General features: G+C 43.6%; 4 protein-coding genes across 16 annotated transcripts in view; all 4 read left to right on the top strand.

The window, feature by feature from the left end:
* Nucleotides 1–3,053, top strand: part of PM20D1 (peptidase M20 domain containing 1) — a 21,514-nt gene extending 18,461 nt beyond the window's left edge. For both annotated transcript variants that reach the window (XM_083444458.1, XM_083444457.1), the window contains one exon: nt 647–3,053. In XM_083444458.1, coding sequence (XP_083300584.1) covers nt 647–660 — 14 coding nt within the window. In that variant the 3' untranslated portion in view covers nt 661–3,053. The remainder of the gene's footprint in view (nt 1–646) is intronic.
* A 14,443-nt stretch (nt 3,054–17,496) lies between these two features.
* Nucleotides 17,497–55,662, top strand: SLC41A1 (solute carrier family 41 member 1). 7 transcript variants are annotated; one of them, XR_014512199.1, is made up of 12 exons: nt 17,497–17,687; nt 19,694–21,039; nt 32,636–32,743; nt 41,443–41,514; nt 41,978–42,122; nt 42,219–42,365; nt 43,720–43,867; nt 44,336–44,415; nt 44,784–44,918; nt 47,250–47,398; nt 51,791–54,103; nt 54,199–55,662. XR_014512199.1 is itself a non-coding variant. In XM_083444478.1 (11 exons), exons 2-11 carry the CDS (start codon nt 20,653–20,655, stop codon nt 51,974–51,976), a joined length of 1,557 nt encoding a protein of 518 aa, XP_083300604.1. In that variant the 5' UTR covers nt 17,497–17,687; nt 19,694–20,652; the 3' UTR covers nt 51,977–55,662. The 7 variants fall into 7 exon arrangements, 4 of the variants coding, with proteins under 4 accessions (XP_083300604.1, XP_083300605.1, XP_083300606.1 ...); XR_014512200.1 differs by having other exon boundaries at nt 51,791–54,083; XR_014512201.1 differs by lacking the exon at nt 17,497–17,687 and adding an exon at nt 19,212–19,281.
* A 4,337-nt stretch (nt 55,663–59,999) lies between these two features.
* RAB29 (RAB29, member RAS oncogene family) lies at nt 60,000–83,973 on the top strand. Of its 5 annotated transcripts, none has more exons than XR_014512209.1 (7): nt 60,000–60,311; nt 60,600–60,827; nt 75,235–75,306; nt 77,699–77,880; nt 78,613–78,734; nt 79,359–82,913; nt 83,160–83,973. XR_014512209.1 is itself a non-coding variant. In XM_083444605.1 (6 exons), the coding sequence occupies exons 2-6, from the start codon at nt 60,704–60,706 to the stop codon at nt 79,486–79,488; spliced, it is 630 nt and encodes a 209-aa protein (XP_083300731.1). In that variant the 5' UTR covers nt 60,000–60,311; nt 60,600–60,703; the 3' UTR covers nt 79,489–83,973. The 5 variants fall into 5 exon arrangements, 3 of the variants coding, with proteins under 3 accessions (XP_083300731.1, XP_083300732.1, XP_083300733.1); XR_014512210.1 differs by having other exon boundaries at nt 60,002–60,320; XM_083444605.1 differs by having other exon boundaries at nt 79,359–83,973.
* Nucleotides 83,974–91,694: 7,721 nt separating this feature from the next.
* Nucleotides 91,695–114,040, top strand: NUCKS1 (nuclear casein kinase and cyclin dependent kinase substrate 1). Of its 2 annotated transcripts, XM_083446171.1 has the most exons (8): nt 91,709–91,990; nt 100,267–100,316; nt 102,099–102,204; nt 102,838–102,890; nt 103,133–103,282; nt 105,789–105,941; nt 107,039–107,188; nt 108,917–114,040. In XM_083446171.1, exons 1-8 carry the CDS (start codon nt 91,974–91,976, stop codon nt 109,114–109,116), a joined length of 879 nt encoding a protein of 292 aa, XP_083302297.1. In that variant the 5' UTR covers nt 91,709–91,973; the 3' UTR covers nt 109,117–114,040. The 2 variants fall into 2 exon arrangements, with proteins under 2 accessions (XP_083302298.1, XP_083302297.1); XM_083446172.1 differs by lacking the exon at nt 107,039–107,188 and having other exon boundaries at nt 91,695–91,990.
* Nucleotides 114,041–143,321: the final 29,281 nt, after the last annotated feature.

A 143,321-nucleotide genomic window follows, 5' to 3' on the forward strand; every position in this document is an offset into this window, starting at 1 on the left:
AGTTGGAAATAGGGCTCCTATATAATAGGCAACCGTTTATTTATTTATTTATGAATGAATGAATGAATATTCCAATCATTTTAGGATTTCCTTTAGAACTCCCCTAATAGGTAGTATTCAGAACTGAGCTGCGATTGAATCTTTTATTAATAATGTAGAAGCTCAAGACTAGTCAAGTATAAAGTAATAAAATACTTGTTTTTCTAATCTCTCACAACAAGTTTTATATGTGGTTAGTTCATTGGTACATAGTAAAAGGGAACGAAGTGACAAATCCATTTCATCTATATGCCTTAGTAAACCCAAACATATCTCACCCACTCCTTGGCTTCTGTTGTAATGGAGCTGACCAGGACTCCTGGTCAGTGGGCTGGTATGCATCCCAACTTTCTACTCTCGTTTCTTTTTCAAAAGCTACCAGTCTAAGTCCAGCTGACTTATGGACCATCTGCTATCTTGGAATAAGCATCCTTGTGATAAATAGGAGTCGTATCACATATAACTTTGTGGCTAGAAAAGCCCTTGTAAGGGATTGTAGCATGTTTCAGTCTTTTGTGGAGCATAATACAATATCCCTGTTACACAATTATTTAACCTATTATAGCCTTAACCCCATAGCTGCTTCTCTCTTTTTCCCCCCAATCAGGTTCCACGGGTTGAATGAACGAATATCTATTGAAGGTTATGAAAAGCAAGTGCAATTTATCTTCCAACTGATTCAAAATTCTGATATCAGCCAATCCACAGAACCACATGCAAACCATGAATTGTAAAAACAAAATAGGAAGGCTTCTGTGAACATTGCTAGGAATTAGAATTGCACAAAAACGCTACATTCCATCTTGCTGTCAGTTTTGGAACATAGCATATAAATTTTAAGTCGCAAAACTATTGTACCGCACTCCAAGCAGTTGTGAAATATAAAAGCAAGCATAAAACAAATCACTTTGGATCAAAATGAACATATTGAACTTATGCTATGTTGTATTCAGTAGTGGGCTGTGTGGGTGGTACTCTGTTGCTTCCCCAGCTTCCCAGCAGCATGGGGCACTGCCACTTACCAAGAGGAAGAGGGAGACAGCGCATGATGGCAGGAGTGTCAGATTGGCTTAGCTGCTGCACACCAATCTCTCCGTGCCTCAACCCCTTTTCCATGCCGTTGGGAAGCCAGGAGAGCAATGCTGCCTCACTGTTGCCACCTGCAGGCCACTACTGCAGATATTGGAGCCCAGAACATATTACTGCTGTATAAAGTTTACATCCTAAAGATTATTGCACTGTTCCCTTAAATGGAAGGTATAGCATTTCTCTGTAAAGAGGGCAAAAGATTCCTGCTTCGCAGGGGGTTGGACTAGATCATCCTAATGGTCCCTTCCAACTCTACAATTCTGCGATTCTAAGTGGGTTATCAATCTTGAGAGATTCTCTGGAGAGATTATTTTACAGAGGAATATTGTGCTACTATTCCTGTCAATCCCTGCCTGCCTGTCCCTTGCTTCTGTGAAAAAGGAATCACTTAATCCTACCCTTTCCAAATACCATTGCCTTTATATCTTTTTTTTACTTCCATTCCCCTAAATCAGGCATAGGCAACCTTGTCCCTCCAGATGTTTTTGGCCTACAACTCCCATGATCCCTAGCTAACAGGACCAGTGGTTAGGGATGATGGGAATTGTAGTCCCAAAACATCTGGAGGGCCGAGGTTGCCTATGCCTGCCCTAAATGGCAGCTGTGGGGCAGGGGGCTATGATCCAGAGTGCAGTGAAGGAGTTAATTTACCATTCCTCTACACAATGGTGCTCCAAACATTTGGGTCTGTGGAAAGGGGGGGGGGACCAATTAGCTAAAGAGTCTTAGAAGTCTAGAAGCAGAGTTGTTGTTCCATTTCCAGCTTAAAACAGAACAGCAATGATTGTGTGCTACCAAGTTCTCCCAGCCTGGAAGCATCCTTAGAGAGATGTATTTCACAGGATTCAAGTTCTTTTATTCTACTCACAGCCTGATTTACATGCCTCTTCATTTTCACTTCTGAAATGCATTGTTTTCTGGATGTCCTATCAATTCTGTCTTCCTTCAGTGGGTGTACACTTGACAGGAAGACGATTAATTTGAATCCTGATAGGAGCCAGGGATCTTGTGTCTTTGCTGCTACTCTCATCTATAGTCCCCACGAGAGATGTTGCAATAGGACAGTCCCTAGTGCTGCTTTTTTATTAATTTTGAAACTTGTCACTTTAAATTTGATTACATAATTGCTCAGAAAAAGAGAACTTGATTCATCTGCTCCTGTATAGAAGATTAAATGTGCTGTTTATGTAAAGTAATATACAGGTTATGGAAAGAAAGAAAGAAAGAAAGAAAGAAAGAAAGAAAGAAAGAACAAACTTGTCTTAAATGCTTAAATTCCTCAGGGATGTTTACATGCAAATGTTCAGGGTCTGATTTATAACAGTATTCTTCCCTAGTCTTTCTGGAATAAAATGTGACTCAGTGAAGCCTATACAACTAGAAATGGCGATAACACTGGATTATTACACTGTGATCTGGTTTACCCATAACACTAAGCCATGGTTTCCCATAAATTGTCCCACAGATGATTAAACAAGCCATGGCTGTTTCATGAGTTTGAACTGTTTTCCGGTTACTCTTGCCTTGTGCCTTTGTAGTGGGGTAAACATTGGAGGGTGATGGTTAGAAAAAACCAAAACCCATGGTTCTGGGAAGTGCTGGGTTCATACATATGATCACTCCACAGTTTAACAAACCAAGATTTATAAGCTAATAACAAACCGTGGTTTAAGATTGTGCTTTGTTAGCAGTAAACAAATTATAATTAAGCCCCTGGGCAGAATTTTCACATAACACTCAGCCATGGTTTAACAACAACAACAAAAATGTTTAGCATTATGTATGAGCTAGGCCTGTGATTTTTATGAACTTCTTAACAATTATGTATGGATTTGCACTGCAACTTTATCTGGATGTGATAATAACTAAGACTTGATACAGGTTTTTCTAATGAAAACAATAAAAAAGGACTACGATGTGTGTGATCACTGTTTGAACATGGTCTATTAATCACTGCACTATCCCACAGATATCTCTGTACCTGAGTTTTGATAAGAGCTGGTGGTGGTGGGGATTTTCATCAAAACAAAACCATTCTAAGGAAAAAAGAAAGAAAAAACAGGATAAAACTCCCATTATTTTCCAGTCAGTAAACAGGATCCAAGGCTTAACTCTGTTTGACAAAAACATTATTTTGATTCATAACCTATATGCGCTAGCTTTTAATGGATCAGGTTTTTTAATGCATCCCTCAGACATTTAATGGATCAGCCTTCAACACAGTGCTTGAATAAAATTAGATTTTGTTATCTCTAAATGTCATTATCCCAAATTTTGCAGAAATACAGCATAATCTAAATAAACCTAAGAGGAAACTTCCACTCCTCCTCCCCCCCCCCAAAAAAAAACAAGGAGAGATGAGCATGCTAAGTAGACACTGGTTGCTGATTGTCTCTAGGGAGAGACAAAAACGGGAGGTAGGTGGAAATGTAATGGAGTGTCCTGGAAGAAGGCATGCCTAACTGGAACACTCCATACTTTAACATTTTGTTGCAGCTCCTACTTGGCTCAATGTACAAACAAGAAAATTATTGTTTTTCTTAGGGTCCTGTATTAGTTGCATTCACACTATGAATTAAGAGTGGAGTGGGCTAATTCACATTTCCTGCCCTCTAGTTTAATTTTAGCCATTAGGCCATTGATCCTGCAGTGATACAGCAGGTATTTCGGCCGATTTGCTGAGAGGCAGAAAGTTTGTTTGGTGTAAAACAAGCTTTTAACTCCTGTAATAGAGCCAAAGTAATGACAAACCAAAGGGATAAATAATACTTCTATATGCTTGAAAGCGGGGCATGGATGGCAGGTTCTTCTGATAAATGCCGCAATGTTTGCTGTGCTCTGTAGCCTTTGGCTGCTCGCACCCTGGGCATTTAGTGGGAAATCACCATGCTACATTCCCGCACATGGAGGAGGATGGGGGTTCCCATCCATTTGCAATCCTGTACTCTTGGTTCCTTTGGCTCACCCTAAAAATATATTTCTGTCAGGTTTTCTTGATCAGGTTGTGCTCTTTGGAAAGTGGAGTAGTACACTTTGAACTGAAAACAGGATTTAGGCCTCTTTTTTTAGCACGGGGGTGAGGGGAATTCCTGGAAATGGGGCAAGCACCCTCCCCCTCCCCCTTATCTGCTTTGCCTGACAGTGTTTGTCAAATGAATTTCACAGAGAAAGGGAAGAATGAAGGTCAGCAGAGCTTGATTTTTTGCAAGCATGCTCCTGCAACTTTTAACTGTTGGGCCCCATCACACTCTGCTTTTCTAACCAGAGCCAAATGTGTGATCTTAGCAGATTAGCCCAATAAAGACTCGGGAGTTATAATGGAATACCGGTAGATTTAAGGGCATCATGCTCTAGTTAAGATTTGACCTAAACTCTCCAAAAGGGACGCGGGTGGTGCTGTGGGTTAAACCACAGAGCCTAGGGCTTGCCAATCAGAAGGTCAGCGGTTCAAATCCCCGCAACGGGGTCAGCTCCCGTTGTTCGGTCCCTGCTCCTGCCAACCTAGCAGTTCGAAATCACATCAAAGTGCAAGTAGATAAATAGGTACCGCTCCGGCGGGAAGGTAAACGGTGTTTCCATGCACTGCTCTGGTTCGCCAGAAGTGGCTTAGTCATGCTGGCCACATGACCCAGCAGCTCTACGCCGGCTCCCTCGGCCCATAAAGCGAGATGAGCGCCGCAACCCCAAGACTGGACCTAATGGTCAGGGGTCCCTTTCCCTTTTTTAAAACTCTCTAAAGCAGGGGTTGTTAACCCAGACCCAGGGGACTGGATTCCCTCCTCCCTCATTTTTTCTTTACCCTACTCTCAGTCAAGACCCTACTGATCGTGGTAACAACAAAAATAGAGGGCAATTAAAGTAGACACAGGGCTGGGGTGGGTGGGAAAAGTTTAATCCTCTTCACCTAGTGACCTGAAGTCTTGGCCTTATTGTCACAGTGCACTACAGGGCGGCTTATGGCCATGTACTTACGCCACGGCAAATGATAGGGAACATGGGAAGGCTGCCTGGGCCACCTGCCTACTTGCTCTGCTGCCTTGCTCACTCATGCTGCTGGCCTACCTATTTCACTCATTTGTTCTGCCTACCCACTGCTGTCATGCTGCTCACATGGCCACCTATTGGCAGCCATGCAAACTTCAGTGTGATGACTTTTTCTTACAAAAATATTAGGTAGGTAGAGAGATAGATGAGGGTTTGTGGGTGGGTGTGGTTGTAGCCATCCATATTCTACTCAGAATAAACCCATGGAAAGTGGCAGATGCAAGCTTGTCATGCTCATTAATTTCAGTGGGTCTACTCTGGTTAGAACTAACTGCCTACAACCTGTACAGTGGAACCTCGGGTTTTGAACGTGATCTGTGTGGGAGGCACATTTGCAACCCACAGCGTTCGCAACCCGCAGCGCAGCGTCTGCGCATGCATGAGTCGCGATTCTGTGCTTCTGCACATGCGCAAAGCGCGATTTAGTGTTTCTGAGCATGCCCGAGCGCCGAAACCCAGAAGTAACCCGTTCTGGTACTTCCGGGTTTGGCGCAGTGTGCAATCCGAAATTGCATAACCTGAAGCATCTGTAACCTGATGTACCACTGTAATTGCTTCGCTGTCTCACCTTTGTTTTTTCTGAAAAGAAAACAAGCGCTGTCTTTTTTAGCCCTGTGTTGTGTGAAAGGCTTAAAATGTGAGTTTTGTAATTAGACTGACACATGCACTCTGGGGCTGTATGTTATTTTCTTCCTGGTTCCTTGCTGCAGTTGCTGCATCTTCTACAGTGCTGTGGTACAAGAATAACAAGAAGTTGTCTAATCTCCTGGCTGTATGCCAGGCACATACCACCCCACTGAGCAAGCACACTACAGAAGCACACAGAAAGCACTGCATCACATCTAAGGCAAGGTCAAATCCCACACCTGCCTTTTCAAAAGCAAACAGTCTTGCCAACTTCTATTTTAAGGCCTAGATTTATTCCGAGCGTGTGACCACAGAGAGTTCGTGTCTGTCATGCCACAAGATGTCAGGAACTGTGTATTTAACGGAGGCACCTGGCGCCTTCAGGAAGGGGGGAGGAGGTGTGTTATAAGTCCCATCTACTCTTCAAAACACTTCAGCTTCACCCATTCAAGCCCCTTCTATCAATCATGATGGCCAAATGGAACCTCCATGTTCAGAAGCAGCAATACACTGATTATCAGGTGCTGGAGGCTAACAGTAGGGGATGCTGTTGCACCAACAGCCTGCCTGAAAGCTTCATGGAAGCGTTTGGTAGACCATTTTTGTTAGCTGGGTACTGGAAGGGCCATCTCAGTAGCAGAACATGTGCTTTTCCTGCATGAGATCCCAGGTTGAACCCCTGGCATCTGCAGGCAAGGATGGGACACTGAAGCCATATAAGGCCATCACTTTTCTGCAGCCAAGCAAGCCTAGGTCTGGTAGGTGCCGACATGGGAGATTTCCTGGAATGGGAAACTGCCTGGAAACTCCATTTGTTTCCATGAAGGAAGAAAAAAGGGGGGCATAAATGTAAGATAATAAATAATAAAATGTTAAGTGTTAGATGGACCAATAGTATCATTCTAGATAGCTAAACAGAGACAAATTACCATATTCTTCGTTCTATAGGATGCACTTTTTCCTCTCCAAAAATTAAGGGGAAATGTGTGTGCGTCCTATGGAGCAAATGCAGGCTCCTTGGCTTCAGCGAAAGCAACGCGAAGCCTCCGAAGCGCAGCGCGAGTTCCCGCTGCGCTCCGGAGGCTTCAGGTTCCTTTCGCTGAAGCTGGGAGAGCTCGACTCTCCTGGCTTCAGCAGAGAGGGAGAGCTGCGCAGCGCCCCTTCAGCCAAGCGGGAAGAGAAATGGAAGGGGCTCCGTTTCTCCTTCTGCTTCGCTGAAGGGGCGCTAAGCAGAGAGGGGGAGAATTTTTTTCTTGTTCTCCCCCTCTAAAACAAGGTGTGTCCTATGGTCCGGTGCGTTCTATAGAGCGAAAAATACTTGGCCAAAGCCGGATGTGAAGGACCAGGATTTTCAGCCAGTTTCTGTTTGCTTTCTTGGTTGTAAAGCTTGAATAATAAAATTGTTGTTTTTGGTTTCAAGAGCACCCTCTTGCCCAGAAAGGTCTAAATGCCTGTTTAAATTGATAGGACAATTTTGGCTTGAAAGGTTCTGCACAGGAGGGTCAAAAATTCAACCCAGGAACCTGACATTCAGGGGAATTAGAAACTTAGCTAGGGATCCGTTCTTTTTCTGATTCTTGAAAAGCTGAAGCACTGCAGCAGAAAGGAGCCAGGAGAAAATCAGAAAGGGGCCCAGAAGCTGAGCTGAGGGGTGTAAATGGATAAGTATTGGTTTGGCTACAAAAATAGAACAGCGTTATATAACTGGATGTATCTCTTCTTGTTTTAATTTGTTCTAATGGGTAATTACTGAACAGTAAAACTAGCTGTTGTTTTTCCGAAAATAATTTTCTCTATTCAACTTGTTGCCTTACTAAAACCCTACAGAAAAACTTATTTTATTTATGGGGGGGGGGGGGCTTGATCTGCAGGTTTGTTCTTCACCTCATATTATACCATACCCTCCAATATTTCTCTGATGAAAATAGGGACATCCCATTCCATAATGATAATTTTATTATTTATACCCCACACGTTACTGGGTTACCCCAGCCACACTGAGCGGCTTCCAACATATAAAAGCATATTTAAAAAATTAAATGGGGACACTTTGAGGGTCTGTTATACCACTCTAGCTTATGCTGAGTGTAGGTTGGGCCAGTGAAAGTCCAGGTAGTTAATGGATTCTTTAGTAGAGGAAGTCAAATAAAAATAATTTGGTTGCATCTGCAAAGTTAAGAAGGAGGTCTGGCTGGTTTGCTGCCATTCCTGCAGGATATAGCCATGTCATGTCTCATGATGTCAGCCTTCCTACCCACATGTATTACACTAACATCAGTGTGGGGGTACTATTTTACCCTAGGAGAAGGACTGTACAGCTCTTCAAAGCTGTCACTTAGCAAAGTGACTTAGCAAAACAAAACCCCAAAGGAGATCCTAATCGCTGCAAATTCGGATACTTCTATCAACATCCATTACTCACGATTGCTCAATGGGCCTCCATGTTCTGTTTACCACTGCATATCAGGCACTAGGGACAAATAAAATGAAAAGACCATCTTCGGTTTTGTGCCTTGTTTGTGAGCTTCTAGGAGCATTTGGATGGCCCAGAGCTCCCCTTCCATCCATACAAGTCACCCATCAGAAAAGTAAGTCCTCACTTTCCCCCACTCATTACCAGCTGCCTCTCTTTTCTCCGGATCCCCTGAGCTTTCTTTAATCCATGCAGCCAGATCCTTATTTCCTCACTTCAGAATCAGCTGCCATGACAGGTTTTCCCTTCAATCTTCTAAAATGCAGGCATCCCAGGCCTAGGGTATCTTGTTATCCCATATCTCTGTCTATGCAAGAACAAAGAACAAAAATGAGCAGCACTTGCCCAGTTAGAAGGTACCCACAAAAATGTTTGCATGCTAATTGATGGGGACAGGCAGGGGGCAAATCCTGTGAACAAGGTTTGTGCTTCTATGCTGCTCTCTCTCTCTCTCTCTCTCTCTCTCTCTCTGTGTGTGTGTGTGTGTGTATACCCTTTTCAAAAAACCCACCACACATCCTACACGTTGATCTTTAAGGATTTGTTTCCATTTCCTTTCTTTGCCCTTTTTCAAAATGGCGGTGGGTTGGTGTACTGCACAGGTGGTGTTGACAGTCATTTCCTCCAGGCTCCGATAACTTGCTTTCAGAGCTTCACCTGGCTGTTTACCCTTGGTAAACTTCAGACTGCGCAAGAGAGTTTTCGCTTGCAGCTGCTGAGAGACCTTTTCCAATCCCCTTCTCAGGGCTGTTCTTTCTGCTTCTCAACCCTGTGGTACCTGTTGACTTTTCAGGCCTCAGCTGCCCTTTGCTATTCAACCCCAGCTCTGACAGGCAGCAGCCACTGCTACATCTGAGATGTCCAACGTGATAAGTGCTCACAGAGTGAGATTGCTGTTCTTTTAGCTGCAGAGTGCTCAAGAGCAGGCCTCATGGGAGATGCAGTTTTGCTAGTTGGTGGCTCTCAGAAACACTGCCGCGGGAACCGTTTCCCGACCGCACAGCACGGTATATATTCAGAGCTGCCGTGCAAAGGAACTTGTGCTCAGTTTCCGGTCCCACTGGTTTCCCGGGACAGCAGGCGCTGCAGATAGAATGAGCTCAGCGTGATGGGGAAGGGAGTGCCATGCATCAGCCACCCCAATCCCCCTCTTTGTGACTGATTTAGGAACAGCAGCTACCGGCACAAAAGGAAATGGTATGAAGCAGGAAGGAAAATGACCGAATCGAGGGGAGGGGAAATGATGGATTTAATGACCGCTCAGATGGTCAAGCCTGAGACAAAGCAATAGGATGGGCGACAAAGCCGGGGCATTAAGATATGGAGTCCTTTGTGTAATGCTCCATTACAGTGTACAATTCAGTTTGGCAATGTGCTTCATTATAACCAAGGAGGCCTAACTGCTGACATTGCTCCGCTTTGAAATGTCCTGAAATATAAGACAATATACAAGTTAATTTGATTGCACCATGTAGTGCAGAATCAAAACAGATGGCTCAAAATCATAAGCATCTTCCTATCACACAGAAGTTTCTCTTTGCCTTCTCTTTAAGGTTACTACTTTTTTTTACCTAAATATAGTCCTTCCTTTCTGCCTACTGTGTAGCAGCACATGCGAGATCATTTTCTTCCCTCCCAGAATCCAAGGGGATCATGTACTGAATTTCTCCAGGACAGGAAAACTGGATCTTGCAGCTGTAAGAGAGCTTCTCCCCCTCCTCTGATAAGATCTTAGATTCCAGGTCTGGGCAGAGCTGAATCCCGACATCATGCTGCTTCTCTACCATACGTAAAGTCACCTGGTAATATAAAAAGGAGGGATACACTAATTAGTGGGCAAGTGGCAACCAGAGTGGTGTGAACTGCTCTTTTTAATGATATTATGTAGTAAAGGGTTTGACCAAACTGCGGGAGGCAGTGGAAGACAGGAGTGCCTGGTGTGCTCTGGTCCATGGGGTCTCGAAGAGTCGGACACGACTAAACGACTAAACAACAACAACAATGTAGTGAAGGTAGAACACGGGAGAGCTCAGCCCCTGTATTTTTTTTTCAGAGCAGAACAAGGATGCCACCTGCCAGAGCGCCAGAGTTACTGATGGCCCCTCCGTATTCTGGCTAGTGAATGCAATAAGAAGGCTTTCACGTTACTGCTGTTTCTGGCAGATTAACATAGAGGATGTCAAATTATGAAAAATCTGACCAATTCTGGATATATTTCCTTTCCTTCAATGGAACTCCTGCTTCACACAATAGCCTTTTAAATTACAACACTTATTTGTGCAAGAATGTTTGTGTTTCTGATTTAAAAGGTTGCATTTCATCAGGCTGAAGACCTTTTATTAAAACTCAATGTGTTTTAAAAGCTGAACTTATGCACTCAGAAACAAACATTGTTGAGTTCAAGGAAGCAAAGCATCAGATTTGAGTTAGACAATCATAGTCAACTATGCATGAAATTACTTAATTGGATATTACACTATGTACTGCTGCTATTTGTGGGGTACGTATGAGTCAACATTTTCAGACTCTCCTTTGGGATTATGCCTGTGAGGGAGGGGGGTATCATGATGAGCTTCTGCACTTAAAAGTGTGTGCACCGTGGAAATGTTCAAGGAGGGAAATGATTCCATTAAATGGGATCAAAACAAAATGGATGAGATAATGATCTCTTTTCCAGGCTTATGTAACCTGTGGATCAGACAGGTGAGTTTGTTTGTTATAAAGCCTTTTGCTGTCTCCCACCTTCATGTTTTATGAAATCAAAATGTTCTCAATGAATAAATATGGATGGTAATGGGGGGGGGGTAGAGTGAGATGACCTAGATTTTTATTTGGCAGGTGGCTGCTTTGACACCAGATCAACAGCTGCTTGCAGAGGAATCTGGCTTAATGACACAGGATATGAGGATACTTTTATCTAAGCTATGTGTAAAATCCCAGTAGAGGGGAAAAACTGAGTTCATAATGGTGCATTTTACATTATCTCTTGCATCTTGTGTAGCAGGTGACTAGCATGTGAGATCACCATGGCTGGGCAGCTGTTTGTTTGTAGATTACAGTGTCAGAGGGAACTGTTGTCATTGCCATACTCTGACCTTTCAGATAAGGAAAACACATTCATTCACCCAGCAGTTCCTATATGAAGCTCACAGCATTTGACTGTGTCAGGGGGTTGAGTCAAAGTCCAAGAAGTCATTTGTTTTCCTGTCCAAAAACGCATGCTAGAGAAATTATAGATGTACTTTGGTAGCAAGAGAAAGCATAAAGCAGGGGCTGCCAATGTGATACCCACCACATGACTATAGTTTCCATCAGCCCTGGCCACTACGGCCAATGGTCAGGGATGTTAAGAGTTGTGGCCCTCTAGATATTACTGGACTACAGATTCTTCACCCTGGCTGATACCTGCCAAGCAAAGTCAATAAAGGTTCATTCAAAGTCATGTCCCAGTTGGCTGTAGATCTTAGACCACATGTCATTAGACATTCGAGCTCTTTGGCTGTCCAAAACGACAGTAGCCAATGTGAATAGTGGCAGGAAAAATAGACTCTGGTTGATAGCTAGTGCCTGGGAGGACAAATATACTGTAAATATATGATTGTCTCAAGATCCTTATAGGCATAAAACTCAGACTGCTAAATTGGGCCATGGCATAACTGCCCACATCATAGTCTTAGCTTGAGATTGTCAGAGAAGAGAGTTCTGCATGCTGGCCCTTTTTAGTAAGCATAAGGGATTTATTCCTCCCACTACAACCAGGGAACAGAAGCCAGAAATCCTGTGTATTCACACAGAAGAGATATAGAACAGGCAGTGAAAATATTATCAGCTTAGACTTGGAAGACTTATCTAATAGTCTGTGACAGTAATTTTCTTGACCCAAGGCATTTGGATCCTAACAACCCAGGTAAAAATCTAACAAAGATTCTTCAGAAATCCCTGGCAGTCTGTTATCTTATTGGATTGATCCCTGTGTATTTATCCAACAAAGCTGAACAAATCAATACCCTTCTTGGGGATATATTCCTTCACAAATTGTGACTGTTTGAGATCTTTCAAATCCAATACAGTACTACTTTTCCAGTTTGCTTTTTGAAAAATAAATATATAAAAGCTATGGAAAATCTTTTGCATTATTGAGCTTTTGAATCTTTTCCACCTAGATTAGGAATGTTTCTTCCCCTGGAAGAAAAGTGTTGATGCAGTTCTGACTTTCCTTTCAAACCCAGAGATTTGAATATGTCAACATTAATCTTCATTGCTTCCTCACAAACCTGAGTCCTTGGCCTCTGTTAAGCTTGTCAATCAGCTTTAACCATGGTACTTCCCTCCCTCTCCTGAACCATGATGTAAGATCAGTAACTTAATCGGGGGTTAGCTTTCTAATGTTCTAATATTTCAATTGTATATACAGTGGTACCTCGGGTTAAGAACTTAATTCGTTCTGGAGGTCTGTTCTTAACCTGAAATTGTTCTTAACCTGAGGTACCACTTTAGCTAATGGGGCTTCCCGCTGCCGCCGCCACCGTGCAATTTCTGTTCTCATCCTGAAGCAAAGTTCTTAACCCGAGGTACTATTTCTGGGTTAGCGGAGTCTGCAACCTGAAGCATCTGTAACCTGAAGGGCCTTTAACCCGAGGTACCACTGTAGGGTAGTATCCAACTCCTGGGGGGGGATTCATCAGCAGAAGCCCTGAGTAATGACTTCCACTTGCAAAATGGAGCTTTCCCTTCTCTCCTACCCCCATGTCACTTCCCTGCCGAGAGCGGGGAATCCTTCCATCTGACAAACCAAAATCCTTGCCCCAATAGAAAAATCAACTTAGAGCGACACTGAATTTCCCCCATTGTGTTTTTGTTTCTTTGCAAAACCTGGACTGTTGGGAGTAAATGAATGCAGCTATAGCGATTTACTGAGTAAAGCAGTCATGGGGGACTGTGTGGCTCCCCAGATGTTGCAGGACTACAATTCCCAACATCCCAGAGCACTGGCCATGCTGGCTGGAGCTGATGAGAACTGCGGTCCAACAGTCTCTGAAGGGCTATGGGTTTACCAACCCAAGCCTAAGCACTTCAGAAAACAGGCCGCCAGTTCCCTTTCCGTCTTAGGCAAGCTGCCATAATGGCTCATAGAAAACGGTGCCTGGCTCCGGATCAGTCTCAGACTCTTGGTGCCTCGTGGGCGCCAGATCTAGGAAGGCGCAAAGAAGACTCACGGGAATACAGGCACAAATGGAGACCAAGCTGATGAAATGTCAAGATGAACAGTTAAGCAGATATGCAAAGCGAGTATGTGTGAGGAGAAGGTAAGGTCGTTGTGAATGTGGCCTTTGGGGACCACTCCTCTGGTGTGGGGAAAGAGGTTATTGGAAGAAGGGCATAATTCTGAGGAAGAGAGAAACAATACCCTATTCCTTGGGGGACAAACAGGATATGCCTGTGAGGGTGTAGGCTCAATTTGATAATGAGAAATACAGGGGTGGGTTTGTTACGGGTGTATAGACTGCCTAGTGGTTTGCCTGCCCGGTGTGAAAGCAGCAGCTGTCACACTTATCTAGATCTGGATAGGTTGACACATAATGCTAGGGAGGAACTGGTGGCTACCAATGACATGGAGAACTGCAGAAGTGTGGCCCTAAAAGCAAAATTTAGATTGCAGAAAGCTGAAAGCCAGGATCTCCAAGACAACTGTCACTGAAATGCTACCTGTTTCGTATGTAGGGCTAATTAGATAGGCAGAGCTGATTCATGGATGAAATGGTGATGTCCGAAGGAAGGGTTTCAATTTGGATGTCACTGGGGGATGCTTTGGGACACGCTAGGCCTGTAATTTCCTGATTAAGGGAATCAGCCCTGAGTGCTCACTAGAAGGACAGATCCCAAAGCTGAGGCACCAATACTTTGGCCATCTCATGAGAAGAGAAGACTCCCTGGAAAAGACCCTGATGTTGGGAAAAATGGAGGGCACAAGGAGAAGGGGACGACAGAGGATGAGATGGCTGGACAGCGTTCTCGAAGCTACTAACATGAGTTTGACCAAACTGCAGGACAGGAGTGCCTGGCGTGCTCTGGTCCATGGGGTCATGAAGAGTCGGACACGACTAAACGACTAAAGAAGAAGAAGAAGGCCTGTACAAAAAGGATTGAACTAAATGGAACCAGAGTGATGGAGTTAACATAAAAAAACTGGCAAAGCAGCATTAAACTTAACATTCGGAGAAAGCGGGCACATTTCTAATGATCAAAATGGATAGAGCTAGCCCATAGGCATATAGCTGGTCATGAAACCTAAGCAAGGAGGCCAAAGGGCTATAGACAGATAGATGTTTATATGCTAATGCTTAGTAGCCTCCAAGCCAAGATGGGGATAGAGTGCTTGGTTCGAAGGATGCTATAGGCACAATGGAAAAGTGATGTGGAATAGCAAGAACCAGTGGGATAGTAGTGCCAGTGTTGCACTGTGCATCAGATAAGGCAAAGGTGAATTTAAGTTTCTAAAAGTGTCAAGAAAGGGTGGGGAAAATTAGAGGATGTACCATTTGTAACTTGATTTGAAGCATGCTCACATTGACATAAATTCCAACACTCAATAGGACTTCATAGCAAATGCATGTTTTATATAATCAACAAAATTTATACATTGATTAGTTGTAAATAGCTTCTAATCCACTTACAACAATATAAAATAAAACATTAAAATTAAATTAAAAAGCTAAACACATTTTCCCCTCTGTCAATTAAAATCAACACTAGCTAAAAATAAAACACATGTAATTTCTATGTCTGGATAGGCTTGCCTAAACAAAAATGTTTTAAGCAGAGATGTCAGTCAGGAGGGAATTCCAAAGTATTAGTGCTGCTACACTAAAAGATCATTTTCTTACAAATGCAGCTGTAACAGAGCCAGTTCTGCAGATCAAAGTGGCTGAGTGAGCACATTTGGGGTAAATCAATCCCACAAGTAAACTAGTCCCAAGGGTTTTATATACTAATACAACCATTACAAATCTCTAACCAGAGATGTTCAGAGATGTTATATGTGCACAGGGTCACATTCTTGTCACAATCATGCTGTAGCATTCTGCATTAACAGCAGCTTCTGGATCAAGTGCAAAAGAAGCCCCACACAGACTATATTGCAGTGAGCAAATTTCTGAAACTCAAAAATGTGGTTGGTTGTAAGGGGGCGGGAATCAGGTAGCATTTCCCCCCCTACTTGGCATGACTATCGTGCCTATTAGACAACTTCCTGCTTATTTCACTCTGCCTATTTCCTACTCACTAAATATTTTCCCATTAGTCCCAAACTTTGAAAAGTCAAGTCCAAGCTCTAAATTCAACACGAAAACTGTTTTTTGGGGGGGAGGGGTTGGGGTACTCTGCAGTGATGCATACTATATGATAAATGCAAATTTAAATAATTTAATCAGGTGATTTTGCGATTGCATCTAGTTTTGCTTACGCATTCAGTGCCAGATATTCTGAGTAAATATGCTTCCCTCTCTAAGCACACTGATTTCGGAGTTACCCTCATTGTACTGAATGGGCCTTTCTTTTAAGTAAGCATACGTAGAGGAAGGCTACATACCTCCTTGTAGTTGAGATATTTGAGTCAGGGAAATTGGCTTTGCCAGAATAATAATATAAGGCCTTGAGCAAGTCCCTTCACATTCATTTCCACTGGTAAGGAAACATAATCAAAACTAGCTCCATGTTGCAACATTGCTTTGTTGGTGTCTCAGAAGACCTTGAATGAAAGTAGCTATGCAAAGAGGCAGTTTCAGCTGAGATAGAAAGGCATCACTTCATCATCACATCATTTCCCCATTCTTGACAGCTTCTGAACGATCTCACATTTCTACTAAATAATAATACACCAAATTTCACCTGTTTTGTTTTTGTTTTAGCTTGAAAAGATGGTGCTAATTTATTTATCTACTAATTTTTGCAAACCAGGGATGGCTTTAAGAGTTAAGCCTTAGCTCATTAGGTTCAGTCCCAAAACTATTTCTAAAGCCTAGATGAAGCCTTTTGAACGGTATTCCTTTGAACATAGTGTCGTCTGTCTTGCCACTGAGAGGCTTATAGACAATGCCTATGTCTCTGCACCCCTTATTTACAGAGCAATACTACGCATGTTTAGGGAAGCTTTTAATGTTTAATAGATTATTGTATTTTAATATTCTGTTGGAAGCCGCCCAGAGTGGCTGGGGAAACCCAGCCAGATGCGCAGGGTTTAAATAATAAATTATTATTATTATTATTATTATTACTCACTAGTGTGTCCCACAGAGTGCAGCGAGTCTTACTTCCTATTAAGTGTGATTAGGGCTGCAACCTCAGAAATCTAGCTGTGGTTTTCAACTGAGAACTAAATTAGATATGAAGCTGGATAACCACCATAAGGTTGTCCCACGTCTTTAAAAATATAATAAGAGCATAGCTGTCAGCTTTTCCCTTTGCTTGCAAGGAATCCTATTCGGAATAAGGGAATTTCCTTAAAAAAAGGGAAACGTTGACAGCTATGAATAAGAGTCGACTGAAAAATAGCCATCTTCCGTATGACCCTGCCTAACCCCAGCCGCAGAATGAGATAGCAGAGTGGTAGAACAGACTGCACCACGTCCAAGTGCAGACAGATCGTGCCGATTTTGGGTGGCTCCCTTATGTAAACAAGAGCCTCCCTGCAGCAGAAAACCACCATGTCAAGGATGCAGATATCTCTTTCCTAGGCTAGATTTCTGCTTGCAGGGAGCTTGCTGGTTGCGCTTACGACAGCAACGGAAAATGTTGCCGCCCACCAGCAGCCTGAGATGGTACAGCCCATTCTACCACTTTCACTCCGCTGTCTGGAGAAAAAAAAAATATTCCAATATTGCTTAAGCGCCAGATAACATCCTGACTCGCTCGCAGTTTGGGAAGAAGCCCCTCCGCCCGCCTCTGAGCAGCTGCCGCAACTAACTGCCCAGGAATGCCACGGCTTTTGCAGCGAGCACGTGATTGGCTCCCACCCTGCCAAGCCTGCAGCCTGCCTTGCCCACACAGCAAAGACTTCCCCCCTCCCGCCGAGTCCGCCTCCTTCCCTGCTGCGGTTGGCCGGCGCTGCTACCAATCCGCCGGGGCCGCTCGCACCTGTCATCCGCGTCGACGGCGGCGAGCCAATCGAGGTGTAGCGAGCGGGCGGGCGCCGCGCTCCCATTGGACGCCGCGGCTGTCAACTCCTCGAGCGAGGGGAGGGGGCTTACATGCAAACTCCGCCTCTTACCTTGCTCTTCTGGCAAGCAGCGCTTTCTCCATCCCCAGTCCAATTGCAATGTAAGCAGTGGCAGCGAGAGGTCGCCGTCGGGGGGCCGGGGGAGCAAGAGAAGGGGCTGGATCCCAGAAGAGGCAAGAAGCCGGGCTCAGGAGGCGGCAGGTAGGCTCCCCTCGCCCTTCTCGTGGGAGTGGATTCCTTGGGCTCAAGACCCCATGGCTCCTAAGGGAGGCTTTAAAGGGACAGGGCAAGGGGCTTGGCTTACGACGGAGCCACCTAGTCAGTCCTCTTCCTTGCAACGAGGACTTGTGCTTTGGTGGGGGGACCGGCAAGGAAGAATAGCTTGTTTAGGATAATTGCTGTAGGATGGAGATAGCTAAGAAGCAGAGTCCCCATTAGGGTAGGTGGCTGCTCCCTTGTACCATTTTCTGGGCATCTGGTTTCTCTTTGGGGAGTGTGTGTGTGTATGGTTAAAGGGTACATACTCACTGTAAAAATAGTGGGGTTTTAATGCGGCTTTATGGTTCAAATCTGGTGTTCTAGCAAATAGCTTTGTTTCCCTTCATGGTAAGATGCTGGGGCGATGGAATAGATTGGTAGTATGGATTGGTGGAAAGAGTAAAAAAACATAAATGTGTCTTATTAAATTATGGCTGGCTCGGACTTGACTTTCTGACTGAACAGGCAGGGTCACGAGTGTAGAGTATTGGAGGATTGATCTAAGGATGTGGTGTATTAGTAGAATGGATGAGGGTACAGCGTGTGAAGAGATACTCCGATTGTAACTTGCTGTCAGAAAGGGCTTGTGTCTGTGTGTGGATTATGAAACTAGATGGGTTACTCAGAACCCTAAATTGCATTGTAGGTGATGTGTGTCATGCGATTTCATGGTAAATGAGCTGCTGCTGACTAACTCATATCATAAACATCACTTCCTTTCCAAATTTATTCTAATACAAAAGTTGGGTTGCTTATCCAAGAATGAGTGTCTTGTATTATGCTTTCTTCACACGTGAGAGTCTTCAAACTGTAACCAGGAGCTCCTTGATGCTCTCCTGCAATAAACATTAGAAGAAATTCTAGATTTTAGGCAATGTGGCTGTCTGATGTCTCATGAGTAAAATTGTTTGGAACATACTTCAAAGGTTTAAACCTCTGTATTCAAAATTGCATTGGCTTCACAGTTACCCATGCAACACTGTCTGTCACTAATGTGACTGACCTTTGTGTTGCTAGCAACAACTGATGCATGGCCCTTAATAATATTTTCTTTTGGTAACTGCTGTAGTGTGTTGAGATGGCTTGCTACACATGTGGCTCTACGTGTGAATACAATACATAGGTTGCTAATGCACCTTCCACCCTGTCCCAAGCCATATGTTAGCAATTGTTTGGGAAGAAAAGGAACTAGATGGTGGGATGTGTCTGGCTTTCTTTACCCTAAAGACACAATGAAATTATATCTTTAAAGACTGACAAACTGGTAGGTTTGAGACTGCTTTATAATGCATGGAGAATGGAACTTGGAACCTTGCTGCTCCACTCTGCTCCGCTCTGCTGCTTGCGTTCTTGTGAGCTGGCTGGTGAATTAAAGCATCCTGCACACGGCAGAGGGCAGTAGTGTACATACACATTTATGCCGCTGTTGTGGATTTTATGGGTTTCCTACTTGTTGCAGGCAGAAGCTGTCAGGTTTCTGGCTTTAGGACTCAGAAATGCCATGCGTGTCCATCCTGATTGAGGAATGGCCCTGATGGTACAGCATGCTTGCCTGACTCTGTTTCAAGGGTGTTCATTGATTGCAGTTGCATTGGCTCACCAGCAATGAACAATGGTGTTTGTCCTCTGCATGCAACACATCTGTGCGTTATGTCCTGTGACTGTCGGGTGTGAAAATCTCAGACGGAGTTTAATGTCGGAAGGGGAAATTGGATAGACATGGTGGTAACAGAGGAAACATAAGGGCCTCTTCCTTTGCAGCTGTTTTTATATTGATGTGTGTTTAGGGTTTTTTTTAATTTAAAAAAACAACACCGGCATATAGAAGAACAGTAAAGCTATTGATGTATACACTAATACATGGGAGGGAGGGACTTTATGAATGAAAGAGTTATTCTTTAGTTGCCTAAAAAATGTATCATGCATTTTCCACTCTTCTGTGTTTTAAGGTGAGAGCAGTGTGTTCCCTGAAGAGTCTGTAGAAGAATTTTCCGTTGCTAGCATTGGACAAGCTCACAGCATAAGCCTGTCTGGGATCTTCATGTTGCTTTAAATAAGAGCCTTCATTGCCGCATGTTGTAAGGTGAGAGATTTCCTTTCTGAGAAAAAGGGTGGTCCCTTCTCACAGCTCACTGATAGCCGGGCTGTCTTGGGAAGAGTGTGAAGAGACAGTTGGAGAGGGTGAGAAGGCCAGCCTGCAGACCTGAAACAAGCCCTTCATAATTGACTGGAATCTCATGAAATCAAGGCAACCCTGATCTTCATTCTGGAGAAGAGGAGGAAGAATTTTTCAAGCCTTTCAACTTTCTGGGTAGCAGGAACTGCCTAGGAAACTAAACTCGGCACTTACTCTGTATTTTTGTTTGTTTTAAAGCTAGAATCCAAATTTATCTCAAACTGTTTTTAAAGACTCTAATCTATAAAGTGGTTTTGCTGAAAAATCTCTTTTCCCCATCCACTTTAAAGAGCAGCTGAATTAGTTGTTGCATTAAGACCTGAGCTTGATATCAGGATTTGAGAAGCTGATGCTCTGGAAACTTACAAACCAAAGAAACTAACAATTGCAGGCACTTTACATTTTGCACTGTGTGCCCCAAAGACTCTTGCCTTGAGAGAGAACTCCAGGGAAGGTTGAAGCAGAGCGGATTTGATCTCACCAGAATCTACTGCAGTGTCTCTGCTGGCTCTGTGGCTGGCGTCTCCCGTTCTGGATTGTGCTTGATGGGGGTTTTTGCTAGGGGAGCAGACCTTGCGGCTAAGGACAGAATTGTCGAACTGGAGGACTTGGAATATATATGTCGAAAGGCATATTGGCTTAACCCCCAAGCAAAAGACTTTTTCTCTGCTGGGTCCCTTCTGTAGTATATCAAGGGTTGAAGGCTGGAGACAGCCTGCATAATCTTGCAACATGACCTCCAAGCTGGAACAAAAGGAAGCTCATCACACCAATGGCGTGGTGCTACCCATTGTTGCTGGCCCTATAGACTGTCTCTCCAGTCCTGACCGAGAACATCTCGTTGAATCTTCTGAGTTTTTAGGGCCTGAAGAAGGAGGAGGTGTCGAGGTGGTAGTGATAGAATCCCGAGCCAATGCCAAAGGGGTGCGTGAGGAAGATGCCCTGCTAGAGAATGGCAGTCAAACTACAGAGAGTGATGATACCAGCACAGACCGCGGCCCAGAACCAGCCTCTCCTCTAAAAGAGACCTCCTTTTCCATTGGGCTGCAAGTCCTCTTTCCTTTCCTGCTGGCAGGGTTTGGGACAGTTGCAGCTGGGATGGTCCTGGACATTGTGCAGGTAAGACTAAAAGCCTTCAGCATGGAATGGGCTCAAAATTCTGTATCTGGACTTGTAACTTGCTTTATTGTTAGTGTCTTTTAAATCCCATGAGAGTGCTTTGGTGGGAGGCAGAGGTTTTCCATTAGAAACCATTATATATTTATTCCTCTCTTTTTTTCAGGCTCATCTTCCTTAGATTTCACATGTGAGAATAAGCCTCCCTCTTCTGGAAGCAATTAAAGTTTAGGTGGTCAATAGCAGTGTGACCCACTCTTTCTGTTCCTGAATCTGAATGCCTTTTAATAACCCAAGACCCATCTTTTTCTTATAAATCTCAGCTTTAAAGGAACATAAACTCTAAAACCTAGCCTCTGAATTGAAAATAAACTTCTATTTCTTAGAGATGGAGAGTCAGGAATGTAAAGACATCTAGAGTTCTCCCAAACGTTCAGACCCTAGAAAGTAAATACAGTAGTGCCAAGCCCAACACACACACCCAAAAATGTGAAGTGAACTTTTGGTGGTGTTTACAGAACGGATGATCATATGTGTGCCTGAAGAGTTGCCAATCTTGGGAAAACTCAAAGAGCTGCAGTAAACGTTTTTAGCCGGGGGGCCGAGACCTGTGATATTAATTGCTGGCAAATCCAATTGGCTGTTATCCAGTTAAAAGACTTGTTTAGCTGAGGGATGAAAATGTGTTCAGCTTTTGCATGTGGTCTGGCTTGGCCCAAATGCAGAATCTCCTTAATATTTTTCTAAATAAATATTAGAAATGTAAGGCACAGTGGAGATATCCAATAGATATCTCTTGAAACACTAGCTGTCATGTGGAGCTTGCCTCTTTGCTCTCAGATGACATTGCTGAGTTACTGGGATTACGGTGTCACTGGCCTCTATGCCTGCAGTGCAGCTATCTGGCAGGTCATGTTAATGTTAAAGGCCGAGGCTCTGTCTCAGTAGTCTTATCTGCCTCATTTATGCAAGCCAGGTAGCACTTTGGACAGAATCCGACCCTACAGTTTCAAATTGCGGCTGCCTCCTGAAGTGACCGGGTGACCTACTATAGCTTAACATTAAACATTCAGAGCTTCTACTTAAGCACCTTGGTTTTAAACACTTCGTGAAATTTCAGTTTCATACCATTTCTGTGCTTTCAGGAGCTTAGAGGGAGTTGTCGTCGCTAGAAATTGAAATAAGAAAGCCAGTGGGTATAGCTAGACCTGGAAGAGCAGGGTTTAAATCCCCACTCAGCCAGGAAACTCACTGGTAAACTTGGACCAGTCACCTACCTCACTGGGTTGTTGTGAGGGGGGGGAATGAAGAGGGTTAGAGTTCTGTTAGAGTTGATGTAAAGATGGGATATTAAAAAAAATTAACAGAGCATGGTGTAGCTTTGTAGCCAAATGTTCTTGCTCATCTTTTTGTGTGACAAATTAGAACTGCACCGGTCATTAAACCTAATGAGATTCATGGGGGGGGGCGGTGTTAATGTTTTGTTTTATGTTGATAACTTAAAAGTCCTGCTGGAGCAGGCCAGAGGCCCATCTAGTTTAACATCCTTTCCTCACAGCAGCCACAAGCAGTCCAGAATGCATCAGCAGTTAACCCGCATGATTTTCAGCAGATGATATTCATGAGCTTACTGCCTCTGATATTAGAGGGAGAGCAATAGCCATCATGGCTAGTTGCTGTTCTTTCTTATAATCATAGAACTGTAGCGTTGGAAGAGACCCTGAGGATCATCTCATCCAACCCCCTGCAATGCAGGAATAAGCAGCTGGTCCATACAGGGATCAAACCTGCAACCTTGGTTATCAGCGCCACACTCTTTGTTGATAGCTGTTTATGTACTGCCTAAGTGTAGTTGGAGTGTACTTCTCAAGATGGGGCTGTGGAAATCTAAAACTCAGACCTGGTCATTATTATACAATATCCTGGGTGTTTGATTTCATTGGCAGCAGATGCAGTTTGGGTTGTGGAAGGGGCTCAGTCATGGCATAAATGCACAAACTAATAAGGATTTAATTTTTTTCTCATGCAGCAGCAATATATACCTTCTAGTTTTTCAGTGTGTAGGGTGTTAGGCCTGTCTTTTACTATCTATACGATAACAACTTCACGTGATATGTTTTTATGCAAGTTTTCATGCTGCTTGGATCATCATGAAAATATAATTCATAAGTGAGTGTGTGCATGAAATTAATACCCTACCAGCCTGAGCCTGGAGGACTTCCAGATCCAGTTGATGGAATCTTTGGAAGAGTCCCAATACTGAGCCCAGATTGAGAAATCACATCCCTACCAAAGTGAATGTTAAAATTAATCCTAAGTCAATTTTGTTGAAATAGGTGCTAACTGAAAAGATACAAGCTAGTGGGCATCTTACCTGTTAGCAAGTCAGCATTGTACTAGTTACCTTTTCTTCCAGAGTGATTTCTTGGGAAAACATTCTATATTGGACGTGATTCATTCTTTTCCGGCGCTATGTAAGCTTCTCATTGGGAGTGGAGCAGTATATAGTGTGAAGTTGTCTTGCTCAGAAATAAGCATCTCTAAATGACTGCCATGCTTTAGAAGGTTGCATGCATCTGTGTTACTTGGGAACTAGTACAATACCAATATTCCAGCCTTCCTGCTCACAGTGGAATTATACAAAAGCAAAATCTAAAACCGTTGGACGATGTCCTAATAATTTTTTTTAAAAGAGACTAATCTGTTTATATTGGCCACCTTTCTTTGAAAGTCAAAGCTGTTAATACCTTCAGGCTTGGTTCATTCCCACTGGTATTTGGAAAGCACTCCCAGATTGTTCATAGCTCAGTGGGAAATCTGAACAACCACCAACTTTTTTTTGCAGAAATAAGTAGGTCTTGAAAGTTAACAGCAGGAGCCTGTTGGCATCTCCCTAAATGTCAGTGTTGTCAAGTCTTACTCATGGAACCAGTCAATGTAATTTGTTTTTCCTTTGGGTGGCTCTTTTCCTTTGTGGTCTTTTTGAGTCTCTTGGTTCCCCAGCAGTTTGACACCCACACTTTTATTTCTCACCCCCACCTGCAAAAACACGTCTTCTTCTCTGGATCACTGAGATGCAGCTCTGTGGGGCTGGCTTGCCACCTCTTCGTTTGTTTTCATGAATCTTGAGTTGTGAAGACCTTTTTCTGGGTTAGGGATGAAATAGTTTGCTGTCTGTTGCCTTGCTCCCAGAATTGTTCCCTTGTTGTCGTTTAGTCGTGTCCGACTCTTTGTGACCCCATGGACCAGAGCATGCCTGCTGTGAGCAAATATCTAACCCAGAAGTAGCTCCAGTCAGCATGGCCAACAGTGTGGGGTGATGGGAGTTCCTGTTGAACATCATTTGGAGGTTGGCTACCCTGTTCTTGGAGCAAGCTGTTCATTCTTTCAGGCTTTCAAGGAACAATTAGATAAGTCTATATCCTGGTGCAGCACTGTGTGCACTTGTTTCTTGAAACCACAGTTCCCGGAGTTATGTCATGAAACTATTGTACGCACAATTGCCTAGGGGTGGATTGTCACTGGCAGAGCATAGCAGTTCGGACTCTTTGGAGCCAGTGAGCAACTGTCTTTCTGCAGGTGATCAATTTTCCCCTTGCCCTTTTTAAAGGCCTCCAGGCATGCCTTGATACCAAACAAAGGACTGGGCTGCTGAAGAGGTGAGGGGAAAGTGAGAATTAAAATGGATGCGTATTTATACTGCTTGCTTGATCTTCAGTCTTAACAAGGGAGGATAAGAATAGTCACTATTCTACAGTAAAATGGTACACAGTGAGACGTGAAGGTGCAGAGGGCCAGGTCTGAAGAATGGGAGTGGGTGTTTTGTCCCCATTTCCCATTTGCTTTTGTTTTGCTTTCACATTTCCTTGTCTGCTAGCAAATGGCACAATAGCCAAACAACTTTCCAAGGTAACAAGTGGCAGTTGTAAAGTGTCACATGAGCTGTCTATCAAATATACTCACTTTTCCCCGCTCCCCCCCCTCCCATATTCCAATTTAACATACTTTTTATACAGAGGCCATGTGCTGAGACTTGTATGTGGAATTTGGGGCATGGGGTTTGAGCTAGCTGCTTTGATCCCTAAACAGGACCAACCTTTTACCAGCTGGGATAGCTCAGTTGGTAGAGCATGAGACTTTTCATCTCAGGGTTGTGGGTTCTAGCCCCACATTGGACAAAAGATTCCTCTATTGCAGGGGGTTGAACGAGGTGATCCTTGGGGTCGCTTCCAACTCTACAATTCCAGTTTAGTTGATACCTATCATGCATGTGCAAAATGACCTTTTTCAAAAAAAAAGATTGGACAGGTGAAAGGATCACTGGAAAGCTTATTAGGTTCGTATGGGAGAAGATGGTATTCTACATACTCAGGTCATTTAAAGATCACTTTGAATTGGACATAGAAGGCAGTGAAGATGTTTTAATGCTGGGGAATATGGTCATGGTGTTGTCTTGGTGAACAGTCTATCCTATTCTGCACCTCTTTTTGATATTTTCCAAAGGCACTCTTCACATAGTGTCTTAGAGCAGTTTAACCTAAATATAGTAGTGCATCAATAGTTGTCACCCATCCATCTGTCTCAGAAGAGATTCAGCTGGCATGCTATTCATAACTGGTGAAAGGTATTGTGATCTCCAGGTGCCCTTGATAAATCCTTCAGCAATGCTGGATCCGAAAGCAACCCTCTAGTGAACCTGATCTTTGTGAGGGGGATGCAGGCTCATCCAGAACATGTCAGAAAACGTCTGGAGCTGTGTGCGATGACGGAAGGTGTTGAGGGTGCTGTCATCTGCTTATTCTACCATTTGGCAGCATGTTGGCGCTTGGAGGCTTCCACCCTGCCACGTTTGGAATAAATAAACGCTGTCATTTGTTTATCAGATGTGCGATGCTAATGAAAGACTAAACATGCAAAGGCTTCAGGCGCAGCTGCTCTTCTTTTGAACCTGACCCTGTCCTCGTAAACTGCAAATGTGCCCTCTAATAATCCGAGTCAGGCGGCTCATTGCTTGCATTTAACATGGTTTCTCCTGGACAGCGAGGATTTCTACTGGAGGCGTCAAACTCATGTAGGGTTCTTCTTTTTCTTTTTTTGCTTCTGCCATTCATGGTGCCTTGATAAATATGAGATCAGCGTCTAATCTGTGCTTTGTTACATCCTTCTTCCCAACCTTATCATCCATCTGTGGTCAGGCATTTTACAAGCAAACACCTGACACCCCCCCCAAAAAAGCAGCTCAGGAAGATTACACTTCAAAATTAAAGCTTAAATAGCTTTCTTATCCCTTGCCCAAATATAAAGGTCTTGCATTGTTTCCAGAAAACACTCTGGCTAAAGCCTCTGGAAGAGGAATGGCATTCCAGAAGGTGTGAGTTTCCACCAAGGATGCTTGTTTACATTAATTATCCACTCTCAGCACTCATACAGCCTGATCCTATGAATAGTTACTGACTCCTACTGAACTCATCACTTGTTTGTGCATAGGATTTCAGTGTTGGGGTGTTATTTGCCTGACATCTGAGAAGCTTTCATAGTGCACTCCCATATCGATCCTGTGTTTGACAGTAGCCCATGACCAGTCATACAAAACTACTTCTTTTATTTGCATCCCAACCTTCTTTCAAGGAGCTCGGAATGGTGAGCTTGGTGGGCCCACATGGTGTTTCCAAGCATATCCTTCCCCCTGTCAAAACTCACCAGACTCTGACCTGCTTTGCAGATCTCCTTTCTCTGTGGCCTGGTCCCAGCTGTTTACATCAAGATTCTACTTACCTAATTGGCAAGGGCTACAAAGTTGAACTGCCATCCGATGACTGTAATTTTCTTCCTGCACTGCTTATAATGATTACTCAGGGGAACTTGGCTGTAATAATGCGTTGCCTGAAGCAGAATAAATGCCACTCGTTTTCCCTTTCTTCCCTCCTTCATCCAAATATCAGTGCTTAAGGACAGAAGTGAAACCTTCCATTCTTGGACTTCAAAAGGTGGCATTAGTATGCTAGAAGACAATCTGGAAGACAGCGTAGAACTTCATTTGATCTTTAGATACTGAAGTTGCCAGGTGCTGTTGCATCTTAGGGGGTGGAACTTGAACTTCTGTGAATGGAAAGTGCTGAGAGCCAACCTGTGACTATACTCTGGGTGATAGCAGGGTAGTGAGAAGGTATTTGACAAGTATGTGTTGGAGAGCAGCAGTAGACCCATTCCCTTTCACAGCTAATATGACTGATGTGACACTACAGCCCTTTGAATTTCAGTTTGCTTTAACTTCCCAAGCAGATAGTTTCAGGGCAGGCAGCTGCAACCTCTTAAGCCTCCCCTGGTGCTCCTACTGAGGGATTTTGTAGGTCCGGTCATTATATTAGAACCACACCTACTGCTCTGTTAGAGCCCCCACACCCAGTCTCTAACAAACCCTGGCTACAAATTGCGGTGAAGGAGAAGAGACCTTAACCACAGTTCTGGGTTCAAATGACTTTCCAAGCCAAACCTTGGGTCAGTATCTGTACTGTGCATAGGAACTAAAAGGGTAATCTCTAAATTTAGCAATCTCTAATTATATATATTTTTTCGGATCTGTGAAATGTGTTCTAAGAACACATTGCACCCTTGTGAAGCTTAGAGTTCCAGAGTTCTAACGGAAAAAGCTAAAGGCAGAGTTGTTCAGAAAGTGGATCTTTTGAAGCCTGCAGCTTTTAAGTGCTGCGTAGAAACCCATCTGGCGCAGGATATGCTTGGATGGGTAAGAGATTCTAGGCTAGCAGGGGAGATGCTTTCACAGTAATGGATGTGGGATAATTGCAAACTTTTTCATCTGGCTAGCAACATGAAAGTACCAGCAAAGCAAACTCTTTTTTTTTTCTTTTGGCTATGCGGGGATTTATACAGGATGCCTTGGACTCCCATTGCAATACAAGGGAAACATCTTGCATCTAATTTTAGTTTTTTTGGGGGGGGGGGCATTAATTGTGTTATCTATCATATGCCTGCTGGCTGAGGTGTCTTCACATTGGAAATTTTAGGAGATCTCTTCCCCTTACATAAGAGGCTTAATGTTAGAGGCGCCCTTTTTAGCGCTTTGATATCTCTTACCGAGAGACACTCTCTACTTGCAGCAATATTTACCCTCGGCAGGAGCCGGTAATATCCTGATCATGGTTCTAAATACGCCAGTAGGTTTGGCCTTGCGTGTATTAAAAGGGAGCTGGCGTAAGTGAAGGCTCTTGTTTCCCTTCCTTGGAAAGAGCTTCTTCTCCCCTTAGGGAACATCCCTACTTGGATTGTATTCCTGCTGGATCCAGTTACAATTCCTAGCGGATCCTTTGCCTGCTCCAGCTTGAAGTGCAGGCACCAAGGAACCTGTCAGGAATATTAGAGAAAAATAACTTGATATTGTGATCCCAAAAGTCTCTGCTCCGATGCCTAATTCATCATTTTAGTTAGTTTGACATGTTTTGAAAATGCTTCCTGCCTAAATTGCTTGTTCTTAAGCTTTGCTTCATGGTTGAACTGTAGCCTATGAGCTGTGGAAAAATCGAGAGAGTGAAAATGAGTTACATTCACTCTCATATTAAGTTTCATACAGCTAACTTTTTCTGCCTGGAAAGAAACTCTCTGCATTCTTATTTTTATCTCTGAACTCTTAGCTCACTGTTTTCTAATCAGTGTCTGTCAGTGTCTGTCATGGAATCACAGAACTATAGGGTTGGAAAGGGGCCAGAGGGTCATCTAGTCCAACCCCCTGCAATGCAGGTCCCTAACACAATTTGAAATGAGTTCACTTACTTTATTCCAATCTCCAGAAAAGTAAAGCAAGACCTTTAAGGGGTTTATGAGTAAGGAATTTGGTTCGACTTGTATTGTTAATGCCACTTAACGTGATGCAGTGAACATACAGTGAAACTACCTTTGGTGCATCAAAGCAGTAACCTTGGGGGGGGGGGTTATGGGTAGAAAACTCAAACATAACCTAAATTCATAGGATTGTACAGTCTGAAGGGGTCCCGAGGGTCATCTAGTCCAACCCCCTGCACCGCAGGAATCTTGCCCAGCTTTTGAAATGCATTTGTACTGAAACACATTGAATAGTAGTATTGGTATATGCTATCTTACCATACCTTGCTGGTTGTTTAACAATAAATTCTTAGAACGGCATTAATTCTTATGAAGAACTTTCTCCCAAATAACCTGAGTAATATTTTAATGTCCATATACCGGTAATAGCGGGCAGGATCCACAGTTGTGTGATCCTTTATGGATAATTCTCACATTTAGCTGAATGGTTAAGAGATTTCTCACTTGCAGTGTCTTTTATATTAGACTGATTCTCTATCTACCGTGTCAAATGTGTATATGAAACCCTATTGGCACCACGGTTGAGTTCTCCTCCCAATGTGAATAGCCCCTGCATAGCAAAGAGTTCCCTGAAGACTGTAGAAGGGGAAGAAAGCATTGCATTCTCTGTCTGTGCCTCCTGTGATCTCAATCATTAGCAGCCCATCACAGCAGCTGATGCGGGTTTTGAAAACCTGTACATCAAATTAATTTAATGCTTCACCTACTTTGACCCTGTGAGCAAAGAAGCTGTTAAGAAGGAGGTTTTGCAAAGGAGAGGCACTTTCTTTTAAAGGCTGCCAAATACTGCCTTTTCCTCCTCTTTCCTAACACTTGTGGACATCTAATGTTGGAAGATTCCAAACAGGTAAAAGAAAGTACTTTTCACACAGCGCAGGAGACCCACAGGAGACCATCTTGGAGGACGTAAAAAGTCTACTAGACAAATTCAGAGGGCTCAGAGAGGGCTATCGATGACTACTAGCCATGATGACAATACTCAGGCTCTGCCTCCACAGTCAGGGGGCCCAGTAATGCTTCTGAATACCAGCTACTAGGAACCACAGGAGGGAAGAGGACTCTTTTGCTTGGATCCTGTGTTTTTTTCCCCACAGACATATATGAGAACAGGATGCTGAGCTAGATGGGCCATTGGCCTGATCCGGCGCAGTTCTTCTCATGTTCTTAATTTAGACAATCCTGGGGATTGTCCTTAACCTTAAGTTTTCCTCAGCCTCAAATCCACCCTCACTCCACAAAGTGAATATTGATAATTAGTGACTGGTTTCATGTACACAGAGTTTGGGGAACATCCAGTGAAGGAGCAGGCGCTTGCTATAGCCGTCTTGCACAGCTGCCTGCCAGTCACTCCTAAAAATAACCATTGAGGAAAATGGAGCTGCTTGGCTCCCGCTCACGATCTTAAAGGCGAAAAGCACCCTGAAGCACTATTGTGGTTAAAGGAATATTTTTAGAGGCCCTTACTTTAGGCTGCAATCCTAGCCACACTTATTCGGGAGTAAGCCCCATTGAATTCAATAGGGTTTACTTCTGCGGTTAACCACTACTTTCTGTAAGTACCCCAGTTTTTCCTCCCCGTATTCATGTAGGATTTATGCTTAATCTGTTACATTCTGAGAGCACAGTCAAGGCAGTTCCCACGTCTTACTGTATCTTCAGTTGTCCTTTCAGGCTAGGATTTATGTGTACCATATAACCATTACTGTTCAGTTTTTGTGAGACAAACCAATTGCAATGTTAGAGGTCTCTACCTTTTCAGGGGTATTTTGGGCAGGCTTTATAGGGAGGGACTGTGGTTCAAGTCCTTAGCATCACCAAGTCCTTAGCATCACCAAGTCCTTAGCATCACCAAGTCCTTAGCATCACCAGTTCAAAAGGCACTGCCTGACACCTTGATTTGGACAGTTGCTGGCAGCCAGAGTAGACAAGGCTGAGCTAAATAAAACCAAAGGTTTGTACAAGGCAATAGGGTGCGCCTCCCCTAGACTGTATGAGCTATAATAACCACTGCCCATTTGCAAATGTCCCAATCTTGGGTAAAGTGATGGAGAAGGTGGTGGCCAAGCAGTTGCAGGAGTTCCTAGATGATATAAATTCCTGGATCTTTTTCAATCCGGATCCAGGTGTGGTTATGGACTGAATCAGCCTTGGTTGCCCTGATGGATGATCTGTATCAAGAGCAGAGCAGGTAGAGAGGAACTTGGCTTCTTCATAAACAACAGCTTTGGATACCATTGTCCCTAATGCTAATTAACTTCTATATCTACCAGGATCTGTGTATTTAGTGGTGGGGGTCCAATTCTATGGAACTCCCTTCCAGTTAGGAACAGATAGGCCCCTTCCCTGTTGGATTTTCAGCATCTACTGAAGACCAGCAGGCATTTTAACTGAAGTCTGATTTTATAGTTTTAACTGATTTTCTGTATTGCTTTCTTGTACGGAGCTTAGAAGCGTTTGTAGTTAATCAATATAAAATTGATTAAATAAATACACCTTTGGCACAATATGGCCAAACTATAATACTAGGGCTCTCTGTTCACTACAAACCTTAAGAAGAACCTTGCTGGAGGAAAGTAAAAGGTAATTTTAAGATTTCCCCCCAAGCCTTTATTTCTTTCCTGTGGTCAGTTTTCCCTCCCCAAGCATCCCAGATGCTGCATATAGAGTCTGCGCTATGTAATTAGCAGTGCCTAAGAAACCCATGTTTGCCCTTTATGCAGCGTGTTCAGGTTTATACTGGAAGGGACAGGATATTTAAAGCTTTGAGGATGGGAAGAGAGCAGACTTGTTTTTGTTGCCTCCTCTTTACCTCCGCCTCTGTTTCTGTTTTGCGTGTTTTAATCGGGAAGGGAAGTGGTAATCCGGGGCCTTGAAGGAGATGGCCTTGTGACAGACACTCGTCTGGGAATCTGAACCAAGAGTCTGATCCCCAGCTGTACCAGGCACATCCCGAGTCCTGAATGACCTCAGATTCTGTGATCCAGACTATGGAGGCAAATAGGTGATTGTTCACCCCTAAGCAAAACAGCATCCTGCTGTCCTTGGCCTTTGTTGCATTTATCAAGGCTTGCCATCTGTCTTTCATCAGTCACAAAATTCCTGTGCATGGCAAAGGAGAGGCTACAGTGTGCTCAGTCTGTGTACACAACTCCTGTTTACTCTGCATTCATTGCACGTCAACCACTGGTTTGTGAAGCCGTGTGCATATGATGATTGCTGCAAGCTACATCTATCCTGTAGTTCCTTGAGAAATGCTGCATTTGGGTGTGTCCCCCTCCCCCCAATTTGCTTCATTTCTAATTTTAAAATGTATGACATATGACTACACCAGCCGGCCACTGGTGTGGGGACACAAAGGGAAACCCAGAAACACATGCAACTGTGCAACAACCTACAAAGGTGCTTTGAAAAACATGGTGTGTAGGTGGGGGGACGACCTTGTGTTTTAAGCCAGTCATGTGTACACAAGCTTAGTTTCTGCCTTTATTGCCTAGCTGTTGCCCTGTGCATTTAAATAATATTGCATTTTCTTCCCCTCCTGAGCTGAAACCACCCTTATGGCAGGAAGACAACGGTAACAGCGAGGTTAGTAGCTAGTCTGCTGCTGCTTGAACTCTGAAGATGTCCTAATACGCTGTTAGAGAATCGTAAGGTTCCTAATAACCCATCTCAATAAAGAACTGCTTCTTTTTAAACAATTGCCTTTTTCTAGATTCTGAACTGATTTCCTTGATTTTTGCAGCACTGGGATGTCTTCAAGTATGTGACCGAAGTATTCATCCTGGTTCCAGCACTCCTGGGACTGAAGGGAAACTTAGAGATGACACTAGCATCTCGGCTCTCTACAGCTGTGAGTATTTTGGTCTTATGCCTGTCAGGCAGGTACCTTTATATCTGCCGCCCCCCGGCTGCCCTATATATACCTTGAAGAGGTGTTGACTTAAAGGGACTTCCCCCCCCTTGAGTCCTTGAAATGAACTCTAGCCAATGTATACCTTTCAGGCAAACAATGAGGACTAGGAACATGCTTAATCTCTTCAGATGGAGATATTTTGGACAGGGAGCTGGATGTTTCTGAACGTAGAGATGGCCAGCTCATAAAGGTTAGACTACATTGGGACATGTGTGTGAAGTTAGCCACGGTTGGCACTTAGATTAGTTCAGCATCACAATCTCTAAAAACACTGCTGCCCGAGCCACAGCATTGCTTTTCCCTTTGCCCTGTAGCATAACCAGGTGCTCCTTGATTCAAGTAGTGAGCACAAAGGCTGCTTTCGTGTGCCTGTAGAAAAACAACAACGTCTAAATGTAGCCAACCTCTATTCCAGGCATGCGCTGTCTCTAGGTGTGGAGACACCAAGGAATGAATGAAAGTGCATCTCCCCCATTCTTCTGTGCCTCCTGAAAATCTGTTTTGGGACCTTGGGGGTGGTGTGGGCTATGATCTGGGGGACCACAAGTAGAGGAGTGAGTTGTTGGAAATCACTGCCCTTGTCCGAATGGAAGAATGACTTCGATCCATGCCTCTGCTCATTTTTCTCTCTTCTTCCTCCGCCAACAACAAGCTGCCCCAAGCAAGTTGCGTTTTGATGGATTCATGAGGGTTGTTGGAAAGCAACCAAGGAACAGCCAGTCTCATCCTTTATAGAGGGGAAGCTGGAAGGCTTTTCCCTAATCAGGCCGCTATGATCCTCCTAGATTTAGATTCTGAGACCACTGTTGTGCTCACTTGGTTGTTTGCTGAGCATAGCGCAGCTCATTGATTTCTTGCATGAGTGCAACCTAAACAACTCCTAGCTCCTGACTCTCAATTTGTATTTCTAGAATGTTCTGAGACACTGGAAAACATGTGCTTTAGAGGAAGTACCCCTAGAGAGTATCCCTGCACTCCAGTACAAGTGCAGAGGTGCAAAGAAATAAACAAGTTCATTGGTATCTCAAATTGTACAGCCTAAGTGTTCAGAAATAGTGGCCTTCTCTCTCTTCTGAGATATGGCTGGTGCCTATTCCTTTTAAGCTTCTGACACCAACTGAAGACCTAGATATTTACCCAGGCTTATGGCGAGTTCCAGTGTTGATGTTTGTCTTTAGTTCTGGTTGTAAATTATTTGCCTTGTTTTTATGTATTTGAAACTGTTTTAGTTGTAACCCCACTCTGGAACGTATTTGTAAGGGGGGGGGGGAAATAAGTAAGTTTTAAGTAAAAAAAAAATTTTTTTAATCCTCTTACTGTGCTTGAACTGGGGTGCTTAAATGTCACAGTTTGTTGTGGATTCAGGGTGCTGCTCATGTTACAAGTTTTGCACAACATCCGTACAATGCCATCCTCATCAGAATGTCATCCTTTGTTTTCTCATTTAATCTATTTTTACAGTTTCTGTGAAAACAACAATGCAGACATGGTAAATTGGGATTAAATTGGGAATATTGGATAGCATTTTGATAAGGGAGATGTTGTGTGAATATTGTGGGGAAAATATTGCATGCATGAACACCACCAAGTCCACAATAAATTGTCATATTGAAGCATGCTTGATCTTGGAGTCACTGAAATCCTGCTTATTTTTCTGATTATGTTTGATATTTCTTTGACTTGCTGGGCCCTCCCCCTCATGGAAGTACATAAACCGTGTTTATGGAAGACAATCTTACTTGGCTACGAGTGATCGCCAAAGAAGGAGGAGGAGGAGGAGGAAGTACAGAAGCAATTATTTCAGTACAAAAAGCAGCCTGTCCTTGGCTTAATATTTCACTATATCTGCTTCATTAGTACAATAAGGATGATCCTCAGTGTAAACATCCTGCTCCTGGCCTTCATGATGCAAAGGAACACAAAAGCTGGTCTGCACAGAAATGCTGCCAAAAACCTAACCTTTGGGAATAGATTCTGGGGCGAGATGCTGCATTGCTGGGTGTGTGTCTTGGTTTGTGGATTAAATCTGTTTTCTTATATTCAGATACCCTTGAAAATTCCTTTGTTGAACAAGTGTGCTTGAAATATAGGTTAGGGAGATACCAAGAGGGGAAACAATGAGTTCCTGTATCCGTGCAACTCATGGTGGGGTCCTTGCAGCAGGAGAGCATTTGTTGAGAGGGATTTGTACTGGAGAACTGGCAGGAGTGAAACACTCTTTCCCTGTGCACCTGCTTATTCTCTCCCCCACCATCCCCCTCTGCCAACAGTTCCCCCTGTTAGCAAATACAGGCTTGGAACCAAACACTTGCCCTGCTAGTCCAGTCTGGCTCTTGGAAAAGAAGCCTGTGATTGAGGATGCACTGCCTAAAATGATGTGGGTTCTGCAGTATTTGCTTGAATCTCCATGTCTCCATGCTCTTGGAGATCCAAGTGGTAGCACACCCCCATGTAATGTAGAGAGAAGTACAAGAGAGTTGTGAGAGGTTAGGGCAATGCTTTGTGAGCCTAACTTAACCATCTGGCCCATTTCTGCCACCATTTCTGCTGGCTATTGGAACATCTAAACATTGATGCATCATTTGCTTAGCCTACAGTCTTTCTGTATATTTTCGCCAGCTAAAACAGCTAAGTTGCATACTGACATTCTGTCCCCGTTCAATGATTTTGAGTGATGCCCGACATCTGCTTGGCCCTTCACCACCCGGTTCTTCATGAAAGTAGGCAAGCTGATTGTTCCCACTATACAGAAAGGGCAAAAAGAGGCAAAGGCCTACTTTGTCCAGAGTTGGAATGGATCCCATATCTTGACATAGGCATGCTGTCCATTTGTCAGTGGGAGGTGTTCTTCTCCCCACACCCCAAAGAATGTGAGCAGGACAAAAGGCTTTTTCATCCTAGCTGCGTTGCTGCATGGAGACTCCTTGAAACAAAGCTTGTTGCACTCTGGTGCTTGGACACCTTCATGGTGCAAGCTCAGCATTGGACAGGCTGCCATTTGCTTCATTCCCTTGCCAATGCTGAAGTAGGCAACAAGACCACGAAATGAGAGTGCTTACCATAATGGTATCCTGCCCCGCCAATATGAAAGAGGCATGAGTCTGCTGCACCATGAGTTATGCCAGGCACCTTGTGCAAGCATCATCCTCTGTTTCTTGGCTTTTCCTAATCAATCTTGGATGCACTGATTTCAACTTGCACCAAGCACCTACCTCTGGATCGGCTGGATGGTGGAACAAACTCCTTTTCAGCCTTTTCTGCACAGCTGTAAGGAACAATGCAGAGACCAATGTCTGCTATTGCTTCCCTGAGTTACCTGGCCCCTGCTCCATTCATTCTTGTATAAGCGGCTTTAAAGGCTTGGTCAGATTGTCCTGTGAACATTGAAATCACTGAAACCTTGGGCATAGTTGCATGCTGCTTTAATGGTGTCACTTGAAGTGACATCAGTGTGTTTAAAGAATTGCAACCAAATGCAGGGGGCTTGATCCACACTGGGACCACAATTTGTGGAGAGAGGAGGCTTACCACTGGCCTATTACTGCCCGCCCCCCCACAAAATGGTAATAGCAAAGCAATGGAAGTATTATTATTTGACTATTCCAATTTGCTGCACAGGTCACCCCGCTGTGCTACTGATGCTCCTACTAACTACTGTAGTGGGTTTTTTGGGGGGGTGGGGTCAAGGTGAGAGATGGAAGAAAGAAACTTCCCTCTCCCTATTCACACCGATCCTCATCTGCCTTGGGGGGCCCTGTGCTTGTTTTTAATTTAAAACAATGGCACTGGGTATCACTTAGAACAGTGCAATTATAGCAACATGTAGTTTGACCCCTATCTGTCTTCCAGTGATGGAGAGAACTGCCATGTAGCTGGTGCAAGAGTAGAGATGCAGTAAGATTTTGCCTTCAGCTCCTTCCCAGGAGCTGTTGATTTTCAGTGTATCTATTTCTTATGGGTGCCTTGGAATATCTCCTTAATGGCCCAGATGTGAAGTAAGGCTGCATAACCTATCGTCTCATGAGGCTGAAGGTATTCCAATCACTCACCTGGGGACCATTTTCAAAATCTGAGGGTGTGAGGGAACAAAGGAACTTGACAGAAAGTACATCTCCCAGAATAATGCAGTAATTAAACAGCTGCTGGAAAGTGATTATTCTACGGCCTTCATCCTGCCACCACCGCCTTCCTCGGTCTCCCCACCCACCCTGAAAAAGTATCTGAATTGGTTACCCTGAATCCTCCACAAATGCAGGTTTGGGCTTGAGTTTGACACATCTCCCATAAACTCGCCAACACTCTCTGTCATGACCTTGACTTGGGCACTATTTTCTTTCTCTAAATAGTTCTTGCTCTGAGCTGTGCTTCCTAGGACTTGAGCCGCAGTCATACCACTTAAGCTTCTGCTACATTCCAGCAGAGCTTAGTGGCACTGGCAGCAAAAGAGTCCTGGCAGGGAAATGAGACTCCCTCTTGCTGGGTAGAAAGCTTTTTACTGTTTCCCACCCTCCTCTTGTCACTCTGGCAAGTCCTTGGATGTAGGGAGCAGAATTGCTTAATAGCATTTGCTGCCGGTCAGGTGGCTGCAAAACCTCAACCAGTGTGCCAGTGTGCCAGCCAGTGTGGTGTAGTGGTTAAGAGCAGTAGACTCGTAATCTGGGGAACCGGGTTTGCGTCTCCGCTCCTCCACATGCAGCTGCTGGGTGACCTTGGGCTAGTCATACTTCTTTGAAGTCTCTCAGCCCCACTCACCTCACTGAGTGTTTGTTGTGGGGGAGGAAGGGAAAGGCGCATGTTAGCCGCTTTGAGACTCCTTAGGGTAGTGATAAAGCTGGATATCAAATCCAAACTCCTCCTCCTCAACGTTCCTGGGGCAAAGCATAGTATTGGGGCCCTTCTCCTGCATACACTTTGAATGCTATCAGTAGATGACATAGTATATTTAACAGCATAATATTGACATAATGCATTCTGTGGCTTAGTCTGCAGTTTGATTGTGAATGCCAGTTCACTAAGTAGGCAAAGCTTGCTGTGAGTGGAGTTAATGCATCTCCTTCACATTCATAGCTGCTGTTTGTCCTAGTTCGACCTTACTCCTTTAAGGAAGCATTCCAGCTTACCTTCATTGAGTTTCGGAAATAGAATTATAACATTGGAAGGGACCCCAAGGGCAATCTTTTCCAATCCTCTTCAATGAGGGAATCACAGCTAAAGAATCCTGACAGGTGGCCAGCCAACCTCTGTTTAAAAACCTCCAGTGAAGGCGAGCCCTCCACCTTTGAGGTAGGTCTGTTCCACTGTCAAGCAGTTCTTACTGTCGGAGAGTTCTTCCTTATGTTTGGTTGGAATTTCCTACCTTGTAATTTGCATCCAATCGTTTGGGTCCGACCCTCTGGATCAGCAGAAAACAAGCTTGCTCCATCTTTTTTTATGTCTGCAGCCCCTCTCAGTCTCCTTTTCTCCAGTCTAAACATGCCTAACTCTCTCCTAAGGCTTGATTTCCAATAGGCTTCTTATATTTGACTCTACAAAAGAAACATAAGAGGAGCCTACTGTGAGAGGTCAATGGCCCCTCTAGCCCTCCATCCTATTATCACAGTGGCCAATGGGATGCCCATGGGAAACCAACAGGCGACTCCTCCATGCAAAGAGGTGGGGGAACGTTCTTTCATATGTGGTGGACTTGTAAAAAGGGCAAAAGAGTATTGGGAAACGATCCATAATAAATTGGGGGGAAATGTTTAAAAGTACTCCCCCCCCCCCAAAAAAAAACCCCAGAGTCTTTCTGTTGGGGATAATTCAGACTGAAATTCCCAGGTATCAAAAAATGGTTATTTAGCCCGAGAACATCTATGTGAAGAGGAGCTGGTGCTTGTACAGAGATCCCTGGATGCCACTTTGCAAACCATTCCCTTAGCAGGATTGCATTGAGGGGGATGAGATGCAAGCCTTTCTAAAACAAGGTTGCAGGACAGTGCTAGAGGTAGAAAACAGCTCCACTACAGTACTTGTTCGGCTGTTTGTTAAAGATAAACTTTTATTTCTTGAAGGCTGCAGTTGAGTTCATATGTGTTGAAATCACATGGACTCCTTTCTCAAGGAAAAGGATCCACGGGGGGGGGGGGGCACCTGCAGTGGGAAGAAATCAGGAGAGGCTTCTTGAAGGAGGTCTTCCGGGGGCTTGGTCATTAGGCTTGCTGTGTGGGAAGGAAGCTTAGTACAACTTCTCATTAGCTGCGCATTAAGACTCCCAAAATAGGGTTTTGTTTTTTTCCCATTTAATATATTTTTTTTCTTTCTCTCCTGCACAGGGGATTAAAACTTTGTGTTTGCCTACAGCCAGGTTCTGCTGATACCCTAACCTAATTGCACGAGAACAAGAAGTCTCTGGGCCAAATCACAACAAAAGTAGCAGCAATTTTAGCACTGCATGACTTGGATCCCACTCTTCTTGGTGGAATGTGTCTCATTTAGGGCTGCTTTAAGCCTCTTTTGTTTGCTGGACATTCCATTGCTGATGGCAGTTTTTCTTTCTGCGTGTGCTGGTGAAAACGGGCTTGAAGGGAAAATAAGACCACACGATTTATGGACCTAATGTAAGGTTGTGGAAATGGCAGGCAATGATTTCCATGACAGTGATGAGCCTTTGACCATCTGCCAGAAGTAGTTAGTGCTGCTGGCCACATTCTTAATTTCCTAGTTCGTGTTACACTTTTCTCACCACAAATATTTATTTATTTAGAGCAGTGGGACCCCACTCTTCAGCCAAAAGGCTTCCAGCGCAGCTCACATGGAATCAAAACAAAACACTCCCTACCCACAGGCTTACATTCAAATAACACACGAACAACACACAAGGGGAAAGGGAGAAGGAGGGAAGAGGAAAAGAAAACTCTAAGCTCATGCACCAGTTTCTAGACAGTTGTTTCTATATTGACTAGCTAGCACACTTCAGAGGCAGGAGGTGCCTGATGGAGCTAAATCTTCAGCAAAGTGGATGCAATGAACCCTGATTCCTATCTCTCCTACTGAGGTAGCCTGAGAAAATGGCTGCCCCCAGGTGACAGCAGAGAGAGAGGAGGCCTGGTGGAGCTGGCCTGTCACAACTGAGCTGGTGACATATGGTCACCCTAGTGCCGCATTACAGATTCCTCTCAGTGGTTTATGGCTTCTGATGGTGCAATAAGGAGTTACGCAGCAGTATCTCCTGGGCTGCTCAGAAATTGTCTCAAAGGATAATTGATCTAAAACCTAGCCCAGACTGGGAAAGCAGCCAAGATGGTCTCTGGCCTCATCAGAACCCTCAGCTTCTGTAGCTGCAGTCAGTTGGGCCTGCAAGGCAGGGAGCAGGTCTTCCAAGACTCAAAACCATGGTGGTGTCTGAGGTACAGATTTGACACAATTTATTTTATGAGTGACCCCTTCCAACGGAGTAAGGACTTTCACTGTTTAAGCAGGCTGTGGAGTGGGTAGAGTGTTTGTATTCTTGATAAGCTTTATTCATTCTCTGAAGTTACTTCTTGGGTATCTGCCAGCAGTGTGTTTCTTCTCTGAGTCCAATTGACATGAGCGTTTAATTCCATTACTTGAGCTCACAGGGACCCTTTCAGTTTTCAAGATTCCAATAAATGAAATTAAGCATAAGTCGAAGGGGTCTGGGTCCTGGGACCCCCCAAAATAATGAAAAGTTGCACAATATATTTTTACAGTAACTGTTAGCAAGCTCTTGTAAGGCATTATGTATCTAAGGCTACCGATGATTTCAGGTCCATGGCTCTGCTGTGTTAACTTTTTTTAAGTCTCTTGTGACTTGGTGAAAAGCATGTTTCTAGTCCTCGTGATAACTGATGTTGTGAGCAATAATGGAAATCATTCTTGGACAGAGCCGTGGGGGTTCTGCATCTTAAACAGCAAGTGGTTCTTTGCTTGTACCACTTCACATTATCTTCCCTTTCTTATCTTCAGTTGGAATAAAAGGCAACTGGTTTTTTTCTGAGCAAAGAATTGGAGTTTTCCCTGGTACAGTTTGCCTATTGCACTGCCATGCATAACTCCATAAAACATCGATATGCTGTGGAAGTTCACTTCCAGTTCTTCTAACCTTGAGTTGGACCTTTTTGCTGAACCTGAGTAACACAGCTTATATTTGGCTGTGGGACCAGGGCAACTAAACTTATATATAGTTATATATGCAAGGTATATAAATGAATGTAATAATAATAGTCAAACCTCAGGTTACAGCTGCTTCAGGTTGCGTTTTTTCAGGTTGCGGACCACCGAAACCCAGAAGTACCGGAACGGGTTACTTCCAGGTTTTGGCGGTTGCACATGCACAGAAGTGCTAAATTGCGCTTTGCGCATGTGCAGAAGCACCAAATTGCAACCCACGCGTGTGCAGACGCGGATTGCGAATGTGCATCCTGCATGGATCACGTTCGCAACCTGAGCATCCACTGTAACTGCTTCAACTGATCCACATGCCAAAATGTTGCCAAAGCCTAGACTTATGATACCAGCTCCCTACACATTAAAATCTGTGGTTTAGCTGTAAGCATCCTTTGAAAACCAGTTCAGAATGCATTGATCCATTTGCTTTATGTTGAAATATAATGTTTAATCTCTGTTTTATCTTGCAGGCTAATATTGGGCAAATGGACACTCCCAAAGAGCTTTGGAAGATGATAACAGGGAACATGGCTCTGATTCAGGTGAATTTTGAGCAAGAGTATGATGTCTTTAAACATGAAGGGCAGCTTGTAAGGAGACTAAAGTCCTGTCAGTTTCTCCACAATTTCTGAATGCATCCATCATGTGTTCACCAGCTCTGAAGAATGAGCAGCATAGTGCCCCTGCTATCAAATTTGTTTGCAATATTTAGGGTCTGTGTGCAAAAAGAATGTCTCTCCATGCCCCACTCTCCCCTCCTGCCATAGCCTGGAAGAAGATGTGTGTCCTTTGTGTTTGACCCAATGAATAGGAAGCCTGTGTCTTCAGAGCAAAAGGGCTGGCTTGGCTGGCTCCAGCAACAGAGAGAATGCAGTGTGGGTCAGAACACGCAGTAACCTCTATGACTGCTGTTAAATTGCAGTAGCTTCCTGAATTGTTCTGCACAAATGGGAATAGGAGCTTCAAGTTCTTTTTCTCCTACTAATGCCTGACTGCATCTTCTAGGTTCAAGCAACGGTGGTTGGCTTTCTGGCTTCAATTGCTGCAGTGATATTTGGCTGGATCCCAGATGGGCACTTCAGCATTGGCCATGCCATTCTCCTCTGTGCCAGTAGTGTGGCCACAGCCTTCATAGCCTCCCTTGTGCTGGGTAAGGAGCATATGCTATATAAGGAGGGAAGAAGAGGTGCTCTGCCTGCAGTACCTTTGCAGCAAGACTGAAACCTTTCCTTTCTCTGGTGTCTAGGCATGATCATGATTGGCGTAATCATTGGCTCCAGAAAGATGGGCATCAACCCTGATAATGTGGCTACGCCTATAGCTGCCAGTCTCGGTGACCTCATCACACTTGCCCTGCTCTCTGGAATCAGCTGGGGTCTCTACATCGAACTAGGTAAGCTGAAGGCGATTGCATGACGGTGTTCTGTATGAATCATTCTGTTCATTCCCTATAAAATTCCCCAGCCTATTCCCAGCAGTCTCATTTATAAGGTGAATTCACATTTGTACTGGTGTCTGGTGCACACCTGATGCTGGCTTCCTGCAAGCATGGCTTGCAAATCGGAAGCTGATCTCAGATGTGTGCTACCTCTCCTCTGTCCTCATTCCCATCCCACTTCTCCTGTACTCACGCTAACCATGATTAATGCCAACCAGGTTCCCTCGTAACCATGGTTTCGACTTTTTTGCCTTTCCAGGGAGGCCATTGTTTCACACTGGTGCCCTTGTAACTTTAAACCACGAGTGGTTCTGACAATGGAATGGAGAGAGAAGGGAAGGTTGCTGATTCCCTGTTCCCAAGTCATGTTTTACAGTGAGCCGTCTTTACATCTGCTCAAACATCTGTAGTTTATTACTGCGGAGATTATTGAGAAAAAAAGTTCTTCTGTCCTGTTTTTGAATGACTGTTTTGGTGGGGATTCAACTACATTCCTCTGCTTTGCTTGTATATTAAGAAGAATAGTAACAGCTGCCACAGATGTCTGTGCATATGGGAGATGGTACTACTTGAAAAGTATCCAAATATTTTTGACCTGGAGGACAGATGATAATATACTACTCCAGAAATATCTAAGCTGTCAATTTCAAGGCAGTTTCAAGGGGAGAGAGTGCATTACTGCTGAATCTCCCACTAGCAGGCTCCAGTGCCTAACTCTAGCTCTGCCATCCCCATTGTCCATGCCACCTGGGAGTCGTAAGTGGTAAAGGCTGCTCTAACTGCATCCATGTGAAGATCTAATAAAGTATCACTGCAAATGCATTTTTTAGGTCAGAAGGTTTGGGTTGCCGTGCTACGGTTCTCCTTAGCAAAACCCTTATGCCCTCTACAGTGAAGGTTAGGACATATTGAACTCATGGGAAACTTGTGGCCCAAAGGCACTACTCTCTGCACCTAAACTGGTCCTGGTCCTGCAATGGTCTCAGTCAGCCATGTGGACCGAGAGGTAACCCAACAGGGACTGTAGCATCCTGCCCATGTGTAGTGCAGGGAACAGTGCATTTGAACTTCTAAAATAAATATGAGTTGTTGTGACCTTAGAATACTACATTCATTGGAATGGTGTGTTGCGTCGTCAGACATCAAAGATTCCCTTTGGCCTTGTGTAGAATTTAAATCCTAAGCATGACAAAACAGGCTGCCTTCTTCAGTGAGTGAAACTGCAATATGATGGTTGTCTTGCCACAAACTGCTGTCTTTCACCCTGCGATGGTGGTTCTTTGACCTCTGGTTTCTTTTTCCCACTTAGAGGAGAAAGCCTATGTGAATCCACTGGTGTGTGCTTTCTTTGTTGCCCTGCTGCCCCTTTGGATCATCATTGCCAAGAAAAATCCAGCAACCCGGGAGGTGCTGTACTCTGGCTGGGAACCAGTCATCATTGCCATGGCTATTAGCAGGTAAGAAGGTGGCAAGGGGCTGCTCTCTAGGAAGGATGTCTTGGCCTCAGACTCTGAGCCACGTGATCTGTCTGCTGCTTAAGAAGCAGATAAAATTGTTGGGGGGAAGCAGGCATTTCTGTTCTAGATTGGGCCGTCCCTTTAATTGGGCAAACTATTCAGAGTAAGACTGAGAGTGGCTCTTTTACGACATCATTTAGTCACATGAAACTAGTTTTGTGAAATCCATCTTTCTTAGCCTCAGTGAAAACAGACCGCAAATGACTGGATGTCAGTTGACTCAAAAGCACTTTATACACTTCAAAGAAATCTTTCAAATAAAGTTTTTTAGGAATCGTAGTAATTCACTGAGTGATTTCATTGCATCATCGAAAACCAGAATGTTGCTAAGTTGGCAGTAACTCTTTTGTGCAGATAGCTATTCTGCCCTGAATGTTTTCTTCATTTTCTTCCATTTTGTTGTTACAGTGTTGGAGGACTGATATTGGATAAAACTGTATCAGATCCGAATTTTGCAGGGATGGCAGTCTTTACACCGGTTATAAACGGTGAGTTTCTTTTCACTTGCACCGATCGCACATTCACACACATCCCAGGCCTTTCTACTACCAAATGCCTACTGGGAACAACTTTCATGATTTATTTAATCATGGCTTGATTCGTTGTGTATTTTTAAAATGTAATTTAATGATACTTGTTTCACCAACATTGGAAGGATTTGTATTCTGAAAGTTGGAGTATAATTTGTAGTAAGAGATGTTTTGTTTTTTTAAGTGACAACTTAGGAAGGACAGCTACAAGCATGTGTAAAAAGGATTGGGGGATGTAATGAAGTGGTCCAGGAATTGGTTCCGGATTCTTCAGGGAAACTATTTCAATGGTTCTCTCTCTCTTTCTCTCTCCTCGTTCTTTCTAGGTGTTGGTGGCAATCTGGTGGCTGTCCAAGCCAGCCGCATCTCCACTTACCTCCACATGAGTGGGATGCCTGGAGAGAGTTCTGAGGCAGCCCCTCGAAAGTGTCCAAGTCCTTGCAGCACTTTCTTCAGTTCAGGTAGTCAATTTGTGTAGTGTACTGCCCCCCCCCTTTAAATATGTCCTTTTAAAGTCACAGCATCTCAAAAGCAAAGCTAAGATTGATTGCTTCATAGAGAGGAAGACCAATTGAAGATTTGTTGGTTGACTCTAACTTAAATACTCACCATTCTAGCCCTGTAGGAAGTCCGTCAATCTAAGCACATCTCCTCCTGTCTTGCTCCTGTATCCTACAGAATTTTGGGAGTTCTGTATAGCTAGTTCTAAACGCAGTTTGGCCTTGTGTCTTTGGAAACCCTTGTTTTTCCATTTCCTTGTTCTCCATAACAAATCTTCATGTAAATTAAAAGTGATTTAGTTGTTTGTGGGTTTACAAACTGCATCTGTGGAACTATTTTGAAGCTCTTGCTTGAGTAAGCCTGCAAATTTTCTAGTGGTACAATTCCTACTAGATTCTGTAGTGATGTTTTGCCTTCTTATAACATAAAGCTGGCTCTGGGTCAGTCCATACAGCTTTCCCTTCAGTGAGACGGCCTAGGACAGGGAAGAGGAACCTGTGGCCCTCCAAATGGTGCTACAGCTACCATCGTTCTTGACCATTAGCCATGCTGTCTGCAGCTGATGGGACTTGCAGTCAGACAACTTCTGGAATGCCACACTTTCCCCATCCCTGGCCTAGAACTTTGTATAACTACAATTTTCAGAATAAGGCTTGTAGTGCAGAATCCCGTGTCTCCTAAGGATTCTTTGTCGCCTTGGCTAGAAATGTGCTTAAAGAAATCCATCACAGATGTAGAGAAGATCCCGGAAATTAATTGCAACTCGTTGCAAAGATGCACTAGAATTTTTTTTGGGTGGGGCTTCGTTCACATTCATTTGCTGAGGGTTCATTGATCCCTGTTGCTTGCTGTTACACACAGACTTTCTACAAGTTCTGACAAATGTGAACTACTGTATTTTTCACTCTATAACACGCACCTGACCATAACACGCACATAGTTTTTAGAGGAGGAAAACAAGAAAAAAATATTCTAAACAAAACTGGATGTATGATTTTTGTGGTTCATGCTGTGGCCACAGACATGTGATCTGACTGAGTTTGGAGTAGCCCAATGCAAAAATCCTGAGGATCCATGTGGATCTGTGCTTTGTAACCACGTTTTAAGTGGGGAGGGAAGGAAAAGCACTCAAGGGACAAGGCGCACACGTGGGGTGTGTTGGAGAAGGATGCTGCCAATAATGAAGAAGAGGGGTATAAGAAGAGAAGGTCCTCTCCTCTCCCACTTTGCTCCTTTAAATCAAGCAGGCTCTGCTTTTCTCCCTCCTCCCTGCTCATCCCCGGCTTAGCGAGCTGAAAAACTTTGCTGCTATGTAGCGAGCTGAATGGGGAGGAGAGAGGGGCAGAGAGCCTGCTTGCTTTAAAGGAGCCAGCCGGACAGGAGCCACTTACACTCGTGTAAGCGGCTCCCCTCCTCTCCCGCTTTGTTCCTTTAAAGAAGCAGGCTCTCTGTCCCTCTCTCCTCCCCACTCAGCGGCTCTTCTCCCGCTTTGCTGTTTCAAAGCGAGCCACGGAGGAGGGAAGGAAGGGGAACCATGGATCCTCTGCTCACGACTGCAGCAGATCCCCCCCGCCACCCGTAGGCATTCCCTCCATAACACGCACAGACATTTCCCCTTACTTTCTAGGAGGAAAAAAGTGAGTGTTATGGTGCAAAAAATACGGTAATTTCATATCCCGCTTGGTGACAAATATGTAACTGAATGGAACGTGCAAAATAAAAATACACTATCCTTATTTTCATATTTCAATTGCAGGAATTCAGATTGTTTGTCATATAATTCTAATCATGTAACCTTGGCACAGAACATAGATTTCTGTCTAATGGGTAGAACAAGTCAAGGCTGCTTCTCCTGATTAATTTGTGGGATAACCTAGCTTCTGTTGTCTAAGCTGTGGTAACATCTAATTATTGCAATGCATTCTACGTGGGGCTGCCTTTGAAGATGGCTTGGAAACTGCAGCTGGTGCAGAGTTCAGCAGCTTGATTGCTGATTGGGACAAGACAATCTGAGCCCATCACACCCAGCTAATTTGTTTCTAGGCCCAATTCAGAGTGTGGGTTTTGACCTATAAAGCCTTATGTGGTTCAGGACCACCTCTCCCCACGTGAACCAACCTAGACCCTGCTCTTTTATACATATTACTTGTATTTTTAGGTTGTTTTACCCTTGATTTTAATGCTTGTATTTCGTAAGTCTCTTTGAGTTCGACTTTCTGAAATGAAGCAACTAATAAATGTGATGGTGGTGATGCTAATTCCTCAGCTGCCTCTTTACCTCTGTTCTGCAGATGTAAATTCCCGGTCTGCCCGCGTTCTCTTCCTCCTGGTGGTTCCAGGCCACCTTGTCTTCCTCTACACCATCAGCTCCATGCAAGGCGGCCACACAACACTCACCTTGATCTTTATCATTTTCTACATGACTGCAGCACTTCTCCAGGTACGCACTGGGTTTGGTTGCCTGACCTACCTTGTCAGTGGTGAGACTGGAATTTGATTGGAATGATTTACATGGATCTTTTACTGACCACCTACACATGGTTAGGTGTTGGTTGCTGACAGCATTTGGAGTTTAAGCACATCAGCAGAAGTTGACCTTGACACCAAATCACTGCTGGGAGAGCATACCTTATGCTGCATATAATCACACTGAGGCTCTGAGTTTAGGAAAATAAGAAAGCTACGTTTATAGCAGGAAACACATGCTTGATAGGAAAGTTCCTAATTCTAACTTAACTGAGTGTAGAAGGCAATGACCCATGCTTCCTCTTACGTCTCAGCGGGACGTCCACTCTTCCAAGCTGAGGATGAAGGAGGAAGAATGAGGTCAGCAACCCTAGGAGTTTATCTGTAGTTAACTTATAAAGAGATCTGAAGTAAGTTCTAGCGTAATTCAGTGGAAGTTTCTCTAAGATAAGGGAATACAGTCGTACTTAAGAAGTCGAATGGAATCCGTTCCGGAAGTCCGTTTGACTTCCGAAACATTCGGAAACCAAAGCACAGCTTCTGATTGGAAGCCGCGGAAGCCCTGTCGGATGTTCGGGTTCCAAAGAACGTTCACAAACTGGAACACTCACTTCCGGGTTTGTGGCGTTCAGGAGCCAAAACATCTGAGTACCAAGGCATTCGGGATCCGAAGTACAACTGTATACAGAATTGCAGCCAATGCTCCTTTGGCATAATGAGCCACATTTTACAGAATACAGTATTGTTTTCAAAGATATAATTGAATATATTGTTACTACTTTTTAGAAATCAGTAGATTTTTAAAAAAGAATTCCTTTTTGTTTGCTTAACAGAGCTGACATCTACCAATATGATTTCTCTCAATCATATGCAGCTTCCATGATGACTTGCATACCACTGTTATAAACTTAAAACAGTTTTTCCCTTGACACTTAATGTTCTGGAAAATGTTGAACCTCTGATAACTAAATAGTGCCAGGCTCAGTTTAAAATCCTTTTTGTAAAGCTGTACTTGGACATGCAATTCTTAAGCAATTCACAAGCTTTGATATGTCTTAAGCAAGTCCCACTGAATTCTATGGACCTTACTTCCATGTAAATATAAGAGTCCAACCTCTGTTCTTCTACTAATAAACATTTATAGTGAAATACTATCCAAAATATACCATGTTCTCCAGTTTGCTGTTCTGTCAAAGTATGTTATGTTTCTGCACATTATAAAACAAAATGTTATGTGGTATATTATGCCATGTACAAGCACAGTCAATATGTGCACATGGGATCTTTTAAAAAACAAATGTTTATACTAACAATTCAGTCCTTTTTAGTTGTCATAATGAAGTTATCTAAACGACTTTCCAAATGCCTAACCTACTAATTTGGATAATAGACTAATTGGTGAACCAATACAGTGGTACCTTGGTTCTCAAACTTAATTTGTTCTGGAAGTCCATTCCAAAACCAAAGCATTCCAAAACCAAGGCACACTTTCTCATAGAAAGTAATGCAAAACAGATTAATCCGTTCCAGACTTTTAAAAACAACCCCTAAAGCAGCAATCTAACATGAATTTTACTATCTAATGAGACCATTGATCATAAAATGAAAACAATAATCATTGTACTATAAAATAAATAAGACAGTATTGTAGATGATAAAAATTAAAATTACTTTTTTCTTACCTGCACTGATGATAGTCATTGTTTGGATGGGGGGCTTTTATCCATTTTTGGCGTAATACAATCAATCAATCAATCAATCAATCAATAGCTGAAATGGGTTCCACACAGTCACAAAAACAAAGTAACTGAAAAAGCCTCAAAAACGCAAAATAAATAGCAAAAACAAAAGCGCCAAGCTTAATGTGTTCCGGAAGTTCGTTTGACTTCCAAAATGTTCAAAAACCAAGGCGCAGCTTCTGATTGGTGCAGGAGCTCTGGAAACAATAGCCGACAGCCGCATCGGACGTTTGGCTTCTGAAAATCGTATGAAAACCAAAACACTTCCAGGTTTTCGGCCTTTGAGTACCAAGTCATTTATCTGAGTACCAAGGTACCACTGTATAGGGTAGGTAGAAAGATAAATTTCTGTCCTTTTATTTTATTTTTAAGGGCAACAATTCTGAGGTACTGTACTTCAGGTCCTAATCACTTTAGATAACTGCATTGAGCATATATCCTCTAAGATTAGGCTAGATTTTGAGTAGCTTTTATCTGAAAGTAGTTTCTGACAGAGGAATTTACAACCCTTTCTCCTCCCACATAGACTCTTGTATGGCCACAGAAGGGTAGAAATTAGATTTCCTGCTGAGAAAAGGAGATGTGGGGCATGCCATTTCCTCCCTCCCTTGTTCAAGACTTTATTTACCCAGTAGTAAGTTGTCAAGTCAGCCAGAATGAATGATGGAAGGGGATGGGGATGAGGCTAGTGAAATGGACGCTGAGGGTTCTGATTACTCTCAGCTGTCCTTGTAGCGGATTTTGGCTTCCCATAATTCTTGGGCACAAACTGCAAAGCGCGGGAGGAAAGAGAGGCTGTGGCCAGGGAACTTTCAGCCGAAACTGACCACTTCCTTGACGCTTGTGGAAGTAGCTGCCGACTCTGAGTCATGTCAGCAGCTGAACAGAACCTCAGGGAAGTGACTTGCAGTTCTCCTGGGAAGAAAGGAAACATCCTGCCAGATGCAGCTCATGGGCCCCCCACTATGCTTGCAGGAGCTTGGAAAGTTTAGAAGGGAACTTTGGTGAACTTATCATTCCAGGGACATTGCATAGTACAGGTTGCTTCATTTCCAAAGGTCTGGAGGGAGACCTTTGCATAAGATAGTATTTCTCTTACTACTTACAGCGATTTGCAGTAACTGTAATTTGAGAGACCTGTCAGGAGTAAGCATGGACCAATGGTACCAAATATTATGGAAAACAGCCCTACTAGAAAAATTAACCAATAAACTGAAACTGACACGGGGACAAACAGAAGAAAACGCCTTTATCACATACACAGCCCAACAAGACAATGACAATAACCCACCAACAGCATACAAATCAATATGGCTAACCTGATCCAAAACACCCACTCACACATGAAAACAAAGATCACCACAGCCAATCACAAACAAACAACCACACCCTAGGCCAACCCCAACCTCTCTCACCACCAAAGAAACATAAATGAACAGCAGAGAACTTGCACGAGCAACGCTGACACGAAACCCTACATACATTAAGCAAAATAGAAACATTGCCACCTGACCCCCACCCACCCCCACCCATCTTTGCCCCCTCCCCCTCCCCCCAATGTCTCAACAAATGAAACTGATTTGTAAAAATGTTACATGGAAAAAATACGAGAGACTACACATACTTCTGTAAAACAAGAAAATCTTTAATAATTTTTTTAAAAAATAAAAATGGCTTTCATTCACATCTCCACCAGGCTGAGAAGCATCAGCAAGCAAGGTGGGCAGTCAGTTGTTTCTCATGAGTAACCATGTGCAGAGCATCACTTGCCCTGCCAGTTGGCCATAGGTCCTGGTGCTGTAGAGAGAGGAGGCCAGAGGTGAGAGCAGCCACAGTATTTCAGACTATAGAGTCTTCTCTCTTCCAGTCAGCTCGCTGTCGTTGCTCACCCTGCTATAGTGGTGCCATCAGGGCAGGACTTTGGGATAGAGGTCCTGGGCTCCATTCGGCAGAATGAACAGGAGGGTCGCAAATGCAGCAGGGGTGGCTAACCACATTTTGACCCCTGAGCCCTGACTCCTGAGGGCCAAATGTGGTCCTCCAGGTCTCTCCATCTGGCCCTTGGGAATCTCTCTAGGCCGCACAAGCTCACTAGCCCTGCTCTGCAACCTTCTTGAGGGCTTTTGTCTGACTGGAATGTGTCCTTCAACTCTGACCGTGCCTCTTGCTTCCTTGGATTGAAGAACAGAGAGGGGGCTGTTTATGTAGAAATGCGCTGTACAACTGGAAAATCTGCTTTTGTTGCTCTGCCTGCTTTTCCCTCTGGCCCCATCCCCTGTTGGCCTGTGGTTCCTAGAAGGGAATGTGGCCCTGGGACTGGAAAAGATGTAGATGCTTAGCATCTGAAGAGGAAGGCCCTGTAAATCTACTGGGTGACTTTAGAATCGGAACATTGCTAGAAGTGGGGAGTCTTTCCCAAAAGAGCTGTGTCCCCGTTAATCCACCACATTTGCGCAGGAGTGGCTGTTGTGCCCTTATTACTGAATTGGGGCTTGCGTTATCATAAAATATTGGATAATGCTGTGTATACCAAGCTTGCTTTAGTGCTTCAGTTCAAGACCAAACATGCAATTCCAGTGGCCTTGGCATCAGTGGCTAATGTGACGCATTGTGCTTCTGTCTTCTAGGTTCTCATTCTTCTCTACATTGCCGACTGGATGGTCCACTGGATGTGGGGCAGAGGCATGGACCCGGACAACTTTTCTATACCTTACCTGACAGCGCTGGGCGACTTGCTTGGGACAGGTCTGCTGGCCCTCAGCTTCCATATTCTCTGGCTCATCGGGGACCGAGACACAGACGTAGGGGACTGAAGCTACCCTTCCTCAGCATCTCCACTCCCCGGCTCTTTTCCTTCAGTGACATTCCCCACCCCCACCCCTTCTACAAAGCCTTGCTTGCCACCCTCTGTCTCTCTTTGGGACTTTAACTTTGATACTGGATTCTCATTATTTTCAATGGGAATTTTATGTGGTTTATATTTCAAGCCAAGTTTGTACAGGAAAAAAATGTTTTAGGAAGGATAAAAGAAGAAGAAAAATATGTAAAGACAATCACCAAGTGCAATTTCATAATGGTTAATATCTGAACTAAAGGATATTACAGAACAATTGATCAGATTTTTAAGAAATCCCACCTTCCCCAGTTTGCACCCACTGAAGACACTAAATGTGAAGGGCCTCTCTGTGTGTGTGTGTGTGTGTGTGTGTGTGTTTATGTTTGAGAGAGATGCAATTCATATTTGCTTTGTTATTTAAACTAGGTATAAGAGTTATTTGCCTATTGTCACAACTGGATTCTGAATCGGATTCAGTGGTTTGGATTCTGTGCATGCTTCCTTCAATTTGTCAACGCTAGTACTGCATCTGATTTGACCACAATCAAGGCCTTCATGGCTCAGAAAATTGACCACCTGCCATTAGTAGACTGCCCTATAACTCAAATTTGACTGTGTTGCATCCTACCCTAGGCTGAATGTTCTTTAAAGGATGTTGGGCTACTCGGAATAACAGAATGATTGGTGGGAATAGACCAAATTCATTCTCTGCTGAGGAGTCCACAAAAGCCTGACTCAAGAAGAGATGATTATGGTGGACTTCCACTATTTTATACTATAGTCTTAAAAAAGTGATACAGCTTAAGATCCACCTTGTTCCTGTTAGTTGCCACTTAGTGCCAGTTCCTTTGCAAAAACATGATCATCCGTTATTTTAAAAAGGCTGATACAAAGTACAGCTTATATTCAGCTGCCTATTGCTGTTAAGGAGAGTTGGATTTTCACTGCTTTACACAGAACCTGGGCGCTTGCTCTCTCACCTAATGCCTTTTTAAACCTATTGCCTCTTCTATGCTGTTTTGTTTATGAATGGTCCATTTTGATCTGAAAAACGATGAACCAACTGGTTTCATTTTCTCATTGTCTCCAAATTTTAAATGCCGGAGTTGAGATGAGTCATGGTGCTGCACTTTGACGTCAACTGTGGGTGCTTTGCAACCCCTGAGTTCTCGACACAAGTTATTTGAGGTCATCTGCAACAGCACAGATGCTGGATATTTCCCAGTCAACCTAGCAATGTGTCACATATGTATCCTTATACAGTACAAAGCAGTTGGTTCATATCAAAAGTCTTCACGTATTCAGGGATGAAAGCTCTTCACTTGTATGTCTTAAGTGTTTGTCTGGAAGATCAGCTTGGTGTACCCCCCCCCCACTCTGTCAAATAAATTCCTAGAGGTTACCCTCTCTATGTTGAGGTCATTAAATATGGCACGTCCTGGGTTTGTTTGTGGGTGCATTGCATGGCAGCACATAAGACCCATCTCTCACTTTCAACACTAGCAGGTTCTGGCTAAGGTTGGTAGTATTAAAAATAAATTGTTCTATTTTATGACTGTGAATCTGAAGAAATGTCATCCAATCTGACAGAATAACTGTCCGGAAACTGACACAGCATTTTTTTTTTTTATTACCTTAGAAGCATGACATTTATTTTTTGTCTCAAAAGTTCTGTAGAAGACTCCAAGTACTGGGGAACCTAGAGCCTGAGCACTCCGGATTTTACTGCATTCTGAGCTCCGCTGGCCAGGGAGCATTGGGGGAAATACAGATTAGCTTCTGTGAGCAATGCATTTCCTCTTTTGAAGTGCACCATGCTCACCACAAGTTCTGCAAGCCCCATGCTCTGGCCCTCATGGAGCTGGAACCCTTCAAATGAGTAGCTCAAGATAACGTAAATGGAAACAGCCACGTTGCTTCCCTAAAACAAGGTGTGACAAGGGGACCGTTTCATTCATCCTAGGAATGAAAGTGAAGACTCCAGATTGTCCTTGGATGGGGGCCTCTTGTGCTGGTATTTACTTGCATGTAGGTCATGTCTACCTATTCTTGTTAAGCACTTTAATCAAACACATTTCTTCAATGCAAACTCTACTTAAGCCAGGCATGGCCAAACTTGGCTCTCCAGATGTTTTGGGACTACAATTCCCATCATCCCTGACCACTAGTCCTGTCAGCTAGAGATGATGAGAGTTGTAGTCCCAAAACATCTGGAGGGCCCAGTTTGGCCATGTCTGACTTAAGCTCTCTTTACTTACTTCTCCATTAGCTTCTCCACGGTGGAGCATCCTTTCTTAATGTGCTTTCTCCTTTTGGCTTTACTTCCTAAATGAAACTGAAGTGCCGAGAGAAAATTAGTATGGATGTGTCTGGAATACACAATGGTCTTCTGAAGAAGATTGGAGTACTAGATTTGACTTGCTATGCCTAACAGGCCTGAGATTAGATAGAATACCTGTTGCCTTCAGAAAGGTGTATTGCCTTTTTATATTAAAAAAAAAACCCCACTAAGCATAACAGGGCAGCTTTTGCTAGCAACAATTATGCTTGCTGGGCTAGAGCATAAATGAGTTTCCTATAAAATTTGGATTTGGGACCCTGACCTTCTAAATAACTCTTGGAGGCAGTGTTGCTCCAGTTTGGAAGGCCTGAACTGTGATCAAAATGAAAGATCTAGATGGAAACTTGTGCAAAAGTGGTGCATAAAGGGCTCAGTTGGACCACTGTACTCTTGCGGCTGCTAATCTTAAACAGGGGCTGTTTTAGCATAGTTTTGTGGCTTCAGGAGCCTATTTCAGACCGCCCTGAGCATTGGCGCCCTCATACCAAGCCATCAAGAACAAAGCTTTGGGACCACAGTGCAAAAGTGTATCTAAGGCCATCTTTTCGATCTACATTGCAGGGTAGACTTAATTATGTGGAACAGTAAATGTGGATATAGATGTCAAACTTCTGTGAATAACAGTTTTTGCACAGCTGAAAGCGATACCCTTCTGACTTTCAACTGGGAGTACTTGTAAATAACTCAGTTTCTGCTTAAGAATGGGCTTTGTCAACATAACTCAGTGTTATCTAAAGGGCCCGGGACTTTCATCTTGCCTCCCCATAGCTGTTAAATGTTAAACTTCTATAATGACCTTCATCTGTCTCCCCTCTGTATGTGTTGGATGCATCTAAGTTTTCAGTTTTGTAACATTTGAGCAATCTGTTTCTTTATACATGGAATCCCCTTTGAACATCTTTCCTTCCTCATTACATCCATTTCTCTAGTCATAGTCTGTGTCTGTGCATCCCGTGAAAGAGTGTAACTCTCCTGGTCTTGGCTGCAAGACTTAGCCCCAAGCCCAGGAGCTGGAGTGTCTGCATGTCACTTGGGTGGAATCCCTAGATTTTATTATGTATGCAGTGGGGTGAGATGGGGGAACAAAGTGGGTGTGTATGAACAGAATTTAATCTCAAAGCATTGAAGAATAATTTTATTCTCACCGGTTGCACTCAAATGCATGTATATTTAAACCTGGCTGCAAATGACGATGAAGCTATTGGTTTACACCTTTATTAAAAGAAAAAGAAACTCATTATTTATAGTTGCTGTAACTGAATTGACAGATGCCAATTTAACTGATAAATTATATTTGGTAAAATAAAGATGACATTTCTTTATACGGCTCATGGTGGTTTTTCTGTTGGTTAAAAAAGGTCCGCAGTTGAAGCTTCACTGATCCTATTGGTATGTAAAACACAACCCCCACTTCCAAGCCCCATAGGTGCTCTAATCCAGTGTTCCCCAACCTTGGGCCTCCAGCTGTTTTTGGACTACAATTCCCATCATCCCTCGCTAGCAAGACCAGTGGTCAAGGATGATGGGAATTGTAGTCCAAAAACAGCTGGAGGCCCAAGGTTGGGGAACACTGCTCTAATCCACAGTCCCTAAATTTCCCTTGTCTGCCTGCCCTGCCCTACTCCAATGCCCAGCCCTCACAGCTTTCTCCTATTACTAGGCCATGTGATATTCTCCTTTTAACACCACTCATCCTGCCTACATTGCATAACTTCTGGTCATGTGCTCACCTTCTCTAAAGGACAAAGTGAGTCACACAGGAAATAGTGCAGTTTGTAGAGCATGCAAGCACGGGACTCTTAATCTTTCCGAGCACAACTCAAAGTGTTGGTGCTGACCTTTAAAGCCCTTCTGGCGGTTCCCTCATTGCGAGAAGTGAGGTTACAGGGAACCAGACAGAGGGCCTTCTCGGTAGTGGCACCCACCCTGTGGAACACCCTTCAGATGTGAAGGAAATAAACAGCTATCCTATCTTTAAAAGACATCTGAAGGCAGCCCTGTTCAGGGAAGTTTTTAATATTTAACGCTGTATTGTTTTTAACACTTGATTGGGAGCTGCCCAGAGTGGCTGGGGAAACTCAGCCAGATGGGCGGGGTATAAATAATAAATTATTATTATTATAATCTCAAGGTCGTGGGTTCAAGCCCCATGTTGGGCAAAAGATTCCTGCATTGCAAGGAGTTGGACTAGATTACCCTCATGGTTCCTTCCAACTCTACAGTTCTATGATTCTATTTAAAAATCAGTCTCAGCTCTCCAGAATATGTTGGTTTCTGGTCAGCTAGTACTCGCCAGGGTATATAAACCTGAGATCTGCTTCCACCAGTAGTTCAATGCTGCTTTAAATTGCTGGTTAAAGGTAGAATAAATAAGTAAATAAAGCTAGACAAAGTGAAAGTTTGATGACATTAAACAATCAGTGAATAACCTATGGATTTGGAGGGAGAAGACAGCATAAGCTTTCATGGGCTCAAGCCCACTTACTGAAATGAATAAAGTGAAACCTTAGCTGGTAAGCATATAAAGTAGAAGTTAAACATCACCAATATCAGGGCCCAGGGGATTCATTATCTGCTCATCTCCCATGTGGTTTATGCTGACAACTCACTGATGGCCTTTTGCATTCTACACTGGACAGACAGGTCAGTATACAAACAAATTAATTGACACAAATCCCTCATTGGAAATGGCAATATCCATAAATGATTCCAGGACTCAGCTATACAGCTGCAAATAAAACATTTTAAGTGTGTTTTAAGTTCAATATACAATATGACACTAGATGGCAATGGCAAGCCTTATGGAAAATTCAATGTATTTTTAAAAACACTTTTTAAAAAGCATTTTCAGAACTTTTGTGTTGATTCCAACTCTAAGTGATCTTAGTGAACTTCAAAGGGAGAATGCAACTTTGTACAACTGAATTACAACTCATCAAAAAGGTTTTGGGTTGTATCCAAAGCAGATCCAGGGGAGTTCTGTTTGCTATACACCTGCATACCCCCAAAAATATTTTCTGGAGAGTTCCCCACACTCTCCAGAGCTTCCGGGGTGGGCTGCAGGGGAGAGCAGGGAAAGGTTCTGTCCTGTGAGCACATGCCCCTTGCAATAGTGGAGTGGAAATGTTGGACATAACCCTATTTATTTTATTTATAGAATATAACATGGTGCTGTACAGCAGTTTATGCAATAGAAAATAAAACATCATAAAGTACAAAATTATTACAATGAATGGCTGAACAACAACAAAAATTTAAACCGTTGCATAGTCTAAATATGAAGATCTTCAAGAGGCACCTCTTGAAGTTCAATGAGAACACTTGTGAGCTCATTTGAGACAAAGGATTTTCATTCCGTTCATTAGCACAGATATCCTGTTATTTATAAGCTCTGTTTCTTGTGAATGGCTCCCTGCCACACTACAGGTGTCTGCAATGCAACCATCTCAATTATTACCAATCTGCTACTCTCAAGGGTTAAAGGTGTGCCTATTTAACGCATATCTAAGCTCTAATTATCTCTGACTGTAGTGTTTGCATTTCATTTCCTTTGAACTCCCATCTTGCTATTGTCTCCTACCAACTAAGATGTTACTTCATGCATCTACAGGCGTGAAGTTTATTTCATAATAAATGTGTTGGTCTTCAAGGTGTCACAATACCCTGTTGATTGATGTGCTGCAAGAGACTAACATGATTACCTCTCTGGAAATCCATACCTACCAGCAATGGTAAATTATACAGATTTGCCTTTAACTGGTTTATTTATGAGAGGAAGAAATGTAGCGCTCATAGCAGTGTTTTCCTTTTTTGTTTTATATATTTATTTGATTTTCAAAACTAAATAAAGAAAAGATAGAAAAAGAAAAGAAAGAAAAAGAATAAACTTACATCAAAAGATCATACATATTCCATATATCGAGATTACTCTGAATCTCCTGACTTCACCCCATCCCATCCATGGGTCCTCTTAATTCTATTTTCATCTGCATATCAATACTTCTCCAATTTTTCATCTTCCTAAGGTATCTATACTATCTGTTACATTACAGGTGTATTTAGAATCCTGCTAATGTTTTGACCTGTTTGGAATAATTTTGTAAATACGTTATAAACATTTCCCATTCTTTTTAAAATTTATTGTCTTCTTGGTTCCTGAGCTTCCCAGTTAATTTTGCCATTTCAGAATAGTCCATCAACTTGATTTGCCATTCTTCTTTGGTTGGCTTTTTTCCAGACACAGAATGATGGAGACATTTGAATACTATATTCAGTCCTGGTTCCCTCACTTCAAAAACAATATGGTAGAGTTGAGAAAGGTTCAGGAAAGGGCAACCAAAATGATCAAAGGGATATGGCTCCCCTAGGAAGATTATAAAATGGTGCATGGCACAGAGAAAGAGGATGGAGGAAAGTGTTTCTTTGAAGCACTTGCATACCCCAAGGACCTCCTCTCTCCATAGGAAGCTACCCAAACCCTGAGAGCATCATCTGAGGTCCTCGTTCATGTGCTTCCTCCATGAGCAGTCCGGAGGATAGCAACATGAGAAAGGGCCTTTTCTGCAGTGGCTCCACTTTTGTTGAATGCTCTTCCCAGAGGGGTTCACCTGGCACCTTCATTAAACACCTTTAGGCACCAGACACAAACATTCCTCTTTAACCAGGCCTTTGGCTGATTGGCATCTTATACCCCTTTTAAATGTGTATCCATTCATACCTCGGGTTCAATGTACTACAGGTTGAGCGTGTTTGAGTTGCGCTCCGAGGCAACCTGGAAGTAATGGAGCGCGTTACTTCTGAGTTTCGCTGCTCGCACATGCGCAGATGCTCAAAATGACGTCACGCGCATGCGCAAAAGTGGCAAAACACAACCCGCGCACATGCAGACGCGCTGTCGCATCTTACATTGCATTCAGGATGCGAACGGGGCTCCGGAATAGATCCCGTTCACATCCCGAGGTACCACTGTATAGGAGAAGGGTTATTGGTTTGTGCTTTTTCATTCTTGTTTCTATCATGCATTTTCTGCTTTTATCTTGTATTTTTATGCTGTGAACTGCCCTGAGATCTGCGGGTCAAGGGCGGTATACAAATTTAATAAATAATAATAGTGCAAAATTCAACAGCCAGCATTGGAGGAGATTTTATACACCAACATGCAGTGCCAGATTTACGTATAAGCTATAGCTTAGGGCCCCCCTCTCTTGGGGGCCCCCCAAAAAATGACACTATTAATATACTTTTTAATTTTATTTCAGTTCAACAATTACTTTGATAAAACACATATTTTGTTATGTGCAAATGGCTTTAGATACCTATTAGGTCCATAAATTACCATATAGCATATATTTAACAAAAAAACCAGGGACAATTTGTTGTTGACAAAGGACAGCTGGACATATAAAGGGCCCCATTACCTTCAGTAGCTTAGGGCCTCATCAAACCTAAATCCGGCCCTGCCAACACTGCACTATACAGAAATCTATACATCGCACGAGCCGCGGTGCCTGCATCCTGAAGGGCAGACCGCGGCTACACTTTTCCTTCCTAAATCACTACATTTCCCATGACGCAGCCGTTCCGGCTTACGGATTTGATAGGGGGCGCTTCGCCCTATGCATGCTGGGTACTGTAGTTCCTCCGACGGGGCGAGGCAGCCGCCCCGCCCTCTCTCACATGACGGCCAGGAGAATGCGGAAAAGGCTCGGCAGCGCAGAAGCCGCGGCAAGAGGCGCGCTAGTTGCAGGATGAGGATCCTATCAAGAGCTTAAGCCTCTTTCTATGCAAACGGCAATGCGAACGCTTTCCCTGCAAAGACTTTTTTGCTTCTGTGGTGCAACGGCGTGTACAGATTTGGTTTCCTCCCCAGCGAGCGCCCGGCTGCTGCTGCTGACAGTGTGTTTTGCTTTCGCTACTCGTCGGGTGGAGAACTCCTCTTGGGGATCCGCTTGGTGCGTTTTAAACGCGTAAGGTAGGGCCGGCGAGTCTTCTCCTGGGCGCAAATAATTGGAAACACTGCTTGCTGCCTCCCTGCGTTCAGCGAGAGCTGGACCTGCAGAAGGGAGCGGACAATTAAACGTAAAAGTTGCATACTGACCCCCCAACCCCTTGGTGCTCGGTGGCTTCGCAAGATCCCTGTTTCTTAGAGGGAGGTGTTTGCTTACTCCAGATGGGAAACCGAGATGCGCTAAACTCTGGAGCTCCTGCCTGGGCTTTGGAGGCTGCTTTTGAATGCACAGATTTTTTTTTCGCCCTCTAGGGAAAAGTGAGGAGTCCTTGCCTCCCACGTGGCTGCTCTCCCCTCCCAAGAATTGAGGAAACGGCGACGTGCGCTGCCTTGAGTTTACTTGGCTGTTCCAAACCATGGGCCATCACGACCATATGTTCAAAGTGCTGATTATTGGGGATGCCACAGTTGGGAAGACGTCACTGGTCCAGCGGTATGCCAACGATAGTTTCAACAAACACTACAAGTCGACGGTGGGAGGTGAGTTGTTTTGGATTTCTGCCCCACCCCCGCGGCCGCCGCCCCTGGAAAAACAACAAACTTATTTGCAATAGATGATGAGCTCTAATAACAGATTTAATGGCATAGTTCTAGTGCTATAAAAGCGTTGTGTATTGCAAATATCTGCCTTTTGATTGCATTCCATCTGATGAAAAGCTCTGTGGAACTCAAAAGCTGTCATACTCTTAAGTGGCTGGGGGTTAGTTCAATTAAAAGTGTTGCTCTCTTGTATTTTATTTTTGTTCCTGTTTCTTCGGATATTGCATTTCTCACTTCCTCCTTTGGTGTTTCATTTGTGTTTGCACCTCTGTTGAAATAAAACCAGGTCCCTCCCACCCCCTCATACTGGGTAGCAAAACGCCATTGAGATGTCATGGTTTAAATATGTCCATAGTTACTCATAGCCATGCATGTATTTATTCATTTAATTTCTATAGAAAGTTAGATTGGCTTCAACCAGAGCCAGGGCCTTTTCAACTCTGGCTCCGGCCTGGTGGAATGCTCTGCCTCATGAGACCAGGGATTTCTTTTCGCAGGGCCTGTAAGACAGAGTTGTTCCGCCAGGCCTTTGGCTTGGAGCCAATTTGATTCCCTCCCTCCCTCTCTTTCTTTTTTCTTTTCCTTCTCCTCCTGCGATGAGGCTACATTTTAATATTTTAATGTTCCATTATTTTAATGTTGTATTTTACTTTTGTTTTTAAGTTGTAATCATTCATCTTGTTTTTATTATTGCTTGTAAGCCGCTCTGAGCCCGGCCTTGGCTGGGGAGGGCGGGGTATAAATAAAAAATTATTATTATTATTATTATTATTATTATACCACTTTATATTTTTTTTAAAATTTCAAAGCAGTTCACAATCTACATTAAAACATTAAATCCAAAATAAAACATTACTGAAGAAATTAAAATGGTTCGTGGTGGGGCGGCAGCAGTGGAAGCTCAGGCTCAATCACCTAAGCACTAAGAGATAGCCAAGATGATCTTGTAGTTACTAGTTCTTAAATAATTGCAATCTATCATTCAACATTCAAGCTTTTTTGTTCCATAGGAGAAACTATATTGTGAAACACTGGTTCTCTGCATAAGGACTAGCCTGGTTTCAAGTGCATGTGTGTGTGTGTGTGTGTGTGTGTAAGACTCACTATTTTTACCAGAATTTCACCAGTATGGTGCTTTGGGAGTTATGGCTCCTTCTGTTTTAATTTCAGAGCTGAAGACAAGTGTGTGGAAGTAGCTACACTCTTCCCACTTTACATGTTGGATTGGTGGTGGCATTTTTTTTAAAGTGCATTCTCTTGAGATATCTTCAGATTCTATTTATGGAATCATAGAATTGTAGAGTTTGGAAGGGACCCCAATATCCTCTAGTCCAGCCCCCTTGCAATGCTGGAATCTCAACTAGATCATACATTGCAGATAGCCATCCAACCTCTGCTTAAAACCCAGGACAGTGGTGCTGAGTGAATTTCTCAGGATTGTGATGTAAAAAGCCAAAGCAGATATCCAGTCTCCTTTGGCTTCAATATGAAAGTCTTCTGAATTGCTTGAGTTTCTGTGGTAGATTGAGAGCCAGTTTCTAGAAAGAGAGGCCACTTTTTGGAGCGGCAGGGTGAATATTAGGATGGGACTTCCTTCACTTCCATAGATCAATTATCAAATTGTTAAGAGAAATTCCATCATATTTTAGGCCAGAGGAAATACTCTAACCTTGTGTTTTTGGAAAAGGGCGTTTCTGAACTTGCTTGCAAAGAATGGGCAGAGCAATCAAGGAAATAATTTCCTTTTGGTTTACAAACTTATCTTTTCTCCAGAACACCTAATTATGAAATTAGAAATATTTATATGACTTCCACGGTCAGTTCTTATATTAGTTAATAGGTTCAATCACAGAATACTACCCGATCTCTGAAGGGATTTCACTTTGTGATGAGATCTCTCTGTATTTTGTTACTATTTTTTTGAAGAAAAGCATGTAAATTCTCTTGTAGTTCTCTAAACTACAAGAAAGAAGATTCCACCTAAACATTAGGAAGAACTTCCTGACAGTAAGAGCTGTTCGACAGTGGAATTTGCTGCCAAGGAGTGTGGTGGAGTCTCCTTCTTTGGAGGTCTTTAAGCAGAGGCTTGACAACCATATGTCAGGAGTGCTCTGATGGTGTTTCCTGCTTGGCAGGGGGTTGGACTCGATGACCCTTGTGGTCTCTTCCAACTCTATGATTCTATGATTCTATGATTCTATGAGCAATTGTATACACCATTGGAGCTATCACCCATCTGTTGCTGTCCTGGCTCATAGCAGCCCGGGCTTAATGTGTGTGTATGACTCTTTTTTTGTTTGTTTATTCCTGGTAGATCTTGGTTTCAAATCTTGCCCCTGAAGGCAGGTATTAACTGGCTGTAGTAGTTGATGGGTCGGATGCACCTCTTGGGAGAATGAAGAGGCTTTGGATCCATCAGATCCAAGGTGTCGACTAACACTGGCCTGGAGCAGCCTGTTTTGGGGCTTACAAACAACAGAAACACTGCCAGTGATAGATCTGCTGCCTGGGGAAAACTCTAACTAATGAAGATGTGCCCCACCCCTTCTGGCAGAGAGAGACATCCACCCCATCCACTCCAGCCAGCAGATCTACTGGTCAGGATTGCTTTGGTAGTCTCTCATCATTTCCAACAGCAGTTTTTCATCTTGGGAACTCACGGCTGCTTTTAATTAAATTGAATCATGGCTGCTGAGCTAGTCCTTGCTTTAACCCTTTGTGAAATCTCTTCCCTTCTGATTCTAAATGCCCCAAAGTACCTTCTGAAGAGTCCTGTCCTGCAAGGCATGGGATTGCTGTAACCCATGTTGCTTAATTTGCAATGATCTGTAGAAGAGGCAAAAAGTGGTCTATTGTGAAATCTAGATTTGATTGTTTATATTGGTAGCTACTGGTTAACATGATTTCTTGTCGGTTTCAATGAAGGGGAATGATTTAAATTACTGGAAACAGTAATGCCTTTAAAAACTATTAAAAATGTGGGAAGGTGGGCCATGAAGCAGGGCCACCCAGGGAAAACTTAGAGCGATCTTGAATTCCTTCTTAAGAGTAACTCTGAAATTGTGGCAGAAATGGGCAAAACACTGCCACTACCCTTTTTTGTGCCACCCAAGTTTTGATCATCTGGGTAAAGTGCAGCAAGTGAGAGAGCAAGGGTCTCCATCAAATAAATTATATATTTATTGCTGGCCAACCTTTAGGTGGAGCTCAACATTGAGCTGAGCGATGTACCCTTTCATTGACTACAAATAATGCAGGTTCAGATGTTCTGTAAAGCTTTGTAAAGAATGGGGACTATTCCTAAGGATCTCACCTGGTGCATTAATGAAAAGCCTAACCTGAAAGGGGTCATGCTAGCGTATTGGACTCTCTTGTCCTGTCTGGGACCTTTTGGTCATTGATCAGATTGTGCAAAGTCTGGAGGGAGATCTTGGGTATGACACTGTGGGAAATACCTAGATTGCTGTGGAGTTGAGATTGCCTTTGAACAGTGTTTGAAATTCCCCAGGTGTGTTTTGTCCAGGTCCAGTTGCGACTACGTGGAGATTTCTGGGCGTTGGGTTGGCAATCCCAGTTTAAAAACCTCTGCCTTAGTCCATAGTTAATACCTGTTCCATTTCCCCTGTGTGTGTTTCTCCTTTCATACTGGGACAGGTGAATTGTTGTAAGAGGAAGCTGCAGTCAGGCAATATAGCTGAGATCACAGAATCATAGAATTGTAGTGTTGAAAGCGTCATCTATGTAACCCCCTGGTGAATACACATACTGTTGTGGCGATCATAACCTAGGTTTAAGGTGCCGTTTGGCTGCCTAGCTTATATATCTGAATTTCTAACACTGCTTTTGAAATCGGTCCTTGCGAGACTGAGGGAAACCATGCTGAAATTGATTTATCACTGGTACATGATGCTGCAGAAACTAGGTCACATGGTGAGGACTCGTAAGTAGGTTGTGTTGGAGAGGATGCAATCGATTTGGCACAAAGTTCAACATGTGGTGGGCATGCCCTGTGGTCCAACTGAGGTGGGTGTTCCAGGAAATTACAGCCATTGTTAATTAGAAGTTTCATCATGACCCTGGCCTTGCCCTCCTTCCAGTATTTCCAGAGGCTATGTGAGGATTGCTCAATAAAGACTGAATTTGTTATTTGCTGGCAGCCGCTTGCTTAGAGATCACACACCACTGGATCGTCACAGTTTTTGATACAAGGCTGGTGGTCCAAGGTGTGCACATAGCAGAAACAGTGATGCAGAGACATTGAGTCAGTAGGTGCGCCTTCTGTTTCAACTTTTAAACACCTGCTGAAAACTTTCCTATTCCATCAAGGCAGGTAGTTAAGAATGCACAGTTTTCTGCATTTTCGTTGCAAACCACTTTGATATTTTTATGTAAGAGTGGTAATAGTGGGACGCGGGTGGCGCTGTGGGTAAAACCTCAGCGCCTAGGACTAGGACTTGCCGATCGCATGGTCGGCGGTTCGAATCCCCGCGGCGGGGTGCGCTCCTGTCGTTCGGTCCCAGCGCCTGCCAACCTAGCAGTTCGAAAGCACCTCCGGGTGCAAGTAGATAAATAGGGACCGCTTACCAGCGGGAAGGTAAACGGCGTTCCGTGTGCTGCGCTGGCTTGCCAGATGCAGCTTGTCACGCTGGCCACGTGACCCAGAAGTGTCTGTGGACAGCGCTGGCTCCGGGCCTATAGAGTGAGATGAGCGCGCAACCCTAGAGTCTGGCAAGACTGGCCCGTATGGGCAGGGGTACCTTTACCTTTACCTTAAATGAGGGGTGAGAGCAAGAGAACGATGCATTTGCAGACAGTTGAGCCATGTTCACGCCGCACATTAAAAATACTGTGATGCCTCTTTGAACAGTCATGGCTTCCCCCAAAGATTTCTGGGAGCTGTCATTTGTTAACAGTGCTGACAATTGTTAGGAGACCCTGAGACCCCTATTCACAGAGCTACAGTTTCCACATCTTCAGATTGCTCTGAAGATTTTAGTCAGGAGTCAGCAACATGCGGCCAATGGGCCAGATGTGGCCCACGAAGACCGTTTTACCGGCCCACAAGCCACCCATGAACTGAGCTGCCCGCTTGGCGAGCCCCCCGCGCACTGTGCTAAACTGGCACAGCGCAGGGACTCACAGTGCAACGCCAGAAATTGCGTCTGTGCACACGCAGATACTGGAAATTGTGTCTGCGCATGTCCAGACACTGGAAATTGCTTCTGCGCAGGCGCAATTTCCGGTGCCACGGCCATGCACAGACGCAATTTCCAGCGCCGCGGACATGTGCAGACGCAACTTCCAGCATCACGCTGCGCTAGTCCGGCCCACAGAAAATCTCCATGGGAGTGATCTGGCCCATGGCCGGTAAACCTTGCCAACCCCTGATTTGTGTGTGAATGTGGCCTTGGGATCCCTTTTTGCATTATGTAGCTGGTCAGAGAGGGGCTGTGCAGCCATCAGTCTGACAGAACAACTTCTGATTGGACATATTGTTGACATCTTGGGAGACAGTGGAAGAGTGAGCCTTTGGGAGTAAAGCCCAACCATTGGAGAGTCACAGCGCCTTCTGTGACTGTAGAGACCGATACGGTAGAGACGTGTTTTATTGCAGGCAGGACATATTACTAAGTCACCTTCTCTCCTGAATTGCTTCTGGTGTCTGTAAAGCAGTTGGTCTTATTAGCGTGTAAAGTATTGCCTCTTTCATACAGCGGTACCTCTGGTTAAGTACTTAATTCGTTCCGGAGGTCCGTTCTTAACTTGAAACTATTCTTAACCTGAAGCACCACTTTAGCTAATGGGGCCTGCCGCGCCGCCGGAGCACGATTTCTGTTCTCATCCTGAAGCAAAGTTCTTAACCCGAGGTACTATTTCTGGGTTAGCGGAGTCTGTAACCTGAAGCGTATGTAACCTGAGGTACCACTGTATTGGTGAAAGCTGTATTGTTATTGTTATAGTTATGTGTTTTGTGGGGTTTTTTTAATGAAAAAAATGATTAATACATTGTGCACTGTACTGTTGTATGTCTGGGGGAAAACTTTTGAAAATGAGCAGTAATCATTACAAAGGGAGGAGAGGGAGCTTTCCACTGGGAGTCAAGGAGGGGAAAGATACAAGGAACAAGCATCGGCTTCAATTGTTTACTTAATCCTTGGGTCAGTTGATGTTGGCACAACCACACTGCAACCTTTAACATCCTTAGAGTCTGCAGCATATAGAAGATGTTCTGGGTATGGAACAGATTTGCCGTTAAAAGCTGTGTTTGATGCTACTGAAAGCTTCACAGGGACTGTGGCTGAATAGTTCACAAGCTATAGAAAGACACCAAATCTCTGGCTAAACAGCCTCCCGGTGTGATAGAATTTCAGTATATGGGTAAGTGCAGCTTCCCCACTATTTCCTATTACCTTTTAACTCCCTGTTGGAAAATCACAAATGAATAAGTAGGTCAGAGGTCATTAAAGTGAAGCCCAGACCCCACTGAGAAACTGATGTACAAAGGCCCCAGTTTTATGCCTGCAAAGGATTCGTTTACACCCCACTTTGATCAGTTGCAGTAGAGACGGGAGGGGGGAGAAGCTTTGCCATCTTTTTCTTCTCCGCAGTCTGCCTTTTTAAAAAAAGAAAAGAAAAGAGAGAGATGCACAACTTGCAGTGTGTTTCAGATCCACTGAACTGGATAATAGCTGTGGTCTAATTTAGTTTTGTTCCTGTTGTGCTCTGTGGGGAGGGGAAGTATCATTCTCAGGGGTCCTAACACACTTGCTGGAATGCAATTTTATTTTTTATTATTTGGTCTGTGAGTGGGAAACAGCCACAGTAGTCTCTGATTCGGGCTATGTGGCTGAGTGATGGAAAACAAACCTGTTAATGTTGCAAAGTAGCCCTTTAACAGAATTCTGTTTCTACCAGCTGCCTAATTTTAAAAGAACACGTTGGATGTTTCTCTTTAGTTCTGTTTAGAAGAAGTTTATAAAAGAGTCCTTTTGATATTTTTCTTTAGTTCCGCTTAAGTCTATAAGATCATTAGTCAAAGAACTGAACCAAACTAGGGCAAGATTAGCCGGGCCAGCCGCCTTACTTTAAATTACCCCCTTTATATAAGGGTGACCCGAATCAAAATGATCTGATTATCTCTGGCTGCTCTTTCTGTTGGGGGTTAAGGCTTCACAGAATATGCTCCTTAAACACACTTCACTGAAGTGCAGGGTAAACTAAGAGGATCCAATGAAGAGGAGAATGGGGAGGAATTGGACAAGGAGTCATTTGCAATAGATTCATCTTTATAGGAGGCAGAGGGAGGAAAGTTCCACTTACAAGTTTACAGCTTATTTTACTTTAACGTTATGGCTGTTTGCCAGCATTGCTGTTAGAGGCTCGGATCCATCAAATATGTATTTTGTTGGTAGATTTTATATTCTGCTTTTCAGCTAGAGTCCTCAAACTGCCTGCGTGTGTGTTTATATAATATTATAATATGTAGATATTAATGTACTTGCAGCTCATCCTGAGAATATACTATAGACTTGTCACAAGAGTGCTCGCCTGGCTTATTTTTTATTTTGCAAACTAAATGCCCTTTCTTGCTTAATTGAAACGTGCAGGCCACACATTCTTTGCCTGGGGTTGGGCTTCCATTATGGGATATTGTATGTTCTTGGCAGTCAAGGCATGGTGTACTGAGCCAACAAAAATGTGTTGTGATTTCTAGGCAGTGCCAGTGCTTTTTTCTGGGGATATGCAGGGGTACACATACCCCTAAACATTTTGTGAATCTAAGTTCGGCCTCATTGAGGGGCAGTATTTCAATATGAGTAGGAAAATGAGAATACCCCTAAACATTTTTTTAAGAAAAAAAAAAAGCACTAGACAGTGCTATCTTTGTTTTGCAAGTGCAGCGTAGATTGTGATTGCACAAGTGTCGAGGGCACCTATTGGCTGTAATAAGTGACAACCCCCAAGGAGAACAAAGGTTCCTCCTACTCTTTTCAGGGGTAGCATGTGTACAGGTCTGGACACATCTGGATTTTGTATGGAATAGAAAATGTGCAGAAAAGAACAGCCAAAATGATCAGGGGCCTAGAGCAACTCCCTTGTGAGCAAAGGCTTTAACTTTTGGAGTTGTAGGATTTCAGTGTAACTGTGACTGTGTAGGAGCATGACCACCCAACAGCAAAAGGTCCCAGCAAAGACAACATTTAATTCTAACTCAGGCTTAAAAGGTAAAGGTACCCCTGACCGTTAGGTCCAGTCACGGACGACTCTGGGGTTGTGGCACTCATCTCGCTTTAAAGGCCGAGGAGCCGGCGTTTGTCCGCAGACAGTTTTTCCAGGTCATGTGGCCAGCATAACTAAGCCGCTTCTGGTGAACCAGAGCAGTGCACGGAAACGCCGTTTACTTCCCACTGGAGCGCTACCTATTTATTTACTTGCAGTTTGACATGTTTTCGAACTGCTAGGTTGGCATGGAGCAGGGATCGAGAAACGGGAGCTCTCACCCCATTGTGGGGATTCGAACCACCAACCTTCTGATTGGCAAGCCCTAGGCTCTGTGATTTAGACCACGGCGCCACCCGCACTTAAAAAATGATGTGTGCCCCCCCCCCCCCGAAATGTAGACGTATTAAATTACCATGCTAATGCAAATAGAATCCATCATTACTATATCCCTAGCCCTTTGGTGGGGAGGAGAAGGTAGTATTGTGGTTGAGAAAGTATGGGTTGCATCAGTCTTGCAATATGCTAACATTGGGGAGAAGGGGTTGAGACAGAGGCTGCATTCACACAGCAGTTTTCGCCCTACCTGTTACTTTCCGCATTATATTTGAGTTTTCGCACAACGTAAAAGCCACTTTCAGAAATGTAGTGGAGTATAGCACAAATGTAGGGGTCATTTCAGTGTTATTTGCTTCCAGAAAAAATCTGTGTGCAAATAACATGGAAACGAAAGCAGAGCCAGCTCCATTCTATATTTTGGTGAATTTCTGGAAGTTGCTTTTACATTGTGTGAAAGATCAAATGTAATGCAAAAATTGTCTGTTAGGGAAATACTGGGAAACTGGAATAAAGTGCTGTGTGAATGCAATCAGTAGTGTAGCCTGCAGCGTAGTAGGCATTTTGCAGAAATACTGTATATGTGTGTGTATGGAATGTTAAGATTGTAGTAGCTGTGGTGGGGCATTGGTGATTAATTGCTCTCCCGCTCAAAGGGGAAAATGTTGCTTCTGGTATAAACACTTAAATGGGTGTATTTGGGTGACTGTTTGATTAGTGCTAATAACATTGCTGAACTTATTAATATTAAATCCCTTCACACACACACACACACACAGCCATCTGAAATACTATGCCTGGGCTTGCACTGAATGTAGAATTGCCAGCCTAAAATATATTTGTATTTAAGACATTTTTATACTTCAGTTATTTGCATTTCTAAGCAGTGGTCCATTGATGACCAGTAACACATCTGGGTTATGACTCGTGAAACCTAAGTTCTTTGAAAGGTTTAGATTTGGCTTTGTGGGATAGAGCAGGGGTCTTGTGCCTTTGACAGCTGTAGTGGACAGAAATTCAACAGCTTAAACCGTTTCTTGTTGTAAATGGGTGAGATGGTGGACTCAAAATAAATCAGGGAAGGGCATATGCAGTGATAAAATTGACAGGCAGAAGGTCAGCAGATGAAGTTTTCTCATAACTATCTCCAGCAAACCCAAGAGCCCTTTTTGAGTTCCACTGAGATGAAGAGGTTGATTGTTTTGACAGCTGTCTCCATCATGTCGTTGCAAGTGAGACTGAGGCCTTGGCAGGATGGACAGACCTGACAAATGGACAATTTAATGGGGAAATTCAGGAATCCCTTCAATTTAATTAGTCTCTTGGGTGGAAAAGCTATACAAGTCGTCCAACCCTTCAGGGAAGGGCTTCCATCATCAACCCAAAGGTCACAGGGTTATTACAGCTCACACCCACAGATTTAACGTATGCCCTGCCATATGTGTTGGGTCAATGATGTATTCTCCCCCCCTCCAAAAAAAAATAATATCTTGAAACTTCTACATAAAGGTGGGGCAGTGGTGTATTGAAACAGCTCCATGGGTATCATGGCAGCCATAAATATTGAGTCTGTTGAAGCAGCCATCCTGGGCTTCTCCGACACTACCAGTTTGTCAGAGAGGATACAAAGTCAGCAGTACACCAGAGGGTTTCTTGTAACTGACGCTTGGCCAGAGAGACAAAACAAGCTTATGTTGATGCTGCACCAAGTACCCAAAGCTGGGTCACATCAGGTCTCTCCTAGTTCATCCCCCCAGGTCTGAGTAATACCTACCGGTTTCACTCCCTCATCGACAATTAAATTTCAGGAAGGGTTGTAGCTCAATGATAAAGCATCTGTGTTGCAGGCATAAGTTTCCCTGCATCTCCAGATAGGGCTTGGAAAGATTTCCTGTTGGAGAGCTGCTGGCAGTCAGTGTAGACAAATGAGCTAAATGGACCCAATGGTCTGACTCAATATAAGACATCGTCCTAAGTTCCTAAACTGTGAATGGTTGCTGATTTGCAGTAGACCAATCTGCCATTCAGAAGCACCACAACCAGGTGGGAGAGCTGCTTGGTAGAGCATCTTGCTCAGGGGTTCACCAACCTAAGGTCCATGGGCCGGAAGCAGCCCGTGGAGGTCGTTTGACCAGCCCATGAGCTGCTCCCAAAACAAGGTGCCCGCTCGCGCACTGCGCTAAGCCAGTGGAGCGCAGTGACTTGCTTCCGCGGTGCCGAAAATCACAGGCACGCACAGAGGGATCTCTGCGGGACCAGTCTGGCCCAGGCAAGATAAACCTTGCCAATCCCTGATCTTGCTGGTTGGGGAAAGTACCTGAAGAGGAGAGAGCTCTCAGCTATCTACCCCCTCTTTGCCTTACCTTAGGGAAGCTTTTAATATCTGAAGAATTATTGTATTTTAATGTTTTGTTGGAAGCCACCCAGAGTGGCTGGGGAAACCCAGCCAGATGGGCGGGGTATAATATATATATATATATATATATATATATATATATATGCTTTCGTAGATTTTCACGGGTACAGGAATGCAGGTTTTGGTGTCCTCGGGTGTCTTCCCGTGTAAAAGTTGGGGTGTCTAGGCGACGTTTCGACGAGGTCTCACTCGTCATCTTCAGGCTGGTGCTTTCGGCTTCTTGTTACTGGAACAGAGCAGGATCTCAGTGTTTGAGTTCCTATAAATACTGTTGAGGAGGTGTGGTGTATAGCCTCCAATGTTCTGGGCAGAGAGGAGGTTCCCAGGCTAGTGTGCCTTTTCTTCTTTTGTTCCTTAATTACTTGAGGGATATCTTGAGTGATTTCTTGAGTGATTTCCTGAATCCCACTTAGGTGGGTCATTAGGTGTGGATTAGTTGCTAAAGCCTTCATGTCTTGAACTCTTGAACTTTGTGAAGAGTTTTTCTGAGAAGATGGCTGTACTGCACTTGGTTGTGCTCTGGCTTGGCTTCGTGTATAGGGGCGAGCTGTGGTTTTGTGGCCTGTGCCAGCCAGATCTGTGTAGGGATTGCAGGGGGGTGCAGCATCCGGAGGTGCCACCCTGGTTTGGCTACTGGATGGTGTCTGTAATTTATCTGTGGAGAGGGTCTGGGTTTGGGTCTGGTGTGGTTGATTGGTGATGGCGTTCTGTGTGCCTCTGGATCTGGTGTCAGATTTTGTGGGGAGGGCTAATTTCCAGATGTCTGGCAAGCGGGATGTGTCGTCACGCTTGTTCATGTTGTGAGGGTGTTTCTCTATCTCGATGGCTTCCATGATTATTCTCTTGTGGTGATGTTCCATGTTAAAGAGCAATTTGGAATCTGCAAAATTAATTTCGTGTCCTGTTTCTTTCATGTGTTGGAAAAGAGAGGAAGTTTTTTCTTCTTTTTTGACGGCATTCTTGTGTTCTGCGATCCGTGCATTTATTCGTCTGTTTGTTTGTCCAATGTACGTGGCTGGGCAGACTTTGCAAGGTATTTCATAGACCCCTTGGTTTTCCAACTGAATTTTATCCTTGGGGTTTCTGAATTTTATCCTTGGGGTCTCTCTTTTCCAACACATGAAAGAAACAGGACACGAAATTAATTTTGCAGATTCCAAATTGCTCTTTAACATGGAACATCACCACAAGAGAATAATCATGGAAGCCATCGAGATAGAGAAACACCCTCACAACATGAACAAGCGTGACGACACATCCCGCTTGCCAGACATCTGGAAATTAGCCCTCCCCACAAAATCTGACACCAGATCCAGAGGCACACAGAACGCCATCACCAATCAACCACACCAGACCCAAACCCAGACCCTCTCCACAGATAAATTACAGACACCATCCAGTAGCCAAACCAGGGTGGCACCTCCGGATGCTGCACCCCCCTGCAATCCCTACACAGATCTGGCTGGCACAGGCCACAAAACCACAGCTCGCCCCTATACACGAAGCCAAGCCAGAGCACAACCAAGTGCAGTACAGCCATCTTCTCAGAAAAACTCTTCACAAAGTTCAAGAGTTCAAGACATGAAGGCTTTAGCAACTAATCCACACCTAATGACCCACCTAAGTGGGATTCAGGAAATCACTCAAGAAATCACTCAAGATATCCCTCAAGTAATTAAGGAACAAAAGAAGAAAAGGCACACTAGCCTGGGAACCTCCTCTCTGCCCAGAACATTGGAGGCTATACACCACACCTCCTCAACAGTATTTATAGGAACTCAAACACTGAGATCCTGCTCTGTTCCAGTAACAAGAAGCCGAAAGCACCAGCCTGAAGATGACGAGTGAGACCTCGTCGAAACGTCGCCTAGACACCCCAACTTTTACACGGGAAGACACCCGAGGACACCAAAACCTGCATATATATATATATATATATATATATATATATCTGACATGTCTGCCCAAGACTGTACTGTACCATGATAATGATGATGATCCAGAGTTATTGAGAACCAATCAGTGTGGTGTAGTGGTTAGAGTGCTGGACTTGGACCTGTGAGAGCAGGGTTCGAATCCACACTCAGCCATGAAGCTCACTGGGAGACCTTGGGCGGGTCAATCACTCTTAGCCTAACCTGCTTCACAGGGTTGTTGTAGGGATTAAATGAGGGGGAGGACTATGTATACCACTTTGAGCTCCTTGGAGAAAAGGTAGGACATAAATATGCAATCAATCAATAATTATTATTAAATTTATTCCCACTCTTCACTAATGGGTTCCGGGGGTGGGCTGCAACCATTAAAAATTCAGAAGTTAAAACATTTCACAGGAACAGGATGGTGCTGCACATGTCAACATGGTCTACTGATGGGAGTTTTAAAAAAAAGACTTATTGAGAAATATGTAAGACTTCTATCTCAAGGGGAAATTATTATATACTGTATATATTCTTGCTGTTAGTTATCATATTTCAGGTGGAAATAATTCTGGATCCATGAACATAGCAGCAATCATCCGGGACTTGGGATGTATTACTTGTGTGAGCATGCACATAATGTGTGCACACTCTTCTGTTTCAGAGTTGTCTGGGATAGCAACAGATGGCCACAGGAATCTGGAGAAGCGGTTGGCTTGTCACATGGTTGTAGACTGCTCTCCGTGTGGTTAAAGCTGTATGGGGGAATGGGGTGGAATTTTAAAGTGACATCTACATGGTTGTCTGTTTCCACCACTTCTCTGTGATTTACTGGAGCATAAACATACGCTTTGAGGTCAGCAGTACTCAAGAAATGCTATAGCCTGGGCTTAACATCTGCTGGAAGGAAGAACGTGAATAGCATCAAGGCAGTAGTGTAGAAGCAATTGCTGTGTTGCACAGCAGCCTAATTCAAGTGTAGTGCCTTAATATCCGTTATAAGAACATAAAAAGAGACTGTTGGATCTAGTCCAGGCATAGGCAAACTCCAGCCCTCCAGATGTTTGGGACTACAATTCCCATCATCCCTGACCACTGGTCCTGTTAGCTAGGGATGATGGGAATTGTAGTCCCAAACATCTGGAGAGCCAGAGTTTGCCTATGCCTGATCTAGTCCATGTATTCCAGCATCCTGTTCTCACACTGACCTACCAGATCCCTGTGGGAAACCTGTAAGCAGGACCCAAGCACAAGAGAATGCTGCGCTCCTGATGTTTCCAGCATGGAGGCAGAGCTTAGCCATCATGAGAACCTTATCCTCCATTCATTTGTTTAATCCTCTTTTAAGGCCCCTCAGGCCTGAAGCAGAAGTACTCATAAGCGGAGCACACTACACAGTGATTTTATTCAACCCCTAACTGATTTTATCTTTTTCTTTCTTTCCTTGGGTGTCCAGTGGATTTTGCTCTGAAGGTGGTACAGTGGTCAGAGTCTGAGACAGTGAGGCTGCAGCTGTGGGATATTGCCGGTAAGCTATGAAGAGTCACTTGTTGGTTTGTGGTAGATGAGATTTCCCCCCCAGATTTGTTTGTCTTTTTCTATCGATCAAAGATAGTTCCAAAGGGGTAGAAAATTCCCCCACACAGTAGCTGTATAATTTTCATCCATGTGTTGTTGTGTTTCACCTCTTTAGTGATACAGTTTATGCAATTTCCTGTGTAAGTCTGAAAATGGCAATTTCGGGGGAATGCCTTAAAAATGGTGCTGATGGATGGTATAGGGACCGCTTACTAGTGGGAAGGTAAACGGTATTTCCGTGTGCGGCTCTGGCTCGCCAGAGCAGCGATGTCACGCTGCCCACGTGACCCAGAAGTGTCTCCGGACAGCGCTGGCCCCCGGCCTCTTGAGTGAGATGGGCGCACAACCCTAGAGTCTGTCAAGACTGGCCCGTACCGGCAGGGGTACCTTTACCTTTTTAAGAGGCATGTGTATTTGTTTGCTTTGTCATTCCACTGCCAAAGAGACAGCCCATTTAAAAAGTGGCTTGTCTCTTCAGCAATCGAAGCTGCTGCCATAAAATTAGGAAGCAAAACTCATGTGTAGGGTTTGTTACTTACCTACCAGTATGACTTCTCAGTAAGGATAACTGATATAAAAAAATAAATTCTTGAGGCAGTTTCCCCTCTCCCTCAAAAGAGTGAGTTTGGCACAGGCAGCTGCAATGGGAGGGGAGACACAAGCGACAACATTTCTTCTTTGGTGCAGTACAGAAATTGGTGAACTCCAAACCGTGGGTTAACTTGGGAATCATCGGGGAATCCTAGTAGTTCTTGCAGGTTTCTTTTGGTCCCCTTCATCTCAGGGCCGGATTTAGGTTTGATGAGGCCCTAAGCTACTGAAGATAATAGGGCCCTTTATATGTCCAGCTGTCCTTTGTCAGCAACAAATTATCGCTGTTTTTTGTGTTGAAAATATGCTATATGGTAATTTATGGACCTAATAGGTATCTAAAGCCATTTGTACGTAACCAATAGGAGCCTACACAACACAAAACACTGTTGCTGTATATAGGTTTTATTTTATTTGTTTTTTATCTTATGTTTTGGAAATGCACATCCAGTTTTTTCCCTTTAAGTTTATTTTGGGGGGCCCCAAGAGAGTGGGGCCCTAAGCTATAGCTTGTTTAGCTTATACATAAATCCGGCACTGCTTCATCTTCCTATCCATTGGTGCATTAAATCTTTAGGGTGGGGTAGGTAGCCTGTGGCCCTCCAGATGTTGTTGGATTACAAATCCCATCAGCCTCAGCCAGCATGGCCTATGGTTGGGAATAATAGAGGCTGTAGTTCAGCCACATCTGTAGGCAGTGGCGTAGCGTGGGGGGTGCAGGGGGGGCCGGCCGCACCGGCCGCAACATCGGGGAGGGGGCGCGTTCCCACTCGCAGCTCTCTGCCCCTACCTGGCTCACTCTCTCTCACTGCAGTCAGTGCTGGCTGTGCGAATCCGATCCGAGCCGCCGGGTCGCCGCCCACTGTGGAGGGGGGGGGGGAATGTGGAGAATGTGTAATGCATGTTCGCACTCAATAAAGTGTTTGAAAATAAACTTGTATTTAGATGCATTTTACTTTAATTACATCAGTATTTTCATAACAAACAATACATGTGCTTAGAGGGTAAGTTTTTTTTTAACTAATCTAGTGGAAGAGACTCGAGTGCTAAAATCCACGGGTTAGGGGGTGCAAATTACTTGCCTTGCCCCGGGTGCTGACAACCCACGCTACGCCACTGTCTGTAAGGTAAAGGTAAAGGTACCCCTGCCCGTACGGGCCAGTCTTGACAGACTCTAGGGTTGTGCGCCCATCTCACTCAAGAGGCCGGGGGCCAGCGCTGTCCGGAGACACTTCCGGGTCACGTGGCCAGCGTGACGAAGCTGCTCTGGTGAGCCAGAGCCGCACACGGAAACGCCGTTTACCTTCCCGCTAGTAAGCGGTCCCTATTTATCTACTTGCACCCGGGAGTGCTTTCGACCTGCTAGGTTTGCAGGCGCTGGGACCGAGCAACGGGAGCGCACCCCGCCGCGGGGGATTCGAACCGCCGACCTTTTGATCGGCAAGCCCTAGGCACTGAGGCTTTTGCCACAGCGCCACCCGCGTCCCTAATCCACGGGTTAGGGGGTGCAAATTACTTGCCTTGCCCCGGGTGCTGACAACCCACGCTACGCCACTGTCTGTAGGACCACGGTTTGACCATCCTGTGAACGAGTCATCCCACTTTGTCAAGTTTTCCATTGTCCTTCCCAGAAGGCAGTAAAGTAGATACAACTCCCTTAATGTTGGATGAAACAAATGTGGAGGGGGAAGCTGCCTAGGAATGAATCTGAGGTAATGCTAAAACTCCTTCGTCACCTAAACCCTCCCCAGGTCAAGAACGTTTCACGTCTATGACTCGGCTGTATTACAAAGAGGCATCGGCCTGTGTGATCATGTTTGATGTCACCAGTATTGGCACGTTCACCAGCTGCCAGAAATGGAAGTATGATTTGGACAGTAAACTGAAGCTGCCGGATGGAAGCCCCGTTCCTTGTTTGCTGCTGGCTAATAAAGTGAGTGGCCGTAGACTGAGTGTTTCCAGCTGTTTTTCTTTCTTTTTAAAAAGGCGATAAGCCCTCTGAAACTCCCCTAAAGTGCTGGGAGATAAGAGCCATGCATGTGTGCTGTCCTCATGCTATCAGTGAACACTGGTGGCAGCTGAGAATTAGGGTTGGGGCCTAAAAAGAAGGGGGCATGGAACAGAGCTTGGAGAATGCGTCTTCTCACTGGCCTCTGACCCAGTTCCATCTCCCCACAGTTTTTAAAAGGGAGGGTGGGGAAGATCTTGAGGCCTGCAGAGCTAAAAGTGTGCAGGAGAAGGGTCCCTTTCTCTCCCCCCCCCCTTTCTTTCATCCCCCCTCCCCGTCTAAAATTGTTCCTGATATCACTAAGGAAGTGGGGAAATTCCCAAGTGGGCATCTTTCATGACCCTGAAAAAAACATATTTGAAACATCTGCTTAGGATATAAAATATCTGCACATTTATCAAACTCTGCTTTGAACTTGAGGAGTTTATTTTGAACAGTAATAAGAATTTTTTTCAGGGGCAGAAGAGGCACAGATGTCTCATCATTTTACCCTGCTAATCCAAACTGCGGCAGCACAAATAGTTATAGCATCGCCTTATAATCTGCTGGATAGATCTGGCCGTGTGCAGATTTGTGGCAGAGGCAGAAAACGAATTGTTCACCTCTTCCTGACTGTTCTAAAGATGAACTTGTACTTTCCTAAATTCTCTTTTCCAGTGTGACCTTTCTCCATGGGCTGTGACCAGAGAAGAAATTGATCGGTTCAGTAAAGAGAATGGCTTTACCGGATGGACTGAAACCTCTGTCAAGGAAAACAAGAATGTAAATGAGTCGATGAGGTAGGCAAATTGAATTTTTGAATGTTTTTTCCAGAGTTAATTATCCCCTAAGTATGGGCCTATGGATAACATATGACAAAAGAGGTGAGGTCTTTAAAAAGAGAATTCCAACTTCACTCAGTTCCAAAATATCCAGTCATGCTTTCACTATGATTCAGTGTTGCAGCTAGGTTTGGAGTGAGACAGGCAGTGCCACAGGTATTTAAGTGATTTGCAGTGATACGGCTACCATTTTGGCTGTAGGCCAGGGTCTGGGATGCAATGCTCAATAGAGATTTGGTCTCAGGTGATTAGGTCAGTAGATGGAACAAGCTTGTACCCTCTGTAGGTAAGGCACCACAGCCTTGCTTATTTTTTAAAAGCGGAAGTTGTTTTGGGTCCATGATGGTGTTCATTCCTCAGCAAGCCCACCTCTTGCCCGAGAAACAACTTCATTGCAAACAATGTCTGTCAACAAGGTAATGTTTTCTCAGAGGTAAATGCAGAACCCCACAGTCACATTGTGTTGGGTTTGAACAGAAGGGGTCCCCAGCAGAGAGTCTTCCCCTGTGATTTGGTTCCTGGAATGCTGGGGAATGTGTGCTGTCTGTTCTTTCTTTCTAACCTCATCCTGCTTCTTCCTAGAGTCCTTATTGAGAAGATGATGATGATGCTGTTGATGTCGTCAGGTGACACGGACATCACTCTTTCAGGCCGTGGAGACTACATCAATCTACATCAAGCTGCCGCCGCGCCCAGTTGGGGGTGCTGCTAGTTTCACCTCCCTAGGCTTCTGCATCTGATCAGAGGTCGAGAGCGCCTTTGAAACTTAGTACTGTCTTTTCTTAAGAAGTAGTACTGAACTGCCTCATGGCATTGCCGTAAACTGCAATAGAAGACCAAGGCATCCCAGCAAGGTTGATGGAAGCCACAGTCTTGCCTGCTTGTGGGCCACTGGGGTACACTTCTGCCATTCTATATGCCTCATTGCAGGTTGGGCTAACTTGGAGGAGATTGTTCTGCTCGCTGCAGCCTTTTGTACTTGTGGGAAAGTCTCCACCACAGTTGATTGAAGATTACACAGCAGGAAGAATGGCCACAAGGAGCTCTGAAAGCAAAGCCCTGGCTAACCTGGCTGTGTCTAACCAGCGTACGTGCTAAATCTTGCACTTTGAAGCAGACTGCCTTTAATGTATCCTCTGTGGAAACATGCTGTGATTCTCCCCCCTTGTGACACAGCTGCACAACTCTCTCTTACCACAGCCCTTCTTGAGGTGCCATATTTGCCAGGATAAGCCTATTGCTGCTTTTGTGTGTGTGTTTTCTGAGAGTGGCTGCATTTAAGCTGAAGGAAAAAAACCACAAGGGACTCTGGCCTTTTTTGTCCCTGCTTTTATGTGGGAGATACAATTGTCAGGCCCTTTTCCTGTGACCATTTCATTAGTGAGCCCAGCAATGAATTGAGGTAAAAGCTGTAAACTGCTTTGCATTGATGCACCTTATTAGAGCAGTAGCAATGTTTTTATGTTTTTATAGCCCTTTCCCTGGTAGGATCTCATTTGCCTCTTTCATATTCTGATAAATTACTTCCTCTCGGAGGCCATAATATGTGGGTGTAGGTAGCCATCATGCAATGCTATCTTGAAAGCACGTTGATGGGTTTTAGTGAACCGAGGGGGTAAACGCAGAATAGGGAACACAGCAGGACAGAAGGCAAGAATTAAATCTCTCCTGTACCTTTTTGCTACCAGCCGTTTCCTGCCCTTTGTTTTTGCAGAAAATACAAAATTGTAATTTACCAGTTTTTAAAAATTCATAATTCAGGAAGGTTAACTATTCAAAATGGTGAGTTGTATTAGGGTGCTTAAATTTCTTAATCTATTTTTTTAAAAATAAACAGCCAAGGAGATGCATGTGTAATGGGTAAAAGATTCTGTGGATGAATAATGTGTCCATATTCAACCAAACTCTGAAATTTCCTGGATGATTCAGGCCAAAAAAGAAAGATCTATTAAAGCCTTGCAATGTTTGAATCTTTGCCTGATAACATTACAGTTATTTCAAACTGTCTGTCTGAATAGGCTAATGGGCACAACTTCTGGATAAGATATAAAATATATATTCGGACCATTTTCTCAGTTATGTAGACAAGAAGGCACATTATTTATCCATTGGACTTGTTCTTGTAATAGGGTATTACAGATTATGTATTTTGTAAATAAAGTTTATTAAACAGTTGCTGCTAAAAGGATAACAAGCAGTGGATGGGGAACTGGAATCTCTCTAGATATCGTTCAAGATGGTAATAACTTTATTTTTAATGTTTTTAAATGATAGTGAAGGACACCGGCAAGTTTCTATGCACTGTTTCTGAAAACTGCAGGTAGAAGTACTAACCACAGAGAAATTCAAGCTAAATGCTTTTAAAGGGGATACTCTATAGACCACTAACGTGGTGCCTTCCAGAAGATTTGGACTACAATTCCCAACAATTGGAACTGATGGGACTTGTAGTCCAAAACATCTGGACGGCACCATGTTATTGAAGAGGGATCTATAGAAAAAACAATGTTAGATAACTTGGTTGTGTTTCGGTATATTCAAATATCTCATTGTACTCTTTGAAATGGGAGCACAACAAAACTAGCCTCAGATTGCTTCTGTGCAATTGGAAGTACAAATTACAAAGATTTGAGGTCTTTAAAAGTTCTGCCTGCACTAATTAAGTAAGTGGTAGGAGAAGAACCTAAGGGCTTTCTAGAAATAGTTCCTTTTCCACTTGATGGTGAAAGTATATATGATACAGTCATACACCTGAACTACAGCACTAGCCCTTCCACTTTGTACCATTTTTGAAAAGCTGTATATAAAGCAGAATTTGACAGCTGCCTGGCAGAAATTACTGCTGGGTTATTGGCACACAGATCCATTGGACATGAGCTGTTTCAAGCAACATCTCTGACAGCCGTGATCTATAGGAGAGAGTTTTTGTATATCTCCCTTTGAATGTACTTGTGCACTGACTTACAACTGCTGTTTGGTTGTCTAAGTTAATATATCTGGAGAGGTCTATGCAACAATGGTTGATGTGCTATGGTATTGGGAGGCAGTTGCAGTCAGTAAACCTGCCCTCCAACCACAGTTGGACTCCATCAGCCCCAGCCTTCATGGCCAATGGTCAAGGATGATGGACATAGAGCACTAAGTTGGGTGGAGTTGTAGGACCCCCTCCCCATCTGTGTGAACCCATGTATAGCATTGTATAGGTAGACACATGACAATATATGCACATTATCTTTTCCACATCCAGTTCTATTTTTGTGCCTTTTGAATAGCTGATGAGAAATTTTAAAATCTCTCAAGCCACTATCTCATGGAGCTGCTACTGCATATTCTTGACTTGCAAACATATAATGGTAGCTAGGGCAACAGCTGACTTTCCAAAGGGCTGTCTTTAGAGGACCAACTGGAATGCAAGGTATAGGATCAAAACACTAGAACTTTCACATTTGAAAGAGTGCTTTGCAAAACAAGAAATGTCTCGGTGTTTAAATCCTGTGTGTGTTGGTCCTAAGTGCTGTGCAAAACTCTTCCAAGACATAATGGACATGTTACCTCGCTTGAAGTGCTTATTTTATGTAAGCTTTTAAAATAAAATCAGAGTGGTGTGTTTTGTTTTTTACACCTCATGCTATACTGATTGCTTCTGATCTAAAACTTTTATGCCATTTTTTCTGGTTGGAGGTAAACTGAAAGCAATTTGCTAGAGAGAGGCTCAAATGGGAGCTGCTGTTTCCTTTTAAGGGAGGGGGGGTGTATTTCTTCTTGGAGATTCCTAAACCTTCCACTTAGCATACAAGAAAAGCTGTCTTGGTAGCCTTAAGCAAGGCTGCTCACGAAACTGTTTCCGGGTTTGTAAATTCATTGTGCTTTATTTATGGCTCAGTCCCCTCCCTCTCTCCATCAGATTGCAGTTCTTTGATTGCAAGCCGTGAGATTCTATAAATGGTTGTCTTCATCCAGATGGTATTCTAGGACTACCTATAGGCCAGAAGAAATTCCTCTACCCCTCCCCCATATTAAAGTGTGATGTACGATTTTGTATAATTAAATCCTTATTCTGCTTTGTAGCAGCATTGCCTATGTGTAGTGCACAATTCCTGCCACTTCCCCCGAGAGTACAAAACCACACTCAATTAAGCATGGGTACTGTAGAGACTGGATGTGCTGAATTAAGATTCCCATCCCCACTGGTTTGCACCAAGCAGTGCCTTAGTAATATGGTTTGATATCTGGGGCATGTCCACATGAGAGGCTTAATCCATGTTTTGTTGGCTCACATTTTTCCAGGCCATTTATATGACCTCAAACTGATGTTCTCAGTCTGCTCAAAAGCCAACTTTGGGGCTTGTTTGTTCTTGAAAGCACAGTGTCGGTGGGTTTAAGGCTCCCTAGTGTTACTTTTCCATTTCTTTTTAAAATGCATGGTTTTGAAATGTACAGAGTTGTATCTGCTGAGTGAGCCTATTGCCATGCACCTGAACCTCAGTGCTGCTACATCTCCAGTTTCTGCCATTCTAACAGTGTGTTTTTAATCTCATAGTTTGCTAAAACCATTTTAAAAACACATATTTGCACAAGAATGCATAAAAGAAAATGCATTTTAGCAAAAATAGAAATGTTTTTAATCACCCCTTTGCCAGTCAGCACTATTTTAGCACAGTAGTTTTTACCCCTCCCCCCAATATTTTAGTTGGTGCTAAATATTTTTAACCTACTTCTTGAAAAAGTTATTAAAGTTATCATGCAATATAAAAGCACTTTAGCATAAATTGAACAATTCCCTAAAAACAAGAGTATAAATAAAAGGGTTTTTTTAAATGAGAAAATTATATGCTCTTACTTGTGCCTTCCTTACCAACTTGACTATGTCACATTTACTTGTCTGGATGTTACACTGCATGCTGTATGCACAACAAAAGTGTGATTCTTCCCTGCCCCAGGGAAATTGAAATGTTACAACTGTGTGGAGCATTCACGGGGAAAGTGAATGGACCACCTTCCATTAATTTGAACAATGGTCATTGAAAACTCACCTGAAACAGCTGGTGTTTTTCTCAGAATCTCACATATTTTTTAAATACACATTTGAATTGCATTGTTTTATATGTTTAAAAGTATTTGTTCTTGTGTCAGAAGGACAAATGAGGTTTTAGTTGTGCTGTTCAATAAACCAATGCAGTGTTGGAAAAACTAAAAATCTGAAATCAGCCTGACTTTGCTTGTTCACATCTACTGGTTTCTCAGTTTATGCAGTTGTGGGATGGAACTGTGGGTGTCATCCAGACTTTTTTGCTTATTGGGATTGACTAGAGGTGATTCCAAGGCCCTTCCTTTAATCCATTTTGTGTCTCAAGCTTTTTGTGGTGACATAAGTTGCTAGAAGGACGCAGGTGGCGCTGTGGGTTAAAGCCTCAGCGCCTAGGGCTTGCCGATCGAAAGGTCGGTGGTTCGAATCCCCGCGGCGGGGTGCGCTCCCGCTGTTCGGTCCCAGCGCCTGCCAACCTAGCAGTTCGAAAGCACTCTCGGGTGCAAGTAGATAAATAGGGACCGCTTACTAGCGGGAAGGTAAACGGCGTTTCCGTGTGTGGCTCTGGCTCGCCAGAGCAGCGATGTCACACTGGCCACGTGACCCGGAAGTGTCTTCGGACAGCGCTGGTCCCCGGCCTCTTTGAGTGAGATGGGCGCACAACCCTAGAGTCTGTCAAGACTGGCCCGTATAGGCAGGGGTACCTTTACCTTTTAAGTTGCTAGAACAACCCTAAATATGTGCATACTGGTAAATTTGCGGTGATTTCCAAATGATGAATTCTGGAGGACTGTGGAACCCCTCTGGTTAAATCATCAGGTCTTTTGGAATGGGTGCTTTTTAAGGCTTTGTGGTTGTGGAAGAATTTGGGAAGGAGGTATGACAGCTAGCAGCTACTGTATAGGTAAAGTAGGGGGTTTTCTATAATGTTGGTTAAAATAGCAGCTGAATTGTTTCCTGTTTTCCCCAAATATATTGCACAACTTTGGAGGAGATTTAGATGGGAGAGCTAGACACAGTTGGGCATTAAGTTTAGTCATAGACATTCATTGTACTATTCTTCATTGAGTAATAACATTGGGATCTATTCAACTAAGTAAAATGTTCTGTCACTACAAGGATTTCTGCTTGTGCAGTGGAATGATCTCCCCCTCTCCTCACTCCATTCACCCCCTGAATCTGTTCTGGGGGCTCTACCAAGCTCCCAGAGCAGATCTGGGGACAGCAGGGCGGGGATCCCATTCCTCTAGTGCTAATCCTTCCATTAGTGCAACTATTTAGTGAAATACTGCCTTTGAACATTTTATCTGTACACTGATTTTTCCCTAAAGACTGCAGAAATAGTTGCACTTCCAGTACTATGAAGAAAGTAACTGATGATGGCATCTGTTTTGACTTCTTTATGTTGGCCGTGAAAAGCTCCATCAGTATGAATCCAGATTTTGTGTTGGCACAGATCACACTAGAGGTGAGTGGTCAGTCCTGGCATTCTGCCCTGAATGTGGGTGGTGTGCATTTTGACGATGGTTCAACTTGCCACTTGATGATCTGATAAGAATAAGATGAACTGCCATGATTTCTGAGGCCTTCATTTGGTCATGAACAAGTGCATAGGTTAATTTTTATCAATAGAACAAGACAGTTTGCGTGTAAGGAGCAAAATAACCCTCAGCAAAATCTGTTTTGTTCCCAATACAACTGTTTGATTGTGGGTCAGCAATATACACAACTGGGCTTCACTACACTGGCCTCTACACAGACACTGGCCTTCATGGACTGAGTGTTGCAAGTTGTCCTATAATGGCAACAATGAATTTGCAATAAAGCAGGTGATTGAAATTGCCCTTTAAGAGACCATATAAATCACTAAGCACTTCAGTAGTAAGGATTTCTTTCCTGAATATCATGGAAACACATTGGAGAATTTGAAAGTTTATTAAACTGGTGGTTGTTGATCAAGAATTATAGGAGTTAATATTGCTGGCAGAATAGTACAGTGGTACCTCTGGTTGCGAATGAGATCCGTTCTGGAGGCCCGTTCGCAACATGAAAAGCCCGCAACCTGAAGTGCCGTATCTGTGCAGGTGTGCGGTGTGATTTGGCGCTTGTGCGCATGCACAAAGCGCAATTTAGCACTTCTGCGCATGCGCAAGCGGCGAAACCCGGAAGTAGCCCTTTCCAGTACTTCTGAGTCACCGCGGGACACAACCTGAAAAATGTAACATGAAGCAAACGTAACATGAGGTATGACTATAGTCATGATGTATGAGCTGGAGGGGTAGGAAGTTTTTCAGATATCAGCAGAGGAGTATTGAGAAAGGAGATGTAAAAAGGCAGAAGAAATCCAGAAATAAGAAACGAGTATGTGGTGCCCATTAAGGGGAGAACAGAACATGGAGTTGGAATGTGGAGGCATCCAGTGAAATTAATGTATGGCATGGGTTGCTTTGTTCTTTGCTTTATTTACAGTATGTTCCTTGGCTTCTTTAATCAAAAGACTTCAATGGAACTTACACTCTAGTATGTGACTTTAGGACTGCAGATGGACAGAGCAATCCCAATCCTACTGGGTTGCTGGAAGGGGTTTGGATGCTCCGGAGGTGTGTCTTCTGCACCCGCAGAAGAGTATTTTGGAAAAGGAGGCAGTGAGGATGTGGAGTTAAGCCAGCCAAAGATCCACTGCATTCTCAGCTGGTCCAGCTACCAGTGATGTGCTTGTCTGCTGTGCTAGCCTCAAAGTGGTGCAATGAAAATCAGCACAATTACTCTCCCCCAACCTTCCATCGTGCCCAGTGTGAGTGGTGGGTCTTTGAAGGGGGGCAGTGGGGGCGGGTCGTGGCAGGTGTCACCACTGAGGGGGGTGACAAAATGGGCGGCACTCACAGCAGGGCCTGCAGTGCGCCCGAGCCATGCGTCTCTCTTGGGAGTGACGTGGTGGCTTGGGCGCCCGCAGGCTCTGTGCTGCCCCAGACGGTCTGCCCACCGCCTCCCCCTCAGCTGTAGGGAGGAGGCAGGCAGACTCCTCAGAGGTCTCGCGGAGCGTCCTGCCCTGCCTTGCCCTGTGGGCGACTGGCCCCGCCTCTGGGCACAGGGCATGCACGCTGCCCCAGGCGCTCGATTGGCTTGCTCCGCTGCTGGATCTTTGAATGCCGGCAGTGGCTCTGACATGCTGTTCAACCCTGTGCTCCCAGTCGGGTGCTTGAATTGTACCCCAGGTTACAATTCAATAAAAAATTGGACAGTGCACACTTCTACTGTTGTGCTGCCTGGTACCAGATACAATCTTGCCAATAATTCAGTTGGATTCACCAAGAGATTTGACCAATTAATGAAAGGTACTAAGAGTAACAAATAGCTATTAGGTTCTCATTGAATCCATTCCAGCATTGTGTTCATAATAAACTGATGAAACATAATAACATAACAGGGTGGCATAATGTGGTGGTACCTCATGTACACATGTTCTTAAGGTGTTTGAGCACCTCCCCAGTTATGGAAGAGAACACTTCCATGTTCCACAGATTATTAACATCCCTAAATAACTGCTGTCATGCTTTGGTCAATAGCCTTGTAAATACTCCTGACAGGAATGAGTAAGTAGTGTAGATGTTGAAAATGCAATTATAATTTAGTCATCCTTGGCTCTTAGAGCTGTGGTGAGAGCATTTGCTATGCAGAGGTAATGATGCAGGAAGGGCAGCTGTGGTGCCACAGGAGGACAAGTACTTGGCCAACATGAGACTGTCTGTCATGCTTGGCTCTAAATCAGTATTAATGTCACTGAACACTTCAGAGAGCTACCAATACAGTTTTCCCCTTGAGACACTTTGACTTCAGTAGCTTATGGTCTGTGGTGTCCTGCCTCTGGAGCATGCTGCCCAAGGATGCTTGCCTGGTACAGTCTGTCAACTGTTTTATTCCAGGTGAAGATTTTTATTTGTCCAGATTTTTTAGGATGTTTAGCATGGCTGGGTTTACCTGGCCGTTTATTTTATTTTACTTAACAGGATTTATATACTGCTTAATCATCAAAACCTCTAAGCTGTTTACATTAAAGGAATATGAAATACACATTAAAAATATAGTACCGATGAAATCAGACATTAAAAACAAGTTGCTCTACTTTTTTTTCCAAAATCTAAGTAATATCAGTAATTTTCAAACTGTACATACCAAAAAAAATTACATATTAGTATACATGTCAAAATTGCGTGTCTGGATAGGCTTGCCTAAACAAAGTTTTTAGCAGGCGCCAAAACAATATAGTGAAGGCACCTGCCTATAATACTCTGCTGTAAGTGCTGTCACTCTGGAGAACTGATTTGTTGAAAACATGGAACGAACACTATGTGGCAATTGTAAAAGCGCCGGTTCCCCAGATTGAAGTGGTTGAGTTGGCACATACTGTATGGGCTGAGGCAATCTTTCAAGTGAACTGGTCTCAAGCTGTTGAGGGCTTGATATACCAATACAGTCGTATCTTGGATCCTGAATGCCTTGGTATTCAGACAATTTGGAACAGTGACTGTTCCGGTTTGCAAACGTTCTTTGGAACCCAAACATCCGATGGGGCTTCTTCCGTGGCTTCCGAACTTTCTGCAGTCAGTCAGAAGCTGCACTTTGGTTTCTGAACGTTTTGGAAGTTGATTGACTTCCAAGGGACGACTGTAGTAGCACCCACAGGGAATCCTATTACACTTTGAGTCTGTTTCACTTCACTTTTTTGTATACCACTTTTGAAACGCTGTATATATCAATGCAGCACTTTTTTGGGGGGGGGGAGACACAGGGGTATGCATACCCCTAAACATTTTGTGAATCTAATGGGAGAAGAAACTAAAAAATTTAAAATGTTTAGTTTATTCTCTAGCATGGTGAATGGTCAGTTCCGTTGCTACCCCTGAGGGTGGCCTAATTTCCTCTCACGGTGTTTCCAGAGTCTGAGACGGAATGAGAGTACCCCTAAACATTTTTTTAGGAAAGAAAACACTGTATAAATGCTTTAAATACCTCTGAAGTTTGAAATGTGGAATAAATAGGTGTCCTGTTTTGTGAGTTGATAGTGGCTGCCATGCAAAAGAGCATAGATTAGCTCCCATCAGTGATACCTTACATCAGATCAAGAGTTAAGTCAGAAATTAAATCGACAAACGCACAGAGTAAGGTAGGAGACCAGTGTGTAACCTGAGGTGGTGGAGTTGGATAGTTAGGTCTGTAGGATTGCATTGGGGTCATGGGCGTGAACCTCAGCCATTCTATGCCTCTGCTAGACCCTAGATTCTAGGCTAGCTGATTTCAGTCAAAACATGTTGTGACCATCCAATGTAACATTATTTGACTAAACAGCTTTACACCATCTCACTAGATACAGTGGTACCTTGGTTCTCAAACGTCTTGGTACTCAAACAACCTGGAACCCAAACACTGCAAACCCGGAAGCTCGTTTGTGAACTTTTTTCAGAAGCTGAATGTGCTCCGTTTTAAGTGTTACGATTCCGTTTTGAGTGCCACACTTCCGTTTTGAGTGTTACACTGATGTCTGTCTGTTTTTGCTATTTATTTTGTATTTTTGTTTTTAGGGCTCTTTTTGTTCTGTTTTTGTGACTGTGTGGAACCCAGTTCAGCTACTGATTGATTGATTGATTGATTGTGTGACTTCAGTACATTGTTTATTGCTTTCATTTTATGGATGAATGGTCTCATTAGATAGTAAAATTCATGTTAAATTGCTGTTTTAGGGACTCTTTTTAAAAGTCTGGAATGAATTAATCCATTTTCCATTACTTTCTATGGGAAAGTGTGCCTTGGTTTTAGAACGCTTTGGTTTTGGAATGGACTTCCGGAACAAATTAAGTTTGAGAACCAAGGTACCACCGTATAGTGATAATGTTTCATCCAGCCACATGGTTAGTAACAAGCACATTGCCTTAACTGAAAAGAATCCTGGGAGCAATAGCTTGTTAAGCATTCTAGAAATTATAACTCTGTGAAGAGTGAACTACACTTCCCAGAACTCTTCATGGGAAGCTATGTGCTGTATATGTATGGTGTGGTTCGATTTCTTTGTATACATAGTGGACTCACTTCCACAGTGTGGTGGCTTTTACTCATGGCAATTCATGGCTATTCCACTGCTTGCTATCCACACCAGTGAGTGGAGCTTGATGAAATGTATCCAGGGGTAGGCTCTGCCCTTCAGCCACTCCTCTCCTGTCCCACACTGCCTTTTTCTGTGGCTGAAACATGTGGGCTATGTTCTGCAGCAAAGCACAGGCTGACAGGACAACCATCTTCATTTCCCCACAGTGTCATCGGCATGACAGAAATGAAGAAGGGAGTAGGGGGGCACAGTTGATATTTAGCGGGTGCAGCATGCCCAACATATTTTTAAAGTGAAATCTGTATCCTGCTGCTGCTTAATGTGGGAGACTGGGACAGAAATAATAAAGGTTGCAAGGGCAAAAGCAGTAGAACAGGTATGTGGTCCAGGGGGCCTAGAGCAGTTTAGATGTCACCCGAATTTGACAGCACTGCTGTTTCCAAGGAAGGAAATCAGGCCTGAGTGCTCACTGGAAGGACAGATCCTGAAGCTGAGGCTCCAATACTTTGGCCACATCATGAGAAGAGAAGACTCCCTGGAAAAGACCCTGATGTTGGGAAAGATGGCGGGCACAAGAAGGGGACGACAGAGGATAAGATGGTTGGAAAGTGTTCTCGAAGCTACCAGCATGAGTTTGACCAAACTGTGGGAGGTAGTGGAAGACAGGAGTGCCTGGCGTTGCTCTGGTCCATGGGGTCACAAAGAGTCGGACACAACTAAACAACAAAGCAATCTTAAGCACTTCTGAGTCGGGTGCAAGCCCTGTTGAGCTCAGTGGGAGTTGCTAGGTTTTATTATCAAGAAGCTCTGCATCATTCTAGAGCAGGGGTCAAGCAACCTTTTTCAGCAGGGGGCCGGTCCACTGTCCCTCAGACCATGTGGTATTTTTTTTTTTTTGAAAAAAAAATATGAACGAATTCCTATGCCCCACAAATAACCCAGAGATGCATTTTAAATAAAAGCACACATTCTACTCATGTAAAAACACGCTAATTCCCGGACCATCCGCGGGCCAGATTGAGAAGCGGATTGGGTCGGATCCAGCCCCCAGACCTTAGGCTGCCTACCCCTGTTCTAGAGGTTTGAAGATGGGCAATGTTGAGGAGTATGCACTCTGCACATTCTAGGGCTGAGACCTGATTTCATTTTGCTTGTAATTATTCAATTTCAACTATATTTCTGGCCAACAGAGATAATCAGCCAGGGGAGAAGGGTGTAATGCAGCGTGGAATGCACAAAGCACCGTCTCTAACAGCAGTGAAGAGTACTAGAAGGGAAGAAGAGGGAGAAAGGGGAGCACATCGTCTCATCCCGGCCTTCCAACAATTCTAGGGCCAAGCAAGGCTCGCGGGCGCATAACCATTAATTATGAAAGTATCGCGATAAGTGTCACAAATTCGTAGGGAGGGGCTGAATCTGATTCTCCTTTCCCTCCAAAAACGTAGCCCAGCCTTTCTTATCGAATCTGCTGTTTGGCCTGGAGCCTATTGTTCCCCATAAGAAAAATAAATACACATAAAAGCGAATTCTGTCGTGCACGAAAGAGGACAGGGCTGTTGAATTATAGGGTCAGAATCCAAGCAAGCTGCTGCCGAATCTGCCATTGTGAAACCCCGGCGGGTTTTTCTGGCTGTTGTTGGCTGTCCGCTCTCATATCAGCTTTAGCAAGGAGCTCCCCTCCACCGCCTTCACTCCTCCCGCTCGCAGGGAAGGAGGCGGGGCAGCGCTTCCGTGATCGTTCGAACAGGCCAATGGGGCGCGGCGACGCTGCGAGGCAGCCAACGAGAAGCGTAGGGAGGAGATGCCAGCCGAATAGGTTGCACCGCCCTCTCAGCTCGGCGCATCCCCTCTACTGGACGAAGTGCGACCATTTTGCAGGGGGGAGAGGCGAGTGGTGGCGATTGACGGCGCACAGGAGCCAGATCTGGGGTGCGGGGCGGCGGCCTGAGTCGCTGGACCCGGGGACTGACGGCCCCCGGGAGGGCGAGCGAGAACGGCGCCGACAGGGCTCGGTTCTTTCGTCTCCTTAGGCACCCGTGCCCGCCTCAGGGCCTCCGTTTAACCCGCCGAGATGTCTAGGCCCGTCAGGTGAGTCTCCTTCGCGAGCGGCGTGAGGCCTGCGGGGCTGGCTCTGGCGGCCCTCGCTCCCGCAGGCCACCCACGGCCCTTCGGCGGAGGAGCGAATGCCCCGGGCCTCGTCCCACGCGAGAGGAGGGGAGGCGGCCTGGAGTCGGGTATGGCGGGAGAGAGGGGAGGGGCGTGTGCAGGCATGCAGCGTGCTGCTGCTCGGCGGTGGGGGGGGGGCGGGAGGCTATCGCACGCCGCCGCTGCCGCCGCCCTGCAGGTCCCTTCCCTACAGGATGCAATGCTGCCCCTGAAGGTTAGCGCAAGCAAAGTCCACGTCTCTGCGGGGGAAGGAGGGGTGGCTGCGCCCGAGGCTTGCTTCGTGCACGTCGCCCGCGAAAGCGTGGACGGGAGGCATGCCTCTCACGCGCGCCGCTGGCTCCGGAGAGCCACTTGCGCGCTTCCTCCGGAGGAATCTGGTGACGGAGAGGCACGGCCCTTTGCTGCGCCTCCGTGTTCCGAGCTGCAACTTGCAGGGGCGACGTGCTTTTTTCTGTGTCTTTTTGTACAGTATGGCTAGCACATCGGCGTGGGGGCGGGGGGCGGGAGCTCGCTCGCCAGAGGACAGGGTTCGTAGAGCCAAGGGAGTGCTCCCTAGTGGGGAGGCGGGCGTGTTTGCAATCAGTGCATTTCGCGAGGGGCTGGAAATGATGCTTCTTGCAGCAGTGGCTTCATTTAAGTAGACAAGAAACGCCGTTTTTAGACGCCTCCTGCGCTTCTTTTGGACTGTAGCAAGCCTGGAAAAGAAAAACTTTTGTGTTTAATTGTGTCTTTGAATTTCAGTATCTGTAGCATTTATGCCCCATTCTTCCCCCAAGGAGCTGAGTTTGGCATGCTTGTGTGTCCCTATATTCTCACAACAGCCCTGTGAGCTAGGTTGGATTAAAAGTGAGTGACAGGCCCAATGAGCATGATGGTTTACAGGGGATTGGAGCCCCATTCTCTCCATGGGGATGCAATAATTCAGGAGCAGGGCTGGCTCTAGGGTTTTGTGGACCCTTGGGCAGCAGGATATCAGTGGGGTACTTGTTCCCCTCAACCCAATATGATAGATACTTATAAAATTACTGCATTTTTTTTGTCTAGTTATGCTTATGTGGTAGTTGTACCCAGTTACTTGGGAGCAAGGTCCATTGAATTGAATGGACAAGGCTTCTGAGTGGACACATGTTGTGCTGTTAGGTTGCAATCTTATACACACATTTCTAGTAGCAAGTCCCATTGAACTCAGTGGGGCTTACTTCTGAGTAGAAGCTTACACATTGTTAATATTATCCAGTAAGGCTCTAGAAATCTTAGTGCAGTTTTCAAGCCATTTGGTGACTTCACAAATATTATCATATAATAAGGGTTTAAAATTCATGACATATGGATACTTGGACCAAGGCATAGGAAATGTTTTTGTTTCTTTAAAAAGCATAATGTATCTGCTTGCAGGTAAGTAGTTTGCCACCCTGCTGTTGATGCTGCCCTCTTCTGCTTGCTTTCTGACATAGACACACACTGATGAATGGGTGCACACATCAGCAAGTGACTGGTCTAGTACTCAGTCTCTTTCAGGGCCTTGCTTCTGCAGTGCACTGCTTGAGGCATGTCTTGATACACAGCCTCTGGTGCCACTGTCTTGCTTCCATGAGGATATGCCTCAGCAAAAGCAGCAGTCCGGCCAGCATGCTTTCTGCCCCCTTTTCCTAAAGGAGAGTGGGGGGGGGCTGTCTCGGCTGTAGAGCACAAAAATAGGCAGAGAAAAGGTCTGTCTTTGGTGTCCATACCTTTTGGCTTCACTACTAAGGCCAGCCAAAACCTGCTTATTATATTATTAATTACTTCCCAGATACCTCATAGGATTATTAGAGCCTATACTTTGATGCTGTATAGACATTGCCCAACATTGATGAACTGATTATGGTTAACAGCACAGTCCTAACCATGTCTACTCAAATGTAAATCCTTTGGATTCAGTGAACCTTACTCCTGGGTAAGTGGGGTTAGAGTTAGAAGCCTGAGTCAGACTTTTGTGGGTTGATTTTCAGCTACAAAAATAAAGTGTATTTATTTAGTTATTAATTGGAATGATACAGGAAAGCGCTCACAAAGCTACTCCATGGGTAACATTGTATCATGAGAATGTAACAAGATTTTGATTTGAGATTAGTAGGCCTGACTGCCACTTATTTTGCAAATGGAGTGAACTGCATTGTAAAGTGTTTCAATTGCAAGTGTGCAAGTACAAATAGCAGTGAGGATAAAGTGCACCCTTTGTGCATTTTTTAAGAAGTGAATTACTTAGCAAATCTCATTTTCTATCATGCTGACCGTAAGGAATATATAAATAGCTTTAGTCTAGGTTGAAAATAAAGTTTCCCTACAAAATCCTTCCATTCTACCATGTCAAATGCCTTTGCTGCATCCAAAAACACAAGTAGTCTTGGTGGTTTGCTTATATGTGCATTCTTGCTAAGGTTAATTACTTTTGTTATGCTTATATTAAGTTGTTTGCCATTTGTGATGTCAGTTTAAAATGGGTGGATGTAGCCAACGTTTATTTTGTTTAATAAGTCAGGATCCTTCCCATGATCTTCTAGAACAGAGCGGTCCAACCTCTCAGACCAAGTGGGTTGCAAGAGTACTTTGACACAGAACCTGCAGGCCACACACTGAATTAAATTTCCATATCATAAATTAAAGTATTTGTAACATAGTTAATGTTATTTAAATACACAATAGATCTAATATGTTTACTTATTAAACAAAATTTAGTACACAAACATATGTATGTGCTTTCATTAACAATGGAGACATTGAGTCCGTGTCAGGATAATAGGCGGGATATAAATAATAATAATAAAATTATTTTAGAAGCCTTCTAGTAAAAAAGATTGAAGCCTCTTGTGAAGCAAGTAAATAAATGCAGCCAAAGAAGAAGGTGTGGGGTGTTCAACCGCTGCCTCGTCCTCACCTGCCAGCTGGTTGCCACAGCGCTGCATGGACCAGCCTCCTGAGCAACATGGACCCCAGTATGATTCCCCCCCCCCCCATATTACAGCACTAAGCTCAGGATGAGCCCACAGTTGTGTCCCTGTCCTCCAGCACCCAAGCATTGCCCACTCCCCCACCAGCAGCACTCGGGTACTCTCCTGGCATCCATGGGTCCTGTTTCTAAACAAAACGCCGGAAGGCAGAGAAGGAGAACCTGTCCAAGGCAGGAGCACCCCTGGTTTGGAAGTGGTGAGCCCCCCCCCCCCAAGAGAAAGGAATATGGTTTGGATTGGCAGAAGGCAGCAGTGCAGCAGATTTAGGGACTGCCTGCTCAATGTCCTGGGTTGGGGGAAGCAGGAGGCTAGGAGTTTCAAGTCCCGAAGGGGAAGGCAACAAGGCCATGGCAGAATATCTGCCCTGAGAGCCCTGCCACTGGGCATTAGTCTCCTGCCCTCTGGACCCAGCCATGTACAAGAAGAGCAGAGGGGCAGTTTGTAATACACAGTGGCACACCATAGCCAATCAACCCCCACTACCAAACATCTGGCCGCTGTCCAGTCACCTGGCATGCCTGTGGCTGGGGAAGTGGGGGACCAGGACTTCAATGACACTGAAGTGTAACAATTCCCTGCTGCTGCTGATGGTGGTGGTGGTAGTTGACTGAGGTGGGGGAGAGATCTCAGATGTTGGGATTCCCAACAGTCCTTTGGTGCTTAGCAAGGGTCGCATGCGAGTTGCATGTTGGACCACCCTGTTCTAGAATATAGATACTATTTTAGTGTGTATATTTTATACATTTGTAGCTGTTTGATTGTCTTGCCTGCTCCAGACTCATTAATTCCCCTGTAGTATGAGAAAGAAGTTGATCTTGGTTTGGAATATACACGCAAACCCTTAGAAACGAGCTAACATGTAAATGAGCAGAGAAGCTTGTTTTAATTTGTGCAAATATTGAGTTCAAGGATATAAAAATTAAGTCCATAATTGGAAGCTATTGCTTTTTCAGAAATTGATTTTTATTAGCAAAAGAAACTTCAGTATGATAGCACTGGTTAAATAACACATAGGTTTCTAGTTGCTAATTTAATCCTCAGTTACTGTTGTGGTGGGACTGATAAGACTTCTAAAGGTTCAGTACATATTTAATTCACTGTCCTTAATACATTGACCTGTTAGCCTGGAGCAGATACTAGTTTGTTTCTTACTTCAGAGGATTGGAAACAGTTTGAAAGAGGGGCAGTCACTTGCGGTTTGTACACATCCCCCTGATCTTTCTGGTAAACATGCTTTTGCTTTTTTTGTTTTTGGCTAACTGAGTGTGAGAAAAGATTGTTTCTTATCCAATAATAACAGCTTTCATTTGTTACAATGTTCCTCTCTTATTTAATATCTTTCCTATAGTTGTACTGGGAAAATTTAAATAGGCTTGTGCAGCTTGGGGTACATGCTGCTTCATTCTAACAGTGGATATATTTGTAAGTATTGTTGATTGTACAAGCCTATAATGTGAACCTCATTGAATTCAATAGGATTTACTCCCAGGCAAGTGTGCAGGATTGAAGCCATAGGCTTTTTAAAGGAAATTTCATCAAGGCCAGCAGTACAATTTTTGCAAAGAAACATGTAATATAGTTTATAGGTGGTATCAAATAGTGATCCACCATTGGTGGAAGGAATCCCATCAGCAGGTATTTCTCAATTCCCCTCATGTCATTCCGTAAATATGCTACATCTGAGGCAGATTTAGAGGGATTGCAGAGAGCTCCAGGGGGAAGGGAGATAGCTGAATACTGCCTCCTTCACTCTTATGCCACAGAGTCACCACTGGATGTCACCGGATGTTCTAAAGGTAGTCAAAGGTAGTTCTAAAGGTAGATGAAACATAGAGTTGTGAAGTCAGTGGGTGGTGGAAATAGTGTGTGTGTTTTTTAAAAAAATACTCTTACGAAACATTTCTATTTTAGAATGCTTTTCAGTTTTTTAAATGTATGAAATAGTGCAGCATGGGGAAATAATTCTGATATTTGCCGTATTGAAGATCAACATGCATTATTTACACTGGATTCATTCTTACAACCAGACATTTCATCTTTGTCACACTGTACGTTTTGCATGCTTTCACCTATAGAGGGAATGCCTTTAAAATATCTCCAAATGACAGTGCAAGGGAACCACCATCCTATAAGCCAAACTAGACCCAGAAGGGGTCCTAATTTGGCTTTTGAGGCCATTTCTGCAAAACCATATCCACCTGCCTCGCATCTAATATCATATGTGATATGAGGTATGGGGCAGGCAAAGGTGCACCTTGAAATGTACAATCTAGATTACTAAGGATTGTCAGCTTTATAGTGAGCCCGGCAGCTGTGCTGTTGAGTTCCCGATCAGCTGATCAGCACTTACAGTAAGCCCCACACTGTTTGAAATCAAAGGAACATTTCTACTTTGAAAACCATCTTAAGTTCACTTTGCCTTGGTCGGACTCAACTGTCTTAAGAATGAAGTAGCAAACAAAAATGAAATGCAAATGACTAACAGGTAGAAAGTTACTGGGCAGACTAGAGCAGTTTCATTTGATGCAAATGAAATGCCTATATTTGGCAGGCAAAGTGTAAATACTCATATTTGAGAAAGTGTCAGATTAAATCTCCATTTGTTTGGAAAAGCCTCTTTCAACTCATTATATCAAATGGTAGCATCGATTCAGTTTAGAGAGTAACTGCAGTGGGTAACTTGATTACATCTAAACTATTAAATATTTAAGAAATGTAGTGCTTTTAATTATGAAAATTGAATTTATTTTTTTATTTAAAAATTTTTTTTATTCCTTTTGTATATTCACATCTTTGCCTTCTGCACTATACAGATTAAAAACCCTTAGAGCAGTGGTGTCCAAACTTTTTTCAAGAGGACTAGATTTGAGGAAGTAAAGGGCCGACCAAAGTTGTTAAACTTTTTTTTAGGATTGAAGTTGCTGAGGGTTTTTTTTTTTAGGATTTTACCTCAGGAAATAAACTGCTACAGGGGCCAGATTAAACCGACTGGTGGGCTGGATTAGGCCCCCAAAATGGACTTTTGACATGCCTGCCTTAGAGGAAGAAAGCACGCCTTTCCTAGCTCAGTAATAATTATGCAGATAGTAACTTTAACAGCTGATGTTAGGTTTGAACAGGCCCAATAAGTTTAAGAAATAAGCTGATGTGAGGTTTGAATGAACACACCAAAAACGTTAAATTATCTGGGCCATTCTGATATTTATTTTGCTGTTTTCCTAGAATTGACTCCTCAGTTTTATTCCCAAATTAGCTTTGTTCATTGTAGTGATGCAAAGCATAAAGTGAGTAAAGAGTGCTTGGCAACATCATTGTAAGTGAAGTACAGTAGTAATTTTGTTGAGGTCTTCTCAATTCACTTGAGTTAGTTAATTCATTTTTTAAGGCTTGTTTGATTTTCTGCAACAGGTGCCTACTGCTTAGAACATACTCCAAAGTCTTGCATAATAAGGCTAGGTCAAGAGTGGGGAACTATTTGTCCTGTTGGGCCAGATCCTTATTGGTCCCCTTCACTGTGGACCAACTTGACAGGTGGGTAGGACAATCCATCTGTCAAAAACATGTTCTCAAATGAATGGTAGGTGGGCTGTCATGCCCACTTGTCAAAGCCCTTTGCGCAGCACTCCCCAAGGGCTTGACAGCCAACTGGTGGCCAGCTGCTTGGAAACTGCAGCACAAGGAGCTTTCTACAGAAATTAGCTGTGTGATTTGAGTTTCCCATGGGAAACTCAGTTACCCAACTGATCCTGCAGGCTTGAACTCCAGCATGCTTGAAGCTGATGGTCAGTGACTTCAGCTCTCCTTTTTTCAGGGATTAGTTTTGTGATCAGGTTCTCCACAGGGAATTAGGTTGCACAGCCAATCCAACTGCATTTACCTGCCCTACACATCAAGTGGGTGTAGTATACATATTTTTAACTTCATTTTCTTTACCATGTCCAGTTTTCATATTCATCAAATATTACCATTACAATTATATGAACAAGTACTGTAATACAGTCAACTCTCAACATGCTAGGATTATGTTCTAGCGATAGTACATAAAGCCAAAATCACATATAGTCCAAACATGCTCTCCCAAGGTGAGTGAAATGGTGGGTAGGATTGCCAGCTCCCCCCACCTTAATTTCAATGTTATATCAGCTAAGCATGTAAAGCTAAATTTGTGCAAGATAGATGTGCTTAAGTTGTGAATTGACTGCATACAATTAAATTGGGTGTCTCTGCATTTAGAGCATCCCTGCCAGATAAGAACATTTGCATCAGAAGATGCACATTTCCAACATCAAAGATTCTTTTCATTTAGTTTTAGAATGGTTAAGTATCAGCTGTATGCCACTTTTCTCTTATAGTACGCATCAATAGCTTGAGTTAATTTTTCAAAATAGCCTATTTCTTATCAATATTTTTTAATTCCAAAATTCTCATTGATGTATTTTCTAGTTCCCTTTTCCAGAAATCTACTTGAACTATCTCGTATGAATAGGAAACTAGAAATTGTTTAAAGCTCCAGTAGACTAGAAAGCAAGAGATAGGTGGGAACCCCTGGGCGTTTAGAAAAACTGCTGTAAATCATTCTGAGCCCATGGAGTAGCAGGATATAAATAGATCACAGTGGAACCAATTTCCTCTCCATCCTTCAAAAGGGGAGGGAGACCCTGGATGGATGCTGTGTGCGCACGCACAATCACACACACACCCTCTCTTTCCCCCTCCCATTCCCCTTTGCATTGCAGTCCAGGTTAGGGGCTGGCTGAGCAGCTTCCTATGTTACCAGTCCTGAACAACCATCCCCCAAACTAAGGCTACGGCCAGGTGATTAAGATTTGAACTGTTAACAACCTAGGAGCTATGTGGGGGGAAGAGGAAAGCTGAGGCCTCATGTTGTCTAATCTGGAAGTATTGTGGGCACACTTAGCAGCATTGCAAAGCCTCTTCCACCCGCCATTTCCTATAACTTCAGTCATCTCTAAAAATGGGTGTATACAGTCATCAGTAGCAAAGGTTGCTGCCTGAAGTTTCTTGTTTCCTTCAGGAACCAAAGAGTATCCCATCTGTGTCATTTGGGTGCCTCTTTAAAGCGGTTTGATGGATTGAAATCTAGTCTACGAAAGCAGTATATTGGTGAAGGAGTCTTTGTTAGTAACATTAATTGTAGATGCTATAACATTTCAGTCTGCTTAAACTTCTGTATTTCTGCCCTTCTAGGAACAGAAAAGTGGTGGACTACTCACAGTTTCAGGAGTCAGATGATGCAGGTAAATTTAAAACTGTTGACAGTCTTTGGCAGCTACTTAAAGTGGTGGGCACTGCATGGTTTAAAGAGCAAGGATGCTTCTAAGGTGTTTAGTTTTATTCAGCCAAACAGTAAGCATAATGCTTTAGCAAGGGGTGATGCAGATGTGCTATCTTGAATAGGTATTGGGAGTTGCTAGTTTGGTCAACACATTGTTTTAGCATGTGGCTTTTTAATTTCCATTCCTCTGAGGCTCTCTTCCTTCTTGGAGTACTGCAAGTGAATTATATTAATGTTTCTGGAACCTCTACAGGATTTTTTTCTTCCTTTCTTGGAAAGCACACATGCTGTTACTGTCTGATGAATGAAGCTGCTATGGTGGTAATTAATGAAAACAAAATATGGTGCTATCCTATGTTGTTTCTAATTTTGTTTTGTTGGCTATTCAGTTATAACTTGTGCAAGATCTTCACCAATCAAGAAACAACAAGAACTTACCAAGGCATTTAAAGCCAACCAGCTGTTTGTGTGTCTGTCGAGCTCTTAACTATTGTAGTTTGGCTTATGAATTAGGTTTGTATCCAAGCTAATCCTGCTCACAGTAGACCCATTGAAATTTATGAACGTAAATTATTCATGTTCATTAACTCCAGTGGATTTACTCTGACTAGGACTGGCATTGGATACAACCCGTAACCATTTACCATCTTTCTTTTTTTAAAAAACCAAAAACATACCCCAATAAAATTCATCATGACAGACAGACTGTGGCAGTAGGCATAAGTGCAGTATTTTTGTGAAACCTGTATTTCAGTTTCTACCTTCCTTTTTATTAATTGATATGCTTTATGCACCATCACTCAACAGGTTCCGAGGGCAGCTCTCAGTATTGCAGCCAAATATTAAGTATTGTATATTGTTCCTCCTCCAGGAAACTTTATATGAACTGAGTGTGCCTTAGAGCACATCACATCCAGGGGTCCACTGTGGCTTCAAGTTGCAGTGGATTGGGAGCAGTGGGCAAAATACTGTGGTGCGTCCATCATTATTCTTCACATGAAACCCTGATAATTTGAGAAATCCTTATTGTATGACACTACTGTTCACCTGTGTATAAAAGCAGTTGTAAAAACAATTGACAACTGCTCACTGCTATTTGGATATAAACCAGATAGTCTCCTGTGGTCTGCCAGACAGAGAAATTGAGAAGTTAATGAGATCTGTATTCAAAGGGTAGATACGTAATCTGGGGAACCGGGTTCTCGTCTCCACTCCTCCACATGCAGCTGCTGGGTGACCTTGGGCCAGTCACACTTATTTGAAGTCTCTCGGGCCCTCTCACCTCACAGAGTGTTTGTTGTGGAGGAGGAAGGGAAAGGAGAATGTTAGCCGCTTTGAGACTCCTTAGGGTAGTGATAACGCGGGATATCAAATCCAAACTCAATGAAACTGCCATGTTATTTTACTGGGGCTTTTAAATATTCTCTTGAGTGTTAATTTCCTCTAAGTATGAGTTTATTTTAAAAATCTCATAAATTGCTGTTTAATAGGCATTACTTGCATTCCATATCCAAACTAATTAAAATACAGACAACTTAAAATGAACCATAATAATTGCAGAGAATCATCAAATCCAATCTAAAAGACTACTAGGTTTTCAGCAGCCCCGATTTTCAGTTGTTTCATGGCATTTTAGCAGGATGCTGTGCTTACTGTTAATCTTTCATGGTTATACCATTTAATTATACTAACTTGCAAACCTGTAATCATCCACAACACCTGTTTTATCCCACTTACAATATAGATGAAGAATATGGCAGAGATTCAGCCCCTCCAGCCAAGAAAATTCGTTCATCACCAAGGGAAGCAAAAAATAAGAGGCGGTCTGGAAAGAATTCTCAGGAGGATAGGTAAGCAAGATCTCTACTACTTAAGTTTGTTATATAGGTGGCTTTAACTTGAGGACCTATACACTTTTCCAACTTAGTTTGGATGACTAGGGAAAGGGATTTTTTATATATATACAGAAAACGACAAATATAGTGCCCTATACTGTGTGTTTCAATAAAAGCACTTCAGCTTTTTTTCAAATAAATTGTGGTTCTCTTATTCTGGACTTCTTGCCTTTCCTCTGAAATGGGTTTTGGATTTTTTATAAGCTGGTAGAGTAAGCAGGGGATTGTTGCAAACTTCAAAGATAAATACCATTGCTATGCAGATTTTATAGTTAAAATTTGTATTGTTTCCTTCAGAATTCTCCCTCCTTGCAACTTGGGAAGCACAAGAGTTGCTTCAGCAATTAAGCAAAATTGCTTGTTGTCTGAAAGCTATATTTAGAATGATGCAGTATAAAAGTACTTTAGTAAATATCTTTTTATTCCTGGAGTAGATAATAAACTGAATAGAATTAATAAATTCAGTCAGGTCTTTTTGTTCAGATGAAACAACCTACCTGCTTTCCTCCTTTACCTTAGAATGCACTAATAATAAAATAATCTTCATGGTTGTACTTGAATTAGATCTACTAATTTTCCTTTTCACAGTGAAGACTCAGAAAAAGATATGAAGACAAAGAGAGATGATTCTCACTCAGCGGGTAAGTTATGCATCTTACTATATAGATAACCAGCTGGAGTTCTTTTCCCTGCCATTGCTTCTCTCAGAAATGTTGACTGTGTTCTTCTCTAAATTGTCTGTAACAGTATCAAATGCACTTTCCTTTGTTCTGCGCTTGCTCAGTGGTCTTTAGCATTAAAGCCTGGAATACTCCACCATTTCTGATTGTGCTTCCCTGCAGTAGAAGGCTAAGAATAACTTTTATCACCATGTTTTCCTCAGATGAAGATTTTGGCAGTGAGGATGACTTAGGAGCAGATGATGGCAAAGCAGATAGTGACTATGAGAGTTCTCAAAAGAACAAAAAAGGGAAAAAGGTGAAACCCGACAAGAACAAAAGAGCAACTTCCAAATCCAGGAAAAGGGCTGCAGGTAAAGGCTGTGTAAATCAAGTTAACTATGACCTGGTTTGCATGTCACATTCAGCCATAGTTAAAATCATGGTTCAGTGGGAATGAGCATTGTGCTGGGTGCACGCTACTGAAATCAGGGGCTTCACTTCTCTCCTCTCCTCTCCTGCTTCTGCCATGTTTCCAGGAAACAAGCTGTGCTGTGGCTTGTTGTATTGGCTCGTGGTTTGTTCCTCTCCAAAGAAACCATGAACAGAAGCCAAGGTTTGTTCTTGGTTTACCATTTATGGTGTGTTTGGAGAAAAACCAGGGATGCATGATTCACATGACATAACTAGCAAGCCCATAGTTTGTTTCCTAGGACAAGGGAGGAACAAAGTGTCTGTGTTTTCAACAGTGTGCAGAAGTGCCCTGCACATTCACATTAAGCCAGGGATGGAGAACCTCAGGTGCTGGGGACAAATGTGGCCCTCTGAGCTTCTTTATCTAGCCCTCAAGACACTCTCTGTCCCCAGGCTACAACCCTCATTGGTTCTACTCTACTGTCTTGAGTGGATTTACCTGGCTGGAATACGTCCTTGAACTGTGATGAGGCTTCTTGCTTCCATGTTAGAGGATGGAGAGGTATAGGAGAAGGAATAGAAACCTCTGGCTTTTGCTTGCCTGAAATGTAGCCTACTATAAGAGGAATATCCATTGCTCCACTCACTTTTGCCTTTAATCTCCACCCATCACTGGCATTTGACCCATTCCAATGTGACCTCAAGCTAAAGATGTCCCCCACCTGTGTATGAAGCAGTAGGTAATGATATGTGCAACCTGACCTACATTAAACTTCAGTTTCCTGCAATATATTTGTATCTATCGATTCGGTTAATGCCTATCAGTGCAAGCTTAGCCATGTCTGCTGATAAGTAAGTCAGAGTAAATTCAGCAGGGCTTATTCCCAGATAAGTGGTGTCAGGATTGCAGCCTTAATACATGTCATCACCTGCATAACATCTTACATAGACAATTTCAGGTAATTCTGTTTCAGAAAACTGAGGATCCATTTCTTACTTAATTTAGCCAACTCGGCATATCTAAGCAACCATACATATTAGGTGTGTGAATGGAAGACTGGTCAAGTTATACCTAAACTTGTTGAAGAATAAATATTATTGCACATTCTGCTTCCTCACTGGACTTGCTTCAAAGCTTTTTGTAGCCTGTGCTGCTTAGCACAGTCCCTTCAGCCAAAGGATATACTGTACATTAAAACATTCATCCGTTTTGAATAAAAATACACAAATTTATTTGTTAACACAGTAGATGGATAATTTAGAGATTTTTACATTTTTATAATATGAAGAGAACAATATATGTTAACAAACCAGAAAGAGGAACTGAGGGAATTCATAGGGGGGGTGGGAGGGGGGTATACGGGGGCGGCAGGGGGAAAATTGGGGGGGATACAATTGTTGGAATAATTTGTTATGTGAAAATGGTTAATAAATTTAAAAACAAAAAACATTCATCAGTAACTGTTCTTAGGCCACAATCCACTGTGCTGGGGAAGGCTTCCCCCTCTGAGCTCAAAAAGACCTCTGATCACAGAGTTATGGCGAAGTCACTCTTCCAAGGGTGAGCTCCCTGTTCTGCCTGCTGAAATGCCCACAAAAATCTCCAGAACAGAATGCTTTGGGGGGGGGGAGGGATCCTGAGCCAGCCCCACCACTATCACTTGGCAGCCTCAGGCCCAATCAGCTGCTGAACTCGTGCCTTGCTGCCTGGTGAAGGTTGGGATTGTTCTACTCTGGGCCGGCCAGCCAAAGACATTTTGGCACCTGAGGTGAGCCACAAAATGGCAGCCCCTCCCCGCCAGGGAAGAAGGGGTGAGTGAAGATCTACATCAGGTATAACAAGTAAATGATGATCTACATGGGGATCTGCTGCCCCTGTGGATCCAGCTGCCTGACATGGTCGCATCACTTTACCTCCTGGGTGAGCTGGCCCTGGCTCTATCCATCCTTTTCTGTCCTCATTTGATTAGCATCTTAGTTCTGATTTTGGTTGTACTTCCCTTTTTAAAAGAAAGAAAGAATCGATGTTTATCCACAAAGCTTTGCTACCTTTTCTCGGATGAGAGAGCCAGAGAAGGGAAATGAACAGTATGTTATGTAAAAACTAGCCCTGCTTCTTGTTGTTGTTTAGTCGTTTATCGTGTCCGACTCTTCGGGACCCTATGGACCAGAGCACGCCAGGCACTTCTGAGCCCTGCTTCTACTGAGTTCCATTTCCAGTGTAGAGAGCAGCAGGTTAACCAGTGCTGGGTGTTCCATTATTTACCATTACAGATGGGTATTTTGCATGGAGACAACTTCAGAATGATTGAAAATTAGAAGCTTTCATATAAGTTTGGTGTTCAGCAAATCTGAATTATGTCGTGAATAGATAAGCCTTTATTTCCCCCTAGTTTCTTCCCTACCCCAGTTGGAAATGTGTGCTGTACTGTCCATCTTCAATGTTCTTTGGTGACTTTATAACAGAGGACAGTGAGGATGAGAAAGAAGATCAGAAAAATGTGCGCCAGCAGCGACAGGCAGCATCCAAAGCTGCTTCCAAGCAGCGAGAAATGCTCATGGATGATGTGGGCAGTGAGGAGGAAGACCAGGAAGAGGAGGAGGCATCGTTTCAGGAAAGTAAGTGGCACCGAACGGCACACACAAATGTAAAATAGAAGTGGGTTCGACAAATTACATCCATGCTTGATCTATCCAGGCTAAGCTGCCAAGGTAGGCAAACTTGACATTTCTGCTTCTTGAGTATTGAATGCACTTCATTGTTAATGTACTTAGTGTCCAGCTTGGCTGTTGACAACAAAGAGGGAAGGGAAAACAACGCTGTCCCTCAAGTTCAGGGTCCAAATCTTTTAGGACATGTGGAGAGCTTTTAGTCAATATTTCTATTAGCAACATACAAACTTGCCATATTCGTCACTGTTTTATCTTCAGCACTGGACAACAAACTGAACAGGCCACTTTGATTACAAATACCATCCTATCTGGCTTCAGGAGACAGTAAAGGGCCTCAAATCCCCTTGTGTACATGGTTAGCAATTAAAAATCAATATGTGGTAAAATGCCTGCACCTCAGATTTTATTTCTTGCTTGTTCTGTTGTGCAAATTGACATACCCTTGCTCTAAATGATGAAAAGTGGGGACCCATTTGATATTTGCTGTGAATGTGTGCAAATAAACAAGAGAAACCCAGTGAGCTGATGAACTAGAATCATGGACATCTGGATTCAAAACCTGGAAGTCTGTTATAGGAAGCAGTAAGCTACTGCTATTCCATATATAATATGTTACTGGTGTTTGCTTCCGAGGGCACTTCTACAGCTTGCTACAAGATGGAAGACCATATTGAACAAGAGAACAGACATAGGCTGGGAAGGGAATTCATATAGAACCTACAGCGGCTGGCATAGGAAATGGTCAGGATGAGCCTCCATGTAATTGCTCTTGAGGGAAGGAGAAATATGCCTATGCCACTGCTGTTTTAAATAATTGTGCTGCTTGTCACCAGTCATAAAGCAGATTTACATGAGGAAATACTGAGGCGCAGAAGTCCTGATTTCTCCAAGTTCTAGCAAGTATGTTACAGGATATAGAAGCCAAGAATGCTGACTTCTATCCCTTGATCAACCTACCAGACTTTCTCCCCCATTCTGTCTCTCTTCCAAGTGAACAAGGACAGCCCTTCTTAGAGACATTTCATTCCTCTCTCTCTGCACAGAAGAGTCTGGCAGCGATGAAGACTTCCTTGTGGAAGATGATGATGATAGTGACTATGGCAGTTCAAAAAAGAAGAACAAAAAAGTGGCTAAGAAATCCAAACCAGAAAGGAAAGAAAAGAAAATGCCTAAACCAAGGCTAAAGGCTACAGGTGAGCTCAGCTTGCTTCCCCTTTGCACCTGTTAGGAATAACATAATGGAAATTTGCTTGCAAGTGCTTATGTTTTCTCAGCTCTTCATCTCTTGTGCTTGAAAGAATAGGAAGCAATCAATTTTCAACTAGCAATTTATCCCTATTAACATACATGGCAGTCTGTATAATGTGGTAGAGCTGATTACTGGAAAGTTCTTGTATGGATTGCTCCTGATTTCAAAGAAGCTAGTGGCTGTATCAGGATGGGATTCTATGACTTCTTGGTTACCAGTATTGTGTTCAGACCACTTGCCAGTGCTGATTAAAACAGGTGATGTTCGTGCCTACCAATCCTAATAAATTCCCTTTGTTCCATTAGGCGTGAAAATAATATGGTGAATCTTAGCACAGTTCCAGGTGTATCCAAAGCTACATACATCCTGAAAGCATAAATACTCATTTGGTTAAACCTTGTCTTAAGAAAAGTGTAAGCACAGTGCGGGTGGAAATTTTTTGGGAGGCTTCGATTGAATTATCTAAACAATTACTTGGATAACGGGTATGCCCAACTGTTATGTTCCTTTAAATATCAAATGTATCATGATTCTAGGAGAAAGGAAGAGATGGTGCTCCTAACCTTTAGCTGCTATACAGAAGGAGAATTTTAGAATAAATGCATTCACGCTGGCTGTGTTTTCAACACTTGAAATGCTGTGCATTATTTAGGAGTATGTGCAACCATGTTATTGCCACATGCCCAGCTTACATTACACTAACCCTGTGATGCCTTCGTATTTTAGTGAAAGTTATTCTGTTTCAAATTTGCTTTTATCATAACTGGCTGCTTACCCTTGGAGAAGAGAAAGATGGTGAGCATCAGTTCTAAGAAAGTTTTAATGGCACCTTTAAGAAGGATGTGGGAGAGGGTGCCTCATTGCTGGCACATTTTATTGCTGACACAATAGCAGGCTCTCATAAGTCTTTTTAAAATAATAATTAAAAAAAATACGGTTCTTATTAGGAGGAATTGGGCATTGTACTGAGCACACCAAGCCCAAGGAAGACAAACAGCCAGTAGCTTAATTCTTTACTGACAGCATGCACTAGAGTAGCTCCTAAGGTGCACCAAACACACACACACACATACTTATGGCAACTGAATAACTGGTACTCCTTCCCCGGGCTTGTGCTCTGAGCTGGACTGTTGCGTCCACATGACCCTGCCTCCACCCACACTTAAGTTCCCTTCCCTGACAGGGTACACACAAACAAGCTGTGACTTCTACACTGAAACCGCCGCTGTGCCTGTCTCTTCAAGCCCGTCCTGGTCCTGGGAGACAGCAGGGAAGGGGACGGAGGGGATTCTACCAGCCTGCCCCTCTCAACAGTTTCTTCCTCTGCTCCTGATGCATCCTGCACCCCTTCCACTGTCTCTGACTGTTCAGACACTTGGTCCAGACCAAGCTCCTGCCTCACAGGTGGCACAAAACCCCATAAATCACTGACACCCCCCATCAGCCTCAGGGGGCCTCTGCCACACACTTCCTGGAGCCCTGACAAGCACCATTTTGTAGGAATTTAAGCTATGTTCAATAGTACTAATACATTTTCATTCCTACATTACCAGATTGAAAAGTTAAGAAAGGAAAAACATATTTTAAAATGTGCTCAGAAGCTGATTTTTTTTTTTAAAAAAGCACTAATTGTAAGATTCTTTGTTACATTTTGATGCTTTTCTTCCTTCAGTTACACCTAGTCCAGTGAAGGGCAAAGGGAAGGGAGGCCGTCCCACAGCTTCAAAGACATCAAAAGAAAAGACCCCATCCCCAAAAGATGATGACGAAGAGCCCGAAAGTCCTCCAGGAAAGAAGAAATCAGTTAGTCCTCCTCCAGACAAATCTGGGGATGAAGGATCTGAAGATGAAGTCCCCTCTGGTGAAGATTAAATGGTGGTGTGGGAGAGAAACTTTTTTTGAGAGAGCGAGAGAGAGTAAGGAAAAGAGAATATACTTAGGGGGTAGAACATGGTTTTGGTTGTGGCTTGACTCATGGGCTGTGAATGCCACCTTTACTTTAGCTGTTTTAATAGTACAGTGCTTTCTTCTTTTTTTAAGAGAACCTTTACACAATAATGATTTGATGTCACAGTCTCTACTGGCCATTCCGTTCTCCCCAACCAAATTTGAAAGCCATTTAGATTTAAATTAACAGCATACTAAAGATATATTTTTGAAGGCTTACTGCAGTTGTAAAGCAATAAGGATGAGGCTGATACTTGGAAATCATAGTTAACTAATGGTATAGGTTTTCCAAAGCTGCAGAAATTCTTCTAGGGCAACTGTTGCTTAATTGAATCCAAAACAAATATATTATTGCACATTGCATTTCCTTTGACATAATTAGTACATGAATTAGTTTGAAATCCATCATGGGTTTTAAGTTCCAATACTCTGAATGTTTGGGGTTCCACAGTCTTGTTTTAATGACCATTTGGTCTGTTCTATTTTCCAGTCTTCTGAAAGACCCTACCTGTTCATGCCGTAGATACTATTGCTGCTTATTGATAAGGATAGGATTCCAGTTGGCAGAACTGCATTCATTTTTTCCCTGAGTCTCATTCGTTTTGAAATGTCCATCTTTTTATGCTGCTTTGAAGTTTTGCATAAAATTTAAAGCTTGGTTTCAGGGAGATTTTTGGAAGCTGGAACAACTGTTTTGAAAAGTTGGGATGGGAGGCTGAGAGAGGTATTCTTTAGAAACGTGGAAGTGACTATATATTGGCACAGTGTCTTTTTCAATCCAAGAGTCATGGCTTAAGTACTCCTTTCCCTGAGATCCTCAAAAGTCAGACTACACAGCTTCCACCAACAAGGAGTTTAATTTATCCTGAACCATCATTTCCTTGCTTAGTTTAGTTTCCCCTGCTTTCTGCTTTCTCCATTGCTAGATCTTACTTATTCTCTAGTTAGCAGAGGCTATATACCTAGGATAAGTGAGGAACAGAGTGTGAACTGGAAGACATGATGTAGAAGAAATAGTGCATCTCAAAATCAGGATATCTTTCCAGTGCGCAAAACAAGTTTTCACTGATGTATCAGTATTGCCAATTTAGACACAAGACAGATTTTGCTTTTCAGTCCCAGGTAAAGGAACTGCAGTATTAAGTGTGAGTTGGAGTGCCATCTGCTTTACATCTTCCATTTTGTACAGTTGCAGTAACACTTTCAACCATAATCTCTTTGCAAATTGATTTTGAGTCTCAGTGTTCTGAAGCCAGATCCTTTGTCATCTGTGCTAAGATGGTTAAAAGTATAGAGAATGCTATTCACAAGCATCCTCTTCAAGGACAAGGTCTGCTTGACTAGTATTGTAAGGCCATGCAAAGAATATAAAAGCAGTGAAATACCATGTAGGTTCTTTCTCTCACACATGCATACACACACATGGCATAGGTATGTGCTTTTAAACCTTGGCTTATTCAGACTTCTGCTATTTATAATAGCTCTACTTGTGTCTACATGACTTCCACTTTACATCTGCTTTGGGGTTTAGTGAAAGAACACAAATTCCTCCTGGGTTGGAGTAACAGTTTTGAAGTTAGCATATGTGTTTTTTAACAATAACTAGAGAGCAAAAATATCTTGAGATCCTCCGTGGACAGAAGCCAGTCCATCTTGACTCACATTTGCCAATTTAGCCAAAGCTTAATTGGCTGTGTAATCTGGGTACTACAGGCATGAAGACTGTATTGCTTCTTTCAGAGTGTTGAGTTCAAAGTGGTAAACGTATCCTATACTGTAAATGAAGCACTTGGTGACCTAGTCTATTTAGCTGCTCCAAATGTACACATTTTTGAGAGCTTAGCTCTAGCCATTATGATCAGCCAACTGCTTATTGCTGTCTGAATATGTTTCTGATGCTGATTCACTTATTTTGAAAAATGTGTGTCTTTTTTTTTCTTGGCATCCTTTCTTTAACACATTCAACAGTGTATAGGATGCATAAGAAAGTCATCAAGACTCCTGTTTTTTCTTCTTCATTTATTTGAACCCATTACCCCCTTGAATTTTTAAAAACAGTTCTGTGTATCAGATATTGTACATGATGGAGAGCAGGCTATTTTATGTTGAATCTGTGAAAACCCAAACTATATGCTATGATTTTACTGGGTTCTGCATATGTCTCCCTGGAAGCAAATATTTAGAATATTGTGAGTGAAAACATTTAACTGCTTTCTCTCACCATTCTTTATAGTCCAGAGATGGAAGGAAAGTGTTTCCCTCCTGCAGTCCATGTAACACTAGCAAAATAATGTCAATATTTTAAACTTGTAATTCTAGTTTGCAAAATCAGTTTTCTCTGCCTCTGTGTATATGGCTTCTGAGTGCAGTATTCTAGGGATGTGATAGCCGTATCAGTTCACTAGTTTGTCCCTTGGAACAAGTATTGCCAGAGAAACAAATCGGTATACTTCGGTTTGTGTTACTGTACATCGATTGCTTCCTGGGAGTGGCAGGTTATTTAATAAGATTTACTACAAATTTGCTGAAAAACCAAAAGCAAATATTTTCAGTGTATCGTAAGTTTTAGCTTTGCAAGCAACTGTGAAAGCAGTATGGGTATAAACAGAATTTTAGCAGGGGTTTGAAAGGGTTTTTGCAGCTTACCTTGGGGACTTGAGGAGATAGTGGTTGCCATGGTGCTGAAGAAACAGCCTGCACACCTTAAAGGTGAATATCCAAGTATACTCTAGGATGGCTTTTACTTTTCAATCTAATGTTTTAGGGCAAATCAATAAAACTTAAATCAAGGGGCTTAGTGCTCAGTTTAATCTAACGAACGAATCGTGTATAAATATATTGGGAGAGATGGGAAAATGTATATACATTCAGGTGGTCTGTAAACCCTTCTGGAATTGTTAGTAGGGAAGATGTGATGCAGATACTGAATATACTCAATTGTGATATGCCTGCACCAAGTACGGAAAGGTTTAATTATGTGGATTGAAAGTACTTTTTAAAACTTAATTTTAAAGCATGACTCCCAAGTACAACAAACAGCTAAACTAAGGAGTGGAGGTGGGGCAGGACAAGAGCTATAACATGCTGGAAGCTTATGAGCTGTAGAAATTGGTGCTTTTGCTTTATGTAATTTTTCTGTGGAGTGTTTATTTTTTTAAAACAAATCATAATGTTGGCACATTGTTTTATAAAATAAAAGGAAATTGATTCCTATGATTTTAGCTATTTGGAAAGTTACATTAGTGCTTTGTGGAGGAATTTGACTGTTTCCCCCCTTCCCTCCAAATATTCATTGAATAGGCTCTGTGTGGGGCTTGGGTCCACCTGTTACTGAAACCCAACAACCCTTCCCTCTTCTCTTCTCTCCCCCCTCCTCTTCGGGTTGCATTTGGAACAAACAACTTGTGGAATCTTGGGCCCAAATGGAAACTGGATAGCAAATCTCCTCTTGGGCATGGGGTATACTTGTAATAATTTAAGGACCCATAATTCACTAAGCTGACAGTTGCCATTGGTATTCCTCCTTTCCCCCCATTCTCATTTCAGTTTGCTTCACTGGGTAGCTCACACTTGGTTTTTCTTCATGAAACTTCTCTGTCCCTTGAAGCAGAGGTTTTGCCTTTCAAGTCTATTAAAGCATTCACTATATGCTGTGTTGACCACTGTTGAGAGTACCTGTTGCCCCACCTGCCCCTGTACAAAACTGTAGAAAATGGAATGGTTCCATCAGTTTGAGCATGCTTGGTGTGACTGCAAGATACCATTGTGCATATGCTTTGTATATCTGGGGAGGGATTTTTTATAGGGGTTTGGGGCAAAACAATACGCAAACTTGCTTTAAGCCACAATAACATGAAAACCCCTTCAAGTATCTTGTGTGAATGGGAGTGGGTGTGCGTGTAAGCGTGCATGTGTGGGTGTCCGTCTGACAACTTAATGTGTGTTAGAAATTTGTGAACTTTACTTTTCCCGCAGAAACAGTTATTACAAAAGTTGTATATAAGAGAATTACATAATTTGTTTACCAGGAACATGTCACAGTAAAACCCTGAACTATTCTCAAATGTAAAGAGGTTAAAAAAAAGACTCCAAGTGGGGCAACTGCCCTTGGCATCAGCTACAGGTTGATGAAATGGAATGCAGTGGATATTTGTCTTGGGTGTTCACTACCCTGTTGAGTTCTTGGTCTCCCCTGGATTTTTTTCATGGCCTTGAAAGACAGGCTGCTGACTAAAATATGGCACTTCAACTGGTCAGTTATCTGAAGGAATATTGCTAGACAGGATGCCACAGTCACCAGTCCTATTAATAGCCAATAGGGTTGTCATTCCCTTGACAATGAAATCTGCAGCATGGTACTAGAAGTTCAGTTTGAATGTAACATTAATGCTTTATTTAAAAAATGCATTTTTTTAAAGAAAGGGGGGGTTGAAGTGAACATGACGTTGTTGACCATGTTCGTGAATTATAGATGCAACATGCATTGGTAGAATTGTGTGATGGTCTTTTGTGCTACTTAATTTTACATATTCCAGTCTCTGTATGTACTTGCAATTAAAAAAAAATTAACAAACCTTGCTTTGCTTTTTATTGAAGGGTTCCCAGGACTGCATATCTGCTCCTGAGCTCTGTTTTAAGTATGTGTATCCTTGGCTTGTATTTTGTATTAAAAGAGAACATGGAAAAGAACCCTTTATTGTTCAGCATGTTGGATTTGTGTCCCCCTCATTTTTTTCTCTTTTTTTGGGAATATATTAAGCAACTTATTCTTCTGTATCTTATTTTCTTTTGTAAACTTCTTGGTTTTGTTTAAAAATGGCTTTATAAAAGGGCTTTTATAACCCATAAATATGCCTTCTGTGGTTTTTCCACTCCTTATTGTATAATGCCTAGCATCAGTTCTGCATTTGCTTTTAAAAAAATCATTAATAGTCTGCAAGTAAACTTAAAAATTCTGTGTTAAGACCACTTATCTTCTGTCCCGAGGATTCATGTTCAGGGTGCAGCTATTCTTTAACAGCGTAATGCTAATGATATCCACTCTGAAGTAAGTCCTTTTTAATTCAGTGGGGCGTACTCCCAGGTAAGTGGGGTTAGGACTGCAGTCTAAGTCTCTAATGTACATAACTACTTCAGCAGTGTATTCCTACACACACTTTACTCAGAAGCTTTGTTCAGTGGGTCTTACTCCCTGCTTTGTTAGTGTGTTTATGATTGCATCCGGAGGGTGAAATAATTTGAGATACCTTTGAAATTACAACCATATGCAAATCGCAGTGATTTATCCTGCATAGTTATGGCACTGCTGTGAATTTGAAAAACAGTTTTCAGTAGATATGCAGGACACAATGGATACTACATCCAGTCTTGTACACAAGCAGAAGTCTACACGAGCAGAACAATGTTGGCTACAAACTAATAACTTGCTATGTCATCCTTAGAACTTTATAGTAATGCTAGCAAAGCAAATGAGTATTTGAAATACTATCTTTGATTTACAAGTGAAATAATTAACTACAGTATATGCTATTACTGATGGTAGCAGCAGACTTGTTGGGGGGGTAATAGCAAGCTACAAACAAGCAAAGAAATTGGAAAAGCAAGGTGTGTGTGTGTGTCTCAATCACATAATATGGGAAAGGTGTGTGTGTGTGTCTCAATCACATAAGTGGGAAATGGGAAACCTGACAATGGGATGAGCAGGGAATAGAGTGGCTGGAATATGATGTTATAAATGGATAATCTCAGATTCTAGAAGCTGTTTTTAAACATCCCTAGGGATGGGGCAGTAAGCTGCCCATCAGTGAAGAAATTAAATGCAGTGGGCAGAGGTATGTCCATCTGTAAAGGTAAAGGGACCCCTGACCATTAGGTCCAGTCGCGGATGACTGGGGTGGCACTCATCTCGCTTTATTGGCCAAGGGAGCTAGTGTACAGCTTCCAGGTCATGTGGCCAGCATGATTAAGCCGCTTCTGGCGAACCAGAGCAGCGCACAGAAACGCTGTTTACCTTCCTGCTGGAGTGGTACCTATTTATCTACTTGCACTTTGACGTGCTTTCGAACTGCTAGGTTGGCAGGAGTTGTCCATCCATAAGAGACCCAAAACAGGCTAATGAGAACTGGACAGCTGACTGACGGGGAGCGGGGAGGGAACTGCAGCCAATTCCAGTATGAGTCCCATTATGTAGCCCAAATGGTGCCGCCCATGCACAAGAGATGTGTCAAAAGGCTTTGGTTAACCCCAAGGTGTGCAATAAGACAATCCTGGGGGGACTAGGGGGACTGCAGAATAGGCCAATAAGGACAATTTCTTGGTAGCCCAGAGAACACAGGCAGGTGGACTGAAAAATATGGGAATGGAATGAAGTACCATAGAAGCTGGCACTGAAGAGGAGCACACTGCCGCAGCATGGTTATGTGTCCACTTGCTCAGTTCACAGTCAATACAGTCATACCTCGGGTTGAATGTGCTTCGGGTTGAGCGCGTTCGAGTTGCGCTCCGCGGCAACCCGGAAATAATGGAGCACGTTACGGGTTGAGCCGCTCGCTCGTGCTCAGACGCTCAAAATGACGTCATGCGCGGAAGCGGCAACACACACAGATGCGCCGTTGCTTGTTACATTCACTTCAGGATGCTAACTGGGCTCCGGAACTGATTTCGTTCGCATCCCGAGGTACCACTGTACAGAACATGGTTTGCCTAGCAAATCAGGCAAAATTGTACATGGGTATCTGCTCTAGACAGTTTTTGGCTTTTTGCAAAACAATTCTAATCTGTGGGAAACAAGACTAAAGTTAATTCTAAATGTCCCTGTTAATATTAGCAGAAGGAGCACATAGCCAAATGTTACTCAATGCAGGGTGAAGAGTTTACATCCGTAGCTGTATACATAATCTAAAGCAGCAGAGGGCGTACCTCAACCTCTGAATTGCTTGTTTCTGTGCGAACCAGCATCTTGGCTTTTTGAGCTTTCTGCATTACAAAGTACTGGTTCCAGTTTTGCTGCTTTTGCAGTTTGGGCTAATGTTTGTTCATGCAAATTAACTTTTTTTGGCAGTTGTAGTAACATTGAAGCTCACTAATTTATGGGCCAAATAAATCACTTGAGCACAAAGGGAGACAGAAGTATGACCCAATGCATCGAAACCATCAGAGGGAAGAAACCTTAAAATTGTATCCCATTAGTTTGGTTTAAGGAACTGATCCAGGAGTACTGAATGTGTGAAAGTAATTTTGATGGAAGTGCACCTCTGGTTGTGACTCCTTTTATGAGTCTTTCCATCTTTTCCCCCAGTGCTTGGGTACGAAGCTAATGCCGTTCATTCTTGGCTCAATAACAAACAAGTTGGGGAATGAAGCACCTTTAACACAGATGTTAGGTGTGGGTCCGTCTTCTTTCCGTGTTTACAATCCTGCTGTAGCAAAGCTTTCAGTGCAAAGCTTTCATTAAGCGCAACAAGCTGGTCACCATTGCTCATCTATGCAGCTAATATCACTGGTTGAATGAGATCAGGCAAAATACTTTAGAAGTGTGTAGAAAGATAGCAGTTGCTGCTTTGCTGGTATTCATTTAATCCTTGCCTGCCTTGTCATGACCAATTGTTGTTGTTGTTATATATTTTTATATATTGCATTTATATGCAATATATATGCAATATATAGAACCCCAAGGGGCTCATGCTTCTCTCCCTCTTCAGTATGGTGTAGTGGTTAAGAGCGGTAGTCTTGTAATCTGGGGAACTGGGTTCGCATCTCCGCTCCTCCACATGCAGCTGCTGGGTGACCTTGGGCTAGTCACACTTCTCTGAAGTCTCTCAGCCCCACTCACCTCACAGAGTTTGTTGTGGGGGAGGAAGGGAAAGGAGAATGTTAGCCGCTTTGAGACTCCTTAGGGTAGTGATAAAGCGGGATATCAAGACCAAAATCCTCCTCCTCTTCTTCAATCCTCACTACAACCCTGTGAGGTAAATTAGGCTGAGAGGCGGTGATTGCTGCAAAGCCGCCCAGTGAACTACTTGGCCAAATGGGAATTTGAACCCTGGTCTTCCAGGTCCTAGTCTGACACTCTAACCACTACACCACACTGGTTACCTCCTTATCCTACTTTTGCAGCATCTCCACTTCTCCACGTCTGTTTCATGTTCTAGTCCACATGAATAAGGTTTTGACTGCCTTGCCATCCCCTCTTGCCACTGCGCAGCTCAGTATTTTCTTTTGCGTGCATAACGGATTTATTTTGATGGATAGCCACAGAATACAGCTTGCCATAAACAGTACGGTGTGGTCAAGAATGTGTGTGCATAATACTAATTTGGAGGCCAAAGTCATAAATGTAAATTCTTGAAATCTCTGTAATGGTTTTTTGCTTGCTCGATTCTCGGTTTGTGTTTGACATGAGTGGGATGCGCAACTGGGCATCTTTTGCACAGCTAACATTGGAAAGCCTGCCTGGTCCAATCTTGCAAACGAAGTTTCACCCGAAACTGTTCACATCTTTACAAGCTTCACACAAATGGAAAGCCTGCTGTTAAAACTGAATGCTATGCTCAATACCAAATCCCACATTTGTGCAGCGTGATTTCAGTCTATACTTGGCCCCAAAATGTCCCTCTGCAGTCCATTTTGAAATGTTATCCTTCCCTTCCCCTTGCTGTCCTTGTGACTCCAGCCCTAGTAGGTCCTTACTGACTCTTCTTAAACCTGTGCCTTGTTCTAGTACAAGCTGTGCCACTTGGGAGTTCTGAGCACATTGGCATTGTTTCGTTGAATAGGAGTGCCTATTTGCACATGGGGTGGGTGACTGTAACAAAGGGCGTGCTGTCACCTGCTGCTGGAAATAATAAAACAGGAGAATGAGTGGTGTAAAATATGCCAAATCCTGCTTTGCAGGAGAGCTGCTCTTTCGTCTAAAACTAAATGGAGCCTTTCCAGATGATGATGAAAGACAGTCCAGTTATGAGTGCAGCCTCGCTCTGGAAGCACTTTGATACTAGCTGCAAACGTAAGCATACAAAGTGTGTGAGAGCTTAAAAAAATTAAGCATCAAATTTTTATGGCTATAAAGTTAAGCCTGGGGAGAAATGTGGCTCTCTGGGGATCTCTGTTTGGCCCTTGGGACTCTCCAGACCACACCCCTTTTACAGGCCTAGCTGGAATGTTTTCCCCAGCCCTTTTCATGCTTCTTGCTTGCCTGTGAAATGCCTCCTTTTCAGTGCCAGCCAGGTAAGCCCCCTCTTGTTCTCCCAGGTCTTTTAACATCTCTTAATTTCCTTTAGCATCGCTGATGATGATACAGTGGTGCCCCGCAAGACGAATGCCTCGCAAGACTGAAAACCCGCAAGACGAAAGAGTTTTCCGTCTGCAGAGGCGCTTCGCAAGACGAATTTCCCTATGGGCTTGCTTCGCAAGACGAAAATTGACGAAATTTTTTTGGGGGTTTTTTCGCTCCAAAACCTCTTTTTCTGAATCGCTAAGCTGCTAAAAGCATTTTAGCAGCAAAACCGCTAATCCCCCAAGCCTTAAAAAGCCGTTTTTAGCCCTTAAAATGTCAATAGCGCTAATAGCGCTACTCCGTCAATGGGCTTGGTTCGGAAGACGAAAAAACCGCAAAACAAAAAGACCCGTGGAACGGATTCTTTTCATCTTGCGAGGCACCACTGTAATTTTATTCTCTGCGACATAATGGCAATTGAGCTGGGTTTTGTATGCTTGCTTGGGTTTTGACTTGTGGCTGTCTGTGTTGTATTTCGTGACTGGTTTTTATTTATTGTGAGGCTGGCTTTATTGATTTATGGTGTTACCGAGTTTGTTTTAATTTTGCCTGCTTTTTTATAGGAGGCTCATAAACTGAATGGAATAAGGGGGGTGGAATCATTGTGGCCTTCATGTCCACGTCATCAGACGCATGAAGTCTTATCCTGAGTTAGCAGATTATATATGCCCATATACAAGGATACATACACGTAAATGGGTTTAGAGGGGGGAATGTAAACAATGATGCTAAAAGGCCATGAAATACAAGAGAGAAAGCATGTGGTATTTCCGTGCAAAGCTCAAATGTATACAAGATAAGCACAGCTACAATCCATAACAACAGCATTTGGTGATAACACTGTATTTCTAACTGTGTCCTGCTAATTTAACACCTGTAGTAGAAGAGCCTGAGTCCTAAACAAATACTGTCAAGCTTACTGATAAATTCTAGTTCCGCAATTTCAGCATGAACTCTCCCTTTGAAGTTTCTATGTTGAAGAGAAGTGACTTCATTCGGCCACATTTGAACATACATTTATTCTTGCCTTGTTAGTCCTTTGCAGGCACTGTTGGCAAATTAAAGGCATATATATTGTGTTGCAGATTGAGCAGATGCATGACCTCCAATGGCTCAGCTGTTGATGCCATGAAGTCCTGGAACACTGTTGCCTGTGTAAATAAGAGGACAGAATATATACTTGAGTCATGGAAATAAGGCTGCCAATGGTCACTGGTTGTATCTTGTCTTAAGGATTAGAGGCGATCTGCCTCTGAATACCAGTGGGAAACAGCTACTGTGCTCATATCTAGCTTTGGGATTCTTATATGTATCTGGTTGGCCACTGTGGGAACTTGGCTTACACAGTCCTTTGGTCTCATACAGCTGGGCTCTTCTTAAGTTTTTATGACTTGGCAGACAGTGCAAGTGGTCTGTTTAAGACAAGGGTGAGGAACCTGTGACCCTCCCATAATTCTTGACCATTGACCATGCTGGCTGGAGCTGATGGAAGTTGGAGTCCCACAATATCTGGAGGTCCTCAGGTTCCTCGCCCATGGTTTAAGACCCTAGATGAGCTGAAACATCAACCTGTGGGGTTAAGATGTGCAAATGTACCTTCCCATGCAAGTCAACGCTTGGTGTTCATTTGCTAGCCGAATTGCAAGGAGGAAAGATCATTGCATGTTAATGGTATCAATATTTTGCACTCCAGAATAGTACCTGCTAACAGAGCGGACGTCTGTTTGGCTCCAATACCAGATTTCCTGCTTCAATACTTAAAAACAACAATTTTTAAGATTTGAAATTGTAACAAAAAGGAGCAAAAACGAATAACAACACAACAAAAAGTCCTTGGCAGCCAACACTGACAATAAGAATATTACATCAATCCTGCTCTAATACTTTATCAATAATCAAATATAATGGGTGTGTTCTTTATAGATGTATTTTACAGATAAAATTGCCATAGTCCTTTAATCTAGGCTATTTGCTTGCTAAGTTTAGCAGACTTTTGCCAGGTATGAAACAAAGTTCCTTCTTTAAAATTCTACACCACAGCTATTGAAGGGTATAAGTTGAAGAAAAGTGGAATGGAGATGATTTGGGGATGTCACCAAATGTGTGACATATCCCAGTGGCTGCTGATGCTGGATGACAAATTGCCAGACCAAGCGCAAGGCCAGATGGAAAACCTTGCATTTATCTTTATGTGTACAGAAGTGACAACTCTGAGGCCATTCATCCCTCTCAGCTTTCTGGAATCTACTGCCCAATTATGGCCACTTGGGACAAGAGAGATCAATGATCTTTTTAAAACAAACAGGCCCTGGTTTGTGAATCTCAAGCCAAATTCACATATGTCTTTGCAACTTCCTGCTAAAGGCAAGATTGTCCCTCTGTCTGGATATGAGATACAGTTAAACTAGGGGTGGGGGAGATGGAATTAGACCTAGGATTCTGCAAAGGGTTTCTCAAAGGGTGGGTGGGAGTTAAAAGTGCTTAAATGCATTTTTTTTAGTTTTTTTATAGAAGTAAGTTTCTGGCGTCTTGATTTCAAATAATCCTGCTGTCTTTCAGGTTGAAAGACAACAGCATTTGTGTTTACAGGAGACTCAGTTTTAAGCAATCATTGATTCCTTTTGTCATGCTAGTCTGCTTTACCTCCCCACCCCCTCTGAATTGATGTATGGCTTTGGTTGGAGACCTAAGGGCAGGGGTCCCCAAAGTAAGGTCCGCGGGCCGGATAAGGCCCGAGGGACTCGTTTATCCGGCCTGCAACGAACCCCGCCGCCCACTGCCACGCCCGCTGTTACCGGCGCTGTGCCGCCCAACTGCCCACTTCTGGGTTAGAGGAGCACCGGAAATAGCTTGTGCGCATGCGCAATCGTTATTTCTGGTCACATCTGGGTTGGATGAGGCCCATGCACATGCGCACAAGCTATTTCCGGTGCTCCTCTGACCTGGAAGTGTGCTGGAAATAGCATGTGCGCACGCGTATGGGCATGCGCTCCCCCGCCCTCCGGCCCGCCGCGCAATCGGCGCTGGAGACACCGGCCCGAGGCACGGTACGTTTGCTGACCCCTGCCTAAGGGCTTCAGCCAGCTCTGGTCTGCCCTGTGCAACTTGCAATCCCTCCCCATCCCCAGATATTTTTGATGAATGAGAACATTGTGGGTCAAGAGAACTGCTCTTGCCTAATTTTTGTGGGCTAGCCTTGACTGTGTTGCTGTGTCCTTTCTGTATCTGCCATCAAAGACCCCAAAACAGGAGATAGCTTTTGCCTTAGTCCTGTGAGATTAATATGAACTTTAATTTAAAGAGGAAGCTAAGCAGAATCCTATATGAGATTTTGATCTAACAGAACCAGTTCATGCGTGTATTATATAAGTTCTTGGAAGTAATAGTACTTAGAAAACCCTTTGCAATCTGCAGACATTTAACCACGGGGTTGTACCTGGGCTGGGCAAGTAAAATCAAGCTTAGTAAGGAAGTTATGACAGCTGCCCAACCCTATAATTACCCTAGTAGTCCCTGTGTCATCACTGTGTTGCTTGTTTTTTGGTTTTTTAATACTTAATTTTACTGAGGATTGTCTCCAGCAGCAGTTTAGAACTACCAGTCCCAAGGATGGGTTCATTGATAAAAGTTTTGCATGCATTAGGTCACGGAGAGTTCAGTGAGCTCTTTCATGTCTCAGGGGAACATTGAATGCACATTTAAAGCATATTACTCTCCACAAGAATTCTGGGAACTGTAGTTTTCCCCTCACAGAGCTATCATTCTCCTTAGCAAACAGTTCCCAGGAGTTTTCTTTAAACGTGTGTTGAATGTACTTTGAATGTAATCTCTACATGTCATAGTAAAATCTGTACTCCAGGGGGCAGTATTAGAGGATCTTTGTTCAGACCAGTCAATGTCTGTGAGGAAGCAGTGCAGTCTTCACATGTTTTGGCCTTCATCAAATAATCAGTTGACCTAGAGAGGGATGGATACGCATAAGACAACAATAATCATCTTTCTTAACCCTGCCTTCACACGGGGAAAGGCAAAACTGCATTGGGCAGCCCCTTCTGGAATGCCCGCTTGCTTCTTATGTACAAAAGCACATCTCCTCCTCCTCCCTATATAGGATAAAGGTCTGTAAAAAGTAAATCACATGGCAGTATCCCAGAGTGCTGTGTGCAGTATCTCCTGTGTTGCCTTTTCGGTTTTTAAGAGAGGATCACAGGTGGGGAGAGCACTGTCCACCTCAGGTCCTGCTGGAGGGCAATTCCATCGGCACCTGCAGACCCTCCAAGTGTCCCTATTTTCCAGGGATAGTCCTGAATTTACAGAAGTTGTCCTGGGTATAGCCAAGTTTTTTAATGTTTTATTATGTTTTTATATATGTTGGAATCCACCCTGAGTGGCTGAAGCAACACAGTCAGATGGGTGTGGTATTATTATTATTATTATTATTATTATTACTTAATAGGGTGTCCCTATTTTATTTGGAGAAATATTGGAGGGTATGTACCTGGTTGGTCACCGTGGCATCAGGATATTGGACTACCTAGGCCTTTGGCCTGATCCAGCAGGGCTGTTATGTTGCTCTTAAAGGAAGTAGCCTTCCTTTTCATGGCACCCTGAGGCAGGAAAGGTGCCATCAGGGAAAGAGAACCAGTGGTCTTCTAGATGTTGATGCACTGCAGCTGCCATCATTCCTGACCAACGGCTATGGGGGCTGGGACTGATGGGAGGTGGAGGCCAACATCTGGAGGGTCACAGGTTCCCATCTGGGCTTGTAAACTAGGAACGGGGAAACTGACCCTCCACAAGTTGTTGGGCTCCACCTCCCATCGCCCCAAGAATCCCTGGCACGTGCTCTGTGAGAGAAAGTGGGGTTTTAAAAACACACTGAAGCATTAGTGTTTGGATGGATGCTGCCTTAGTTACACAAGGAATGGAAAGGTTTGCTAGAAAATATTGTAGTGTGTGTGTGCTCCACTTCTCCCCCCTCACATCACCATCTAAAGTCGCACAGCTTTTATTTTTTTAAAAAACAGACACTGGGGAATTCAAGAAAATGTAGCGTACAGCCTTTGGGATTCTATTACTTGCATTACGACCAATCTAGTGAATACTCATGGGAAAAATCATATCACCTCTCTGTGCTTTAAATCCCCACAATTGCTTTGATGCTTGTCTCTTTTTAAAAAGCACTTCAAGAGATGCAACAGGAAAGTGCAGTGTGGGGAGCTCAGCATGCGATGAGGATGGTTATGAAATGGTGCAAATCTCGATGCTGGCTCCGTTCTCTCCACCTGACATGCCAAAAGCTACGTCTGACTCAGGAGCCCTCTTTATGGTACAACCAGCGGACAATGAGGTTTCTATTCAAGGTCTGGAATATATTCTTACATAATTGATAGGCTCTGAGCTAAGCAAGAACTGACTAAATGCTTTGGCACACGAGAGTGCCCTGGGGGTAGGTTGTCATATTTGTCTGATAATCCATGCGCGCACGTAATACCTCTCAATGAAATGCAAGATCCTGAATGCTAAGCTAAGCCACAGGCCACAACACTGGCTGAAAACCCCTTGGGATTAAGTGTCCGGCGTACAAAGAACGGGCAAAGAAAGAAGTTTGTTATATAAGCCTTGTAATTGGCTGCTTATGGAGGGCCATCAGCAACTGCCCCACTGCCCCTTGTCAAGCCGCTCATGGTGGCAAATGGAGCCTGCCCCACATCAGGTATGCTCTGAGAAACCATACAGGCATCTACAGTGCTCTGCCCCACTGCATGTTCATCTCACATCATCTTTTCTCTCCATCACTGTTGCTGCCTCTGCCATAAGCAAAGGAATCAATGATGGACTGGAGATGGGTGGACTACAATCATAATAGGCTGGGGTGGGGACAGGGGGCAGCATAAGACATTCTGGCGGTAGTGGCACCAGTGGGGCAGGCAGGGCGATGCCTCTTGTGCTGCTGCTGCCTGAGGCAAGTACCGGTACTTCCCTGTGCCTCATCGGTGGGCTGGCTCTGTTGGTGATTCACTATGGAATACCTCTAATCACAAACAAGCCTTGCACTTCTGTTTCCATTCTCTCTCCACCCACCACCACCCACCTTTTTTATCTTTCTGGTGCCGCCACTGGGAGAAATTCATCAAACCACACTATGTCTCAAGAAACTACAGGATTGGTGTGGATTGTGGCTAACCTTGTGAGTATATGGCTTCAGAAACCAGTGGTGTGAGCATACGGGTTGTGTGTACACAGCCCTTTTCCCAGTTAGATGAGATGAATTGAGGCAAAAATCCAAGTTTGGGCAGCCACAGGGAAGAAACACTTTAGCCCTTTGCAGCTGAAACTCGTGAGCTCCTTCAACAAACATTTGTCGAGCATGAAGACAGAGAAAACACACTGGGGTACATTGCAGAAAGCAGGACTTGTTTTGATGTTGCGGTTCCTATTAAAACTTGTAGGGAAATGGCTGAAGATATTAAAAGAATGAGGTTTGTGTCATTAATTGTTGCATGTGCCCTTTCAGGCACACTGTTTGGCTCTTTTCCCTCTACATTTTTCTAACACAGTAAAGGAAATGTATCAGTACCTTGCAGACTTAACTTTTAGAGCAAGCAAACTTCAGGGAAGGGGCATAGCTCAATGGCAGAGTATCTGCTTGGCATGCAGAAACTTCCAGGTTCAATTATTGGCATCTCCAGGTTAAGGCTAGGAGAGATTTGTGTCTGAAATCCTGAAAAGCCACTGCCATTCCATGCAGATCAGCAGTGGGGGACCTCTATTCCACAGCTCAAATTAAGCCCAACAGGGAATCCCAATTGGGCCTGTAAGGCTGTTCTTTCCGAACCATGTCCATCTGCTCCACACGTGATGTTCACATGTGATATCAGATGTGGAGCAGGTAAAGATGCAGCTTCAAAGAAACAGTGGGGAGCCTTAAAGTGTGCTCCCAATTGCTCCTTGGCAAAGCGAGGCTTGCTGTTAAGCACTGATCATCTGGTTGGCACCCCAAGTAAGTCATGCAGGGATCAGCTGCACTACAGATTTCCCTATCGGCAGCAGAGCATCTGCTTCGCATGCAGAATGTTCCCAACTGGGAGCTCCTTAGTGCAGCTAATCCCTTCTGAAAGTGGGATTTGCTGTAAGCACTGATTAGCTGATGGTCGCTTACAGTTTGCTCCGCAGGAAAAGACTTTCTTCGTCTGCATAGATTGAAATCAAACTGTGTGGGCAAAGCAAAACATTTAATTTGACATAGTCCTGCCCACCTGTCAAAGTGACTCTCCCACTTGTCATCCCATCCACCTGTCAAAGTGGCCCCTGGTAGTTGGGGACGTCAGAATCTGGCTCCGCACAAATCCAGTTCTCCACTGCTAGTGCGGACAACACCCAAGCTAAATGGACCAGTGGTATAAGACAGCATCTTGTGTCCTGTCCCCCCCGGAAAATCCCAGCAAATGTTCTAAAAATTAAGATGGATTGCAATTATTATTATTTTTTTTTTAAAAAAAGCTATATTATAGCCAGCTTCATTTGCAAATAATTCTGCTTGTGATGTGGGCTACATTTGCTCCTTGCTGCTATCTTCTGAAGCAATTCATGACCTCATTTTGATAGACCCTATTGTGTGACTTGGATGTTCTCCAGATGGAGGGAATCCTCGTGAGGTTTGCAGGTCATAGGCAGATGTTTGTGATTCTTCACCAGTCTCAGGGCTGCCTATTCTCTGATAAGCAGATGATCACTCAAAAGGCTATGATCCCTGATGTGGACAGAGGGTGCTGCGTTTTCAGCCCGACAAGCAATGTCAAACTAAGGCCAGCAGTGTAGGCATGTGTTGCATCATGTATCTAAGTGTGCCGTATTCATTTCTTGACAAGGCTTATTTTGAATGAACTCTGCCAGAACTCAACCCTGGAACATGTGAATGAATTAACTGAAGATGTGCTGAATTCCTTTACATTACTAGTTTCTCATGGACTGGCTGGATGCAGAGGAGTGGTGGGAAGTACCAGCTGGGGAACCCTCAAGGGAAGAAGACTCGGATTGGTGGTGGGACATGGTCAGAGGGAGAAGAAGGAACAGACTGGGAGGAGGATGTGTCAGAAGCTGAAGAGGTAACAGGGTTTAGTGAGCGGGGAGATGCTGGGGCAGAGAGCAGTTCAGACTCAGAGGCAGAAGCAGAGGATAGAGAGGAGGGGAGCCAAGAGGCAGCAATGAGTCAGGTTGGTGAGGAAGTCAGGCTGTCTCCCCCTCCTGTGGTGACCAGCTCCCCTCTCCCCTGGCCTCCCAGAACCCAGAGAAGTAGGAAGAGGGTGGAGCAAAGACAGACAAGATGAAGGAGCCTCAGATTACTTGGGAAGGAACCAGGGGAGGAGGAGACTTAGGGAGCTGTGGGAAGGCAGGGTACTTTAGTCCTTGCAACTGCCTCATTGGGCAAGACCTACTAGGAAGAGTTAAACAATACAGGCTAGAATTGATTACCTGTGCCTATGTATGTGAAAAGACTTCAATCTCTTTCGGAGGAGAGATTCCCCGCTATGTCTTACACAGAATGGGAACAGACCAAATGCTGGAAGGCTGGCATCCAACGCCTCTTGTCCCCATATCAATTACAAGACCTTCAGGTGACCATGAAGATGGAGAAGAGGCACCTGAGAGACTATCTCTTTAGGTCCAATGCAGAAAGGGATTTAACCATGATTGCTTCTACCAAGAGCTCACCATGGTTCCCACATATCAAAACGGAGCATGCCCGCGCCAGATACCTGACAAAGCTCCCACTTGCCATACTGAGATTCACTTTTACAGAACTACGATTCCAATCGATGCCCTTGGCACTGTTGGATAGACAGTACGGCAAAGTACATTACAAAGAGAGATTCTGTCTATGTGGACACCCCTGTGTCGAGGACCTGTGCCATTATTTATTGCAGTGCCCGTTATATATAGACCCAAGAGACCGATTTATAAAAACCCCTGTTTACGAATGGAACACATTTGATGAGCGACACCGATGACTTTATTACTTATAAAGTAGCACTCTATGCACTGTGTAGAGCTTCATGCTTGCTGGATCAGGAGGCACCTACTTCTCTTAAAGATATATTTACTGAGTTGCTTGAGAAAAATGAAGATGGCCTGTCTAGTCATCATATTGCATGATGTAACTGCATGGGATCTCGCAACTGGCCTTCATTTTATTTTATACCTTGGGCTAGGCCTGTACATTGCTTATGTGTGGAAGTTCCTAGTTATAGAGCGAAGATATCATCAGGACATTTCCCAACAATGAAGTGTTCAAAGAGTAAATACAACAATGGTGAGAAGTGCTTGAATAGGTGGGGGGAAAGATTCCAGAGGTATGGTTAAATATTTGTTTTAAAGATTATTAAAACTGTAGTCTACAAACTCATTTTTGGATTGAGCCCACTTTCATCCTCTTGGCTTGAGCTGCAACCGAGGCACCTCAAATCCAAGTATTTTGGTTTTACATGTCAGGTTTCCTATCAAGGCCTTGTAAATTTATCTTTGGGGTGTGCTGGGATGGCTCTTAAGCAGAGTGAAGCAACTGCTTTGGGCAGCAGATGGCAGGGCTCAAAATGGAATTAAGGCAAAAGGCTGTATTACATATGTACTGCAAAAATAAAAATATTCAAGCCATTAAATGTAAAACTGCACTCTTGTAACCATGTGACAGCCAAGGGTGTCATTCAACATAGCACTAAGTTAGATGTGTGTGTGAATAGAATGAAATACCGTACTGGGAATTGTAGTTCTACGAAGGGCAAACTACAGTATCCAGGATTCTTTGGAAAGGGGAGATCGGTGCTTTAAACGTATGGTGTGTACACAGCCTTGGTTTGACTCTATTAATGCAAGCGTTTTAGTCATTTCCCCTTGGTATTATTTGTCTTTTGGGTAGGGACTGCAAGGCTTGTCTGTGATAAGAGGTGATCTGTAGTGGATCCTCCATAAGCTCCATAATGAACTGCTTTACACCAAGTCAGCCCCATGGCCCATCTCACCCAATACAGTCATACCTTAGATCTCAAACGCCTTGGCTCCCAAACAAATCGGCTCCCGAACGATTGAAACCTGGAAGTGAGTGTTCTGGTTTTTGAACGTTCTTTTGGAAGCCAAAGGTCTGACGGGGCTTCTGTGGCTTCCGATTGGCTGCAGGAGCTTCCTGCAGCCAATCAGAAGACACGCTTTGGTTTCCGAATGTTTTGGAAGTCGAACGGACTTCCGGAACCGATTCCAGGCTTTATTGACTACCCTGAGTAGCAGCAGTACTCCAGGATTGCAGAGAGGTCAGTTACATCACCTGCTACTTCATCTTTAAAATTGAGAGGCTAAGAGGTTGAATTAGGACCTTCTCCACGAAAATATGTCTTGCTCTACTACCAAGCTGTGGTCTTTTTCTAAATAATAATTTTGGGGGTTTGGGGTGGGTGTTGAGTGCTGAACTAACACTCTTGCCAAGCAGCCTCCCTCTTGTTTATTCATTGGAGAGGTATGTTGATAGTTGGCCAACAGAAGTGCTGCTTCTGAAAGGGGGAAAGAGTCTGTAGTCTCTTCTGTACTCTTAAAAGGTCCCAGGAATACTTTGACATTGACCTCTCGTTGTCCAAGGTTTCTGTGTGCTGGTTTGAGTCAACATGTTGATAATGATCATAGCTGGGCTGCTTTCTCTTCTGCAGTCACTTCCTGCTCATGCGGTGTAGGTCTTTCTGAATAAACACACTGGGGAATATTTGCTCTGCATCCAATAAACAGGCCCATGATGTTTACCTGAAGTAAACATTGTATCTCGGCCTGTGAGCCATCTGTACAAGAATCTAGATGATGGAACAGATGGATCAGAATTAGAAATATGGATCCAGTCTGCCTTGTTTGACCATTAAAATGTTTGCTCCTTCAAAAAGAGAGGAGTGAGTAGCTTCAGCAAAACATTCCTTGTTTGTTACCTCTCCCTGGCTTTTGAATGAGATAGCTACCTGACTCTGATTTCTAAACAGGAGGTGGTCCAGGGCACCATTTCAGAGATTCCTTTCTCAGCCAGTGAACTAATGCTTGGATTCTGGAAGGCTGCAACAGATCTTTTGGAAACAAATCTTATGCATGCCCATTTAGTGGACAGATAGCTTCCCTATCAGTCCTAAAGAAAGTTGACATCTTCCAGTGTTTTGACTCTCTTTGAATCTGTGCTCTTGAAGTGAAATCTTGAAGTAAAAGTCTTCTCATAGATGAAGCCTTACTGATACCATTATATAAATCTGTCATGTGCCTGCATTTGGAATACAGTGGTACCTTGGGTTACATATGCTTCAGGTTACAGACTCCGCTAACCCAGAAATATTACCTCGGGTTAAGAACTTTGCTTCAGGATGAGAACAGAAATCGTGCTCCGGCGGCGAGGTGGCAGCAGGAGGCCCCATTAGCTAAAGCGGTGCTTCAGGTTAAGAACGGTTTCAGGTTAAGAACGGACCTCCGGAACGAATTAAGTACTTTACCCGAGGTACCACTGTACTGTGTACAGTTCTGGTTACCTCAAAAATAATACTGTAGAACTGGAAATTATCTAGGGGGTGGAGCAATTCCCCTTGAGGAAAGGTTGCAGAGTTTGAGACTTCAGTTTAGGAAAAAAGGCAAGTAAGATGATGTATAAAAGTATTTAAAATTATGTATGGCAGGGAGAAAGTGGAGAGAATAAAGTTTTTTGCCCCACCCCACTGCTCATAACACTAGAACTGAATGTTGGAAAATTTAGGACAGATAACAGGAAAAAAAACATTCTTCACACAGAACATAGTTAAAATACGGAACTCTCTCTCCCACAGGAGGCAGCAATGGAGACCAATCTAGATGACTTTAAAAGAGGATTAGACAAATTTACGGAGAAGAGGGCTACTGAAGGCTACTAGCCATAGTTGGAGGCAGCAATGCTTTTGAATACCAGTTGCTGGAAACCACAGAAGGAAAGAGGGCTCTTGTGCTTGGGTCTTGCTTGTGGGATGGCCACTGTGAGAACAGGATGCTGGAGCAGATGGGCCATTGGCCTGATTCAGCAGGCTCTTCTTCTACCTTTGCAATCTCCAGCAACATCTGGAGAGCACAGGTTGCCCACCCGAGTGTGAGCCGTAACCTGCTCCTCCCACTCCTGCCTGGACATGTCACATAGCTTGCCATCTGTGGCATGGATGCTGCAGTTGGCCACCCATGTGTCAGCATGTTAGACTGTCAGTCAAGTTTCTTTTGAGTGCAGGAACAGCTGGCAGAGCTGACTGGGTGGGTGGGTCTCTCCATTTATCAATGTCACCCTCTGGGGTGGTCCTCTGCGTCGCTGCTCTTCCTGCTGCACTCAGACTCTCTTTCAGATGTTCACTTCAAAGGGGTCCCAACGAGATGCATGGTACCGAATAAACCACAAGCTCTGCAGCATGTTTTCCCTTTCAGCGACTCTTGTTTTTGTCTCCTGCTGTGTGCAGCTGCTATGCGAGAAGCCTTTAAGGAAGGGCAGAGCCGTGCAGCAGTATGAACTCTGTCCCATCGGATTGGCCCAAGGCCCAGGCTGGTGCAAAGCGGCTAGAAGTCACTTTGACCTAGTCTGTATAGTCCCATAGAGGTTCACAGGAGAATTCAAGGAAGCCGGCTGATAGGCATGGAGCTGTACATCTCAAAGGGGAGAGATTGGCCCTTTGAGATATTGCCTCTTCTTATACTGGAGATCATGAGCAGCTTCTTCCTGACATGCAGTCGGCCATTGAAGAGGATAGGCATTTTCTCCCCTTGCAGGATGGGAAATGAAGTCTAGTGGTTTAAACACTGCCAAGCATGCATATTCCTGCATTGCAGTGGGTTGGACTAAATGATTCTCAGGGTCCCTTCCAACTCTATGATTCTATGATTTGGAAAACCACTATGGGAAACAAGACTACTGGACTAGATTAGATCTTTGGCTTCTCCTACAGGGCCCTGACATAATATTCATTCCTCATCCTAAATATCTAGGAGAAGGGTTTCTCTCTCTCTCCAGAATCCTTACTTCTAGAATGCACACATGCCACATTCTCTTACAATTTTTAATCAAGTACAGAGATCAGAAGCTGGTTTAAAGAGTAAACATTATGTCTGCAAAGAGATGGTGCTCTGCTGCCGGATTACTTCTGAGTATTCCTCAAAACTAACAATAGGAAAATTTTGAGAAAAATAATGGGATCAAACAGCAGGCCAAGATGAGTCAAGAAGACAAGGTCCTCCAGCCAAAGAACATTCTAGTTTCATGCTGGGAGACTTTCCAGTATCAATAAAAATATATTTTCACTGGAGAGCAGCAGCGCACCCAACTGAGAAGAGACATCAGCAGACCACAGGGACTGCCAGATTGTGCTTATAGTTTTAAGGGCACTTCTGACACTATGATTTCTACTTGGGTACCAACAACCCAGGTGTTAGCCCTGCTAGGTAAAAAGGACATGAGTGTGTGCAAAGCACCACTTGTCTCATTAAAACAAGCAGCTATTGTTTCATCTCTTCCTCATCACATCTTTCATCTCTTTTAAAATGAAGGTGATTTATACAAATATTAAGGGTGCTAGCACAAGGATTGGAATTTAGTGCAAGGGGATTTCCCCTCTGTCCTTTCCCCTCATGTGCCCTATATTATCCCCAGATCTGCTCCAGAGGGTTGGGGGAACCTGTCAGCAGATCTGCACTGGCGGCTGATTTGTTACTTTGTCAAGTTCATGGTGATAATATTAGCATATGAAGCCCTCAAAAGCTTGGGACTAGTTTATGTGAAAGGCAACCTTACCTTGTATGTGTCCACTCAGATCTGTGAAAATGGCATTGTTGCAAGCATGTAAAGTTCATCCTGTGTGGCAGCATCCACTCTTTTAATATTAGGCAGATGCCATTGCTTTATCTTTGGGCAGGCTAATAAAGAATCAATCTGCAATGAGGTTTTGTTTTTTAATTTTCAGGATGAAACCAGTTTCTCAAGAGCTGCTTTTCAGGGGCAAAGAAATATGCAGTAGATCGAGATTGGGTGTGGACTACATAGAAAAAGCAGGGACATAGTCTCCATTGATTCCGTAATAAGATGTGCGTACACAGCCTTTAATGTGCAATTTGAAAAATGCTGTTTTGAGTGAACTCAGCAAATGTGATCAAATCACCATCAAAGCAGATCTGGCAAGAATGTTATCTCCTTCAGTGCTGAAAATATCTTATTCATAAATCAAAACATATGACTGCTTTAGTCAAACTGGAAGTACACCATTACAACACAACACAACCTAATGTCCCACGATGCTTGGTGAGATTGCTATCAATCTCACCAAGCATAGTGGGACATTAGGTTGTGTTGTAATGGTCAGATCTGATCAGATGTGTGTTTTTAAATTTATTTTGAATGTTACAAAAAGTCTCTGTCTATTACTGCAAAACTCAAAAACGTTCCTTACAGCTTATTTACACAAGGCACCAGAAAAACCACAGATTAACAGCTGGAAGAAAGCATAGCTAGAGGTCTCAACCAGCTTTGCAGCTCTGACAGCATCTGTATCAGCTTGGCAGCCTTATGTGCAATCATCTCAATTTTTTCCAGCCGTAGGACCCTGGGAGCTACAGCCCACTGTCTTGTGTGGGGTTGGGATAGCACACATTTTCCCCACCTGGGGCATTCACACCACAGCCCATAATCCTGTCATAATCCTGACACCAGAGATCTTATCAACTATTACTGATTGACTATTTATGATTTTTTTCTCCCTCTCCTGACAATGACTTGTAGTTTGCATGCGAAACAAAAGACACAGGGTAGTGCCTCTTGTTATGGGATATCATGCTGCTCTTCCATTTCAAGTTCAGCAAACCTGCACGGCCTTCTCGAGGCATATCTGCACGTCTCTTATATTGGTGATTAGATTTGCTCAGGCAAGACCTCTGATCTTGTAAATGATGAGATTTGAATCTAGCAGCTCAAGTTCTACAAGGTGTATCAAGGCTCATGAGCTGAGTTCGTCAGACAGAATCAAGGCACCATCATTTGCATTTTTAAAAATAGATTGGATAAGCCTCTGCCAGGGGTGGTTTTGGGTCTAATTAACCCTCAGTGCAGACACAGAGACTAGAAAACCTTTAAAGCTTAAACAATTCTCGCATTAAAACCCAGCCTTTTCACCTGTCTGTTCCTCTATGAACAGAGCAAAGATTAGATCTGTTTGGGTATGGCAGACATATTTCACCCATTGCAACACTGCTGGCAGGGAACGACGAAGTGTGCATGATGCAAGGCATGTGATTGCTCCATTAAAATAAAAAAGGCAGGCAGGAGGCGGAGGTTAAGAATGCAGTTGGGGGGTGTGCGAGGCTGAAAAGCTAAAGGCCTGATCTCCCATGAGGCGAAGGTAAATCCCACAAGCAGCTTTTCATTCTTCCACAACTCTATGCAGAGGTGCTAGGCATCTTTCCAGAATCAATAACATGTTAGCCAGGGGAGCAGCTTTACTTGAGTGCCTGATAAAGGTCTGGGACTTATGCAACAATCCCATCTCTATTCAAAAGCAAACGTCTGCCACTTCCGTGTTTGAGTTGCAGGATTATTTTTCCTTAACAGAAATGGCTTTTCAGAGTCCTGTGACTGACCTTTTACTATTTCCTCCACAGCTTCTGAGGACCGTGTATTCTAGTGCTCTTGGGTCATGGTGATGATTATAGCTCCTTCCATCCTCACTGAGGAGAGTTCTGCTGGAGCACTTTTTATGGCCAGAGACATATGGGAGGTCAGCTCAGCTCAGCTCTGGTCAATCCATGTTTGTCCTTCAATGAAATGGTTGTTTGGCGTTTTGTGAAAGTTTATAGTAGGCCCTTGGAAATCTAAAAAGAAAGCAGCCTTTCCCAGTGCTGCCCAACCAGCCCCTTGGTGTGTTTGGGAACGCAGGTTCCCCTTGATTATGTGGGGCTTACCATGTCTGAGCAGACAGCAAGCAGGAGGCAAAACAAGCAGTGGACCTGTTTCCATATTAGATAGCCATTCTGACCTCCCTCCTATGATCCAAGTTCAGCAGTTGGTATTCCGAGCTGAAAACCTGTATCTAAAAAAAGGTAAAGGTACCCCTGCCCGTACAGGCCAGTCTTGCCAGACTCTAGGGTTGTGCGCTCATCTCACTCTATAGGCCGGGAGCCAGCGCTGTCCGCAGACACTTCTGGGTCACGTGGCCAGCGTGACAAGCTGCATCTGGCGAGCCAGCGCAGCACACGGAAACGCCGTTTACCTTCCCGCTGGTAAGCGGTCCCTATTTATCTACTTGCACCCGGGGGTACTTTCGAACTGCTAGGTTGGCAGGCGCTGGGACCGAACGACGGGAGCGCACCCCGCCACAGGGATTCGAACCGCCGACCATGCGATCAGCAAGTCCTAGGTGCTGAGGTTTTACCCACAGCGCCACCCGCGTCCCGAACCTGTATCTACATTATGATAAATAAGGGTGAGAAATGCTTTAGTAACAATTTCCATTGCATGAAGCTGACTTTAGTCAATGAAAGCTTTTAGCATAATAACAACAGTGCCACAAAACTCTGTTGTTTTGGGGACGTGGTGTTTTTTTCTTTGAATTTAATTGACCCAAGTTACTCCATGACACAGTGATCTTTGGTTTTACTGCAAGGTGTTCTGCCCAAGGTGTAGGTCACTTTTTGAACATGTACAAAACCCTCACACCATTGGTATTAATTAACTTTATATACCACCTTTCTCTTCCAAGGATCTCAAGGTGGTGTACATGGTTCTTATTCCTCCCCATTTCATCCTCACAACAACCCTGTGAGGTAGGTTAGGCTAAGAGGTGGTGACTAGGCTTTGCACCCACTCTGTATGATTCGGAGTGGCCCCTCCCTTTGATTCCCACGTCAGCTGCCATGTAAAGATGATTTGACAACCCCCCTTCCAAATCTCCACTCACCCCTTCTTCCCTGGCTGGGGGTGGGCGGGCACCATTTTGTGGTTTGCCTCAGGTGCCAAAACGTCTTGGTCCAGCTCTGCCTACATGTATGTATCAATGTGAACACTGTTTATAATGGAAAAGAAGAGATTCACTCTGCCACAGAGTTTAGGTTTTAAGAACTACCAGTCCTTTTCATCTTGCTCTGCTCAGTTTTTCAGCTTCACTCATCTGCTTAGAGTGGCCCTCCATCTCCTACCCACTCCCCTGTCTCAAAATCTGACACCCCAGTTGCACCAATTGATGGTGTTATGGGTGTTTCTAGATGACCTGTTTATTGAGCTTTCACCCTGATTTGTTTGCAGGGAGACTAGGTAATGTTGCCTTAAGCAAGTGTTAAATTGTGTAGATGAGTGTTTGTTAGGCAAGCCCTCTCAATCAACTAACACTGCAAACCTGCATTGTTCGCACGTGATTGAATTCCACCCCAAAATAGTGAAGCATCCCAAATGATCTCTAGCAGATTTTTTGGGGGGTGGGGAGCATTGTGCCTTTTTAGCATGTTGATCAACAGTCCTATTATTCCTACATGGTAAGGCTGCAGTTCTAAAGGCATTTACGGAGGGGGGGGTGCTATCCCCGTTGAACAGAACAGAGCTTACTTCGAAGTAAAACTAGTTCGGGATCGTATTGTGAGAAAGATTGTGAGAAAGAGGAGATCTTGGACGGGGCCAACTCTGGTCTATTAAGCATGAGTTGCAAAGGAAGTAGAATGCCCCCGCATTATTAATGAATAGCTTGAAATCGGAGCCGTCAGCCGTCTCCCTCTGGGCAACGCCGAATCTGAACCGTAATCCAATTAACAAAGTCTAGCCGGCAGAGACCTTCTTTGTTCTTTGAGCAATCAGGTGAGAAACCTCAGCCCGCATTTACTTTCCCCCTTCCTCTGAATCTTTCTCGCCAGCCAGAGCTGATCCGATAAGATCCAATCATCTTTAATTAGCCCTTTTGTTAACCAATGATTTTTAAAAAATGATTAAATAATAATAACAATCAAACCGAAGGAGACCCATAGGGATGTCTTTACGTTACAAATGTAAAGAATTTTCCGGAGTGAACTCCCTTACAGAGTGGGAGTCAAAGGGAGTCAATTTCTCTTGGAAGAAGAATAAGCGGATACTTGTTAACATGCTGAAGGTGAGAGACAATGAGGGCAGAGTCCTGAGATTGGAAGCATTTGCAAGAAGACCACAATCGGCTGACCCAGAAAGGGAAAAGTTTCCCCTGAGATCAGTTCAATATGGCGGCAGTCCCTGCAGAGCCAGGCTGGGAACAACTCCGTACAAATGGCTCCGCCATCAAAAGGCTATGAATAAAGACACGGTGTAATGGAACACCATAATTTGCACGCACAAAAAGAAAGTCACAGGGGTGTTCCGTTTTTTGTTTCTCCCTAAACATCCAAGACGAGGCACTTTTCAGCCTGGCAGTGATCCAGCAGCAGTTAATTTGCCTCCCAGCGAAAGCCCAGCTCTAGCCTTTCCCTTGACAATAAGTGTACCATAGTTGCATTTCTGTGGTTCCCTGGAGGTCTCCCCAGTTCTGCTTGGCCCGGTGCCAGTCCAGGGTTTAAAGGGCACTAGGCATGCTGATGACTGCAGTGAGATTTGCATCCTTCTGTGTCAGAAGAAGAAGAAGAGGAGTTTGGATTTGATATCTGACTTTATTACTTCCCAAAGGAGTCTCAAAGCGGCTAACATTCTCCTTTCCCTTCCTCCCCCACAACAAACACTCTGTGAGGTGAGTGGGGCTGAGAGACTTCAAAGAAGTGTGACTAGCCCAAGGTCACCCAGCAGCTGCATGTGGAGGAGCCGGGACGCAAACCCAGTTCACCAGATTACGAGACTACCGCTCTTAACCACTATACCACACCAGCTCTCTATGTGAAGAAACTTCACATAGGAGCTAGTAAAGTCATGATGGGTTCTTCCATTTTTCCATATTCTCTGGACGTGGCCTGATAACTTCAGGAGAGGCGTTTACATATTGTATCTTTAAAGCACATTTGAAGCATTTTCTTTCCCTCAAAGAATTATGGGCCCTGTAGCTTACTCCTCACAGACTTACAATTCCCAGCATCCCTGAACAAACTGCAGTGTCCAGAATTCTTTGAGGTGGGTAATGTGCTTTGAATGTGCTTTCGAGGCATAGTATGTATGTAACTCTGCTTTTAGGTGCTTAACCTTCTTTCACTGAATGGATACGTACTGCCAAAAAAGCTCTCAATTAATTCTCAAGGTAGTTGGCTTTTCTGGAAATGTAGGGTGGTATTCAACTAAGTTTTAATCAGAGTAGACTCATTGAAATTAATAAACACAACTAAGTTAGGACCATTAATTACAGTGGGCCTACTCTGAATGGACCTTAGATGACTGCCACCCATAAGGGAGGAATTCAAATTAGCACAAAGGGGATTGCTCAGTCTTCACAAGCATTTTTGTTTGCCTGGTGAAACAATCTCCCCTCTGCTTCCCCTGCATGCTGTTCTGGGGTTTCTCATCTGGATGCAGTCCTTGCTCCCTAATGGTGCCTCAGAAAGGAAAACACCAAAAGAGCTATCCTTAGCATTTGGGTAGTATAACACTTTGAAGGGCTCAAAACCCTTCACATACATTTTTAGCAATCTTCCCAACAATCTTGTAAATCAGTTCATGGTTCAAGTGAGATGTGAAAAAGTGACTTTCCAGCTCTTACTGTTGTTGTTGTTGGCACCCCTCTGTCTGTCTCAGTAGAGAATGGAAGACTGAGCCTTTGGGGGTGAAGCGAAACTGTTGGAAATTTACAGGAGGGCATCAGCCTTTGCACCCTCAACCCTTACTTGTGTAGCCTCCTCTGCCCTGCATTGTGTTTCAGGAAGAACACAAGATAAAGGGATTTAAAAAGCAAACACAACTACTCCAAAATGAGTCATTGGGAGTCTACTTCAAATTAAATGTTTTATTCCCCACCCCCAAGTATTTTTATTTGCAGCCCTTCTGAGAACCAAATTTGTAGGTTACGTGGTGTCGTCAATAAAGCAGTACAGTACATAGAGAAGAGGTGAGTGTAAGGTTTCTCCTGACGTTTATTCTCCCATGCCTTTAGAAAATCTGGAAAAACTAGTCAGTGAGCCATTTAAACAAATGCCACATTGATGGCATGCAAATATGTGCAGAGAGCGCACATAAAGTCCCCATATCTGGAGATTTGGGATCTGGCAGTCCTTTTCCGGAGGGTGATGTAACTTGCCTTCATTCTCCGAGATCCTTGTGATTCACAGCAATAATGATAGGTTGGGGCATATAAGTGGTTGCCATGTGGCTAGTGTAATAGAGGCCTAACTGCTTTTAAAGTGTTGCTTATTTTTTGCCTCCTCTTGGCTGTTTTTCTAGCTCTGCCCCAGTCTAGTCTGTACATTTTCAATGAATTGTGTGCAAATGAGTTGTGGTCTTGTGGGCTTTTCCCTCTTGCCCTCAGGTACCTTATGGGTATGTGCCAATTTTAGAGTCGTTGCTGCACAGAAGTTAAGAGTTTTGTGGGCCTTCTAGACTGGCTTTTAAAAACAACATTTTTTTGTGTGAGAGTTGGTGTATTCTACAACGTCATGTACTCAAGAAGAAATAGAATGCTCAACGGGAGGTACAAATCCTTAAAAACCAGCCCCCAAGCTGAATTGTCTTTTGATGAAGGAGATGACAGACTGCAACCCCACCCTCCCTAGCTCTCCGGATATTGTTGGACTACGACCCCCACCATCTCTGACAGTGGTGGCTCCTGCCTCGTATATATGTGCACACCTCATCTGACCTACTGAAGCATGTGCACGGAATATGCATGGTGTACAGTAGTCAGACCCAAGCACACCCTAAGTGCCCACTCACCAAAGGCAACTTGCAGGATGTGATCCTTGTTCCACCCAAACCACTTCCATTCCTTCAGAGGACAAGTGGTATCCTGCACTGCTTATAGGGGTCCCTGTCTCCAAGGAAGGTGCCATTGTTTTTGGCATGACGGATTTCAACATAAAATAATTATTTACATGAATTTGGCTCTGAGTTCCTTCATCTGGGCTTGCTGCTGTCCTCTTCTGCAGATGTAAAAGAATGGAGTGGCCACACTCACTAGCTCCAAGTGCCTTTCTGGCTCCCATGCCTCTCAACTGACACAGAGGCAGAAGTTATTTCAGGAAACAGCTTTTTTCCTCACTGTCAGGGTGTGGCTTGCTGTTCCAACTCTAGTCTTTTCTCTCCCGCCACCTTCGTTTTTCTTCTCTCCATTCGCAGATCGGTTTGCATTGAAAGACAGCCTAGGAAAAACCCAAACTTTAAAAAAATGACTGGCTACTCTCTAGTTCTGCTGGGAGATTCCCACTGCTGCAAAGCATATATTTAAATTTTTTGTTTCTATTATTATTATTATTATTATTATTATTATTATTAGCAGCAGCAGCAAGTTGTTCTGAGTTGCCCTGCAGGGTAAACCTGCTTCTGCAGCTGGCCCTACCATTAGGCAGAATGAAACGACTGCCTCAGGTGGCATATGCTGGGAGGTGGTGGTGCCCCTCAGCTCCCTCTTTCCTGAGCATCCTGACTATACCATTCTGTTGGGGAAGAGAGCTGTGTGTCATGCCTTCCACCTTTATAGCTACCCTGCTGATCTCCCTCAGGGTTTCCCCTATAGTAGGATTCAGCAGCCAGTTCGGTTGACTGTGTGGCATGGGTGTGCTTGTGTGCCATTTTGTTCTTTGCCAAGTGAAGTGTCTTGAGCCGGCCTTGTGTACATGTCAGTACATCACATGCTGGATCAATGGGTGTGTCAGTCCTTTGACTTGCTCCTTCCTTCTTACAGCAAGTAGACTTTAGTTAAGAGGCACATGTGTGTGTGTATTTGTCAGTGCCCATCCTTGCCACATCCCAATCCCCAGAGAAATTATATATATTTATTTCCTGTTTCAAAATATATTTCCTGTTTTAAATTTCTTTCTAATTTCTCTGGGGATGGGTGTGACAAATAGGCACCCACAGAGGAATAGCTTTTTTTCTTCTACTTGACTTGAAACCAAACCAAAAGCTTGCAGATTCATCCTCCCTGCTGAACTTGCTCCAAAGATACATATGTGTTTTGAGGGCAGAAAAGGTATTTTGAAACATTATACTGGTCTTCACTCATCCTGTATGACTGCTGCAAAACCATATACTGCAATTTATGAAGGATCTTCATTGGGGTGAGGAACCTGTGGTCTTCCAGGTGTTGGTGGATTACAACTCCCTTCATCCCTGACTGTTGTCTGTTCTGGCTGGGGCTGATGGGATTTGTAGTCTTCACAACATCTGAAAGGCCACAGGTCCTTTCCCATCCCTGATCTAGAGCCTAGTGGGCTAAACTTCAGGAGAAAGGTCAGTGGGCCTTGAGTTTTGTTTCATTTTCTAAAAAAAGCCTGTTAATTGATTTGCTGGCTGACCTTGACCAAGAGACTTAATTTCTTCTGGCTTTCTTACTCCTTGGTCAGCATTTGTATAGCAAGCTTCTCTGCTATTTCTGATCACCATTGCTTCTTGGGTCTCATTGCTGACACACTGACACACCACTCTGTCTATGATGTTTGGGGCTGCAGTTCTGTGCACATTTACCTGGGAGCAAGTCCCACTGAATACTGTGGGACTTAGTCCTGAGTAAACATGCACAGGCTGGCACTGTGGGTGAAGAACGGCTCCTAGATTTAGCAGTGGAAATAAGGCTTGCCTTTTGGGTTCTCAGTACTTTAAAAAGGCGCTTGAAAGTTCTCTAGTTAGTAAATCTGGGAAGAGGGAGGTTAAACTAGCATAATAACAGTGCTTCAGTCTTGGTTATAACCTTTAGTAGTGAAGCACTGATGTCTAAAAATAGACTTCCAAACACATACTTAGGCTCCTGAATCAGTGCCCTAATTTTTCATGGCACCCAACAATCTTCAATGACTTGATTAGTAGCCTGTAGATTTTTCTACTTTTGGAGGAGATGGGAGTTCAGTATTAGTCCTCCCTTGATTTTTGGGTATTCTTGTCTCCTGATTACTCATTTTATGGGTGGGATGTTTGAATTGAGACTACGTTTTTTGTTTGGAGAGGAAGGGAAGTTAAGTCCAAGAGACACATGCATTGACAGTGTCAAGGACCCGGCTGTCTAAGTTCTGGGGGCATTCTAATCTTTTAAGATGTTACAATGCACAGCAGTTCTGAACCACTGTCATTAATTTGCTTTCCAATATTTACTAGAAACCAACTGGGGATCCAGAGTAAATGCAAGCCAGAATATTGTGTTCTCTGGGTGGTAGCTGACTTAAGTCATACTCAGTTCTTGATTCTAGTTACAGGTGGTAGCCGTGTTGGTCTGCCGTAGTCGAAACGAAATAAAAATAATTCCTTCCAGTAGCACCTTAGAGACCAACTAAGTTTGTTATTGGTATGAGCTTTCGTGTGCATGCACACTTCTTCAGATGTTCTTGATTTACTGATTGATTGATTTCATAAGATTTATACACCGCTTGATTGTTAATGACCTCAAAGCAGTTTACAAAAAGATAATAAAATCAAGAACAATTCACAACCATACTTTAGAACATACAAAATATAAAATACTAAAACAGATTAAAATTCCCCCAACCTTCTAAGCATCTGGGAAGGCTTTCCTAAAGAAGAATGTTTTCAGCAGGTGCCAAAAAGAGTTCAGTGAAGGTTCCTGCTTGATCTCAGTAGGCAGATGCTGCCACACTAAACGATCTGAGTTCTTACAAATGTGGAACGGGCATTATGTGGCATCTGCAGTAGTGCCAGTTCTGCCAATCAAAGCGGTTGAGTGGGCACATGAGGAATAAGGCCCTCATGTAGGTAAACTGGTCCCAAGTTGTTAAGGGCTTTATATGCTAATAGTAACACTTAGCTGTGAATAACATAAAGCATTGGGAATTTGTGATCAGATTTCCATCTCTGTACATTTCTGGCAACAACAAAAACCCCTACCTGTATGTTTCTGTGTCTGAAATCTGTTTATCACAAAGAAAGGGACCACATTGTGGCAGTTTGGTGACTGCAGCTTGCTGGGGCATGTCATTGTTAGATAGGGTAAATATGTGAAGACATCTAATCAGATGAAGCAACTGATGTGACCGTTACACTTCCTCTTCCTTGACTTCTTAGGCAGTTACAACTGTATTGTTTCTGACCACTGAAACGGCATTTTCCATAAACGTATACACGATAAGCACAATATTTCTGCTGTATTATGCTTAGAATATGAAAGTCAGCAAACACAAAACTTCAAATGGAGACTTAAATGTTGAATCATAGAATTGTAGGGTTTAAAGGGATCCCAAGGGCCATCTGGCCCAACCCCTTGCAATGCAGGAATCACAGCTAATAATTATCCATGCAATGGAAAACACTCTGTGTGCTGTGGTTGAGCTTGGATGTCAGTGGCTATGAATGATCCAGTGGAATGATTCAAGCTTGCATAAGGTTGATTTCAGTGTGACTTGTGCACATGCAACATGGCACTGGGCTGTGGCTATTAGGCTTGAAGCAAGTGGTCAATATGTATGTCAGGCCATTAACAATATGGAATATGAGACCTTCACTGTTGTCAAGAGGAAACTTCTAACAGCAGTGCTCAGGGTTTCCAGCCAACCATGTCTCTCCTTCAGGATATTCCATTCTGTTCCCCCTGCCCCTTTTCCAACATTCCATGAGCATAGCTGTCAACTTTTCCCTTTTCTTGTGAGGAATCCTATTCAAAATAAGGGAATTTCCCTTTAAAAGGGGAAACGTTGACAGCTATGTCTATGAGTACTGGGCATGCTCAGTTATCACTGAGCTGGTTTCTTGGAGGGGTTGGGTTTTTTGCTA

The sequence above is a fragment of the Podarcis tiliguerta genome, assembly GCF_965153285.1.
Source record: "Podarcis tiliguerta genome assembly, chromosome: 6".
NCBI lineage: Eukaryota > Metazoa > Chordata > Lepidosauria > Squamata > Lacertidae > Podarcis > Podarcis tiliguerta.

What these genes read in the sequence shown, in the direction of transcription:
- SLC41A1 (XM_083444478.1), top strand. Translation starts at nt 20,653, where the DNA reads ATGACCTCCAAGCTGGAACAAAAGGAAGCTCATCACACCAATGGCGTG. An exon ending in CATCTCGGCTCTCTACAGCT is followed by an intron (nt 32,744 to 41,442) that starts GTGAGTATTTTG and finishes TTTATCTTGCAG; the next exon opens with GCTAATATTGGGCAAATGGA. An exon ending in CATAGCCTCCCTTGTGCTGG is followed by an intron (nt 42,123 to 42,218) that starts GTAAGGAGCATA and finishes TCTGGTGTCTAG; the next exon opens with GCATGATCATGATTGGCGTA.
- RAB29 (XM_083444605.1), top strand. Translation starts at nt 60,704, where the DNA reads ATGGGCCATCACGACCATATGTTCAAAGTGCTGATTATTGGGGATGCC. An exon ending in CTACAAGTCGACGGTGGGAG is followed by an intron (nt 60,828 to 75,234) that starts GTGAGTTGTTTT and finishes TTGGGTGTCCAG; the next exon opens with TGGATTTTGCTCTGAAGGTG. An exon ending in GTTTGCTGCTGGCTAATAAA is followed by an intron (nt 77,881 to 78,612) that starts GTGAGTGGCCGT and finishes TCTCTTTTCCAG; the next exon opens with TGTGACCTTTCTCCATGGGC.
- NUCKS1 (XM_083446171.1), top strand. An exon ending in AGATGATTCTCACTCAGCGG is followed by an intron (nt 102,891 to 103,132) that starts GTAAGTTATGCA and finishes TGTTTTCCTCAG; the next exon opens with ATGAAGATTTTGGCAGTGAG. An exon ending in ACCAAGGCTAAAGGCTACAG is followed by an intron (nt 107,189 to 108,916) that starts GTGAGCTCAGCT and finishes TTCTTCCTTCAG; the next exon opens with TTACACCTAGTCCAGTGAAG.